This window comes from Canis aureus, chromosome 32, assembly GCF_053574225.1.
Source record: "Canis aureus isolate CA01 chromosome 32, VMU_Caureus_v.1.0, whole genome shotgun sequence".
In the NCBI taxonomy this organism is placed as follows: domain Eukaryota; kingdom Metazoa; phylum Chordata; class Mammalia; order Carnivora; family Canidae; genus Canis; species Canis aureus.
Window position 1 is genome coordinate 6,958,465 of NC_135642.1, and position 144,179 is coordinate 7,102,643.

At 43.5% G+C, this 144,179-nt stretch overlaps 2 protein-coding genes across 5 annotated transcripts; both read right to left on the reverse strand.

The window, feature by feature from the left end:
• Positions 1-22,989: 22,989 nt before the first annotated feature.
• Positions 22,990-76,847, reverse strand: SCG5 (secretogranin V). Of its 3 annotated transcripts, none has more exons than XM_077880490.1 (6): positions 76,693-76,847; positions 75,037-75,270; positions 37,839-37,988; positions 33,890-34,002; positions 27,277-27,330; positions 22,990-23,566 (listed from the first exon to the last, which is right to left on the reverse strand). In XM_077880490.1, the coding sequence occupies exons 2-6, from the start codon at positions 75,260-75,262 to the stop codon at positions 23,471-23,473; spliced, it is 639 nt and encodes a 212-aa protein (XP_077736616.1). In that variant the 5' UTR covers positions 75,263-75,270; positions 76,693-76,847; the 3' UTR covers positions 22,990-23,470. The 3 variants fall into 3 exon arrangements, with proteins under 3 accessions (XP_077736616.1, XP_077736615.1, XP_077736614.1); XM_077880489.1 differs by lacking the exon at positions 76,693-76,847 and adding an exon at positions 76,169-76,297 and having other exon boundaries at positions 33,890-33,999; XM_077880488.1 differs by lacking the exon at positions 76,693-76,847 and adding an exon at positions 76,169-76,297.
• A 2,260-nt stretch (positions 76,848-79,107) lies between these two features.
• ARHGAP11A (Rho GTPase activating protein 11A) lies at positions 79,108-100,839 on the reverse strand. Of its 2 annotated transcripts, none has more exons than XM_077880487.1 (12): positions 99,960-100,839; positions 96,673-96,743; positions 94,325-94,421; positions 93,362-93,615; positions 92,576-92,739; positions 92,302-92,412; positions 88,677-88,751; positions 87,721-87,888; positions 85,547-85,676; positions 84,519-84,627; positions 82,010-82,148; positions 79,108-81,626 (listed from the first exon to the last, which is right to left on the reverse strand). In XM_077880487.1, the coding sequence occupies exons 1-12, from the start codon at positions 100,086-100,088 to the stop codon at positions 80,044-80,046; spliced, it is 3,030 nt and encodes a 1,009-aa protein (XP_077736613.1). In that variant the 5' UTR covers positions 100,089-100,839; the 3' UTR covers positions 79,108-80,043. The 2 variants fall into 2 exon arrangements, with proteins under 2 accessions (XP_077736613.1, XP_077736612.1); XM_077880486.1 differs by having other exon boundaries at positions 92,266-92,412; positions 99,960-100,838.
• Positions 100,840-144,179: the final 43,340 nt, after the last annotated feature.

The window sequence follows — 144,179 nt, forward strand, 5'->3', positions numbered from 1 at the left end:
TGTCTTCTTGGGTTTTTTGGACAGACGCTGACTTATTTCCACTATCATTGTTATTAGGGACACTCTATTTTTTATAATTAGGAGCTCATAAAGAAGTTTGGTACTGTGGGGTCTGCTCAAAGCAGAGAAGCATGAATCTGAAGGTGGAAAGTAAACTCCAGACTTGCCTTCCTTTCTAAAGATCAACATGAGCCCACATGCCAATTTGCATGCACCTCACAAAAGTTCCAAATTTAAATCTTTTTAAAAATCCCGGTTCCTTCGTCACACCCCTCCATCCTAGCATAAAAGGCTGGATCATCTGGAATATAATCTCTCATTTCTCCCTAAAAGAAAGACAAAAAATGTATACCGTGGGCCCTCCCTGCTTACGTCAGAGCAATACATCAGCACTTCCTCTAAACCAACCATTCGCCTGTTAATGTTTGTAAAGAGCTTCATAGACATCCAGCATTTGAAACACGCTCTCTTGAGAGATGTGCTTTTGGAAAGAGGGTCAGAGGCTGAAGAAGCCAGTGGTAACAGACACTCCCCGATACTCCCCTCCAGGATGTGAATACGTCTCCAGCATGAGTGTTGAGCTACATTGCCCCCTACACCGAAGGCCTCAGCCGCAAGGGGGAAACGTTTCCAGAGACTCAGTAGCCTTGTGTGTGATTCGTATTTCTATGCACCTGTGTGACAAGAAAAAGAAAAACACGAAGGACATGGTTTGGACCGGCCAGGATAGCAGTGTGCCTCCAGAGGCTGGCTTCCAGATGGTTTCCCAGGGGTCACTCAGGTGCAGCAGGGCTTTCCTGAGGGTTGCTCACCCCGTCAGTCTGAGCTCTGAGGGCATCTCAGGGTGTCACCTGGGTGTGTGCCTGTCTGCCACAGGCCTACCTGGGTGTAGGGATGTGCAGGGCTGAGCACAGCTCTTAAAAACTGTAAAGCATGGTTCTCAGTTGTAGTGACAAAGAGCCAAATGGAAAAAAAATCTTTCTGAAAATAAGTCATAACAATTCTTGCAGCAGCTACTCTGCTCAGCAGAGCAATCTGTGAACGTCAGCAGGTAGATTAGGATGTACTTCCCCTACACAAATCTGTGGCCACGTCTCAGCACCAGCAACCTCAAAAAGCCCATCTGGCCAAAATTTCTGGACAGTAGCCTGAGCTCCTGAAGGAAGGAAGGAAGGAAGGAAGGAAGGAAGGAAGGAAGGAAGGAAGGAAGGAAGGGAGGGGAGGAAGGCAGGGGATGAGAAGGGAAGGGAAGGCAGCAATTCTCTCGATTAAGAAAGACAGTCTTTCAGAAGTCTTAGCTTCCCTTAGTAGGTATCTAAGCTTCAGCTCTGTAGTTCTTTTTTTTTTTTTTTTTTTTTTTTTAATTTATGATAGTCACAGAGAGAGAGAGAGAGAGGCAGAGACACAGGCAGAGGGAGAAGCAGGCTCCATGCACCGGGAGCCCGACGCCGGACTCGATCGATCGCGGGACCCCAGGATCACGCCCTGGGCCAAAGGCAGGCGCCAACCCGCTGCGCCACCCAGGGATCCCAGCTCTGTAGTTCTGAGCATCTATTCTTTTAAAAAAATACTTCATTTATTTATTCACCAGAGAGACGCAGGCAGAGGGAGAAGCAGGCTGCATGCAGGGAGCCCGACGCGGGGCTCGATCCGGGCGCTCCGGGACCACGACCCCGGCGGAGGGCAGCGCTGCACCGCGGGGCCGGCCGGGATCCCCCGAGCATCTGTTTGAGTCGCGTAGTAGTCCAGGAGCGCCGTGTCACAGCCTGGGGGACGGCACCTTGCCGCCGGGTCCCGGAATTGCCAAGAGAGGGTCTGCTTTCACGGGACGTCCGCTGCCCCCGCCGAGCTGCGCACCCCCCGGGGGTCGGGGGGCCTGGGGGGCCTGGGGGGCCTGGGGGGCCTGGGCTCCCGCCACGCCCGCCGCTTGGGACTTCCTGTGCCGTCTCGGGCCGTCGGCGTCCTCGGCTTCCTCCTTCCTCCTGCTGCTTCTGTCTCCGTGTGCTTCGTCTCAGACGGGTCCTCCTCAGGGCCAGGGCACTGCGAGCGCCGACGCCAGCGCTTCCCCGCCCGCCCGCCCGGCCCGCCCGGAAGCATCTCGCGGAAAACGAAGGTCCTGCTCGTCCCGCCGCCCGTGGAGCTGCCTCCTGCCCTCCCCGCCGCCCTCGGCCGGACCCGCGTGTCTCTCCAGGGCGGCTGCGGTTACCCCTCACTGTTCCGGTGCATGGCTCGTGGACCGAATTTCTTTTCTTTTGTTTTCTTTTTTTAAGATTTTATTTATTTACTTGACAAAGAGAGAGAGCACAAGTAGGCAGAGTGACAGGCAGAAGGTGAGGAGAAGCAGGATCCCCCCTGAGCAGGGGCCCCGAGGCCGAGCTCCATCCCAGGGCCCCAAGATCATGACCTGAGCTGAAGGCAGATGCTCAACTGACTGAGCACCTGGCGCCGGACCGAGCTCCTTAGCTCACACTGCAGGTCATGCCCTTCCCTCCCTGAAAATCCTTTCTCTCTAGCTCTTACAAAACTTTGAAATTATTCGGTGTGTCCGTTGGCTTCCCCACACACCTGCAAGTTCCAGGGGGCAAGAAGCACCTGGGCCCGGTGCACTGGCCCCCAGGGCCCCTGGCCGGGGGCTTGGAACACTGTAGATGCTCACAAACATGCTGAGTGAGGCGATAAAAATGCAGAGTCGCTCTCCTCCTCCTTCGTGTCATAAGCCTTGCTCTACCGCCCACTTTCCTTGTCTCTGCTTCCCATTCCTTTGACTGGAACTCACTGGAAAAATGAGTACGGCGTGGCCCTGGATCCGAGTCCTCCAACAGAACCGTTGTCTTTAGTTTTGCTGTGAAATCAGAGAGCGCACCCCCGTGCCCTGTGCGTGCCCCCTCTTGAGGAACAGCCAGCAACAATGGCACAGACTCCTCCACTCCGGGAACTGCTGCTGCATGGCCTAGTCTCTTCTCTTGTAAGGCCAATGGTGAGGCGACATCCCAGAGACCCCAGAGATGGGAATGAGTTTCATGGCCTTGCCAGATGTGACTGTGTCCAGTCTGCTACACACACCATGGTATGTGACGTGATGAGCGCTGGGTGTTACACGATATGCTGGCAAATTGAATTTCAATTTGAGCAAGCAAACAAACCAACAAATATCATGATAAAGTTTGGTTCGAAACTAAGAATACGCTATTCCCCGTGTGTTTCTGGGAGATCTCAAAGACTTATTGTAGGCAGATATTTTCCTTTTCTCTGCCTGATGTGATAGAGCACCAAAGATAAGGACGATTTTGAATAAAAGAAAGAACATTTGTGCAATTTGGGCAGGATTGATGCACATTTTGCTACTGAATTTACTGTTTACTGTTTCATTTTTTGAAACAGGCTCACATAACTAGCCAAGTACATAGTCAAGGCATCCATAGTTTCGAATGCCTGTTTTGTTTCGTTGTTGTTTTGCCATTTATCGATGGGGACCTGAATATCTCATCATAATTCATCTTGGGGGTTACACGGTGAGGCAACAGCATTTTATCATGGTCGCTGTGGCTTCTGAAGGCACAGTTTCAAACCACAGGAGTATCTGAGAACCATCTGGGAGGAGGTGGGCTGACTAGGAATGTCTGGGGTCTTAGACATAAATGCAGTGATGCCAAAGCAAGTTCTTCAGATGGAGGAGGATTTTCAGAGGCTCCCCGTGGCTGGGGTAGTTATGCAGGCTGGCCACACGGCAGGGCATATCCCTGCTCCTCTATTCCACCCCCTTTCCTCCCGACCCTTCATCCTCAACTGTTCTCATGCTACCTGTTTGCAACTGTGGCCATTGTTTTCCCCTAGACAGTGATGTATCAGAGTCACTGGAAGAACTTAAAAAATATTTGATCCTCAGAGCTTGCTCTAGACTACTGAATCCAAATTTCTGGGCTGGAGCCCAAGAATCTGTATTTTTTACAAAATGCTTGAGATGATTCTGTCGGATGGGGGATTACTGGGGGAGGGAGAGTTCTATTTGCACCTAAACCCAACCACCAGCTACCTAAGCAACTTGAGACAAGTAAACTCTTGGGCCATTAGGGAAACAAGAAGAAATGATATGTATTGAGTAGACTTGATGTAGAATTAAATGAAATTACACATGCGATCTATCCCTATGTGTATTTCATAGACTGAGCTAGTTAATACTCCACTGGTGACTTAGAAGCTTCCCAGAGTCGTTTGCTGAAATCATGTTTAGCTTCCTCTTCAGTGTTTAATTCCTTATGGAACTTGGTTTCCCCTTTGTCTGTCACCAAGCATAAGGCCATATGTAGATGAATCATAAGACCATCATGCCATGTGTTCTATGAGCCTTCCAAGTTCATTGCTACAAGACATGCTCAACATTTAATGCATATTGTTTCTTGGTATCTCTTTCCAAATTGCCAGTGCAGTTTCCATTTCTGGGAAATTACATAGACATGTCTGGATCCAACTCTTTCATCTTTGCATTTCCAACTGCTCTGTTTTCCTTCTTTCTTCCCATCAAATTCTCATATTTTGACAGTTTTAAGAGCAGCTCTTCCTTGATCTTTTCCTTCCTATAGTATATTGACTTGAAATGAGCCCATTCTCCTTGGTGTGCCTTCTCTCCAAACACAAAATACTCTGAAGTTCAGATTCTCTTTCTGTGAGCGGGTTAACATCACAAAAAGTTTGTGGTTTCATCCATCATAAACGAAAGTGTTTTTAAATGCACTCTCCTTCTTTTCTCCAAGCATCACAGAAAGGTTGGGACACAGTGAAATGAACTTTCGGTAAGAAAAGTTACTTATTAAACAGAGTGGTGATAAAAAGTATGTAAATTGATAGAAAGAATTTGTAAAATGTAAAATGCTTTAACTTAAAAGGAAATACTCATGTAGGCATCCACCCTGAATCAGAAGGAAAACACTCTGGTCTCTTGAAAAAGCTGTTTACTCTGTTCGTTGTTGACAAAATGTATCCAAAAAAGCTCTTTCTGTTAAGAAGTGGAGGAAGAAGGCAAACTGCATGTGAAAGCATTTGATCATATTTCACGTGGGTATGTTACAGTTCTGCTTGTGTACCCAGTTGATCTGAGCACATCAACAACCGTATTAGCTGCTGACAGTGCTTTACATTGAACACATCCATTTGCAAAAATAGAAGAAATACTATATTCACATTTTCAGTCCTTTTTATTTAAAAAAAAAAACGCAATGTGGTTTGAGTTGTGAATCCATTGAAGACATCTTTGATGAATCAACAGTCAAGGCATATGTAAAAAAGTGATTTGGAAAATTTCTCATGGGTTATTGGTGGGGAGTGGGGAGGAATAAACTGTTGGGCATCTGCCCATTGTCGTTCTGGCTCATCCACTGGCCCCTTTCACTCTCAAAGTTCATCTGTTACAGTGAAAATAACCACCCCCCTCCTTTGTCAACCTCTCTGAGATGTCTGGGATATGATTGACTACTTGCAAAGTAATTTGACATCATTGAATAACCGGTGCCCTCTCAATATGATGCATTGGTCCTCATCAGACACTCTGAAATAGCTTCATCTCAAGCATCATCCAATCTGAAAGCTTCCAAAAGCCGTTCGAGACCAACAGCTAACAATACAATTCAAAAAGTAACAACAACAAAAAGCCAAAGAAAGCATAGTGAAAAAATGAAAAAGAAAAACTTCCATCTCTACCTTTTTTTTTTTTTATGCCATTGTCCACCAGGGGGAAAAGTGATTACCATGTCAATACTAATGATAGAGCTTGAGTTTTATTTACAACCTTGCTACAGTTACTCATTTTCTTTATAACATACTTTATTGCATCAAATAAGAAGGTTGGTTTCCCTTTTTTTTTTTTTTTTAAAGAGAGTAATCACTGGAATTCTACTGTCTACTATTTGGCCACACTTGCTCCCTAGGGGCTATTATGAAATGCTGACTTAATGAACAGAGATGAGAACATCTGGGCTAGACCTTTGACCGAGCATTCAGTTTACCTGGGCTTCAGTCATTCCTTTATGGAACATACTGATTTCCTGATTAAATAATTTAGACAAAGGGGAGAAGGAAAATATGATATGTACTATCTTCACTTCTCAGAATAATAGTTTTTTAATGCTGGCGTAGATCTTTTTTGGGGCATAGATTTTTGTGTCTATTATAATCATAGTTAACATTTAAGACCTTATCATATGTGAATACTATGAAAAGTACTTTAAGTGTTGCATATAGTCAGCTGCCACACAATACGTATTTCTATCAACCACTATGTTCCTTTTTGTGTTACAGGGGCTAGAGAGCTAAAAAAATGACATTAGTTGATTCCCTGGCATCTAGGATTCTCCAAGAAAATAAAACACCAAATAGATACACACTCCCACATGATCTTGAAGATGGAAGACGAGAGAAACTATTTGTCTGCTGAGGTATCTGCTACGAGAGGCAGTGGCTGCAGGCGAATTCAGCATTCCTGTGTCAAGACCATGGCTTTGGGGTTGTCATATATCAATTGATCATAGCAGTGACATTAGCCAACACTCCCCCATCTCTGAGTTCCAGCTGTGTTGCTGACCACTGAGGCCCAGCTGTGGATCCCTGCCTCTTGCTCCTCCACATCTTCAAATCCTTTTGCAAGCACCCAGTTTCTTGCATTACATCACTTTGAACTGGACCATGTGGAGTAACGCATGTGTTTCTTTTTTTTTTTTTTTAAGATTTTATTTATTTATTCATGAGAGACACAGAGAGACAGAGAGACAGAGAGAGAGAGAGAGAGAGAGAGAGGCGGAGAAGCAGGCTCCATGCAGGGAGCCCGACGTGGGATGGATCCCGGGTCTCCAGGATCACGCCCTGGGCTGTAGGCTGCGCTAAACCGCTGAGCCACCAGGGCTGCCCAACGCATGTGTTTCTTGCACTGAAATCTGACTAATTCTGAATTTGGCATCCAGATCAAGGTTAAATACAGGTGCTATGTGGCCCGGAATTCATCCTCACATCAGTCTGATGTGGGAGGGATTGCCTTTCTCCAGTTGCTAAATGGGAGAACTAAAATTCAGTGAGATGGAACTCATAGGGGGCTCAGCGTTTTAGCATCTGTCTTTGGCTCAGGGCATGATCTGGGATGGAGTCCCACATCGGGCTCCCCACAGGGAGCCTGCTTCTGCCTCTGCCTGTGTCTCTACTTCTCTCTCTGTATGTCATGAATAAATAAATAACATATTTTTTTAAAATAAATTAAATTCAGTGAGATGAAATAACTTACTCAAAGTCACACACCTTGTAGATTGCAGAACCCAAGATCAAATACGAAACAATTGCAAAGTTTTTGAGCCTAACTACTCTACTAAACTGTGATGGTACAGGATCAAGGACATTGTGATTTGCACACAAACAGTTAAAAATTAATTCTGTATTTTGCTACAAACTGCATGAGGGAAGAATCTGTATCTTGTACATCTTTGAACAAGACTTCCGAATCCCAGAGCATGGCTCAGTATTTGGCACCTAGGATAGATCCTTGGTTAAGTTACTGCTGAAAGAATAAATGAATGAATAAGTGAATGACATTACAATGAGTCCTACTAAGGAAAGTGATGCTAAAAGATGAAAAATTCATATGATGCCCTGCTTGTGGCTAAATCTCTGTAATTGCCAACTTGGTCTCATTAAGATGTTTCTCACTCTTCGTGGGTCCAGTTGCCTCTGCTAAGAGCTACCACAAACATTTTTATTGTGCCTGTGTCTATGCTTTTGGCTTCTGTTGGTTTCTGCTTATCAACAAGTTCTCCTGCCGTATTATTAAATTCATTCAGCAATGGAACGTTCAGTCTGGTAAGATGAGCCCCCAGGTCTGTCCCGTTCCAGTCTGTAGCACCTCTTTTCCTAAAAGGGTCTTTCTTTATAACTTATAAGTCAGTATTTCGACTCCAAATTCAAGGACATAGTTCTACTAGAATCTTTGTAAACAGTCTGTCTTTCTTACAAGCTTTGGAAACCAAGGTGTGCCGTCTCCAAATCCTTTGCCATGGTTTTTTCTGTGCTCATTAGCCATCAAGTTTTCTCTCAGCAGTTATGATCATTTGGGCCACCTCCCTCTTGCAGGGCTGGTGGCCACCAAAATCTGCTATATTTGTACACATTTTCATTTTATTGCCAAACCGAAGTGTATTTTAGAAGGAAATTTGATCCATATGTTTCTGATTCACTCACAATGAAGTCACCAGACTGTTTGTAGAGAACAGCCTGACAGCCACAAAGTCTTGGTAGAGTCTCTCTTTCCCTTTAGAAACAGGAAGTTAAGTATGTAAAAAGCCAGCACCTCAAATCTTGCCATGTTTAGGCTGTTGGTAAAACTCAGGCTTCGGGGAATGTTACTTTTACAAGACACATGCCTCCTCCAATAGGTCTGGCTTTCAGGGGATCTTGTGAATGTCCCAGACCTTCTTTCGAGGAGGGATGGAGCGGACTTCCTTCACTGACTCCTCCTCAGGGCTCTAGGCAAGCTCCCCATCGACTGGCCAACATTTCCCAAAGTCTCTTGTTCTAATTCCCAAAGCTGCTGCCAGAGCCCTTGATATCATTCAAGGCAGCATGTGCCCTGTGTACTCCCTACATGGTTCCCAGATATTCCCATGGTCAGAGGCTCACTGGCAGGTGAGAGCCTGTGGTGTAACCCAGCGCGGAGCCCGCCCACAGATTCACCCTCAAGGTAAGCAAGACCACTACAGAGTCTGGTCCAGTTTGCTCATAAATATGTCATGCACAGTATTCCTTGGAGTGCAGCAAATTGAGATATTTGGCTAGAATTCTGTGCCCTGACATTTCTTAACTGCTGCCTTGAGATTGTGACTCAGGAAAGAAGCGAGAAGTTCTATTGGCTGGTTTTAAAAGGACTTGAGGCTTGTACACAACTTGGTCAATCTGTCAACCCTACCAAAGTAAGAGGTAATAATACCACCCTGCCTTCTTTATATGTAGTCCAGGTAATCAACCTTTTACGACTTCTTTAAAACATCTCACAGAGTTCATCCATCAATAGATGAATGGATAAAGAAGCTATATATCTATAATGGACTACTACTCAGCCATCAAAAAAATGAAATCTTGCCATTTGCAATGACATGAATAGAAGTAGAGGGTATTATGCTGAGTAAAATAGGTCCATCAGAGAAAGAATTATCCTATGATCTCACTCATATGTGGAGTTTAAGAAACAAACAGAGGACAACAGGGGAAGAGGATAAAATAAAATAAGACAAAATCAGAGAGGGAGACAAGGCATGAGAGACTGTTAATTATAGGAAACAAAGTGATGGCTGCTGGAGGAGATGGGGTAACTGGTGATGGGCATTAAGGAGGACGCGTGATGGGATGAGCACTGGGCATTATATAAGATGGATGAGTCACTGAACTCTATCTCTGAAACTAATAATACATTATATGTTAATTAATTGAATTTAAATTTAGAATTTTTTTAAAAATCATCAAATCGGGTGGCATTGAATACATTCACAGTGTTGCATATGCACCACCTCTATCTAGTGCTAAAACATTTTCATCATCCCCTAATGAAACCATACTCATTAAGCACTTTTCATTCTCTACGTATTCTGTGCCAGGCCTCAACAACCACCAATCTGCTTTCTCTTATATGGATTTGTCTATTCTCAACACTTCATATAAATGAAATCGTGTTGTATGTGAAAAAAAAAAAAAAGCATCCCACATAATTCATTCATTCAGCAGTTACTGCCTTTGTCAGGTGATAAGCAAAGTACCAGGAAAGGAAGAAAACTGAGGCACAATCCACGGCCTTAAGGAGCTTATCACCCAGTAGACCCAGTAGAGTGAGGCAGATACATAAGTGAATACAGACTAGCATCTTGCTTATGCCACATAACCACTTGGCCTCAAATGCTTTATGGAGAAGATGTGAGGATGGAGGATTACGTGAACCATGTATATAAAACTCCTTCTGCGTAGATATTAAGTCCTCGTGTTACGGCCTGATACGGAGACTGTCTGGAAGTAGGTGTGAGGTCTCACAGGAGCACAGAGTGAGCCATAGGAGAGTCCGCACTACCTGACCTGGGGCGGGCGGTGCCTCCTCACCTGACTCTCTATCTAGGTGAAACCTACGGGGAACAATATCTACTCATGACGCTGGGGTTCATACTCTCCCCGAACTAGGATTAAATATGCTAACGAAGAGACGGCGCACCCACCCCATGTCGGGTCTGCCTAGCTCTACAAATAGCTTCCAGGGCTCCTAAGACCTAGAATTTCTCTGTGCCCTGAAATTTCAGTATTTCTAGTTTCCTTGCTCTCCCCCTTGTATTCTTTGTCTAGATTACAGACGGGTACAGCCTTTGGCCTTATCCGCACACTGCTCCTCATGATCTTTCTAAAATATGAATGTGGTAAGGCCCCCACCCCCTATCAAGTCCTCTTGGGACTCCCATCCTTCCGGATAAAGTCCTCACCTTCAAGTGTTGCCCACATGGCTCTCATGACGTGGCATCTGCCTCTGTCAGCAGGTGTGTCTCCTGGCTCTGCCCTACCTGCTCCCCTTATGCTACCACCGGATTGAACCCCCTTCATGTGCTACTGTCTATAGTTCTGCACACGCTTGCATTCCTTTGGCTGAAGAATTCCGTCTTCCATTCTCCCTCCTGGCTTTGAAAAACTCCGTTAAGACTCAGCTTGGGTGTGACCTTCTGGCTTCCTTTCCTCACCCATTCTGGGTAAGCGGCCCCTTTTGTGGCTCCTCCTATTATACAGATTCTGCCATGCCTCCTGCTACCCTACAGGATCTCTCTGTCGTGGGTTCCTTGGGCTGGTAAGTCGTTTTTGTCTCTCCACCCAGCATGGTCATGACGTGTGAGGTATTTGTGAATGAATCACACAACCTCAGAAAGAATCTCAGGTATCCTATACTTGTATGTGCAGAAATGCTCTTTCCGAGAGAGGGCATGCCTAGATCTCACCTGATTTTGAGTGGTCCTTGGAGGGAGGGTGAGGGAGAGGCTGGCCACGAGGCACATACCAGTTCCACATGCTCCTGGAAATGCATTGTACTCCAGAAAGCATCTGTGACTGGGAATCCAGCATGTTCTAACTTCACAGCCCACTTCTGGAGACCCATGGCAGCCGTCCTGGGGCCTGAGTCCCCCATCTCACTAGGTAAATGTCTAGACATTAGGCAAGGCCAGGTTTCACCAGTAACCTCTGAGCTGGAGCTGCTGCAATGTCCTGTCCACCCCCTGCTTCCCTCGCCTTTATGTACCACCCCCTTTGGCCAGAGGTGCGGCTCTGCACCAACACTGGCTTCCCATCTCCCCACAGCAGTGCTCCTTCCCGCCCCCGCCCCCACCCCCCACTTATGTTCTACCTACATTAGCATTTTCTACAAGTCATTGCGTGAAGAACCCCAAGAACAGTGCTTCTCAACCATTTTCAACCCACACTCCCTGCTACTTTCCCTTTCTTTTCCGCACATGCCCCGCAGCCAAGCAGCACCGACAGGGGCTCACCATGCCCTGCCCTGCCACCCCACCTGCCCATAGTACCCCCAGGAGGCCCGGCTTCCTCTAGCAACCAATCTGACATTTGCTATTTTAAATAAATGTTTGTCTTCTTGGCTCCCTTGTGCCTCTGGGCCAGGGCAGGGCGGTGGCCCCTTGGGCTGTGGCAGACACAGAATGGAGTCTAGACTTCTGGCCTCCGGAGGTGGGGGGTGGAGGGTGGGGTGGGGAGGGGGGCGTGCCTCTGGCTACGGCTGTTATCTGAGACATTTCTCAGTGACCCTCCTGTCTCTGAAAGGTTTCAAAAGAAGGGGGAGGTGGAAAGGGTGGTTCTGCTGCCTTTTGTGTCCGAGTAAATAGGAAAGGTCCTCTCTCTCTTTCCCAGCAGCAAAAATAGAGGCAATTCTCTTCTAGAATGTTCTATGAACTCCTCCAGTGCTGAAGCTACATGTCCTCCTCATGCCATGTTCTCTGCTCCCCAGGACCTCCACCTGGCTGTGCCCACCGCCAGGAGTCCAATCAGGATTACTGGCTGATGCTGCTGGAGCCTGTGCCTTACATTCTGGCCACCGTGTTAAGTGTTCTTTTTTCTTCTTCCTTTAGTCTTCTTTAATTCTCTCTGTATGTGTGTTGGGAGTAGCTGGTGGGAAGAAATATAAACCACCTTCCTGTTTTGAAAGATCCTTGGGGGGATCTCTGCAAAAAAACTGGTAGACCCAGGAGGTGAGTTAGTGATCCTCCCAGCTCCCAGGAAAATTGATGTTTCTTCTGTACATGCACCCACACTCCCCCAGAAAGAAATGGCCCCTTAGAGTCTGTTAGCCTGGTGATGGTCTCACTTCTTGACTGTTTCAAGTCACCTTCCTCCTTCTATGAGAATCCCTTCTCCTCCTAGGGACTCGGACCCCTAAACCATTACCAACACCAGATCTTTTCTTCTGTGGAACCCTCTGCTATGTCCCTACACAGAATCTCCGGGGAAATTCTCTTCATTAATCTTCCTTTTTGGTTCTTCACCTTTTGCATCGCCTTATCCAGTAAAGCTTTATACCTTGTGCTATGTTGTTATTTCTAGGTCAAGGCTTTCCATACATAATCCACTATTACTTTTAAACCCTTAATTGTGATTGTATTGTAGAAACTTTCAAAATGATCACAAATATAGAGATAGAAGTACAACGAAACCCCATGTACCATGAACCAGCTCCAATAGTGATCAACTTATGGCCAATCTTGATAGATTTATACCTCCAAAAGCCCTCTGCCATCACTACCAATGGGTTATTTTATTTTATTTTTTTAAAGATTTATTTATTTATTCACGATAGACACACACACACACAGAGAAAGAGAGAGAGAGAGAGAGAGAGAGAGGCAGAGAGACACAGGAGGAAGGAGAAGCAGGCTCCACTCCGGGAGCCTGACGTGGGACTCGATCCCGGGACTCCAGGACCGTGCCCCGGGCCAAAGGCAGGTGCTAAACCGCTGAGCCACCCAGGGATCCCCACAGTTTTAAAGGAACTCCAAGACAGCTTAGCATTTCATCAATAAATAATTCAGAATGTATCCCCAAGAAGTAAGAGCTCTTTAAAAAAAATAGCCATAACACCATGTAACCCTTAAATAACCCCAAATATCCAGCCCATCACTAGTCAATTGTCTCCTTGATATCTTTTTAATTTGATTTGAGGATACAAATAAGACTTATACACTGTATTTGGTTTGTTGTGTCTCTTAAGTCTTTTAAAATCTGTAATAGTACCCCCTGCCTTTTTGTTTCAATTTCTGTCATTTATTCATTGAAAAAGCCTATAGCCTCCCCATTCTAGATTTTGGTGATTGCTTCTCAGTTGTGTATTTAACATGTTTCTCTACACCCTGTGCTTGCTATTGGCAGGGAGTTAAATCCAGAGGTTCATGTTAAATTGTTACGTCAAGGATATTTTGTTTTTTTTTTTTTAATAAATTTATTTTTTATTGGTGTTCAATTTACCAACATACAGAATAACACCCAGTGATCATCCCGTCAAGTGCCCCCCTCAGTGCCCGTCACCCATTCACCCTCACCCTCCGCCCTCCTCACCTTCCACCACCCCTAGTTCGTTTCCCAGAGTTAGGAGTCTTTATGTTCTGTCTCCCTTTCTGATATTTCCCACACATTTCTTCTCCCTTCCCTTATATTCCCTTTCACTATTATTTATATTCCCCAAATGAATGAGAACATATAATGTTTGTCCTTCTCCGATTGACTTATTTCACTCAGCATAATACCCTCCAGTTCCATCCACGTTGAAGCATATGGTGGGTATTTGTCGTTTCTAATGGCTGAGTAATATTCCATTGTATACATAAACCACATCTTCTTTATCCATTCATCTTTCGATGGACACCGAGGCTCCTTCCACAGTTTGGCTATTGTGGACATTGCTGCTAGAAACATCGGTGTGCAGGTGTCCCGGCGTTTCATTGCATCTGAATCTTTGGGGTAAATCCCCTGCAGTGCAATTGCTGGGTCGTAGGGCAGGTCTATTTTTAACTCTTTGAGGAACCTCCACACAGTTTTCCAGAGTGGCTGCACCAGTTCACATTCCCACCAACAGTGTAAGAGGGTTCCCTTTTCTCCGCATCCTCTCCAACATTTGTGGTTTCCTGCCTTGTTAGTTTTCCCCATTCTCACTGGTGTGAGGTGGGATCTCATTGTGGTTTGGATTTGTGTTTCCCTGATGGCAAGTGATGCAGAGCATTTTCTCATGTGCATGTTGGCCATGTCTATGTCTTCCTCTGTGAGATTTCTCTTCATGTCTTTTGCCCATTTCATGATTGGATTGTTTGTTTCTTTGCTGTTGAGTTTAATAAGTTCTTTATAGATCTTGGAAACTAGCCCTTTATCTGATACGTCATTTGCAAATATCTTCTCCCATTCTGTAGGTTGTCTTTTAGTTTTGTTGACTGTATCCTTTGCTGTGCAAAAGCTTCTTATCTTGATGAAATCCCAATAGTTCAGTTTTGCTTTTGTTTCTTTTGCCTTCGTGGATGTATCTTGCAAGAAGTTACTGTGGCTGAGTTCAAAAAGGGTGTTGTCTGTGTTCTCCTCTAGGATTTTGGTGGAATCTGGTCTCACATTTAGATCTTTCATCCATTTTGAGTTTATCTTTGTGTCTGGTGCAAGAGAGTGGTCTAGTTTCATTCTTCTGCATGTGGATGTCCAATTTTCCCAGCACCACGTATTGAAGAGACTGTCTTTCTTCCAGTGGATAGTCTTTCCTCCTTCATCGAATATTAGTTGACCATAATGTTCAGGGTCCACTTATGGGTTCGCTATTCTGTTCCATGGATCTATGTGTCTCTTTTTGTGCCAGTACCACACTGTCTTGATGATCACAGCTTTGTAGTACAACCTGAAATCTGGCATTGTGATGCCCCCAGATATGGTTTTCTTTTGTAAAATTCCCCTGGCTATTCAGAGTCTTTTCTGATTCCACACAAATCTTTAAATAATTTGTTCTAACTCTCTGAAGAAAGTCCATGGTATTTTGATAGGGAGTGCATTAAACGTGTCAATTGCCCTGGGTAACATTGACATTTTCACAATATTAATTCTGCCAATCCATGAGCATGGAATATTTTTCCATCTCTTTGTGTCTTCCTCAATTTCTTTCAGAAGTGTTCTGTAGTTTTTAGGGTATAGAACCTTTACATCTTTGGTTAGGTTTATTCCTAGGTATCTTTTTTTTTTTTAATTTTTTATTTATTTATGATAGTTACAGAGAGAGAGAGAGGCAGAGACACAGGCAGAGGGAGAAGCAGGCTCCATGCACCAGGAGCCCGATGTGGGATTCGATCCCGGGTCTCCAGGATCGCGCCCTGGGCCAAAGGCAGGCGCCAAACCGCTGCGCCACCCAGTGATCCCTATTCCTAGGTATCTTATGCTTTTGGGTGCAATTGTAAATGGGATTGACTCCTTAATTTCTCGTTCTTCAGTCTCATTGTTAGTGTATAGAAATGCCACTGATTTCTGGGCATTGATTTTGTATCCTGCCACACTACCGAATTGCTGTATGAGTTCTAGCAATCTTGGGGTGGGGACTTTTGGGTTTTCTATGTAGAGTATCATGTCATCGGCGAAGAGGGAGAGTTTGACTTCTTCTTTGCCAATTTGAATGCCTTTAATGTCTTTTTGTTGTCTGATTACTGAGGCTAGGACTTCCAGTACTATGTTGAATAGCAGTGGTGAGAGTGGGCATCCCTGTCTTGTTCCTGATCTTAGGGGAAAGGCTCCCAGTACTTCCTCATTGAGAATGATATTTGCTGTGGGCTTTTCGTAGATGGCTTTTAAGATGCTGAGGAATGTTCCCTCTATCCCTACACTCTGAAGAGTTTTGATCAGGAATGGATGCTGTATTTTGTCAAATGCTTTCTCTGCATCTAATGAGAGGATCATATGGTTCTTGGGTTTTCTCTTGCTGATATGATGAATCACATTGATTGTTTTACGATTGTTGAACCAGCCTTGTGTCCCGGGGACAAATCCTACTTGGTCATGGTGAATAATTTTCTTAATGTACTGTTGGATCCTATTGGCTAGTATCTTGTTGAGAATTTTTGCATCCATGTTCATCAGGGATATTGGTCTGTAATTCTCCTTTATGGTGGGGTCTTTGTCTGGTTTTGGAATTAAGGTGATGCTGGCCTCATAGAACGAATTTGGAAGTACTCCATCTCTTTCTATCTTTCCAAACAGCTTTAGTAGAATAGGTATGGTTTCTTCTTTAAACGTTTGATAGAATTCCTCTGGGAAACCATGTGGCCCTGGACTTTTGTGTCTTGGGAGGTTTTTGATGACTGCTTCAATTTCCTCCCTGGTTATTGGCCTGTTCAGGTTTTCTATTTCTTCCTGTTCCAGTTTTGGTAGTTTGTGGCTTTCCAGGAATGCGTCCATTTCTTCTAGATTGCCTAATTTATTGGCGTATAGCTGTTCATAATATGTTTTTAAAATCGTTTGTATTTCCTTGGTGTTGGTAGTGATCTCTCCTTTCTCATTCATGATTTTATTAATTTGAGTCTTCTCTCTCTTCTTTTTAATAAGGTTGGCTAATGGTTTATCTATCTTATTAATTCTTTCAAAGAACCAACTCCTGGTTCTGTTGATCTGTTCCACAGTTCTTCTGGTCTCGATTTTATTGAGTTCTGCTCGAATTAACTCTCTTCTTCTTCTGGGTGTAGGATCTATTTGCTGTTTTTTCTCTAGCTCTTTATGTGTAAGGTTAGCTTTTGTATTTGAGTTCTTTCCAGTTTTTGAATGGATGCTTGTATTGCGATGTATTTCCCCCTCAGGACTGCTTTTGCTGCATCCCAAAGATTTTGAACAGTTGTATCTTCATTCTCATTAGTTTCCATGAATCTTTTTATTAATTTCCTGGTTGACCCTTTCATCTATTAGCAGGATGGTCCTTAACCTCCACGTGTTTGAGGTCCTTCCAAACGTCTTGTTGTGATTTAGTTCTAATTTCAAGGCATTATGGTCTGAGTATATGCAGGGGATGATCCCAATCTTTTGGTATCGGTTCAGACCCGATTTGTGACCCAGTATGTGGTCTATTCTGGAGAAAGTTCCATGTGCACTTGAGAAGAATGTGTATTCAGTTGAGTTTGGATGTAAAGTTCTGTAGATATCTGTGAAATCCATCTGGTCCAGTGTATCATTTAAAGCTTTCGTTTCAAAAAAAAAAAAAAAAAAAAAGCTTTCATTTCTTTGGAGATGTTGTGCTTTCTGTCTAGTATAGAAAGAGGCAGATTGAAGTCACCAAGTATAAGTGTATTATTATCTAAGTACTTCTTCACTTTGGTTATTAATTGATTTAAATATTTGGGAGCTCCCACATTTGGGGCATAAATATTGAGGATTGTTAAGTCCTCTTGTTGGATAGATGCTTTAAGTATGATATAGTGTCCCTCTTCATCTCTCACTACAGTCTTCGGGGTAAATTTTAGTTTATCTGATATAAGGATGGCTACCCCTGCTTTCTTTTGAGGACCATTTGAATGGTAAATGGTTCTCCAACCTTTTATTTTCAGGCTGTAGGTGTCCTTCTGTCTAAAATGAGTCTGTTGTAGACAGCAAGTAGATGGGTCCTGCTTTTTTATCCTGCGCCTTTTGATGGGGTCATTAAGCCCGTTCACATTCAGAGTTACTATTGAGAGATATGAGTTTAGTGTCACCATGATATCTCTTCAGTCCTTGTTCTTGTGGATTGTTGCACTGAACTTCTTCTTAAAGGGGAATTTTAAGAGTCCCCCTTAAAATTTCTTGCAGAGCTGGTTTGGAGGTCACATATTCTTTCAGTTCCTGCCTGTCTTGGAAGCTCTTTATCTCTCCTTCCATTTTGAAGGAGAGCCTTGCTGGATAAAGTATTCTTGGCTGCATGTTCTTGTCATTTAGGACCCTGAATATATCCTGCCAGCCCTTTCTGGCCTGCCAGGTCTCTGTGGAGAGGTCTGCTGTTACCCTAATACTCCTCCCCATAAAAGTCAGGGATTTCTTGTCTCTTGTTGCTTTAAGGATCTTCTCTTTATCTTTGGAATTTGCAAGCTTCACTATGAAATGTCGAGGTGTTGAACGGTTTTTATTGATTTTAGGGGGGGGATCTCTTTATTTCCTGGATCTGAATGCCTGTTTCCCTTCCCAGATTAGGAATGTTTTCAGCTATGATTTGTTCAAATGCATATTCTGGCCCTCTGTCCCTTTCAGCGCCCTCGGGAACCCCAATTAAACGTAGGTTTTTTTTCCTCAGGCCGTCGCTTATTTCCCTTAATCTATCCTCATGGTCTTTTAATTGTTTGTATCTTTTTTCCTCAGTTTCCCTCTTTGCCATCAACTTGTCTTCTATGTCACTCACTCATTCTTCCACCTTGTTAACCCTCCTCGTTATGACTTCTAGTTTGGATTGCATCTCATTCAATTGATTTTTAATTTCTTCCCGATTGGATCTAAATTCTGCAGTCATGAAGTCTCTCGAGTCCTTTATGCTTTTTTCTAGAGCCCCCAGTAGCTGTATAATAGTGCTTCTGAATTGGCTTTCTGACACTGAATTGTAATCCAGATTTTGTAACTCTGTGGGAGAGAGGACTGTTTCTGATTCTCTTTTGAGGTGAGGTTTTCCTTCTAGTCATTTTGCTCAGTGCAGAATGGCCAAAAAGAAGTTGTATTGGGAAAAGGAGAAAAAGAGAGGAGAGAAAGAAGGAAAGAAAAGAGAAAAAGAAAAAAGAACAAAGGAAGAAAAAAAGAAAAAAAGAGAAGAAAAAGAGAAAGAACAAGAAAGAAAGGGAAAAAAGGGGGTGGGGGAAGCAAACAAATCAAAAAGCCAAAAAAAAAAGAACCACCGGGGAGTATCTTCTGATTCTGTGTTCTTTAAGACCCTTGGCTTCTCCTGGAAGTTGTCAGTCTAGCTGGTCTTCTGGGGGAGGGGCCTGTTGTGTTGATTTTCAGGTGTTAGCACTTGGGGGAGCTGCTCAGCCCCTGCCTGGTGCAGGGCTCAGTGGGGGTTGTTCACCCAGTGAGGCCCCAGGAGGAACAACCGCAGTGGCGGGGCCAGCTCTGCAGCCCTGGAGTCAGCTCCCGCAGTCACCCCGGAGCTCTCCGTCTGCAGGGCCTGGAGGCTCCGGGCGGGGCCGCTGATCTGCTCAGCTCGGGGCAGGAGCGTCCTCGCTGTCCTGGGCCCTCCCGGCCTCTGCCTGTCCCGGGGGAGGCTGGATCCTGGGTGTGTCCCGGCGCCCTGTGCTCCGGGGCCTGCGCTGGTGGATTCGCGCTCCCGCCCCGCAGCCCCCTCCGCGGAGCCGCCCCCGAGCCCCCCGAGCTGCTCCCGCCCCGCAGCCCCCTCCGCGGAGCCGCCCCCGAGCCCCCCCGAGCTGCTCCCGCCCCGCCGTGCGCGCTGCAGCCCTTAGGGAGCTCGGCGCATCTCCCGGGGCGCAGGTGTCTGTTAGTGTCCCCGGGAGCCCGAGGGCATCCCCGCCCTCCTGGGTCCTGCTCCACCTCCCTGCGGGCCCCTTTCCCCCGGGAAGGTCGGTGCAGCTCCTGCGTCTCCGGGACGGGGCTCTCCTGTCCTGGGGACACTCGCCCCAGCCTCAGCCCGGCTCCTCGCGGGCCCCTCCCCCTGGAGGCCTTTTGTTTCTTTATTTCTTTTCCCCCGTCTTCCTACCTTGATAGAAGCGCGAACTCTTCTCACTGTAGCATTCCAGCTGGTCTCTCTTTAAATCTCAGGCCGAATTCGTAGATTTTCAGGATGATTTGAAGGTTATCTAGGTAATTTGGTGGGGACAGGTGACCTGGGGACCCTACTCTTCCGCCGTCTTGCCCCTCCTCCCGTCAAGGATATTTTGTTGATATTACTTCTTTTCTTTTTTTTTTTGATTTTATTTATTTATTCATAGACACAGAGAGAGAGAGAGAGAGGCAGAGACACAGGCAGAGGGAGAAGCAGGCTCCACGCTGGGAGCCCGATGTGGGACTCGATCCCAGGTCTCCAGGATCACACCCCAGGCTGCAGGCGGCGCCAAACCGCTGCGCCACCGGGGCTGCCCTACTTCTTATTAATCATACAAGGAGGCACATAATATCCACCCCTTTTTGATCAGATTTACCAGTGGATTCTGGTGCTCTGGGCCTGATCTAGCCATTAGGCATTAACTCCTTGGTTTTTCACCCGCTGTCATAGAGCCCCTTGATAATGATTGAGCACGAGGATCTCCTTTTGAAATCTACATGAGAGAAGTTATTCTGTCTTCTTTCTCACAGGCCCTGCGTGACAAACTTTTATATTCTTCAGTGACTGCCAACGTGGCTCACGCTGCTACTCTTGACAGTGGTATCTTTTTTTTTTTTAATTTCTAAAAATATTTTATTTAATTTCAATTTGCCAACAGATAGTCTTGACAGTGATTTCTAACCTTTTGAGGGTCACAGATCCCTTTGAGCATCTAGAACTTTGTAAGAAGAAGAAGAAAAAAAACATCTATGCTTAGGCGTTCAGATTTCCAGTTAGTATCAGAATATTCTGGCCCTTGGGTTAACCCTGCACTCTACAAACTTATGGTGCAGCTTTGATTTTGTACAGAACCTTGGTACTTGACCTTCCCCTCTAACTTGAAGACTTGACCTCTCACATTGATGATTCTGTCTTTTGTTCCCTGACCTCATGGCTTTTCTGCTTCTTGAAGTCCATTGGTCTTTAGCTCCATTCAGTTCTATTTTTTTGTAGTTGTCCCAATGGAGACATCATTTATTGCACGTGAAAATTTTCCTTTGTCAAGGATCCAAACTCAGCTTCCCCCCTAACTGCCAACTCCTTGACTTTATTTTCATCCACATCATTTCCTACATTTTTCTGACTTCTCAAATCATTGGTCTCAGCCCAACCCATCACAAAGTCTCACATCTATAACGGGGCATCTCAGGGTTGCCTTCTCTGGGCATTTAGGATTTTTGACTTGTTGGTGTTCTACTGTGGGGCTCACTCTCTTATCTGCCCTCTCTGCTTTTCTTCGGAAGTCATTGAGAGTGGCCATGCTGACAGGGCCTTCACAAATTCAGACTAAGTTGAGTTGATCTCCTGGTGCAGTTCACCCACTTCCATTCCTACTCCCCTATTTCTGTGCTACTCCGATTTTGTTTTTGGACCAGCATCAGCATCACCTAGAAACTTATAAGAAATAAAAAATCTAAGGCCTCTCAGAGTGTGCATTTTTAACAATATGTGAATCATAGTCACATGAAAGATTGAGAAGCACCATCCTATCTGTTCCCCATATTGGTCACTCTAAATTTTTTTCACAGTACTTAATTCTTGATTCTTCTGATGATGACTCTAACAGTACTTAATTCTTGATTCTTCCGATGATGGCTCTATCAGGCAAAGTCCAATCAGGAAAACAGAAAATACTCTAAAGATTTCAAACAGAAGGAATTTAATATAGAAAACTGGTTGCCCAGGTGGTGGAAGAGCCAGGAAGCTATATAGGAGTGGGTTAAATAACCCAGGGGTTAACAATAAGGCAGAAGCCATGGCCTCCTTATGTTGCAGGGACCAGGGGAGGAGGCAACATGGCTGGAGGCCAGAGGCCATGCTCACCTAGAGGAGACAGGCCCTCAGAGAAGATGCAGCTACTAGGAGAGGATGCACAACACCGTGCTGCTTCCCCTTCTCTCACCTTCTACTTTCCTCTGTGACCTCACATGAAATGTGAGCAGAGAGCTCAGCTGACAAGAGAGCCTTGGAAACCCAGCCTGCCATTCCTAGAACGACAGAGCAGAGAGTGCATCTGAGGGCAGACAAGCCCAACAGGGGCACAGTGACCTCACCTCCTCCTGCATCACCTGTGCTTCCTTCTCCATGACTCAAAACATCTGCTTTTAGCCCCCTTGCCTTCCTTCTGTCCAGTCTCAGAAAAAGAGATATCTTTTGGTTTTCTTTGAGAGCTAAAACTGATATGAAAAGTAACTAGATGCCAACAAAACACAAGCTTCCTCGGGGAAGCCCCCCAGCTCGTACGGCTCCAGGACACAGGGAAACATCTTGGGGGATCCGGTGGCCACGGCGCTTCCGATGTCATGCTGTGAAATGTGGGCACACTGCCCACAGAAGCTCTCTAGAAAAAATGTCTCCTGCTATGAAAAAGTTACCAGTGCCTTTCTCGATTTTTACAAATGATAACAACGGACTCACGTGTTAGCTAAAGACGGTCAGTCTGTTTCTATTAGATGAGTCACTGACGTTTAGACTTCATGTGCAGTCACTAAATTCAAACCAAGACTATCCATCTTCCTCCCTCAGTGCCTTCTCACTGCGGCCTCCCTTCCATAGACCAGGACATCGAGGCCACTTCCTTACAGTGAAGAGCGGTAAAGGACACGGAAATAATCTCACCGGTGCCCTGAATCCTGCTAGCATTCCACTGAATTGACTTTCTGACTTGAAAGGACGGGGCTGAATGAAAACTGCACCCCTTTTCAGAAACAGGCAGGGGAGCGCACCTGCATCTGCTGCTCCACACTTTCAAAGCAGTGTGGAGCTGACCAACCTCCTCGGTGCCCACAAGGAGATGCTCTGTGACCCAGACTGTGGGCTCTGCTGCCCTACGACCTTGGTGGTGTCAACCTGAGTCACTGATGCACCCACAGCGCCCAGCCCCGTGCCTGGCAGGTGGCAGCAACCCAAAATTTGCTGCATAAACAACAATAACTCAGAGGCAAAGACCTCAGTTACCATGTACCGACTGTATCACTTCCACTTTCCACAGAGGCCAGGAGTCTCAGCCCCACCATTTGTAAAACAGAGACACAGTGCCGCCTGTCCCCATTTACTTCACAGTATTAGTGTTAAGATCAGATAAGATCATATCTGTGAGTTTGTTCCAGTAAAAAAATAAATTGTTTTTATAATGATCTAAATAAAAAAGCTTCACATGCCAATGCTTGCATACATGTTTATTAAGATGTAGCCAAGTGAAATGTGTCTGCTCCTCCTCTTGAGTACAATCTTCTTTATTGATGTGTAACGACGCCCAAGGGCTGGGTGAACTACATAATCAAAATCAAATGCCAGTTTTTTACATACTTGGCCAAAAGAGTGCAGCCCAAAACACCATGTTAAGCTGCAAGAAATCTGAGGACATTTCATTCATAGCCTTGCTTTTTACTGTTGTTGATATATACACTTTAATTTCAATGCCCATCGCAGATCCACATTTAAAAAGAAAAAGGCTCTTATTCTAATTTAGTAGAAAGCAGAGCTGTCAGTGGAAAGGACAATGCAACATCAAACACAGCTGCTTTTCATCCATACTAGTCTAAATTAGAAACATGCTGCCATTCACAGGGGCTCTAATTGCACGTGCACATAAGCAGTACCGAGACCTAACCGGCGGTGTGGGTTTCTACCAGCATCTTCTCTTTATTCTGAGTCTTTATCCTCATCTGAAAAATGAGGGACTGACTTCTTTGCGACCACGTTGTCCAGTCTCTGTCCTTGCAGATATGGGTTGACACTCTGAAAAAAACACGGTCTGGTATTACACCTGAACATCAGATACAGACATCTCACAAAAGGTGCAAGTAACAATGGCCTCCGGCCCTATTGGGTCAAAAACAAGGTAACAGTGGTAACTACCACCTACCAAATGATTACTCTGGTATATCTTCAATGCCTCAGTGGCCCGAGAAACACTCTCCCTGACAGATGTGTCTCATTGTGTCTTTCACGCAACCCAAGAGTTCTTTATCGAACGCAATCTGTCCCCTTCCTGCTTTTTGGCACAAGGATTTGGAGTGAGCCAGCTGATAAATTCTGGGGACTAACTTAGATACCAAGCCCCATATAACATAAAGTTACTACTCTACGGCCTTATTCAGTGGGAGAGAGAATATTTTATAAGAATGTTCTAAAGACGACAGAACATGACCAAGCAGGAATCGGCATCTGCAGACTGGTCCTGGGACATCCCGTTGCTGTATTGGTTCTTGTATGCTGGTATTCCACCTCAAGGGGATTCATCGGCAGCCCTAGTAATTATTTCCACCTTCTGTCAGTCAGGTTCAAAAGCTAAAGAAAAGAAGTAAGCTAGACACAAGGTGCCTTTATTTTTGACTGAGGACTTCACAGTCTGAAATCTTTCATCGGTTGCTATTCTGAATGAGTCAAGGTTTTTCCAGTCCTTCTCTAATACATATCTATTTTTTGAGGTTTGGATTTGAACTAGTAATTGGAGCTTTACAACAGAGTATTTAGCAAGCAGGAAAAAATTCAAAAGTTTTGGAGGATATTGGTTTTTTTGAAGTCACCTTCCCATAACTGAACAAAAATATAAGGAAGAAGCTGTAGCTACAAATGATCAGTAATCCCAAGTCCCTAGGGAATGAACTGCGGCAGCTCACAGGTGGGTCTCTCTTGCCAATGGGACATTGGTCGGCCTTGGCTCTTTTGAAGGGTGAGCAGGTCATTCTCCAAAAGAGAAGGAATGGAACCTTAGTGTAGTATTTGTAAATGTCCTTCCACATTTTCACAGCTAAAAGCATGAATCATGGAAGGCCCCACTCATCCAGTAAAAATGCATTGCAAACAAGCTGAGAATTACAAAGTATGGATGTCTTCACATCTGAAAAGAGACATGTCGCAAAAACACAGTACTTTGCTGGGAAGACATCTTTAAAATATTTAAAATAACGAAAATACTTTTTACATCAGAGAGTGTCCACTGGAATGGGCTGGCTTACTCCAGAGGGTCACATGGGAATATCCAGGGAGGTGATGCAAATGTAGACTGAAAAATTCTACTCAACATCAAAAATACCTTTTTTGTTTTTTAGTAATAATATTCTGAAAATTCCAAGTTATTAAAAAGGGTATGAGATTTTCATATTCTTCAAATATGGAAATAAAAGATTGATAGACTCTTTAAGATAAACAGTAGATCTCAAATATTAACAAGATGCATCTTAACAAAGTTTGCAAAGGTGATCATTCAAAGGGGAATTGATCTTTTACTCATGAAGCAACCTGGAGTTCTGCTGGATTGAGCAAATACAAAAAGTCCCATAAAACCACCTGGGGATCTTTTGTAAGTCCAGGGAGAACCTCTTGGTGAAGGGACTTCCACACGACCAAGTCCTCCTGCTCAGACGCAGAAAATGTCAAATGCTGGAGGGCAGGGGAAGTAAAAGGAGTAATCACTTGAACTTTTTTTGATAAATGTTCATTAGTAATGAATCTTATACTTAAGAGGAATACTAGGAGTGAGAGTTGATTTCAATTACCCACTGAAGAACTCAAGGCACTTATATATTTTTCTTCTCTCTTGGGTGAGAGATACTGGCTAGGTTACAGAAGGGAACACTTGTTCCATTTCAAAACTGGAAGACCCATTGAGACCAGATTCCTGCTTTCAATTTCCTTTGGAAATCCACAGCAGATACTGAGCTTTGTTGGAGAAACCCTTGGTGACTGGTGCACCTGGGGAGGTGATTAAAGTTTTCAATCAAGTGGAAGCATCACCTGAGGCCTCATGGCAGGGAAACAAATTCTGTTTTCCCATCGGTCCTGAGGGGGCCAGGATTTATAGCAGGACCACAGGGTTTTGTAGCTGTCTGAGAAACAGGAAGAACTTGATATCACTGGGTCAAAATGACCCTTATTTTCATAAATCGTAAGCCTTTCCTATGTGGAGGAAATTGAGGCCAACATACAATCCTTTGTAACGTGTGTCCTAGCCAGAATTCTGAATTTTGGTAATCACTGGTTTTACGGAAAAATGACCTAAATCCTGACCCATGGTCATTATCCGAGTCAGGCCAGAAGGAATGGTGAGCCAGGACATAGAAACAATTAAAGCTTCATCCTGTTATTCATTTTGGGTCAGTCATTGGTCTTATTTGGGAATGTTCTTGTTGTGCCACGGGGAGATATTCAAGCCATCTTATTGGTAAATTATGTGTATTCTGAGTTTCTGAAATAGAATTTCTTGATGTTCTCTCAAGACCACATTACATCCTTCAGACCCTTTCTGCCACCATTTGCCACTGGAAACTGTAATCACCCAAGAAAAACCCCTAATAATCCTGTTAGCTCTCCCAAAGAAGATGTTTCCAGACAACTGCTTCTCGATAGAAAACTGGCCTCGTGTCATGTGTATTTTGTCAGGCAGCACACGGGCTTGGAACCTTGCGTCGGGGGCCTATGAATTAATGTTGCATCCAGAAAATCTACACTTCCTCCAGCACTCTGACCGGATTCAGCCAAACCATGCAGAGTGGCCGCAACTACCACTGTCCAGATTCCCACATGATGCCAGGATCCAGGCCACTTGCTGTTCTAAATACACAGTCAGTGGCCTTGGGTATACGGTTTGGCAAGTATAGTTACCTAACGCGGTTACTATCCGGCAACGCTTGCTATGGACTAGCAGGACTTTAACATCTTCTTCCACCTAATCAGAAAAATGAGGCAGGTGGCCAGGCCCTTCACTCCACTAGGGCACTAGTGGATTGTCAGAATCAACACTGACCACTGACTCATTCTCATGCCATCAAATGCATTGGAAACTCAAAGCAAACTTGACCTTCAGCTTTACAGGAGGCCATACCCAGCGGCTCAATGCATGATACCCAGACCAATGCCCCACCATGGGCAGCCCTGAGATGGTGAATAACTAAGCCTGAGACCAGTTCACCAGTCAGAGAACAAATACAACAGATCTAGTAGATTTTACATCGGTCTGGCGAGGTGCAGAAGAGGGTATGTAGGAAGAATGAGGTTTGTTCATCTCATCTTTTGCCCCTACTTTCCTTCAGAAGCATTGTCTGGAGCTTGCAGGTCAGCAACCACTTCCTTGCTCCTGTCCTGTGTTTTTATAGAATTGGTGCAGGTGTGTGAGCAGTTGCCCCCAGTGGCCTAGAGCTCCTCTGAGGAAAGATACCCTCACGTGCTCCCTGAATTCCCACATCTGTGGGAGGGATGCAACCCATATTTCTCGAATGCAGTGGGAGTGTGGGAGGACCACAGAAGAGCGCTCCACTATAAAGCATGTGCTATATCGTGGTCATGCCATTGCAGGAACCAAGGGTGCAACCCTTGCTACTCAGGACCCTGGTCCTGCCTTCCCAGGGTTGCTGCATGTGAAAGGCTTCTGCTTTTTTGCAACAACTGAGGGTTACACTCAGAAAGCTCCAGGCATCCCACCAACAGCCCAGCCGGCCGCACGTTACCCTCCGCTTTCGTGTCTGTCCTCCCTTCATCTTCTCATAAAGGAGTTTCTTGTTCTAGAATGGGGAGAGAAGAAAACACAAATGCAGAAGTATGGATCAAATTTGGTGAATGTCTATTTTAGAAGCAATACTTGGTGTGTCCCCCTGGATATCTGCATACACATATTTTGGAAACAAAGCTAGATGAAAGGCATATCGTGTCAGAAAGATAGACCACAAGAGAAAAGCTGGTGGCGGTTGTAGCTTTTAATAAAGTTCTCTGCAATGCCCCGAGGCACACCAGTGTCACCGACAATCACATAAACAGGAAAATACGACATTCTAAAACACAAGGGGCACTGGAAACTCAGCTCCTCACTTTGAACAGCCTTTGTTTAAAACAAACAGTTTTATCTCATTTTACTTTTGAATCCAACTGCCTTGTTATGAGTCGTACACATAAACTGTTCTCTGGAGGAGTGTCTGACTATTAATAACAACCCTCTATGTAAATAAACGAGACATTCTGACTTCTGCAACCTTTCCTCTTGCGGCTTCAGTCGGTGCCCCCAGTCAAGACAATCGGAAAACCATTTGGTCTATAACATTTTTAATAGAGTGAACCTTTTAAAAACTGCCAAAAAACTTCTTGGCAGAGGGAAAGCTATGTTGGGGGAAAAAAAAGGGCTCTGTTACCACAGTTTGTATAAGTGTTTCCACATATTGTTGCATTTCAAACACATAGTGGACTTAAATGAGCTCTAGAATATCAGACACATGCTTCACAGATTTCTCTTCTGTGGGATTATAAAAGACAGAACACTTAATCTGAAGGCAGAATAGGAGAAGGGACATTGGGGGGACTTATTTGTGTCGCTTTTTTGTTTGTTTTTTTAATCAGAAGGAGATAATGTATAAAAGAGATGACTCATTTTACTCTAAATAAAATACACTGACATTGGTTTTTTTGTTGTTTCAAAGAGATAACCAACTTCTGTTAAGGAACAAGTTTATACAACACTTACATCCTCTAAACTGTTTGGATACAGAGATTTTTTTTTTTTAATGGTAGATTTGGAAATGAAAATGACAAATGCCAAGAATGAGCTTCATAATTTTCATGTCCGTTAAAATCCACCCCTCCCGCAGTTTACAATGCATCTGGCCTGCCCCCCTCAACTATGCAGGAGCCGGACACCAGGGCATGAAGGGGCCTCTGCTGCTCACGCGGGAAGCTGGTCAACCTAACACTGGAAGGGAGAAATGGCAGACGTGCACATCGCACCCTCGAACACTGAGCACATTGCCATGCGCCCCCTTCTTGTCGTCTGCTGTTGCCTCTCTGTGGGCGTAATAAGTCCTCTCGCACTGGGAACGTCTGAGAGCTCGTGCCAACAACAGGGACAGGGGACCAGAACTGAGGCTTTTCTTGCACATCCTCGGGCTCCGCTGCCTGAGTGGGTGGGAGTGCAGGGGGCCTGGGGCTAGAGCCAAGGGCAGGGGCAGTCCCACTGCACCAGCAGGATGGCGACGGCAGCATCATTTTAGCTTATCTCCTTTAGAAGGTCATGGGGCAGAGGGTACGGATAAGAGCCCTGGTTCAAAAAGAAAAGCACAAAGTCTAGAGGGTCCTCCTCTTGGAGATGATCGCTGGGTTTTCCTAAGAGCCAGCATTCGGACCAGCTGGAGGATGCTTTCCCACACCTGCCTGAAAGGGGCCGGCATTCCTGACTAGGCCGGCTATGGAGCGGATTGAAAGGCAAGGATTGACAGGTCGGGGTGCGTAAGAGAAGTAGACAAAAGGAACCAGGAGAAGGCAGCCCCCTCTCCTGACACCAATTCCCTGTAGATGGGGTGGGCATGGGGGAGTGGTGAGCCTGTTTTCCATGTGAGTAGCAGGTTCGAGTTCACAAAAAGGGCTTTCTGTTGTGCCATCAAGATTTTGGACAATCGCCCAGATCTGGGTCTCAAATTCCATTCTTAAATGGAACCAGGGAGACTTCTCAGAGAGCATCTGATTCCAGGGTGAGGGCAGGGAAAGCATGAGGATCAATGGATGAATCAAGTTGGAATATCTAAATGTGCCATGAAGTAAGAACATGCTCAAAAAGTGATGAGACGTGTCAAAAGGACAGTGAAGGCGGCATGGAGACCTCCCCCGGCTCAGTCTACAACAGTTTGAGCACCAAAATAAGTCATGACAGGAATCCACGAATCCACAGTGCTAAAAAATAAACGGATTTTTAAATGCAAAAATTAATAAATGGGGGAGGAGGGGAGACTCTTGTTTAGAGTAGAGCGCCAGCCAGTAAATGTAGAATGAGTCATAGAATTTAAAAATCACCACTTTACAACTACCATTGTTATAACTGATTCTGGCGCCTATCATCAATGGAGACTGAAGCTGTTGGCTGCAAGTTCAACGAGGACAGATCATTTATAGTCTGAACATATCTCCTCATAGATTATGGATTTCAAAGGGAAAAAATTGTAAGTTTACACTTGAGAAACCTGGCAGGCATCACTTAGACCAGGTCACCACCAATTCTGGGACAAAGTGGCATCATGTGTCTCCAGATGGGAAACACATAGGAGGCACATCTCAGAAAGGCGTAACTCAAGCCATTCTACTCTCTGGCTGGCTTGAGATCCTGAGAGACAGAGAAAGGCAGAAAGGCAGAGAGGGTCCTTGTTGCCCATTTCTTTCTTGGCTCAGGCTCTGGCCATGATCAGCTGCTTCCAGGGAAGGAAAAGACCCTAGTCATCCCAGCAAGGGGATGAAAAGATATGAACAGCACTTGGAAAGGAGAGACATTCGCTCTCAATGAGCAATTGCTGTGTGAAGGCGGGGGAGACTAACACCCTACAGTAGCCAGCCTTTGGGTTAGACACTCAATGCTGGGGGCACACAGTGTCTGAGAGACAGCCAGTCCTAGACAGGACTCAACAGGACCAATGTATAGGACACATTATGAGGCATGAGCCATGAAAAGATAAGGAATCTATCCAATTTCTAAAGAACTCCTAGAGTCAGACGGTTCAGTTCAAATCCAAACTCTGCTGATCATCAGCTCTGTGGTGTTGGGCAGGCTACTCACCACCACCTCCAAGCCTACATTGTCTCATCTGTAGAAGGAGTGCCAGGGATGGGCAGGTCGAATGAGATAATTCACACACAGTATTTAGCACACTGTCTGGTACATAGTATGTGCTCGATAAATATTACTACTACCATATAATAAAATACAATGACCATTATTCTTCATCTTCATTCCCATCACCTAACAGAGAGCCTGGAAGGCACGTGATGTGCATCTAACAAATGTGCCTTTTAAAAAAAAAAAAGATTTTATTTATTTATTCATGAGAGAGAGAGAGAGAGAGAGAGGCAGAAACACAGAGACACAGAGGGAGAAGTAGGCTTCATGCACAGAGCCTGATACAGGACTCGATCCCTGGACCCCAGGATCACACCCTGAGCCGAAGGAAGACGCTCAACTGCTGAGCCACCCAGGCATCCCAACAAATGTGTCTTGATGCATTCACAAAGAGAAAGTAATGCAGGAAACAAGACAGACACTGATATTTATAATATATGAATCATGGCTAAAGACCCAGCTGAACTCCAGCTAATGTCAAAAACAGGCAAACGTTACCAGCATGTAAGGAATCCTGGTGTTGTGCACCATTCTCTTGTGTAAGATCATTACTTTGTGAACTTACAATGTGGCTGAGCTTCAGACAAGCTTGAGACCATCATTCTGTATAAATAGCAAGGAAGGCCTCTCAATTCCAGTGTAGAAGAGCAAGACATACAGTGGTTCCCTCCTTATCTGCGGTTCTGCTTTCCCTGGTTTTAGTTACCCGTGGTCAACCACGGTCTGGAAGCAGACGACCCTCCTTCCGACATGTGGTCACTTACTGTTCCATCACAATGCCCATGTTATTCGCCTCACTTCACCTCATCACCAGAAGAAGGGTGGTGCAGGTACAATAGAGATATTTTGAGAGAGAGAGAGACCACATTCAAGTAACTTTTATTACAGTATACTGTTATAATGGTTCTATTTTATTATTCATTACTGTTGTTTATTTCTCTCTGCATCTAATTTATACATTAAACTTTATCATTTATGTATAGGAAAAAACAGTGTATACGGGGCCTGGTACTCTCTGCAGTTTCAGTCATCCATCGGGGGTCTTGGAACAAATTCCCCTCGGTTAAGGGAAGGCTACGGTCCTCAGTTCACACCTCTACATAAAGATCAAGCAAATCGTGTTTCACTGCCCGGTGGTAATGAGATAATAAATGAGAGAAACTGAAGTTTAAATAAACACATGATCCCAGATGATTAAAGGTGTGCAAACCTTGTTCCTGGTCATTGATCTGTCAGTGTCATCTGTCCAGGTTTTCAAGAAGAGGCAAGGAAAGGCACGAGAGAACTGCTTCCTCAAAAGGGCTCTCTGCCCTCACTCAGACTTTTCTCAGTGTCTCTCCTGCTTCCTTTTGCTTATTACCAGCCCACCAGTTCTTCCGTGTAACTTCTCAGCTCAGACTTCGTGTTGCCTTCAACTTCCCCGCAGTTGGCCATGCAAGGCTTGGGCTTGGGTGTTCCTCTGCCCTCATCTGCTCTCTTTGCCAGTAATTGCAGCTGGTGCTCAAGAGAGAGCTAGAACATGAAGCTGGAGAGTGCTATGGTGGGTTCACTGTGTCCTCGTGTAGGCCACACACCAGTCCTAGTCAGCTCCCCGGGAACCTTCGAAATGTCGTAGGTTCTCGTGACATCAGTGAGGTGCACTGAATTCCCTATGTTCGTGGCCTTCATAACTGGATTTGCTCCATATATTTTTTCTTGCGTTTAGTCTGTTCTTTTTCTACTTTCTCTACTCTCCATCCATATGCCACCAGAACAATCTCTTTTATAGAAAACTTTGATGATGTCAGTCTCCTATGCAAGAACCTACAGATGTTTGCCTATGTAATACAATGTGTTTAAATTCTACTAGCAGGCTTCAGAATGGCTCCATAAACCAAATTTCTCTAACAGAACTGCTTATGACAGAGAAGAGGAAGGAAGCAAAATTAAAACTGCTTTGGTGGTTTAAGATGGGAAATGTGTACACATTAAAGGTAGAGGGAATCAGCTCAATGTAATTTTAAAGCAAGGTAATGGAAAAATCAAAGTGGTAATTCCTGAGGAGAGGCATTTCTTTCTGACAGTCTAAAAGGAAGGGAAGATTTTAGTCCTAAGAGTATGATAGCCCCCGCAATGAAGGAAGCAAGGTCAGCTGCCAGCAATGACCCATAGCTCTAGAAAGGCTGAGGCAGATTAAAAAACCATAATAAAACAAAACAACTTTCCATTTGCAACGACGTGGATGGCACTAGAGGGTATTATGCTGAGCGAAGCAAGTCAGTCAGTGAAAGACAACTGTATGATCTCACTCCTATGTGGACTTTAAGAAACAAAACAAGAATATGTGCTCATTCACTCACACCACAGATGCACCACCACCTGACTCTTTAGTGTTTTTCAATTTTTCTCATGGGCCTTCAGCATCTGATTGCAGAGGTTGGGCCACAGGACAGGGCTGGAACCCCGTCGGGCTGCGACCTTGCCTGACTCACTGTTCCGGCCCGCTGGGGTCTTCCTGAATTCTGACTCTTGGGTCATCCCTGGTGAATCTGAGAAATACAGGTTCTCTATTTTTTTTATTACAAACGTCCCTAAAGATGCAGAGTAGGAGAGCACTGAGACACGCAGGCTACCACGTGAAGTCACTCTCCCCACTGACGCGGATGCATCAACAAACTCCCCTCTGGTGATGCTGTCTTGCGAGGCTGTGCCTCCCCGCCTGTTCCAGCAGGTCGTGGAAGAGCTCATCAAGCGCTTGGCTAAAGCCAAGTGCACCGTGTCCGTTTCCCTCATTACGCTGGCAGGTGAATGAGTGATGCTGGCAAGTAGAAGAGCACCATCGGATGGACAAAACTTGTTTTGAACAAACATATGCCAAATGGTGATGATGTCTCCTTCCAAGGGCTTACAATTTCTCTCATGGACAGTTACAGATTCTTGCCTGCTGCTGACAGCAAGCTCACTGCTCCACACTTTGGGAAATTTCTTCTTCAGAATTCTTCGCAGAATTATATACATCTGCTTCTAAGCTTCTGGCCCCATTTTTCCTTGGTCCTGCAGAGATCATCTCCCTCAGTCTAGAGATATAATTTGAAAATTTTCTCAGTATCCTTTTTTTTTTTTTTTTTAACCAAAGAACCCCACCGCACATACCCAAGTACTTCCTATACGAGCTTTGTGAAACACTGGTGAGACTTTAGGAGGTAGGATGTGTTATAACCAAGGTTGTGTAGGAGACCAGAGTAGAAGCTTCCAGAGATCACAGCTGCTAAGATGGGTTCAGGTCACTGACTCTTGGCATAGGCTGGTATATTGTATCCTAGACATGAATGTGGTTTGGTAGTTACTTAAATTCCCTCTCAATCAGAGATTTCTGAAAAAAATCAGCTTCTAAAACAATTTGTCTTCTCTCACCGTACCCACATTGCTCATCTCTGCCATCAGTAGCTTCAGACTATCAAAGTGTAAAATCTACTCATCATCAAGATTAGACTTACCCACTTGCCCAAGCCTGGATAGTCATGTTCTGGATCAAAGAGGTGCTGGTGCAACTGGAATTCTCGACTGAACTCCGCTGTGTCAGGGGTGTTCTCTAGACATCCATCATCTACTGCAAACAGCAAAAGACTTTTGAGGAATGGCCGAGGCATCTATTGTCATTCTAAGAGTTAATTTCTTAAAAACAACTAGACAACCAAAGGTCAGCATCTATCCATATCACCTGCCCTCTCTAATTTGCTCATCCCAAACTCTCACTCCTCCTCCCACCTGTGGCAGAGACTGGTTGGCTACTCACCAAACCCACTTATCTTTCCCACTCGGCACACAGCTAATTTCCCTGCCTTGCCCTGCAAGCAGGTGGAGTCACACGCCTGAGTGTGCCAGTGGAACGTGGGCAGAAGTGATGTATTCCACCTCTAGGTCTGGCCCATAAAAACCTCCTATATGGTCCCCTCTCCTTCCCATCCCCTATGCCCCCCACCCCCATCTGTTGTTCTGCTTGCTGCATGCTGCCGACCAGGGCAACTGTGAATGTCACGTGTCAAGATGAAAGATGGCAATTTGGGTTGCTGAACTATCCATCCCTGCCACACCCTCACCCACCTCTGGCAGGACTTCACAAGAGAGAGAAATAAACTTCTAATTGTGTTACCACTATAATTTTTTATCTGTTATAAGAGCAAATTGTTCCCTAACTGGTATACTTCCATTCCAATGACTCACTGTGTTTTCTCTTGGGTGAGCTCTTCAGAAACAATGTCAGCTTCTTGGAGAAAGTGCCTTATGTAAGAAGAACAACATCACCAGATAGATGGAAGTATGTTATAGTGGTGATGGTGTAAGCTTGGAGTCTGACCGATCAGAGCTTCTGTTCTAGCTCATAAGTGACAGGTGGTCTTAACTCCTTGGGAAGATTATCTTTGTCCCTCCAAACCCATTTATCCATCTATGAGCGGGGCAGAATCAAGGACTTACCTTACTGGGTAGCTGTGAGGAACAGAGATGATCACACACAGAACATGTGACACACAACAGGTCCACTCTGCTTTAGCTCCCTTCCCTCCATCTCTCCTTAACTGACAGTGTATAGTATGACTGCTCTTAAAATAAAGCACGTCTTTCTATCAAATCCAAGAAAGGTCATCCCACTTGGTTGCAGCTTTGACTTAGGCCCTATCATTATGAGAAATGACGCTCTGAAAATAAATCCTTTTTTCCTATCTCTAATGCGCTTTTGGACAATAGCTTAAAAGGGTGGGGGGCATGGGGAAGGTTATGAATTTTGCACAGGCCTAGGGGGAGGAAAGAGAGTCCTTTTGCAAAGGGATAATGAGGCATCAAGGTCAATGCTAAAAGGAGTCCACTATCACCAGATAGGTCCAGTCTCTTGAGACTGCTCCGAAGCCTTCCAGCAGCCTGGAACATCCAATACCTTCACCGCATGAAGCTCGTGCAGAAGTCTTTAGTGTTCAAACAAACCCTCAGGTGGCTCCCCACTTTCCTTGGAACTACTAATCTAACTTCTTTATCTACAGCAATTAGCCAATCCAGAGAGTTCTGGCACTGTGCATATGGCAGCTTAACAACCTTTTCACAGTTGTTTCTCAAGTACTTCCAAGTGGGCCCAGGACGAGATGGAGAAATATGGCTCTGCTCTGAGAACCATAGTATCTTGGGGCCTGAGAACATGCCCTGGGATGCACATCATCCCCCTGAGGATGCCCTCTCTGCATTCCACTGCTCTATCCAGGGTGGCTGGACCATGGTTCAGAAGAGAGCATGGCCTGGGAGGGAGAAGATAAGGTTTTATTCTTGGACTGCTCTCTTGGATTGCTCAATTATGTGGTGTCATGATTCCCACTGAGGCATATCACAAGTAATTTCTTACAAATAGTGTCTAAATGTCACTAGTGATTTCCTTTTTAGAATGAAAATAATGGTAGAACAAAGAATGAGAAACATGTTACTTGCATGGCAGGATAGCAAAGAAAATGGCAGATAATGCGTGACAAGAAAGGGCCTGGGAGTTGCGATTTGATCCAACTGTATCAGCCCATCTGGACCGCCCTGTCTCAGAGCTCCTGTGTGCACAAAACTAGTGCTTGATTACATAGATCCGGACTTCTTTTCCTTTCTCAGGACAGCCCAGCACTGCATTTATGTTTTTTAAGGCACTATGTCTTCATTTTACAGATGAAGAAACTGAGGCACAGGGAAGTAGACTGACCTACTAGAACTCAGATCTCCCAGCTCAAGCTCTGTCCAGTCTCCTACAATAGTGGTTCTCCAACTTTAGTAGGTGCCAGAATCACACAGAAAGCAGGTTAGAACACAGGTTTCTGGGGCCGACCCCAGGAGTTTCTGACTCAGTAGGTCTGGGGAAAAACCTGAAAATTTACATTTCCTACGAGTTCCCAGGCAATGGTGATGCTGCTGGTCCTGGGACCACACTTTAAGAACCATATGCACCATAAGTACCATAAGTACCATATGACATCTAATCAATTTGACCAAATCCCCATGGAGACTGTTGCTCTTCAAATTCTGAACTTGTCTTTCCTCCCACCCGTCGAAAACCCTACGAACATGTACAATGTGGCCGAAGTAATGCTTCTGGGCAGTAATTCAAGTTTTCCTGAAGTCATGGCCCAGTATTCCTACACTGGCTAGGTCGGTCACAGCCAACCAGTCCGATTGTTTCAGAGGCTCTGTGTCCCATAGAAAACAGACACCTACCCTAAATGAAAGGAGGAACTTTCAGGGAAAGCCTCTTTCAGAGAAAGTCTGTATCACGTTTAGAAAATCTGAGAGGCCAATACTGTCAAAATTTTCAGAGCAAGGCAATATGTCATGGTGGTTGAGCACATGGTCTTGAATCAGGTTGACCTGGGTTTGAGTCTTGGCTCAGCTACTTGCTACATAGAGAAGCTTGGGCAAGCTATGCTCTGAGCTTCAGTTTCCATAAGTACAAAGTAGGGATAATAAATATCAACTATCATTACTGTAGGCTTGGAGAAAAAGACTACTCTGGTGCTGGAAGTTAACACAAGTCCAATGAGAGCGATGCATTATTTCCTAGTGGCAAAACTAATTCTAATCAGGATGCCGTTTAATGAGCCTTTACTTTGTGCAAGGTGCTACACTAAGTGGATGATGTCATTTAATTCCCACAACAAGCCCCATTTTGCAAATGAGGAAGCTGAGGTGCAAACTGGTTAATTAGCTTGTTCAAGGTCACACATATCTTGACCTTGGTACTGAATTCATGTAGTCTGAGTTTGGAGCCATTGCTCTTAGCCACCAAGGCTAGCTGCTCAAAGCCCACCATAAATGAACCACCATTCATTTTCTTTCGCATTAAGGAGTAGGAAAGTAGGAGGGATACACGAGAAGCAAAGAAAGTTTCAAGCTTCTCCCTTAACCAACTTCTTATCTTCCTGGATCCACTGTCTCTCATGCCACCTCCTGACCCCACAGAGATATTTTGGGGTAGATGCTGTTTATGACATAGTTAAAATGTCCATTGTCAAAGGAAGTAAGGAAAACAGATGGACATGGATAATCCACAAACTAGTAAGTTCCAAAGACACTAAAAGTGGGCAGCAGCTGTATCATAGAAAAAGCAAAAAGAAAAAAGTCTTTCTCCATTTTAATTAAAAGAGTAGCAAGTGCAGAAAAAAAAAAAAAAAAAAAAAACATCAATTCCTAAAGAGAGAATAAGATTGAAGGTAAAGCTTTGGCAAGGGAGTCTCATGTGGGTATATCTGACCTCCAGAATACACTGAGGGTTCTCAAATAAATTTCCCTTCCCAATCTACCTACAAATTACATAGGGGGTCATTAGAATAGAAATTCTATTTCTCAGAATATTTGTAGCTGACGTTAGACTTTGTAACTACCTCCCAAAGACTACTATCCACAAGAACCCAAGGACATACCCATTACCTGTTTTTCCAATGGGACAGGGATTTGGAGGGTCTGGGTAGCCCTGATCTTCACTAAAGTCCTTGGGAATGTTGTCACCAGTCAACTCTGCCACAATGTTTGGGATGTTGCCAAAAGGACCCAAGTGCTGAAGACCTTCATGAGCTCCACCTGCAAGGGAATCAGAGTAGTCCCCTTCAGTGCAATCCCATTCATTTCAACTAATATTTATTCAGGCAAAGCTCTGTGATCCATGCCAGAGAAAGAGTAAGAAATTAAATAGTTCCTGCCCTTTAGGGCTTAAAACATTAATTGTGCAAACAGACATACACTGTCCATGTAGCATTTCCCAGAAGGCACATTAGGGACGCACCCTGATAGAAGTGTTAATACAGCATCCTGGGAGCATGGGGAAGGGAGGGTTTCATTTGGCTGAGAGGAGGGGGAGGGCTTCCTGGAGGAGCTAGAACTCAAGGGGCACATGGGGGCCGAGGGGGGCGGATAGAGGGAGGCAGCCACAGCTGGATAGGATAGGCCAAAAGACAACACTTCTCCAAAAAAAATTTAAAAAGTCATTGTCCTTCTGCTGTTCTGGAGCAACCACTTAAACCTTAGTATATTTACTTCGATCCTTTTTCCTCTGCGTATCTTTTTATACTTATGTGTTTATTCAGTTTTATTTAATATTAAAGCCCAAGCATCTTCCCATGTGGCTGCGTGGTCTCTCATCACATAATTATAAATGACTATGTTGTTTTTCTATCCAGTGGCTGTACCACAACATATTAATCATTCCCCTATTGTGGGACATTTAGTGTTTCCCAATTTACTCTTAGGGATTTAATTTTTTCCCATGTTTTGGATTAATATTTCTCAGGATAGATTCCCAGAAGTTAAATTACTGGGTCAAAGGCTATATATATTTTTATGGCTCTTTATATTATATTGCCAAGCTGTTTTCCACCCTGGAAAAGGAGATACCAATTTGTAAAATAACGTCCACAAAATAAGAGAATACCATTTTTACAACATCTCTACCAGTACTGGGTTTTATAAAAATAATGTTTATGTTTTCCTTGCTAATTTAAAGGGGTTTAGAAAAATTAATGTCTTATTTTGAATGTCTTTGATTACCAGCTCAGTCAATATATTTCTATGTGTTTTTAAAAATATTTTATTTATTTATTCATGAGAGAGAGAGACACACACACAGAGAGAGAGAGAGAGAGAGAGAGAGGCAAAGATATAGACAGAGGGAGAAGCAGGTTCTATGCAGGGAGCCCGATGTGGGACTTGATCCGAGGACCCCAGGATCACGCCCTGGGCCAAAGGCAGGCACTAAACCACTGAGCCACCCAGGGATCCCTCTATGTGTTTATTCACTAGCTTTAGTTGCAAGTTGTCTTTATGCTCTTGGAATTTTATTTTATTTTACTTTTTAAAAGTTTGTTTGTTTATTATTTATTTATTTATTTGAGATAGAGCACACGCACACATAAGCAGTGAGGAGGGGCAGAGGGAGAGGGAAAAGCAGACTCCTTGCCTAAGCAGGAACCCTGGTGCAGGGCTTGAACCCAAGACCCTGGGATCATGACCTGAGCCAAAGGCAGACGCTTAACCAACTGAGCCGTCCAGGTGCTCTATGTATTCTTGGAATTTTAATTTTTCTCTTATCAGTTTGCATGAACATTTCACATAATAAAGATAACAAGACTGGCTGTTATATCTCCCACAACCACTTTCAGGTTTTCTCTGATTTGGAATTCTGATTATTAAAGCAATATATTGCAAACATAAGTTTTTAATATGTATGTAGTCAGATCTGTTGCTCTTAGTCTCTGTGATTTCTTCTTGTTTTTCTAAATTTATGAAACGGTTGCCCTTTCAAAAGTACCACCAACATTTGGATATTTTAGTTTTTCTTTTTACTTTTCTTTTAGTGCATGTAAAATAATTAACCAATTATCCTACCAGCAATTAGGTAAGTAATTCTGTCTTTCCTGTTCAGAAGTTTAATCTACCAGCAGTAGAGCAGACTATTTCTTGGAATGAATTTCTATTTAATAATGTCCTGGGACAGACATAGCTCCCTCAATGTATAATCACCCTGTACATCCTATATATGAAGGGCCAACTCAAAATCAAGTTGGCTCAGTTGGTTGGTGTACATGAATTTAGAGCCAGCCTCTAAAGAGCCAGGCTGTGATGGCCACACTTCCAGGAGAAGGCTCCATATTTTGGGAGTTAGGGCACTCATCTTGTATAACAGTCATATTCCCATCTCCACGGAAGCACACTCTTGCCAACAGGTTATATTATTTAAGTCCAGCTGGATGAGGCACCATTCTCTTCTGGATGAGTTGTGTCAAGGTTATTGCTCTGACACTTGCTTTTTTCACTTTTTTGACTGAGCCAGCTCCCCTTTGGAGTGACACACTTCTTTTTCTTTCGGTGATATTAATATTGTCAGTAGGGTCACCGTTAGATCTTAGCATCCTGGGAATCACATTGTCTTTGAAGTGACTTTGTAGCAGTCTGTCTTAATTTATTATGTCACTTTAAAAATGATCCTTAGAAGAATAATGGCACCTCCTTTAATTTCAAATTCTTTAGCTCCCAAAATATAGATATCATCAAGTGGCTGTGTTGTTTCATTCACATTTATATTATATTTCATGCTTTGTGATGGGAGTGAGTAGCCTGTAAAATTTCTGCATTAAAAAAAGGTATTTTTGGAAAATGTCCACATGAATATTTAAAATAAGATGCAATTATCATAATCTATTACACTCTTACTGTTTAATCTATCCTAATTTGAGGGCTATTCGTTAAAATCTATTTAATTTGAGGGCACCTCTGTGGCTCACTCGGTTAAGCATCCGCCTTCAGCCCGGGTCATGGTCCCAGTGTCCTGGGTTGGAGCCCTGCATCAGGCTCCTTGCTCAGCTGGGAGCCTACTTCCTCCTCTCCCTCTGCCTGCCATATGCTCTCACTGTCTCTCTCTGTCAAATAATAAAATCTTAAAAAAAAAATCTATTACTACCAATAAGTCTCTCAGTCTCTTATTCCTCGCTGTTCTTGCTTTAGCATTCTGATGCTATGAGAGTTGCCATGTTTGAGAGTATAAATTCATTTTAATTGTGTTATTAATTGGCTATTAAGTAAAAAGTTCATTGACAGATCATGTTTCTTCCATTAGCATGGCTGCTCCTCATTCTGTTGTTTTGCTTGGTAAATCTTTGATCTTTCTTTTTATTTGTAACTTTCTGTATCTTTCTGATGGTTTTCCCAATTCCTACTGTGGGGCCTGCCTTCAGAGACAGTCAAGGGATCCTTGTCTATTACCCCAGTCAGTAAACCCAAGCCTTGCAAAAGGTTAAACAGATTGATCAGTACACTTTGTATTGATCTGCCTGAAGCTTTGTACAATCTTGGCAACGTAGCCACTACTGTGTTCCTATAGGGCATCCTCTCTGGTGTGTCAATACATGTCTGGACTTTTGAAAGCACCCTCGCCTTAAGTGCCAGGAATTATCCAACTTGGCTGAAGGGAGAATGCATGTCTTTTTAATGCTCCATTAGTAATTAATGAAGGAAGCACACACAGTTTCCTTTATGGAAGGCCTGCCAAGTCTCTGTTTACCTCTGTGCGCCAGTGCCATTAAAATGAATGCAGCACTTGTTAGGGAGCAGCAGCTGTTTAGTACCAGGCAGATACACTGTAACACAGGCTCTTTTAAAACTATATTTAATGACATCTAGAAATCAAGAAACACTGAGGTAGGAACTGGAGGAGATAACACAGAAGTAACACATGCTATCTTTTGCCCTCTAGGAGCTTGAATTTTATGGGCAAGAAACCACATATAGGAAATAATTAGAAAATGATCTACTTGGGCATGCAGCCAAATGCTAGTTATCTGGTTCATTATGTTTAAATTTATGTTAGTTTATTGTACTTGAAACCAAGTCAATCAAAATGTTATGATGCCATGGATGCTCTTTGTTCTATTTGTTGCAGTCTCAACCAAACATGTATTTTAAAATCATTAATTAGTTTAAAAATATGTATTGAGCACATACTACACATATCAAGACCTAGACTAAGTGCTAGAACTAGGTATGGGGGGCCTGCTTTCACAGAGTTTACAGTCCATGAAGACACACAGAGAATACATTGGAAATGCAGAGTTGTAATGAATTTATAATATAACTGGGACACAGCAAGATATCACAGGCATGAGCAGAGAAAAATCTAACCCAGAGGTAGGACATGGAGGACTTCTCGCAGGAAGGTACTGCAAAAGACAAATGTAAAAGATATGGTTCCTGCCCTCCAACTGGTTTTTCATTCTAGATCATTCTTCAAAGCGAACACAGTAAGCCTGTGGTATATGATAAAACACATCCCCTGACATAATTCATTATGGTATAGACTGTAAATGATGTAGAAATTCAGGAAACAGGGAGCCTGCCAAGAAAACATCCATGGAAGAGGTAACCACTGAATTGGAATCATCAAAGACAGGATCCATCCTTACAGGGGGCAAAGAAAGAAAAAAAACAAAACAAAAACACAAGTGAGAGCACACAGGTAGGTGTAAGCAAGGAATGTGTGAGCATCAAGTGATGAGCACTGTTGGGGAAGAGAGGAGCTGGATGGGAAAGGAGAAAGCAAATGCCAAGCAGAAAAGTGTGAATTAATATAGTAATAAATAACAACCAAACTTTCTGGGCAGGAGAGCAACGTAATAATTAAACAGAATGTTAACTTAGCAGCAATTTAAAGCCCTTGTTCCCATCTAAGGATGCATATCAGAAGCACTTGTGGCATTTTTTAAAAATTCCAATGCCCCCTACTCCAGAGCCACTGTATCTGAGTGTCCTTCTAAAGACCACTGTACTGGGGCACCTGGGTGGCTCAGTGGTTGAGTGTCTGTGTTTGATTCAGGTTGTGATCCTGGGGTCCTGGTTCAGGTTGTGATCCCGGGGTCCTGCAGCGGGGAGCCTGCTTTTCCCTCTGCCCATGTCTCTGCCTCTCTATGTGTCTCTCATGAATAAATAAATAAAATCTAAAAAAAAAAAAAAAAATGACCACTCTACAAAGGTAGATTGGAAGGAAGTTCAAGAAGTCCTGCTGTAAGGCTATTGTTGAAACTCAGAGGTGGAGCAATGAGGTTAGGGGTTAGGATAGCCACCACAACAGTAGAAAGAAGAGAGATTTCAAACAGTGCACAAGGGAAAGAGGAGTCAAAGTCCATGAGCTTTCCAAAGTGTAGAGGCCCCCAACTGAGGAAAATAATCCTATTGGTAAAGACAGAATCTTTCACTACAGCTTTAAAATTATTTCAGGCAATTAATTCTAACCTGTGAAGATGCTTTGTTTCCATCACAGCCTTAGTACTCCACTAATGTCTCTGTACTAAAGAGAAAATATTTAATTCTTGCCAAATAGGCTCAGTTTTGTTTATATAAACTTTGCTTTCTTTAATGCAGTTGGTACCATGCAGCTGTTTATTCTCAAGCTGTAGGCCATCGGTAGGTTTTCTTTGCATCGTTAGGGCAGTAAATTGTCAATTGGTTATAGCGTTCAGAGGCAAGGGAAGCAGGGCATGGGGAAGAAGAGGGAAAAGACCCAGGTTGGTCTGATCCAGGCCAGCACTCTTAAATCTTCTTGGCTTGCATTGAAACCTTACATAAAAATCTGTTGAGGAACTTTTCTCCATCTTGGGGGATTCCTCCAACAGCTTTCAGCCCTTCTCTGCATTCCTCCCTTGCCTTGTGCCTACATTCTCTCTCCTCTGCATGTCTCCTTTAGATTGGTAATTCTGCTGTTTCAGCTGGCTATCTAGTCAACATCAGTTCTTGCTCTGCCACCCATGGACTTGTGCATCTCAACATGGCAGCTTCTAGCAGGCTTCCTGACGACCCCCAGCTGGCCCCACATCCCCATTATTTGTTCATCCAGGAAAGGGCACTAGCTTTTCTGGTTAATTTAAAACGGCTTTGGTTCCAAAGCCATTTTCTTGCCTTAGCGATTCTGGAGATCAGTTGCTAGTATCTAGTAAATGAAAATATGAAAATTTAATACCTAGTGACCTCCCAAAATCTACTTGGCTTCAAATCGTTGTTTGTGTGTGTGTGTGTGTGTGGTATCAGTTGAGATGTTTAGTTATACAGTAGAGTAAATCTCTGGTATTGTATTTTATCTTGATGTAATTTGACGCTCCTAAATGTAATGCATTAAAAAAAATCTGAATGCAGTAAAGTTTCCAATGATAGTGACATTTCACTTATTTCTTTCCTGGAGAATGTAGTTTTCCATATACTATCTGCATCACTGAAACATCCTCTTTAACATCAGGATTCACTTATTTAACCATTTTAAAGGATAAGTTTCAGTGTGAATTTTAGGAAAAGACTTTAAACAGCAGCTTTGGGATATGACTTTCCCTCCTTTTGATAATCTGGGACTATTACTGGCAGTATCAGTGACTACATGGTGTTGCAGCGGTGTGTTTTCAGTGTAGGGAAGTGCACACAATGATATCACCCTATTACATGGTCCCAGCTACAATGGCTTTTACAGTTCTTGATCTCTTCCCTCTTTGTAAGCTAATAATAATCCTAGTGATCCCAGATCCTTTTCATAATGAAGCACTTACATATATAAATAAAGAGTGGGCCGAGGCCTTGCAAATCCCCTCTTTTAATTTGCTTTGTTGCACATATAAATCACATGAGGATCCTGTCAAAATACATGTTCTGATTAACAGGTGAAAGGGCGCCTGAATCTCTGCATTTCTAACCAGCTCCCAGGTAATAATGATGCTGTCAGCCCACACACCACAGTTCCAGTAGCAAGGGGCTAAAAAATGAGAGCCTGAGTCATTCAAATTCTATAGAGAATGAGATTATATAATCTGTGAGAGAGACCTTAGGGGTAATGATCTTGGTTCATGGAATTTGTGACGTCCAGGGTGGCTGCTGAGAGGCTTTCTAAAATTCACTTGAGGTTTCAGATTGAGCAGCTGTGGCTACCGTTGACATCCCTTTATTTTAGGTTTTATTCTAATAATAGAGGCACTTGTTTATATTTCACAAGGAAAGAATCCCACTGTACCCTTTCTCACTCAAACGAATTCTGTGAGAATTAGAAGTAAATACCACCACCTGAAGGTTATGTTGGCACATACAAGCCACGTTCTTCACAGAGCCTGATGACCGCACACCGTAATGCAGGAGTCCCTCCTGGCTGGGACTGCTGGGGACAGTTTTGGTGAAAGTCAAAGCTGGCGGGAAATGAAGATCAATGTGGTCCTGCACCACTATCTCCTTTTTGTACTGTTACTGTTTCCGATAGTTTCAAAGTCCCTTTATATCCTCATTAAAGATGTTTGGTGAGGTCTGTAAGACAAGGATGACTACTCAGGGGGCTCCTGGGGGGCTGAGCCGGTGGAGCTTTTGCCTTGGGCTCCTCCCTCTGCCTGTGTCTCGGCCTCTCTGTGTCTCTCATGAATAAATAAATAAAATTAAAAAGACAAAGAAAGAATGACTACTCATTAGTGAGAAAGTGGGTCCCTGGAGATTTAACCCGCCTGAAGCCGCACAGCAGGTAGGTGCTGCTGGGAGCCTGGGATGGGGGCCCTTCCTGCTCCCGCCGTCAGCTCGGCCGCAGCAGGGCTGGCGGGTGACCGTGGAGCACGCGGGCCTGTCTCGGGGCTCCCGCTCCGGTCCAGCTGCCCCAGCCCTGGGCGGTCGGCTCCGTGGTGCCCGCAGCCCCCCGGCCAGGCTGAGCGGTGAAGGAGGATCGTGGCCGGCCGGGGCCCAGGAGCCAGGCCGCAGCCCCGCAGAAGGGCAGCTCCGAGCGGAGGTGGCGGGGCTGGCGCTCCCCTGAAAGCACAGGGTGGCACAAACACTCCGCAGAATCCCGGCCCGGCCCGCACGGCCACACAGTCAGGCATAGAGCCAGCCGGGGACAGAGGGCCAGGCAGTGCCCCTCACCCCCAGCCCCAGGGTCGCAGGCGTGACGCGAGGGTGGGCGCCCCAGGTGGCCCCAGGGGTGACCAGGAGCCCGCGTGCCAGGACATCCTGAGGCCCAACCGGGGTGGGCCTGCTGGCCCCACAAGCCTTCTCCCCCCCACTCGAGGTAAACACAATACCCTTTACACCAGGCACTGCCACTTCTCCAGGATGGGAGGACCAATCCGTCACCCCCTGTCCAACCTGTCCAACCCACACCCGGCCTCCTCCTTGGTGCTACTTGCCACTGAGGCCGGGAGCAAGGACACAGGAGCACGGAGAAAGGCCAGAGAAAAACATACAACTGAGCCCTTCTTAACCAGCTGGGAGGGGAGGCAGGGAGGAACACCTGAAAAAAAAATGGCCAACTTAAGGGTGGGATTTTAAAATGTGAGATGTCTAATATTCATGTTTCTGCTTCCTTCAGGCCAAATAATTTAAACGAGCTAAAAAGAAGCAAAAAAAAAAAAATGAGTAATTTCATGTCCCTCCCCAAAATTAACTCCATATGAAGGTATTTTTGCCTTGATTCCCGGTAAGAAATGACAGTCTCAAAATTCAAACATGTCATTGAAAAGCAACTAATGTTCATTTACTGAGGACCCACAGAAAGGAGAGCGTCGTTTATACAAAGAACCGTTTATAGCTTCCCATTGTTAAGACCCTGGGTTCAAGTCTGCATTGGGTCACACTTCTGAGAACATCTCAATCTCTCTGGATATCAGTTTGCTTCTTCTGAACTTGGGGACAGTATGCTTGTAGGGGCTGGGGTGGGGAGGTCAGGAGGTCAGGACACCTGGGTGGCTCAGCGGTTTAGCGCCTCCCTTCAGCCCAGGGCGTGATCCTGCAGTCCTGCAATGGAGTCCCGCATCGGGCTCTCTGCATGAAGCCTGCTTCTCCCTCTGCCTCTTTCTGCGTCTCTCATGAATAAATAAATAAAATCTTTAAAAAATTCAAATAAGAAATCATATGCAAAATGCTTAGCTCACTCCCTAGTAGGTAGGCAATAAGCACTCTCTAAGCGTTTACTGCTTTCCTAACAGCACAATTACCAGAGCCCAAATTACCGAACCTCTGTATTCTTCACTCTGATGACCACAGTCCTGTATTTGGGGCCGCGAGCAACAGGGCCTCACAATAGTTGAACTTCTTCTTGACAGCAGTGCCTTCTTATTCACTGAAAACTAAGTACCTAAGTAACTAAGTACCTAAAAATTTAATACCTGGACTCATCCTACTCGAGGTGTTCAGGGCAGGTATCCTCCACTGTTGCCCAGGTGACATAATCCCTTCTCTGAAGGATGTGTCCTCCGGGTATAGGGGGCCAAGCGCGTCCACATAGTCACACATCTGGTGTAGGTGCCCGTTTGTGAAGGAGACCATGAGCACCTCGGGGACAGAGAAGTACGTGTCCTACGATGAGACGATGAATGAAGACTCATTTACAGTTAGAGATGGGTGTTATGGTCTCAGCCTCCTCCTCCTTGGTAATGGAGCTTTGCAGGCGTTTAGAATGGTGAGGACTCTTGTTGCAATATCCACATTCTCTAAACCCATGACAAGTGACCCCAAAGCAGACAGCATTTGGTAATTGAGAAAAACAAAGGAATGATTCTATCTCTGCTGAAATTCAGGCTTATTCATTGATGTGCCCTGGGGCAGCTGGTCCCAGCAGTTTGCAAGAGCCCTCCTAAGGCCCTGAGCACCAGCCTGGTTTCTCACAGGGACTTCCCCACGCAGCCCACATCCTCAGCAAACACTGCGCACTGCGCCGGCCTCACCGTGAAGGTGCAGGAGAGGTCTGAATCCAGCTGAATGTGCTGGCAGATAAGCAAAATAAAAGTCATTGTTCGAATACTCTGTCTTGAAAGGCATTTGTTTTCATTTCTTTCCTTTCTTCTTCTGCTTTCTTTTACCACCACCCACCCTCCCGCCCAAACTAGGATCTAAAAAAACTCAGGCTCCTTTAGGACAGAAAGCAACATTATCATCATCTAGTCGGAGGCACGCTAACAGTGAAGGCAGAAACTCGGAGGCGAAGTGTCCTGCATCTGTGGTTTTCACATCTACATATGGTCCCAATTTAGGATCACAAGCAGAGTGGTTTATTTTAGAAAAGCTTTTTAGATCACATTTAAGGTATTTTGCTTAGGCATTGCTTGCTTTTCAAAAGAAGAAAATGTGTATTTTTTTCCAAAGTGGTGTTTGTTTTGACTGTTTGCTCATTTGCAAAAGTTCGAATTTTATTCTGTGAATTTGACTAATTCTCCTACCGCAGCCACAAGCCCCAGCCCTCCCCGAAGTATGCACACAAAACCCCAAATTAGAATAAAATACATTAATTTGAAAATGAGGCATTTGCAGGATAGCTGTGAATTTTGTAGGTTTTTGAAAAAGTCACTTTAATAGGTAATTTGCAGTAGCACTTCCTTCCTATAACTCTATTTGCTGCCTGAAGGGAAGTCTCTATCTGGCAATTTGTATGGAGGCCAAGTGGGTTTCTGTACTGAGGCTAAGGTCCTTTAAAACCTTTATTCTATGATTCTTGCTGAAATTATATGACTTAACTGGGAGTCAGAGTTGAGTTTCAATAAGGGATACCCCTTATTGTTGGAAAAATAATGTGATATTTATTTATTTGTTTGTTTGTTTTTAAAGATTTTTGTTTATTTATTCATGAGAGACATAGGTAGAGGGAGAAGCAGGTTCCCGGCAGGGAGCTCAGTGTGGGACTTGATCCCAGGACCCCAAGGTCATGCCCTGAGCCGAAGGCAGGCGCTCAACCACTGAGCCACCTGGGTACCCCATAATGCGACATTTAAAAAAAATTGTGGTAGGGGTTGAGATTGGGCTACGACATGAAGAAAACCATAAACAAGATATAAACTTGGGCCCTCAAGGACCTGGTCCTGTCTCAAGTCCTACTGTCTCCAAATATTTAAAGCTCCCAATTCCATTTTTCTGAAATTCCACTTACAGACGACATCCTCTGCCCAGAGCCAGCTCCCCACATCTCTGTTCTCGAAGGTGTGGCAAGTCTCATTCCTTTGGGTATGGTTTTCTGCTAACGGGGTAACAGGCACTAATTAACACGTGGTCCTCTGCCCCTGTCAATTTCTGGGGTAACCACTGTGACCTAATGTAGTGCCTTCCCTCTCAGGCACCCCAGGCCCCCTGGTGTAGCAGCTAGAGACCAGGGGCCAGCACAGGCTGCGGGGCGAGGACAAAGAAATGAACACCAGGAGGATAGCAGAGGCCAGAGCAGAGCAAGGAAGTGGTCGGGAGGTTTACAATTAGTGATGGGGTGTGCAAGGAGCTAGCTTCTGACACAGAGGCTGACGGGGGGCTGCAGAAGCCTGGGCCACGAGAGGACATAACGCCAAGCCACAGGGCAGCGGAGTGCCCCAGTGCCCCAGAGCTCCTTGGTGGTTCCATTGGAGGCTGCACCCTCCCAGCCAGCCTGGGAACACAGGGAGCGGAGAGGAAGGGGTGAGTAGGGCATGGCAGGGACTCAGATGGGCCCTTCTGGAAGCGGGACCTTCTGGAAGCGCTGGAGGCGGAGGGGCGGAGGGGGGCTGTGGGGCCGGCCCAGAGCCCCCCTGCCAGGAGGCCCGCTGTGGGTGGGGGGGTCCCTTCTCAGGCTCTGGGCTGGCCCAGGGAGCGGCACCCTGGCTGGACTGGGCATGAGGCTCAGAAACACAGTTCCTTCTACTCCTTTGTGAATTAAGACAAGGGGACGGACGTGATGTGAGTCAGGGGAGGTCTTCCGGAACAGGACAAAGAAGGTCTCCCTCAGCCTAACTAATTGGCACTCGCATTGATTATTGATCTCCTATCCCCCTTTTTCCACTGGAACCTGCTATAAATAAGCAAGTGTCTTCCATAAATAGCTGATGTAAAGGTTTGTTTTGGACAAACGGTGATCTCCTCATAGGTCACTCTTTTTTGTTTCTGATTTTCTAGTCGTTATTACCTCTTCCTTCTTTGTTTTTAATTCCAGCCTTGGGAAGGGAAAGCAGGTGGTGTGTCTGCGGGTCGGGGAGATCACTCAGATGAAATCTACAAACCTCTGGGATAGTTTTTTGGCCTGTAGGTTTCCCACCTCACACAAATATTCCCAACTTCTTCCTTTTGCACCCATGTAATAATCTCTGCCTAGTATTACTCATTGAGAATAAGACAACATCAAAAAAATGAAAACCAGGGGAGGTGGGTGGAAGGGTAGGGGAACTGGTGACTACATGTTGGCAAACTGAATTTAAATAAAATGTAATCTTTGAAAAAATAAATAAAAACAGAGGCACCTGGATGGCTCAGTGCAGTGTTTTCCCTTCAGCTTGGGGTCCTCGGCCTGACTCCCGCATCGGGTTCCCCACGGGGAGCCTGCTTCTCCTCCCTCTGCCTGTGTCTCTCGTGAATAAATAAATAAAATCTTTAAAGTAAATAAAAACAAAACAAAACAAACAATGGAAACCGCTTAGCTCCTCACTGAGCACCAACTAAGTGCCAAGCACCATACCTGGGGTGAGGGTCCAGCAGCAGGGTGAAGGAGACACAGGGCTGCTGGGTCAGGAGGTTGCAGAAGTGGCTTGCAATTCACATGGATGGATCTAGAAGGGAGGCCTCTGGGATCATATACCCAGTGAAGCACTCCCTGTGGTAGACACTGGAATTATGACTCCTGTGCTTCTTTCCAACCTTAAAAATGGCAATTCTTCTTACCCACAAATGGTAATGGGGGTAAAGAAAGTATAGCTCAAAATTGCAAATAAATCCAGACTTAATGATCTAACACATATATTTGTAAGGCATTTTTAAAAATAATTTTTAAATTTAAATTTTAAATTTAAATTTTTAGTTGAGAGTATAGGCTCCCCACCTTACCCTCAACTAAAACTTTACCTATAAGTACTGGTAGGGAACAATGTTGGCCTGGGTAAATTTCACCATCCCTTGTTACTTAGAATAACTCGCAGTAGCACCATCTGGGGTAAAATATAAATGTGAGCTACACAGTTAAGCTCAAAATGTCTAGTACCCTCATATCCAAAAGTAAAAAGAAACAAGTGAAATTAAGTTTAATAACTTATTTATCGCAGTATAGCCAAATTATTATCATTTCAACATGCAATCAGTATGAAGAATGAGTGATGAGATATTTTGCATTTTTGTTGCACTCCTTCCCAAACCCGATGTGGAGTCTATACTTAAGGCCCATGATGATTCAGACCAGTGATAGTCCGAGGGTTTAGGAGCCCCAGGCGGCTGGTGACCGTTTGGGACAGCTCGGGCACACAGAGCAAGCCTGGTGGGCAGACGCACGGGCTCTGCTGTGATCCATCTGCTGGAATCTGAATCTTGGCTCCCCTCACACTAGCTGTATGACCTTGTCTGTAAAATGAGGACACAAGTAATGCCAATTCAAGGGGGTGGTATGAGGATAAAATAAAATAGTCCTTGTAAGGCTCTCCGCATGGAATCTGGCAAATATTAAGTGGCTGTCCTTTTACAATGCACGATTAAAAACTTATGTGATCCTGGGCAAATCGTCTCACCTATTTGAATATTTGTTTTCCTTCTCTGTAAAACAGGGGTGATAATAATACTTCATTGAGCAGATTAACTGGTACAAACATAGCACTTAATAAATGTTCACTTCTTTCCCCTTGGATTCAGAGGTCAATAAACAGAGACATAGCCAAAGGGTCAGCGGAGTGGTAACAGAGGTAAATGGGCCTGGATAATTGGCAAAGTGCATAGTCACAAGGTAGCCATGTTACAGCAAGCATCCGGAGGGCTGCAACCTACCTCGGGCAGCCTGAGCGAACCCACCAGATGTGGTCCTTACGTAGTCGCTTTGCTAGAAGCTATAGACCAGCAAGCAGGTTCCTGGATTCATAGGCCAACGGAGGGCTCTTCTATGACATATCCCTGCACATACCTAATTCTGTATTTTAAAATCATAGCCATGACTCGGCTCCCTGATGTTAAGAAAATAGGAAAGAAACCAGATAAACTATTTGTTTATTAGAGAATTCAAACTCTCTAATGGTAACGGCCTTGACTGCTTTTCTACTCATAAGCTTGCTTTTGCGTATTTAGTGGCTTGTACAAGATTTTGAGAAGGAAGACTTAAAAATTTTAATTAAAACCATACCCTAATGATCCTTCTGCTCTTCTGTATATTTGTTTGTTTTTTCTTAGGATTGATTTGTTAAGAATTTTGGAATTACTGGAGAAGAGCTTTTGAGGATGGCTGAAATCATGACTCAAAGCAGGGAGGGATGCAATAGTGATGGGATTGGTTGTGACATCAGAAGTAGCAGGCCATTCCTCAACTAGTCTGGGAATCCTCCGTGCTGCCCTAAAAGATGTTGTAAACCCTTCCCAGGCTTTAATACCCCTTTGTGCTTTAACATTCCAGAAGGTCTGTGTCCAAATGACAGTAAAACTTCCATGAAAAACAACATGAGTTCTGGGAGATACTGAGGACCTCATCTACTTCTCCTACCAACGGAAAGGGAAATACCGGTAAGACACAAACAATCCTTGGTTTTACCGAAAGGGACTTATGACCTTGCAGCTCTGGCACTGCATTCACCCACAGGAATTCAATAAAAACTAAATGTAACAGTAAAAAATGAAATAGAGCAAACATCACAAAAACACCTTCCGCTAAACTCATTCCACTCTTAACCCTAGATTTATTTCTATCTCCATGTTTTATCTTTCAGAAAGCAGCAAAAACCAAGATTTTTTTTAAATACAGGAGCTGATGTTAATGTGATCAGTTAAATAAACAGAATTATGTAAAGATGTCTTACCAAAATGGAAATACAATAAATTTCTTGAGAACATGCACAGAGCTTACTCAGGATCCTTATGCTATTCTAGTTGTTTCAATGGCATTAGGTACATTTTGGGGAAAAGTGGCTGTGATAATTTCAAGCTGGTGATCTGAGATTTAAGGGACTTGGTAGGGGCAGTGCCCAGCTGTAGGAATGTCATTTAAACCTTAACAGGTGTTCCATCCAGAAACCCCAAAGGGTTTGACTCATGTTGAGGTCCATTCCCCACTGGATAGAGGGAAGAGAATGTCTGAGGAAGAATACTCTCTGAGACCAAAACTGGGAAGAGAAACAGAGGCTGGGATCCAGAGGTGCCCTGGCCCAGACCACAGTTCCACAGCTGGTGAGGAGGACTGGTGCCAGTGCCTTCAAGCCTCATCTCCTCAGCAGGACTCCAGCTTCCGTCCCTTTCTCTGCCCCCTTCATCATGCTTTCTGTAAAACGGTCTCTCAACATATATTTGTTGACAGGATGGCCCCCATCCTGTGCGGCTGGAGGTAACTGTTTTTCAGCAGGACGCACATTATTTACGTACATCGAAGAATCAGGAGAACACATATACGTCCAGGGATGCTGCTCCGACTATTGCTAGAGGTGAATTTACAGCGAAGTGAATGAAGTGTAAGATTCAGAGCCCCTCATGTGCCCAGATGGCTTCCAAAGCCTTGGATTTAATCTTGCCTTTGGAGCTTTGTATTATTTTTCTTAAATAGTGTTTCTAAATTGCATAAGCTTCAGGCCTCACAGAACTTGGATCTCCTCTGGGCTGTTCTTAAAAACCATCCACGAATGCCATCTTGGATTCTTCATCTGTCATCATTGTAACTCCTACCCATCCAAAGCAAATATAAATCAATTAGGTCTGTAACATTGGACAAATTAGGCCTGGGTTTCCTCACTTCTGAAAATGAAAGGCGGTTGGATAGGATTCCTCAGATCCCCAAAGAGAGAGAGACATGGGGAGAAGCAAGGCATGGTGGGAAAAGAGAAAGAGGCAGAGGATCCCACCCTAGCCCCAGTCCCAGCTGCTCTAACAGCAAGGGCATGGCCTTCAGAGAGGAACCTCCGCTCTCAAGGCCACATCTTCTCCACTGTGAAACAGCAGGTGGACAGATGCTCTCTAACATCCCGTGCTGACCGATGACTCAATACTCTGCCCATGCTGTGTGCCATATACCTCACACCCTGCTCTCGCCAGATGTCACAACGGCCCCTGAGGGCATTTGGTGCAACGTTCTGGTGAGTCTCAGACTTCTAATTTGGTGTTCCTTCTGCTATACCACAGTGCACATACTTGCCAGCTGAACGGTAAATGAGGCTGATGTCATTGGCTTTGCTGGCCTTCAAATATGCACTGTTGTCATGCTGAGTCAAAGATGACACTGACATGAACCAGCGCTGTAGCCTGCGACATGGCAGGCGATGAAGGTAGGGCCTCTCCCCGGAGGGACGCTGGATTTAGAGCTGCAGCTGCTAGAACCAGTCTGCAGGGAAAGGCCACGTCACTCCCATGTCTCTTTTCAAAACCAGGTCTCCTTTGCTTCACTACGTGACTGCCTGTTGCTTATTGCTGACAGCTAAACTATCAGTGGAATCACCTGGAGCATCCCCCAAAAGAGAAAAAAGAAAAAGAAAGAAAGAAAGAAAGAAAGAAGAAAGAAAGAAAGAAAGAAAGAAAGAAAGAAAGAAAGAAAGAAAGAAAGAAAGAAAGAAAGAAAGAAAGAAAAAAGAAGAAAGAAAGAGAAAGAGAAAAAGATAAAGAAAATGATAAAGAAAAGAAAAAGAAAAAGAAAAAGAAAAAGAAAAAAAAAGTCCTAAGCAGCACAACTTCCCAGAACCACCAAATTTAAATTCCTGGACTATTTACTGGGGGTCAGGAACTGCTACTGGTCTAACAGCTTCCAGGTGATTCTTACTATCTATCAGGTCAAACAAATGCTGTTGTAGGTAGTTGTCTCCGTCCTAACGGGCCTGGAAATGCCATGGCACTTGAAATAGTTCATAGCGCTACCCTGATGCCTCATGCCACGAGGTAAACTGGGGTAGTGTTGACTGGTGCAGAAAACGGCCCTATCACAGGAGACCACCTATTGTGTGTGTTATATTTTACATGAATTTGTACATTCATATGAAATGTCCAAAGTAGGCGCATTCTTGGAGACAGAGATTGGCTTAGTGGCTACCAGGGTCTGGGGGAAGGGGCAGCCGGGATGGGGTGGGGAAGGGTGCGGAGATGGGGGGCATGATGGCAAAGGGGAATGGAATTTATGGGAGTGGGACAAATCTCACACACACACACAGGTGCAGTATGCCAACCTGTAACCTCGGTGGTTACAAACACCTCACTCACGAATGTCCTATGCATGTGACTGGCCCTCGGCCTCCTTACCCCTCACCCACCTTCTGACCACTTACTAACCTGCTACCCCAGCGGGCCCACACCCGCGAAACCAAACCCCCCTGGGCGGGTGGCGCCACCTGGTGGCCACCCCTGGGCTCAGTCTGCGTGTGGGCCTCATGCACAAGCCATGCTCCCCTTTCTTCTGAGTTTAGCTAGATAACCCACAGCTGACACACAAGCACTCCCTTCTCTCTCTTCTCCCAACCCTTGCCGTGCCTCTCCCTCTCTCGCTACTTAAAAAGCGTATAAGGAGCTTCAGCTCTCAACTCTGAGCTGTGGAAAAAGCAGCAAATCTTGAAGTGGTGATGTGCCACTTGGATTACCACTTTAGATCAACTAAACCAACAATGCCTCTCACCAACAAATACTTTGGAGAATAAGAAAAGTAAATAGCTATGTAATAGATGGAAAGATGGTCAGAGTTTTTTCAAAGATTTATTTTTTTAGAGGGAGAGAAAGAGAGAGTACATGTATGAGCAGGAGGCGAAGACGGAGGGAGAATCTCAAGCAGACTCCGCGCTGAGCACAGAGCCCAAATTAGGGCTCGATTCCATGACCCCCCCAGATCAGGACCTGAGCTGAAATCAAGAATCAGCACTCAACCAACCGTGAGACCCCGGCACCCCAAGACAGTCAGTTTTACTGGTAATCAATGAATGCAAATTTAAAAAAAAATGAGGTGTTATTTTTGGCGGACAAATGAAAAGATTAAAAAAGGTAACACCCAGAGGCACCTGGATGACTCAGTTGGTTAAGTATCTGCCTTTAGTTTGGGTCACGGTCCTAGGGTCCTGGGATCCAGCCCTTTATCTGACTCTCTGCCCAGTGGCCAGTCAGCTTCTCCCTCTCCATTTCCCTCCATAATCTCTCTGGCTCTTGCTCTTTCTCAAGTAAATAAATAAATAAAATCTCAATAAATAAATAAAAAGGTAATACACATAGTTAAGAAGTGAGACAAGATTCCCATTAACAGATGAAGAGAAGGCAGCCAGGTTCATCCAGCATTTTCAGAAAGCAAGGTGACAACATGGAGGAAACAGAATCTAAGAGTAGGCATGGAGCTTCACCCAATTTCCCTTTTCAGAAAAATACATACCTAAAGAATTTATCAGGAGTCTACACAGAAACTTTTGTGCAAATACATTCACTGAAGCAATGTTTATGATGGGGATGAACTGGAAAAACTCTAATAAGTGTCCAATGTGGGGAATGCTTAACTGAACTGTGGTAAAAACATATAAGAAGATAGAACGCAGTTACTAAAAATAACTATAGTGATTTTTTTTAATGATATACAAAGTTCTTGATGTAATATAAAGTATAAAAATTCAGATAAAGGGGCGCCTGGGTTGAGCATCTGCCTTTGTCTCAGGGTGTGATCCTCGAGTCCTGGGTTTGGGTCCCGCATCAGGCTCCTTGCATGGAGTCTCCTTCTCCCTCTGCCTGTGTCTCTGCCTCTCTTTCTGTCTTTCATGAATAAATATAAAATATTTAAAAAAAATTTCAGATAAAAAGGCATAATTTGGGACGGCACCTGGGTGGCTCCATGGGTTAAGCTCTGACTTTTGATTTTGGCTCAGGATGTGATCTCAGGGTCCTGAGATGGAGCTCCATGCTCAGCACAGAGTCCACTTGAGATTCTCTCTCTCTCTCTTTCTCCCTCTTCCCTTCCCCCTGCTGTCTCTAATAAATAAATAAATAAATACTTTTTTTAAAGTATGACTTAAAAAAATACATATATATGCATAGAGAAAGATTCAAAAAAATACATATATATGCATAGAGAAAGATTCTAGAAGGAAATATACCGGATATTGAAAGTGGGTCTCTCTAGGTTGTGAGATGATTAATTTTCCAAATCATCCACAGTAGACTTTATTATGGTTATAAGGAAAATCACTACAAATATAAGCAAACCATACCATGTACAGTCTTTAAGGGTACCTACCCCCAAATTTCTTTCTGGATGTGCAGTGGCAGTAACAATTAAGCCCCTGGAGAGTGGTGCTCCACTCTTTATTGGTGGAGGACCATATCTGGAGACCTTTCTGGCTGTCACAGGTGGGAGGATTCTCCTGGCATCCGGTGGACAGGGGCCAGGGATGCAGCCCTCATGACAGAGAATTCTCTGGCCCAATATCAAGAGTGTTTGGAGTGAAAACCCTGCTCTAGAAACTCACAGATTTGAATCCAGATCCTACCTCCCCTCGATGGTCAATGTGGGGCCAATGGCTCACACACTTTACACCTCAACTTGCCCTTGTGAAAGGGAATCACATGGGGTTTTCTGAGGATTTTTAGATAACAATATATGAAATGTCAGGCAAATAGTGGTAAAATATTAGTTCTCTTCCCCCTAAAACCACATTTAAAGATCTAACACTCTTACTCAACCTAGTGTTTCCTTTTGTGAGGTATTATAAAAAAGAGTTCCTCTAACCTTTTAATGTTTCTCAGTTACCTGTTTAAAACATAGATTGTGCTCTCCCTGGATTCTACAGCTTCAATATTCAAATTGATATGATTAAAAAAAAAAAAAAGAATTCTTAGGTCTACAATAGTGATTACCAAAAACTCACGGAGGCGAATGTTCTAAGTTCTGGGGCTCATGTAGGTGAAAAAAGCTGATCTCTGGTTCTCACACTGCCCAGCTGGGTCTGTCCTGTGACTGAAAGGTTGAGCCTGCAGAGCATCAAGGGGCACGCATGTCTCTCTTTACCAACCCAAGCCACACGCAGTTGGCTGGTGTGCATCCATCTATTTGGGTTTCTGGTACTTTTCTCCTGCGCTGAATGATTCAGGTCTATTTATAAATCTGCTTGTTGAAGTGACAAGCGGTCTAAAGAGAGCAGAAGTCTAGACCCAAGACACCCTTGCTCCTACTACTTCTACATCAGAACAGTGCTGGCACCACCCAGTAAGAACTGTTGGGGCATCCTGCCATCACCTCTTGCCCCTTTGCCTAAATCCGAGCAAGGCAGTCATTCAGGCACACTCCTCAAGGCTGTCTTGGAGGGGCTGAGGATGACGCGGCCTTCCCTGGAGCCCCCGGGTGAATGCACTGAAGCATCCCAGCCCTGGACCTGGCAAGCTGGGAGCAAGCTGACCACTCCCTGCCTGCAGGGATGTCTTGATTGTCCACAGCCCAGACCCCTAGGCACCAAAACTCTGCCTGTAAAAAAAACCAGAGATGCTTACCCGGCTCCAGCATGCTGTATACAGATCTAGTTAAGCGAGAGCCAACTGCCAAAAATTCTCTTTACTGACCACACAGGCAAAAAAAAAAAAAAAATGGAAAAAGAAAATCTTTGTGATATTAGGAGAATGCACCCTTACTGTCAGAATAACCGCTCTTCCCCTTCTCTTTGGAAACATTTGCAGACAATAGCACCTGTGTTGTTGCCATATTTTTGCACACTCCAGTGAGCAAGGGCTATTCAGGGTCTGCACAAACTCGACAAACGGTCCCTCCCATCATCTGCTGAAGGACTGAAAAGAAGACGGAAATAAACTAAGAGACAGGAGAAGAGACCCGCTGGTTCAATTCAGGAGACAGACGTCTTCGATAGTTTACAGCAGAGGAATTCTTTCCAGCAGGCCCATCCATTCCTGCTGCTTCAGGGGAAAACGTTAGTCACCCGCATCTTGTCCAAACCAGGCTGGGTTTGCCGACACGGGCCTGCTGAGCCGTCGTACCAGAAAGTGGCATCGGGATGGTCCCCTGGGCCTCTGCTGGGAAGGCCAGTCGTCGGACTGAACGTCCCTGAAGCCACAATCTGTCTTGTGCAAAGAAAGACCTTGACAGGCTCTTGGGGGAAACAGCCAGTAGTGCCACAAGCCTGTGTGAGCTGGGAGGGCCCACCACCATGGTCACGTCAGGCTAGGGGGAGGGACCCTCGACTTGTTCAACCCAAGTGCCAGTGCCACACCTGTCATCCCACTGTGTGCTGCGCCACCACCAACTGGAGACCAGGTATGCTCCAAGATACCGTGAGAGGTCAGCCTCTGATCCTCTGGCACCCTAGAGGCGGATGTACCCAAGTGAAAATCCACACGGAAAGGTGGGTGATGACAGCAGAGGTCCACCTGACAGACTGCTCAGTGTGTGCTGACATGACGGAAAACACGTTCCTTCATTACCTTTTTGACACCCTTCAGTGCCTGGGATGGGGGATGACAGAAATACCCAGCTCGATGCCCAGACCCCGGCACAAAGAGAAATACCCAATCCTCGCGCCCATCTGCTATCAGCCCTGCTGCCACCGAGGGCATCTCTAGACTTAGGGCTGCCTTTCTACCTGCAGAGAGAGGCTTACAAGACACTCCACAGGCCAGGGCCTCCTTGGGGGACCTTTGAGCTCTGAACATTACCTACCAACCACATGCCCCTACTGCCCAGATGCTCCTTCGCCGGGAAACTCGGTGACACTCCTCAAAGTGTCCAGCCTTCCCCGCTGCCACTGCCTCTCCCCATCACCACCCTACACTCAACACCTATTAGCTATACAAGGTATTTCTTCCTAGTTCTTCCTGCCTGGATCTGAGTCCCCGTGACCCACGGCTACTCTCCAAAGGAAGGCCAGCTCGAATCCAGCTCATCTGTGATGGCTTTTCTGGGGGCTACCTCCTGACCTGCTTATAGAGCTCCTCGGTGGGGACGGTCTGGGCTACATCCTGGGCTCTCAGCTTCTGTCCCAGTGTGTCGCAGACATGAATCTCAATTTCCAACATCCCTTTCCTTCCTCTGCACTTCAAGGAACTTGAAACAAGAGAATGCACCTGGCTACTCCTCTCTGTCATTCCCTGGATACCAGGTTTTCTGACACCCATTTTAGTAGGCACCCTCACCGGGGTGGGACACTACGTGAAAACACAGCTCATCCTTCCTGATCTTCCTTGTGTTGTCACTCTGCACATCTGGATGCCTCTAGACCCGAAACACCAACAGGAGATGCAGCCAGGGGATGGAGAAGGCAAGACATGGCCCAACCCAGCTCTGCTCCAGATTAGCTGTAAAACTACTCGATGATGCCACTCAGAGTTGAACTGTGACTGCCAGGTTAGAAGATAATGCCTGACTCTGTCTATTTTATGAAAATCCTACATAATAAATCAGATGGTGTGCTTATTGGTTTTAAAAAATGTATGGAGGGGGACACCTGGGGGGCTCAGCGGTTGAGTGTCTGCCTTTGGCTCAGGGTCCTGGGATAAAGTCCCATGTCGGGCTCCCTGCATGGAGTCTGCTTCTCCCTCTGCCTGTGTCTCTGCCTCTCTCTGTGTGTGTCTCTCATGAATAAATAAATAAAATCTTTAAAAAATTAGATAAAAATGCATGTAGGCAACAATTCCTGGCAGGTGGTAAGTGCTCAATAATTCCTTATTGAGTAAACCAAACTGGAAATGGATGAGATGACATTTTGATACAATGTGTGTGGTTCAGAGGGAGCATTGGTCACTGCCTCCCACACATACCAACATGTGGACAGCCTGCCCCCCAGCCATGGAGGGCACGACTTCCAGTTCACCCGCACATCTTCCGGCACAGACATCGCTGACACCTCTACGGGCACTTCACTCTTGGCTCAGCAGCTGACTAAACTGTCTTCCTGACTTTAAAGATGCTTGTATAACCTATTTGATGGCAAAAGACAACATGTGAACAGCCACAACGATGAGAGATGGAGCAGAGCGTGCTGGGTATGCAGATAGTGTGCTTTAGCGGTGCTTTCGGGAAGCACCTGTCCATCCTTGTTGCCTCGCCTGGCTCTAGCTCCGCAGGTGAACCCTGAGGGGGCAGACCCTTCCCAGGAGCAAAGGGAAGCCCGTGCATCCAGTGATAAACAGCTTCTGGTGGCAGGTTTCCCAAGCGAAGCTTAGTGGAAGGATGTCAGGGACAGAGAAGGTAGGATGCCTTCACCCTGTCCTCATCCTGGAAGCCAGTGCCCTTGGGGAGATACACAGACAATGAAGGCACCACTACTGTGACAGTGACGCCTGGGGCTGTGTGCCCGTTCCACTGTCCCACACCCTTCTTTATACGGTATTTGCCGCGACTGCCCCAAGACGATGTGCCGTGGCCCGTGTCGCTCGTGTATGGGTGCAGACTGGGAAAACAAACCTCGTGGAATCCGGGGGACCTGCCTGGTGCTACTGGCTGTCCGAGCCCCTCCTGGCCTGGTGCCTCTGCGCCCCGCGCCCCGCACCCGAGGTGCCCCAAGGCGGCCCTGCGCACCGCGCCCTCCCCGCTCGCGCTCCGCCGGCCCCGCTGCCCCCGCGGCGTCCCAGGTGCCACCGACCTGCCCCAGGGGCGCGGTCCGCAAGGAAACCCTGCTTCCTGGTCTGCGAACCGCAACCGCCCGGCCCGGCATCCCTGCAGCCTCTCGGTGACGCCCAGGATCGCACACACCCGGGGGCCAGGAGCCCCGCAGGTGCCCCGCCGACCCCCGGAGCCCAGGGCCCACCCCGGCTCCCTCCGGGCTTCCCTGGGGCCTGGCCCGCTCCTCGAGGGCTCACCTTCCCCGGCTGTCCCGCGGTGGGGAACAAGGTCCCGGCTGGACCTCCTCAGCTTCAGCGAGGCCGCGGCTCGGAGGCGCCTGCCAGCAGCCCTGGCACGAGGGCCGTGAAGGGGATCCGACCCCCGACCCCCGGGCCCAGTGGAGCCGGGTCGGAGGGGGCCAGTGAGGAGGCGGGGGAAGGCCACTTCCCAAGAGTTCCCTGGGAGCTGGGGCACCAGGCAAGCCGAGGGACCCCCCTGCCCTCCCGAGGCAGCTGCAGCTGCGGGCCGAGGCTGACCGGCGGGTGGTGCCGGCCCAAGGGGACAAGGATGAGGGCACATGGGCACCGGCCCCCAGCGGCTCCCCGGTCTGTCGTCCCATTGTGCCCCGAATCCTGTGTGCCGCGGGCTGGGGGACGGTGAGAAACACCGAAGGCGTTCTGCCAGGCGCTGGGGTCCCGCGGGAGCAGGTGCGCAGAAAGCCAGGGGACTCAGGACCACCAGGGTGGCTCCAATGCGCTGGCAGCTGTATTACAGGAAGCTCCCGGCCGAAATGACAGGAGTTTCAAGTGCTGGAGTCTACGAGTTAACGCTGTCTCAAGGCAGCAACTAGAGCAACATGATTTTAACAAACGCCCAGCGGGGCCCCGGCTCGTGCCAGCACTGTCCAGGCCCCACACATACATGATGCAGGCCCAGGTCGTGTCTGCTCTGGCAGGGCCTACGGTCCACAGAGGAGGGCAAGCAGTACCTCCTCGGAAATGCCGATTCGTGGTGAGCCAATAAGCAGCCCAAGATCAACAATGAGCCCAGGGGCAAGAAAGAATCATCCTTAAAGATGAACTTCTTTCACCATCTGCTCTAACATTAACGCTGTCCACATCTATACCTTTATTTTTTGTTTGTTTGAAGATTTTATTTATTTATTTATTTGAGAGCAAGAACAAGAGAGAGTATGGGCTAGGGTGGGGAAGCAGAGTCTCTCCTGGGCAGGGCTCAGTCCTAGGACCCTGGGATCATGGCCTGAACCAAAGGCAGATGCTTCACTCCCTGAGCCACCCAGGCGCCCCCATCTATAGCCTTAATCAAGCAGCCTGGGAAGCTGCACACTGTGCGGGACACAACGGAACAGCAGGGTCACGCTCGGGCTGTAAATCCACATGCAAATAATAACTGCATCCCTAGTTAAGACACTTCTCACAGATTCTCTATGTCTCTAGCGTGTAGCAGGAATACGTGTCCTCCTTGCCCGTCTCAAGCAAGTGGCTGTGAGGCGTAAGTAAGCACAAGACTGTACAAGCAAGTAACCCGAGATCCAGGATCTGACAGGGGGACCCTAAAGCACAGTACTGATTTTATGTGGGTAACAACCATCTTCCTCAGGAAATAGCAGCTTGATGCAATCGTGTTGATGCGACCGCATTACTGTGTCACCTGCTGCACTGGAGAGACGTTCACTTAGTGCGTCAGCTTGGCTGGACTATTGTGCCCAGCTGTGTGGTCAAACGCCAGGATGGATGCGAGATGGAGGTTGTGTGGAAGGCCTTTTTTGGATGCAGTTGACAACAAAGTCATTAGGCTGAGTAGAGCAGACCGTCTTCCATAATGTGGAATCATATTTTTGCAAGTTACATAGTAGTCTTAGAATGTCAAACAGTCGGAGGCCTTCAGACACCGAGGTTCCCTGAAGAGGAAAGGGCTCTGCCTTCAGATGCCTCCAGACTCAAGGTCACAACACTGACTCTTCCCTGGGTGAGAGGTCTCCAGGGTGCAGGTCTACACTGCAGATTTCAGACCTTTCAACCCCCAACTGCAGAGGCCAACACCTTCAGACCAATCTCTCTATACACACACACACACACCCCTATGTATAATTGATGATTTATTTATAAATCCTACACATGGGGATCCCTGGGTGGCGCAGAGGTTTGGCGCCTGCCTTTGGCCCAGGGCGCGATCCTGGAGACCCGGGATCGAATCCCACGTCGGGCTCCCGGTGCATGGAGCCTGCTTCTCCCTCTGCCTGTGTCTCTGCCTCTCTCTCTCTCTCTCTCTCTCTGTGACTATCATAAATAAATAAAATTAAAAAAAAAAAAGAATCCTACACACACATGCACACACATCATCTGTTCTGATTCCCTGGAAAATCCTAACTAATAAGCACATCTGAACTCCACAGAGTTCCATGAAAACATGTGGAGGCTCAGATTCTCAGATTCAAGTGGGTTCCAACCTGTCTGGAAGTGAGCACTTCACAGCCTGTGTCCTGGACTTGGACCCCGCACAGCAATCAGCAGTCGTCGCACAGTCAACCTGACCTTGTCTTGTGTGCCACGCTGCCATTGCAAGACAGTCACATTTTACTGAAGGGATGAGCTGAAGATGTTGACGCAACTCACAAGTCATGTAACATGAGAACAATCCTGACCAGGGATGATGACTGTTTCCACCTATCAGCTAAAACGCAGTAAGCACTGTGTATGATCACTAAGCCTACCTACCACAAACTGTAACTGTGCTGGTGATCCACATCCCTTCTCACTCCGTGCATGCGGTGAGAGCATACTGATGCTTTGTCCTGCACTGCTGCTAAGTAACTTAAAATGGGGGATCCCTGGGTGGCGCAGCGGTTTAGCGCCTGCCTTTGGCCCAGGGCACGATCCTGGAGACCCGGGATCGAATCCCACGTCGGGCTCCTGGTGCATGGAGCCTGCTTCTCCCTCTGCCTGTGTCTCTGCCTCTCTCTCTCTGTCTTTCTCTCTCTCTCTCTCTGTGTTACTATCATAAATAAATAAAAATTAAAAAAAAAAAAGTAACTTAAAATGCACATACAACATTCCCCAACAGCAGCACATTATTTTCTCTTTTTGCTTTTGGAGAATGCCTCACTGAAAAATTTATTTTATATATCTAGATGTATGTTTTTAAAGATTTTATTTATTTGAGAGAGAGAGAGAGAGAGACAGAGGGAGAGAGAGAGAGAAAGCATGCACAGGGGAGAGGCCAGGGGATGGAGAAGCAGGCTTCCTGCTGAGCAGGGAGCATGATGCAGGACTCAATCCCAAGACCCTGAGGTCACGACCTGAGCTGACAGCAGATGCCTGACTGAGCCATCCAGGCACCTCAATATTTATTCTATATTTTTTAAGAATTTATTTATTTGAAAGAGAGTACAGAAGGCAAAGACGACACTCTTCATCTTGAATTATATTTTGCAAGTTATATAGGGATTTTCTAATGTAAATGCAGAAATGCTATAATATATTTAGTAAGTAACTATAGAGTATACATTTATGATAGAAAATATATATGTCTTTGCCCCAGTTCCTGGCAGACAGCTCCTGAGAAACCTTGTAATTTCCTGAGTGATGAGAGTATGAGGACCACCTTTTGCTCTTGTATTTGGTCTTTGATTCTGGTTTCTGACCCAGGGCTCTGGAAACCCTTGTAATTTCCTGGGTGACAGGGATGTATTTTGTTCCAATGAAGTGACTCTGCGTGTGTTCCTGGGTGGCTCCTAGAGGAAGGCCGGACACCGGAAAGACGAAGCCTTGATTAGAAGCTTGGGATTTTCAACTCCACCTCCATTCTCTCGAGAGGGGTAAGGGCTGAAGATAGAGTCAATGACTGATCCTATGTAAGGAAGCCTCCATAAAATCCCAAGAGGACAGGGTTCTGGAGCCTGCAGGTTGAAGAGGTCCACTCTGGGAGGGCGATACACCCCAACCCCATGGACACAGAAGCCCCTGCACTGGGGACCTACCCAGACCTGACCCTGGGTCTCCCTCCCTGTCGTATCCTTTCACAAACTGGGAAACCATCAGTGTTCCCTTGAGTTCTGTGAGCGGTTCCTGCAAATCAACCCAACCAACAAGGGGGTGCTGGGAAAGCCAGATTTATCACCAGGCAGTCAGAAGCCCAGGTGACAAGCTGGATTGAGATCGGCTCCTATGGGCGTCCTGTGGGTCTGAGCCCTCACCTGGGGGAGTGTCACCACATCCAGGGAACTAGTGTCAGAGTGGAGTCACACTGCAGAATGTCCAGTTAACCAGCCCGTGCAACACAGTTGCCTGGTGTAGTAAACACCCCCCACGTTTGGGGTCAGAAGTGTTGTGTGACGGTCCTGTGACAATCAAGGGGAAACACGGTAGGAAAAAGGGGAAACACGGTAGGAAAGTTTCTAATACACTTTATAAAGAGTTACAGTTATCTGATATTTTATTTTTTTAAGATTTTATTTATTTATTCATGAGAGACACACAGAGAAAGGCAGAGACACAGGCAGAGGGAGAAGTAGGCTCCCTGCAGGAGCCTGACATGGGACTCGATTCTGGGACCCTGGGGTCATGACCTGGGCTGAAGGCAGATGCTCAACCCCTGAGCCCCCCAGGCGCCTGGACCACCGCTCATTCTTGAAACAATTTTTCCTTGTTTTCTATGCGTGTCATCATTCTAGTGCTTTCTGGCCAATTGTTGTTTCCCCTCCAGGTCCTACTACCTGGCACCCGCGCATGGTCTTCTAGGCCTCTTCTTAGCCACTCCGCTCTTCCTCCCTGACACTCACCTGGGGTGACCTCACCCACTCTTACAGCATCAGCCACCATGACCAGGACAACTGTGAAATCTCTCCCTTTGCCACAGCATCTCTCCCGTGTCATACTCAGCTACGTGCCTCCTGCACACCTGCCCCTAGACACCCCAGGGTGATGTGAACAGAATAGAAAAAGAACCCGTTATTCTCATCTTCCTATCCTGCCTCCATGCCCCCCCCCCTTCTCCTTCTGAATTTCTTATCACTATCTGCGCAATTGAGCAAGATGGGAAACTGGAAATCACCCAGGGACATTTTTAAGGATTTGAGTAGAGGGTGGGCTGAATGGAACCCCAAAGGACATGGGCCTCTGCTTTGGAAGCCTCCCAAGGATGAGGGGCCTCCTCAAAGATCCAACCCATTGTCCTCACTGGCTCCCCCAGGACAAGGGGATCCTAGAAGGGCTGTCTTTGGGATACCAGAGTCAAGAGTTGGCCCCATTCTTCCAACTGCAACCTTCAAACGAGAAACAAGTGCTTGAACTCAGCCACAGTAACTTCTTGCAAGATACATCCACGAAGGCAAAAGAAACAAAAGCAAAAATGAACTATTGGGACTTCATCAAGATAAGAAGCTTTTGCACAGCAAAGGATACAGTCAACAAAACTCAAAGACAACCTACAGAATGGGAGAAGATATTTGCAAATGACGTATCAGATAAAGGGCTAGTTTCCAAGATCTATAAAGAACTTATTAAACTCAACAGCAAAGAAACAAACAATCCAATCATGAAATGGGCAAAAGACATGAAGAGAAATCTCACAGAGGAAGACATAGGCATGGCCAACAAGCACATGAGAAAATGCTCTGCATCACTTGCCTCAGGGAAATACAAATTCAAACCACAGTAAGATCCCACCTCACACCAGTGAGAATGGGGAAAATTAACAAGGCAGGAAACCACAAATGTTGGAGAGGATGCGGAGAAAAGGGAACCCTCTTACACTGTTGGTGGGAATGTGAACTGGTGCAGCCACTCTGGAGAACTGTGTGGAGGTTCCTCAAAGAGTTAAAAATAGACCTGCCCTACGACCCAGCAATTGCACTGCTGGGGATTTACCCCAAAGATACAGATGCAGTGAAACGCCGGGACACCTGCACCCCGATGTTTATAGCAGCAATGTCCACAAAAGCCAAACTGTGGAAGGAGCCTCGGTGTCCATCGAAAGATGAATGGATAAAGAAGATGTGGTTTATGTATACAATGGAATATTCCTCAGCTATTAGAAATGACAAATACCCACCATTTGCTTCAACGTGGATGGAACTGGAGGGTATTATGCTGAGTGAAGTAAGTCAATCGGAGAAGGACAAACATTATATGGTCTCATTCATTTGAGGAATATAAATAATAGTGAAAGGGAATATAAGGGAAGGGAGAAGAAATGTGTGGGAAATATCAGAAAGGGAGACAGAACATGAAGACTCCTAACTCTGGGAAACGATCTAGGGGTGGTGGAAGGGGAGGAGGGCGGGGGTTGGGTGTGAGTGGGTGACGGGCACTGAGGGGAACACTTGACAGGATGAGCACTGGGTGTTATTCTGTATGATGGTAAATTGAACACTAAAAAATAAATTTATTATTAAAAAAAAAAAAAAAGAAAAGAAACAAGTGCTGCCCCGCTGTGGCCAGTTGGAGGCACTGCCGCCCGTGACAGAGGCCAAGGACTGGCAATGGCTGCTCAGGGACCTGTCCTTCACACAGGTTGTACCTAACAAAGGACTGTCTGCACTACATACTTAGTAGGAAAACACCCTGGGTTCTCTTTATTTTGAGGTGAAAAAACTAAGAATAAAAACAGCAGGCCTACTTCTCTTCCCTCTATGTCTCTGCCTCTCTCATGTGTGTCTCTCATGAATAAATAAAATCTTAAAAAATTTTTTTTATCTAGTGGTTTGTGGTCTGGCATTATCACAGAGCTCGGCATCTGGTGGCCTAGAGTTGTGGGAAAAATAAACAGGTGGCACTCAGATCTCCTTACCGGAGGGGGTCAGCATTCTGGAAACTAAGGCACATGTGCGGGCTGCATTCATCCAAGGCCAGCACAAGGGTCAGCAGCAGAACCATCCTGACCCCCAAGAGTCCCTGGCCCTGGCCCTGGCTTTCTGATCACCTTGGCTAGCTGCTGGCATTACGCATTCTGGGGACCACAGAACAGCAGCAGCCATTCCAGGAGGGCCCAGGAAGCGCGAGCACCTCTGGGCTGGTGGGGGTGGGGAGGCTGGGGGCAGCACCGTGGCCACCTGATGAGTCATCCGAGTGACATGGGGGCAGGCCGTAGGAGGCTGGGAATGTGCACAGTGACCCACCGCGATGGGGGCGGCCTCCTGATGGCGCTGTGGGCTGCGTTGGGCAGGTGGGCTCCAGGCCCCCTCTACTGGGGACAAAACAAAGGCTCGAGAAGTTGTCATGGTGGCACACAGCTTGTGAACACTGTGGTCGAGACTCAGCCCCCGTGTTCTCTTCTCTATTAAAAACAAGTTGGCCCCTGCTTGTCTTTGTGTGTCCGTCTGGCTCTGGCTGAGGACGCATGTGTCTGAAAGCTGCTCCCTACCATGTCTCAGGTGCCCACGGACAAATTAAGAATAATGGCCACTGCCCTTGGATGTTTTTGGCAAATGCTTCCTCCCCAGGGATCACTTAACAATCAGCACTGAACCAGGAGGCCGGACACCAAATTTTAGGACTCCTCCAGCACACGGCACATCTCGCTGGGTGAGCCGGGGACCTGCAAGAGGTCCTGCCTGCTTCTGAATGGGCCCCAGTCCTGTGCTGTGTTCATCGGTCACCATCAAAGTAAACAGACTTTTTGCTCAGCAGAAATCACTGAGCTCTGGGCAGATTTTTTTAAAACACAGAATAGAAATGAAATACCTGCCTCGAACTGAAAGGAGAAAAGCCTCAACAGATCCAGATGGCAAACACTTACCTGTTGCTACAGGATGTATTTATTTTCCCCTGATACATGTACATTCATTCTGCAAATGTTTGCCATGTGCCTACTGTGTGTCTGGGTGGGAAGTGGTAAATAAAACAGTCTTGTGGAGCTGACATGTTGGTGGGGACACAGACGATGAGCAAGGAAACAAACCCTAATGACAAACCACAAAGGATGCTATGGTGGTTAAGAAAACACCAGGACATGGTGACAGAGAAGGGGGGCTGCTCAGAGCAGTCTGGGCAGCCGTCCCTGAGTAGGCAACTTAGAGTGGAGACCGCAGAAGGAGGTCTGCTAAGCAGAGCAGAAAGGACCAGTGGTATGAAGCTGGAGTGTGAACCTCGCCCCACCGCTGTGACCGGGGACCGAAGGGAGGCGGGCTGGGAGTGGGTGGGACAGCAAGGCCAGGAGGAGAGTGTGCAAGCAGGGCCCTGGCAGGCAGCGGCAAGAGGTGCTATTTTTTTTTTTTAATTCATGAGAGATGCAGAGAGAGAGAGAGACAGAGAGAGAGGCAGAGACACAGGCAGAGGGAGAAGCAGGCTCCATGCAGGAAGCCCAACGTGGGACTCGATCCTGGGTCTCCAGGATCAGGCCCTGGGCTGATGGCTGCACTAAACCGCTGAGCCACTCGGTCTGCCCCTAGAGGTGCTATTTTTGATCTAGGTGCAGTGGAAAGCCACGGATGGATTGAATTTTCACCATAGAGAGTGATGTTCACGGGATTTAAACCGATACTTTCAAAGTTTAACTCTGCCTTTCGGACAATTTGAAAGAAACAAAAAGTGGAGGGAATGTGGTTTCTCAACAGACAATTGCATAGATCTGTGCCAGGCACAACGGAATCCTGAGCCAGGCCCTTTGGAGTCAAGCCAGAGAGAAGAGAGGACAGGCAAAGACAGACGTATTATAGAAACAGAAAGGAAATAAATTGCTGATAACTGAGTCTGACATGTAATGGAGAAAAGTGAGGACTATCCCAGGTTTTTCACCCACATGTATGGCTCTGTGGTGGCACCATTCATTTAGACAGGAAAGACTGACATAAGCAAGCTGAGGAAGGGGTGGTAGAGGTATCAGGATTGACAGATGGTACTTTGGCAAGTCACTGAAGCCTTTAGATGTACGAGAAACAAGATGGGGCTGAAAATATAAATGTCAGCATCATCAGCAAAGAAATAGCGTTTGGAGTCCGAGAAGAAATGAGGGACGCCCAGGTGGCTCAGTGGTTGAGCGAGCAAGCTGAAGAATAAAAGCAGTGGGCCAGGCACTGAGCTCTGGGGAACTTAACGTGGCGCACGAGGGCAGCAGGAGAAAATCACCAAGGAATCTGGGGAAGAAAACTGTTCATGGGCAAAGGGAGAGGAGGAAAGCCGACAGGGCGCCATCTTGGCATAAAAATCAAGAAAGAAAAGGGTTTTAGGAAAGGTCAAGTGTGCGGAATGCTGCCGAGGCTGAATAGGATGAGGGCAGAATGTAGGTGAATTTGGCAAGAGTGGCTGGCCCTGACAGGAACTGTGTAAGGCATCTCAGAATTGGCCGGTGGAAGGCTCAACTTGAACTCTCCCCCTGGAGAGGCTCAGTTTGCTCCCCTTCCAGTTCCTCAGGCCCAAATCCTGATGGCACCCCCGACTCCTCGTTCTTTCACGTCCTGCCTCCAACTCCCTAGCAAGTCCTGTTCATTTCAAAACATACCCACGACCCGACTACATCTCCCCACCCCTCTACCTATCATGCTCGTCTGTCTCTCTCCTGGCTCCCTTTGCTCATTATCGAAGCATCCTAAGTGATGTGTCCTCCCTTCCTCGGGAGGATTTTCAGTACAGCAGCTCGAGTGATCATTTCCAAGGATACATGCTCAGAGGACAAGCCAAAACCCTGTGAGCTCTGCCCCCATGTATCTGGCCTCCGCCTCCCCTTCTTCCCAGTGTCACGCCTACTACCATGCTCCTGGGTCTTGGGCTGTTGCCACATGGGCCCCCTTGCTCCCATCCAGCTTGTGTATGAGCAGCTTTCTCCCTGGATGTCTTCCTCTACACACCAGCCAGCTCACCCTCCAACTCTCAAAGCTTTGCTTATCTCCCTGGGAAGGAGCTCCTACCCCTATTTGAAGCTGTTTCCACCACCCCCCTCCTCTGCTTTCTAGCTTTATAGCACGTATAACCACCTGACTTACTATATAGTTTATGTGTTAATTTAGGAACTGTATCTCTCCTGTCCTACCTATCTGGGAAGTTCACACTTCTTTCCCCAGTACCTAAAACAGTGCCTGGCGTCCAAGAGATACTTGTTGACCTGACAAGTAAGTGGTAAGAATGGGAGACTGCTGCGGACAGGGGGAGAATGGAAGGTGAGGAAGCACAATCAGTACATAGTGAACAGATGCCGGGAGAGGCAGCAAAACAACGGTACAGTAACTACAAGTGGTATGAGGTCAAAGGAGGGAGAGTTTTTGTAACCGGATGTATGAACACGGGGACCCCACGGTAATTTATGCTGACCCTGTATTCTATACTAAAAGGCTAGTTTATAAGCCTATGTTCAAGAGCTAATATGTATCTTCAGTAATGAGATGAATCTGAGGACCAGAAGATCAATCAATCAGAGTAGGCAAAGTACAGGAACATTGTCTCCGATTTGTCATTTATTAGACAATAATCAGCCCCTCCTACAAGTCCAGTCATAGTCATCTAAAGTCTGGTGATGATGCATTCAGAAAGGATTTCGCAGGACTGCAATTACACACGTGAACACCTTTTCTTCTGAATGAGAATATTACCTTCTCACAAGTAATAAATTCAAATGTAGACAGTAAATTCAAATCCCATCCCCAAGCTAAACAGAAGCTTAGAGGAGTTGGGTAATTCGCTCGTCACATCACTAGTAAATGATGGAGCTGGCATCGAAATTCAAGCATCTTTGCCAATAGTCTATGTCAAACGTGTGTTAAAATTCACACCAGAATACACGTATTGTGTCTATTCTTTCTATAAAAATCGGAAAAAAAACAACCCCTTCTTTTTTTTTTTTTTTAACCCCTTCTAATTTGATCCTTTAGGGGTACCTGGGTGGCTCAGTGGCTGAGTGTCTGCCTTTGGCTTAAGTTGTGACCCTGGGGTCCTGGGATCGAGTCCTACATCGGGCTCCCTGCAGGGAGCCTGCTTCTCTCTCTGCTTGTGTCTCTGCCTCTCTCTCTGTGTCTCTCATGAATAAACAAAATATCAAAAAAAATTTTGATCCTTCATAACAAAATTCTACAATAAATGTTGGAAGGGATACAAAAGTTACCACACATCTGTCAGAAGCCTGGGAATTAACACAAGTAAATGAGCAGAGACAATGCAAACAAATGGATGAGTTGGATGAATAATGCTATCTTAAATAAATACTAGATCACCTAACAAATTAAGGGCCAAGGTCCACAACTGGGGGTAAAAACAAAACAAAATCCAGGCTTCTTATTTTGTTTCTTTTGTTTCTATCCTCCCCCTCCCCCCAAAGTCTCTGGACTATTTTCTATTAGCTTTCATCCAAGCTGTAATAGGCAGAATCCTAAAATGATCCCCCAGGAGGCCCCTGGTGTCCTTGTCCTGCATAATCCTCTGCTTCTGAGTGTGGGTGAGACCTGTGAGTATAATGAGATATCACTCTCTTGTTAAATGACAAATGTGATGGGATGGCCACTCCCATCATTACAATCAGGAGACCACAGGGATATTCCGCCTCTGGTGCTGAAGACTGCAAGCTGCCCCTCTGTGCTAGGGCCACCTGGCTTAGGACCCGGGGTAGCCTCTTAGAGCAGAGAGGGACCCTGGCTGGTAGCCAGCAAGAGAGGACCCCAGTCCTATAGCAGCAAGAAACCAAACGTTGCCAACAACCTCAATGAGTTTGAATGAGGACCCCAAGTTCTAGCCAATACCTCCATTTTAGCCTGATGAGACACTGAGCAGAGGGCCCAGCAAACCCACACCAGACTCATGACCAAAAGAAACCATGGGGTAATAAACTGGCATTACGGTAAGGTGCTAAATTTGTCATCATTTGTCTCAGAGTAATAGAAAACTAAAACACTAGCCAATCTTCACCCTGACACAGACACTTCTGGAGGTGAACATGTGGCCATGACCTCACATAGTCCTAGAGAATAATAATGGAAACAGAATTTTTCATTCTGAATCGTCCTGACTGTCCCGCTCTTTCAAACCTCTGTGCTGTTTCACTCCATATTCCCTGAAAAATTCTGATTCAGACTTCAAGACTCAAGTCAAATGTTGCTCTCTGAAGAAGTCTTTCCTCATAGCTACGCCCATCCAGTCCCAAGCAGAATAAGTTACTCCTGTTCTTTTCTTCCGTGACAGCAGCTTGTCTGTCCATCTCCCGAAACACTTACCACGGTGCATTGTGGTAACCTCTCTCTGACAGAGAGGCCTATTCTTTTAGGACATAGATGCTCCAGGCTCTGCACAGGGGCTGGCATGGATTAAGTGCTAAATAATTGGATCTTGAGTAATGAAAACGAGGCTCTGGAAAAACATAAGCTTTGGATGCCCAGGGAGCTCCTGTTTCTCTTCCACCCAGATGACCAGGCCTCAGGTATTCATGGAAACTCAGAGAGATTTCTCCATGACAACAGCTGAGTGACTAACCAAGCACTTACTGCGCTGCCAGGGCAGATATTTACTGTCTTGAAAAGGCTGGTCTGAAATGGAAAAGTGTGCTAGGAGCGACAGGTGGTAGGTGCTGGGAAGGATTTAAATTTTTCCTAAAGGGGTGGCATGATTTGCTCTGCTTCAAACCCCTGCTTCTAGGTTTGCATGCTTGCTGACTCAAATTATCTGTTAATTTGACAGACATCAAATGCCAACCTAAACACAATAATCCCACAGAGTTAGTTTTACTCAATGGCTTACGACTATGGGTAACAAGACAGAAATGAGAATCCTATAGTCACAATATCCATGGTACTTACAGGCCTCTGGGGAGGACAGTATTTTTAGGAAATCACCAGACTTAGGCAGAATTATGCGTCATCGATTCATACAGAATACCACTTCCTGGCTATGTATTCTGAGAAAACTCAGAAAGAATTCACATTTTTCCTTAGGATCCACTCACAGGGGGAAAGAGCTGAAGTGCTCCGCTGCAGTTAACGTTAACTAACCATGCGACTGCTTTAGGCCTCCCCCTCACTGGAGAAAGACATCCTTCAAAATCAGAGAGGATATAAAGCAAGGCATGGAAATAAGGCACTAGCTTGTCACCGACTCTTAAGCTTTAGATTCAGATTCTCTCTAAAAAGAAATCACCGAACAACAAAGTACTGCTTTTTAATAAAAGTATTACAATAACATTGCCAGAAACTTAAAAAAAAAAAAAAATCCTGGAGGAAATCATCTTGCCACACTAAAAGAATTTAATTGACATTTGCTATTATTAAAATTATCTCAAAAATTTTTTGACATAAACTCAGTGAAATGACCTCTTTCAGCTCCCTTTGCATTTATACAACATCATTCTTAAGAATCGAGTCATATCCTATAGACTCTGCATTTTAAGGATCTTTTACAAGTATTGGTTGGCAATGACTCAAAGAGGAAGCCAGCTGGGGACACATTTTCCTAAAGATGAATGGGAGAAAAAGCAGGTTCTGGGCTCTAATCTTTCTCTACGGATAATGCTAGGTGCTCCTTTATTCACTCAAATATTAATGTACTAGACTTTGTGCCAGGTGATAGAGCTACAGCTGTGAGCTAGACAGATAAGGTCCCTATTCTCTAGATACCTATATTCCTGGGTGGAGGCATGCATTATATATCGTGTGGAATAAGAAGAAATGGGAAACAGGGGGAGAAAGTAAAGGTTCTTTAGCATGTATTAATGATTGTAAGTGCTACTGGAAACTTCAAACAGGGGGAATATAGTAAATACCTTCGATGCTCTGTGGGCCCACAAGATTCATGGCCTGGTGAGCTGGATACTCTACCCGTGGTCTGGCGATGCCCAACTGCTCCATAACCCCATGGAGCAGCCTCTGGATATCTGTTTCTGAGACCCGGTCAGGGGTCCTTGGGCTATAAGCAGATGCTGGAGTCCATCCGAACGTCAGCCAAAACACTAGGCCAGAGAACACGACAGACACCATCTCAGAGGCCATGTTTAAACCTGCAGAAGAAAGACCAAACATGTTTCTACTGGACACCACTGGCAACTGCGATGCTCCCACGCAAGTAAGTCACTGAAGGGACCACCTGTTGGGGTCTGTGATGAAAAATCCTTAGGGATTTGCCCTAAGTGTCCAGTGGAGACAGAACGTCTGCTTTGGAATAATATGAAAGAAACCGAACAACCCAAGATAGCCAGTTCCCTGTGCACACAGCACCAGACAGAAGGAATGGCTCCTCTCACACCTTCTTCTCTCCTTGCAACTCCCTGGAAGTGCTTCATTACCCCCAACCCCTCTGCCCTCCGCTCTCTTAGTAAAGCAAGCAAACCAACAACAAGAACTTGCTTCAGTTTTGAGAGAGGGAGAGGAAGAATGACATCTCAAGTTTTCCCCGTCTCCGGGGAGAAAAGAGGTTCCTAGGAAGAAGTCAGGAAGACACAAATGGTCAAGAAGCACAGAGGTCACGAGCTGTGCAAGGGAACATCTTAGCTCAGCAAACATCCAACACATCTGAGATCCTGCAGGGGATGAGGGTACAGCCACGCAGGCCTGCCCTGCGGTCTGAGAAGTGAGGACAGGCCAACTGGCTGGGCCACGGACCCACTGAGCAGTCCTGGGCAAACGTGCCGGCTTTGTCTGCAAAATGGGCCTGAGGAAAGCACCCATGTTGGAGGGTTCTGTGAGTGTGTGCACAACGTCAGGCACAGAGCCCCCACAGCGTTGCTATGAGGCTGGCAATACTGTCTCACGGTCCTGTACGTTAGAGCTTGAAGAAGTGGCCGTGAGGAGAGCAAAAGGAGAAGACTGCCCTAGGGACCCACCCTGTCTTACATGTTGGCTTCTATGGAGTCAGGGGCCTGCAGAGCAAGGGGACAGGTACTCGTGCGGCTGCCCAACCTGGGTAAGACCGCAGCTTCAGCGGTGGCTGTGCAAACCCTCCCTCCTCTGGCCCAGTCTTCCAGGGAGCGGGCTGGGGGTGCATTCTCTTCCTTCCAGCTGCAGGAATCACAACCTCCATTTTCTTCTCTGTAAAGGAAAGGCTTTTCCCAAGTCATTCCTGGACGTGAAACCTTCTCCCCCAAAGAGCTAAGACAGTAACGCCTGCAGCGGTGCCGCAGAAGGCGGGAGGCAGGAACCACCGTGTGCGGCCCTCTCCTCCTCCTGCTGTGCAGGCAGGACGGCTTTGTGGCACCCTGAGCCCCGGCTTTGTGGCACCCACGGCCCTCTCCTGTGCCGAGCCACCCAACTTCCACCCTCCATTCCTTTCCCTTATTTATGACCGCACCTCCTAGCCCGCACCCACCCGTTGTCCTCCCCCAGCCTCCAGCCAAGGACGACAGCAGCCCCCCCATCTCCCTACGGCGCACCCTGCGGCCCCGGGCGGGCCCCGGGGCGAGGGCAGGCATCCCCGCAGGACTCACCGGGCGGCCGCAGGACTCCTCGGCGGCCGGGCCTGGGCGGGGGTCGAGCCGGGCCGGGAGAGCCGCGGTGCGCGTGCGTCGCCTCCTCCGCGTCGTGGCTCCGCCCCCGCCGCGCCTCGGCAGGTGCAGCCCCGGCGGGCCCAGAGGCGGGAGCCCCCGCCCGGCCCCCGCCCGGCCCCCGCCCGGCCCCCGCCCGGCCCCCGCGCGCCGTTCCGCCCTCGCGACCCAGGTACGCGCGGCCCCAACACTCTGTCTACCGACCCCTGAGCAAGTGACTCGCCTTTTCTCAAGCAATCTGAACCATGTGCATGTCGCTAGCCTGCCCTTCGCCCCCAGTATCACATCCTTAATTTTGCCACCTTCTAGCATTTTTTATTTTTTTGTCTTCTGGCTTGAAGCAGGGGGCAATAGTAGGAGAGAAAAAAGATGAAGAGGTCCTAAGAACTTTTCATGACGACCATGATAGGGTGCATCATAAGGGTGTTCACAGGAGCCCTTTTACTGAGCAGGAAAAAAAAAAAAAAAAAAACAAACTATGGCAATACTTAACACAAAATGTCAAAAACTTCTGTTAAAGTGACACACTAAAAAACATGCGAAAACCTCTAGGAACATTAGTTCTGAGTGCTACTTCTAAACTTCAAGACCAACTATCAAGTAAGATTTATTTGGCCTGAAGGGATATTGAGCCCCCTGCACACTACAGAAATTCGTCAAGGTAGACCCAAATTTGTTACAAACGTATGGAACAACATTGACAAAATTGAGATGCAAAATCATACAATAGAACATGGCACATTTCTTTCGAGACTGGAGAGAAATACCAGGGTAGGGGGACAGAGAATAAGTAACTTGATGAGACTAGAATCCACATCCTTTTACCCTAGCTCCATCCAGCAAATCCATTCTCACCTATAGCATTTTACGCAATGAGGGGCCCATGCAATTCACTCACAAGACACATAGCCTTTTGGTTTAAAGCCAAGCCTTCTTCCTAGAGTCTTTTCTTCCATGGAAGCTCTTCTTTCCAGCTTTTTGTTTCAGTGCATGCTACATCAACAGCACAAATACAGTCTATTGGTTTTAGGCTCAAAGACCATGCTGGGGTTGAATATTGATTATTCACACATACTGGTTTTTCAATTCAGAATTTTACCTTAACATTGTTTACTGTTACCTTCATTTTGTGCTTGGAAAAATGGAGAAGCCATTACAATTTACTGCTTTTGTGTTGGATGGAAATTGAGATACAATGAAAGGTTTCTTTCATATGAAATTTGATATTTTAAAACACATACATCCTGGACTTGATAATCATCAAACAGCATTATTAAATTCTTAGTGATTTTAAAATGTTGTGAGGCAGCCTGCTAATTTAAGTCCAATGTAATTGTATTGTGTGTTGCTCATAATAAACAAATTTGTACAAGATCTTTACTTGCAAGAACAAAGTGGAAATCATCTTTTAAGTTACTGCCCACATCCATACTTTTATAACTGTTGAGTATGTTCACATATCATTTGACCAAAGACCCTGAGTAACATGATCTCCATTTTATATGAAATGAAGATATTAATTCTAAAACTTGACTTTCCTGTCCAAGCTACTCACCTTCATAGTCCTCCTATACTGTTTGCTTTCAGCTAACAAAAATGGGATTGACATGTGGGTTTTTTTTTTTTTAATAAATCTCTTTCATTATTTCTCTCCCCAAAAGCCACTAATTCAGGTAATTCTACAGTTAAGTCTCAGTCTCCTGGTCTTACAATTCAACACTTCACCCATTCCCATGGATAGAAAATGACATTAGTACATTTCTAAAAGTTTACCCAGAAGGCAGTTTAAACTGTTTTGAACCAAGACAACATATATTTCAACAGTTTGTCTTCTATCTCTACTTACTACCAGAAATATCATAAACTTGAAATGCATATAGTTTATGTAACAAACCTGTTTTGATGTCATAAAACATGGTATATAGGTTTTCAGTCTTTCTATAAGTCAAATTCTTACTAGTGAGAAAGGGCTCATTCCTAGGTAATATAAACAGGAAATAGCTTTGAAATAACAGATGTGTTGCTATCAGGTAGAACTTGGTAAAGCAGACATCTGAGGACTTTTAAATTTCTCTGTGAATATGGCTGCTCTGTGTAGATGTGCAATGCTGTTCTATTCAGCTCCATATCTGAATGTGGCATTCTAATACCTGCAAACTATCTTTTGTGGTTCCCTCTGCCTACAACATTCCTTCTTCTAAAGTCTAGAGAATATCCACCAGTGTTGACATTATTCTTTCCTTAAATATTTATGACTTCTAATAATTTAAAATAGAAATTTAGATTTGCTTAACAATTTAGATTTGCTTAATCAAATTCTAAAAGGTACTTTGAATTTCATCAGATTCAGACAAGCCATTTTCCAAGTTACCTTTAATGTCTATGCTAAATAAATAACATTTACACACCAGACAAAACCATCATAGGCTTTTCTAAGAATCAAAAGTTAAGAAACAAAGTAAATGTAGAGAGGTACATCAACTATTTTAAATTATAAAATCAAGCATGTGCATATAAGAAATCACCTTGATTAAAAATTTCCAAACTTCATTATTCCTCCTTAAATAATTTTAAATTCTTTGTCGGACAAAACAGCTACAAATGTATTGTGCAAATTTACTTTAAAAACATAGTATGGCTCAAAAGTCATTTATTTCTGCAGCATTATTCTCTAAGAGCACACTCAGGTCATTATTCTGCTTTAGCCGTTAATTCTTAGTCCAAGTGGACACACTGTACACAACTACAGACAATATAAACCTAATTACTCTGCCCCAAATAGGAGTACAGGATTAAGATGCTATTGAAACTAGTTAATTTCTAGGGATTTTGGCAAAATCCACAAATTTCAATGTAATTCAAGAAATAAGATTTGTAAGGCTTATCTCTTCCCTTTACATGTTAGAAATATCTTATAGAGCCCTTCTCTGACTTAGGAGGAATAACAGGAAATAGGCACAACTCATTTCACTCTTCCGATCACACTTAATACAAAATTCATACAATTTTCAAAAATTAATTTCTCACAAACCAAGCCAACAATTTCTTTCAAAAGGCAAAGTGTAACCTCTGCTTTAAGAGATCATGATACAATTAACAAGTTTAAATACTGCCATAATCAAGAAAAACAAAAGTCATTTATACAAGCGTCTAAGAATTCAAGTTGCTTGTGCAGTGAAATTAAAATCTATCACTTAATCTTCCTGAGCTAACAAACTAACATGCAGATTATCCTGCCAGGCCCATCGCCAACTACTAATTTTATTTACATTAACAAATATTAACATCTACCAACTACAAGTCTACAGGTTTACTGGTTGGTAGTAGCTGAGCTTTTCCAAAAGGATTTTTCGGAGAACCTTTATACCAGACCCTCTCTTTTTCTGATGGCTTCTTAAGGACTCTATTTATCCCAGGAGAAAAGCCCGTATTATTATTTACAACAGATTTTAATATGTCATGATTTGTCAGGTCATCCAAGGGAATCTTAATTTGGCCATCGGATATCACTTCCTGTTTACAAACTCTGGTAGACCCGCGAGAAGCCTTCATGGAGTCAGGGTGTCTCTTCATTTTTGAGAAAGATTGGGAAGTTGACTCCATGCCTGATCTTGAAATTGCATCAACATCTGGCTGTTCACATGCTGTAAATTTCTGTTCTTTAGGACCTGATTTAGTATATGAAATCAAGTAATCTTTTGATGTACTCCCTATACCAGAGGAAAGAGCACTGTCACAGCTCACTGACTTAACCAGAGGAGAAGCAGCATCACCAAGACTTGCCAATTTGTGCCTTACAGGTTGCCTGCTGTACTCCAACAAGGAGTTAATCCTTCTGACAGACTGACGGACAGGTGTACGCTGAAACTTAAGAGGCGATCTAACTTTGGTTCTATTTGATTCATTGAGAGAAAGCTTATTAAACCATTGTATGTGGTCTGACACCCTCCCATGCTCTGTCATTTGTGAGCTTTCAGAGATAGTTGTATGGCAGGTTTCCACCAGTGACTGCTGCTTAACGATTCGCACTGGCCTCGGTTTGGACAAATTTGTTATATTACATGTAATCTGCTCTGAGGAACAGGTGTCAGCTGCATCCTCCCTAGAAGCTGCACATTCCAGTAAGTTCTCCTCAATCATATTCTCGTTCTCCTTTAATTGAGTATTTAGTTTATCCCTTGTGGACTGCTGATTCTTTATGTGTTCATCACTAGGCAATTCTGGCTTGACTGAATTATCTCTAGGTATATTGGAATGGGTGCTTTTCTCATGTTCAATCTTCATATGAGTTGAATAACATGTTATAGTTGTTTCTCTATCCAATTTTTGAGTTTGATGTAGTGAGATGTCTTGTTCTGACAAACTATTTTCATCTGTACTAGTTTGATGTTCATTCGATTCTATCACAGTCAAATCATTAGTTTCAAATAGATTTTTTTCTGGGCTATAGTCTATAGAAGGTGTTTCATTTAGCTTTACTTTCCCCAAATTAGTTACTGATGACTGCCTGTGATTTATCAATTCATGGAAATTACTTCCAGATTCAGAAAATGCTCTCTGAATTTTCACCAAAGTCTCTGTGGTCAAGTTATTTTCATCCCCACTAAAAGAGCTTCTAGTTACGTTGATGTTATGCTTATCGTGTAGAGTAGAAGGGGTGAGTTCATATGAACCAATAGAGGACTTTTCAACTGTAGTATCAGGCTCCAAAGAAGTGCTTTCCACCTTAAGATTTCCCTTGACTGGAGAGGCTTCATTTGTAGCTATTTCTTGAAAACTAGAATTACTAGGTCCTGTCCAAGACATCCGGTAACTTGTTCCATCTAGATGCTCTGGAGTTAGTAAGTTTTCCTCAGACTTACTGATCTTTTTTGAACCTAAAATAAAGCAGTTCAGTCTTTTTAATCATTTATGTTTGAAACATATTTGAAATATTATTCAGATACATGGCAGATAAAGTTATTAAGCATTAAATTTTAACAAATTAAGGATCTGTGTTAAAAGAAATAATATAAAAGTATCAAACATTTTTGTATTTATAAGCATCTTCCAATTGTTCATACAAAAATACAATGCCAATTCAAATATTTTTACTATTCAAACATGAATTTTTAATTTCTAGAACAGTAAATTAATATATTTTAAGATAAAATAACTGAAAGCTTATGTCAATTATATCTCAAGAAAGCTGGAAAAAATTTTTCAGAAAAACAATGAAAATAGGTTTTTTGGAAAAAATAACAATATCATGCAAATGTACCTTTCTTTGTTAATCTTTCACCAATATCTGGGCTAAAAATCAGACCTGTTTTTACAGACTCAATTCTATTTTTTAAACTTTGTTGATTTGCAAGTCGTCGACCAACATTTTCATATCTGTCAACACCAGAACACCCATTCTGTACAGAAAAGAAAAATTGAAAATGTTTTGATTAAGAAATAAACCTAATTACTTCAAATATTAAGACAAATATTAAATTTATTTGTCGTTATCAGCATCCTCTAGAGCTGACTGAAAAAGGTATATAAAATTAAAAAAACAATTTTATACCAAATAGAAACATACTTGCATGCCTGCTGATAAGAACTAGAAGCAATTGACTTGACTACTACTTGATATTTTATGATCTGAAATAAAAACAGCCTCACATATTAACTAAAAAGAAATTTCTTTTGTGATGACTCTATGCCAGGAGCTGCTCACAACTGTGAGCGAACAAAAACAAAACAAATAGACCAAAATCTTACCCTTGCAAGGATTTACATTCTAGATGGGGAGATTTCAAATAGGACAAGAAAACTAATAATTTATATTGTATATTATATAATACACAAGGTGAAAAGTGCTATGAAGAAAAGTAGAGCAGGGTAAGAAGGCTATGGTGGGGTGTCAGTCTATATAGAGTGATCAGAAGATGACTTGTGATTAAAGAAAAATGTGAGAGCCATGCAGATAAAAGGGGAAAGAACATTATCCCACAGAGAAGGAAGGTCAGGTCAGTGTCCAAGGCTGAAACCAGGTGTGGCACATCTAACAGCAAGGAGACAAGAAGCTAAATGATCATGAAGGAGTGGCGAGAGGAGGCCTCAGAGAGGTACACATAAACATAAGAACTTTATCTTTTTTCAGAGTGAAATGAGTCACTGGAAGATTCTGGGCAGAAGAGTGACAGGACTTTACTTGGTATTTAAAAGGATAATTCTGGCTGTAGTACTGTAGCAAGGGAGGAGCATAGACCTACTAGTAGGAACTGATTGCAGTAATCCAGGTTGGGGATGACAGAATTTAGAGAACACCAAAAATGCAGTACTAGTGAGAACTGGTCAGTCTGGATATGCTCTAACGGCAGAGAGACACAAGATTCCTTAATGGTTTACACAGGGTGTGTGAAAAAGTGAGGAGTCAAGAATGCCTGCATGGACTGTGGGTGGGAATTCAAACTGGTACGGCCACTCTGGAAAACTGTGTGGAGGTTCCTCAAAGAGTTAAAAATAGATCTGCCCTATGACCCAGCAATTGCACTGCTGGGTATTTACCCCCAAAGATACAGATGCAGTGAAAGACTGAGATACCTGCACCCCAATGTTCATAGCAGGAATGTCCACAATAGCCAAACTGTGGAAGGAGCCTCAGTGTCCACTGAAAGATGAATGGATAAAGATGTGGTCTATAGATACAGTGGAATATAGATACAGTGGAATACAGTCAGTCAGAGAAGGACAATCATCACATGGTTTCACTCATAAGGGGAATATAAGAAACAGTGAAAGGGATTACAGGGGAAAGGAGGGGCACTGAGTGGGAAAAATCAGTGGGGGAGACAAACCATGAGAGACTCCTGACTCTGGGAAACAAACAAGGGTAGTGGAAGGGGAGGTGGGCTGGGGACTGGGGGGGAGGGGTGACTGGGTGACAGGCACTGAGTGGGGGGTCACTTGACGAGATGAGCACTGGGCGTTGGCAAATCGAACTCCAATAAAAAAATATACAAAAAGAAAAAAAAGAATGCCTACATGGTTTTTGGCCTAAGTGACTGGAAGAATGAGTTGCCATACCTCAGATGATGAAGACCGTAGGTGGGGATGTAGATGGTGGAAAGGGGGAGGAGTGGAGAAACAGCAGCAGAGAAAAGATGCATCTTGGAAGCTCTATTTGGGACAGGTTGACCCTGAGATGTCTATTGGATGGACATCAAGTAGAGAAGTCAAGTAGGCAGATCTTGAGAAACATCAAGTTGTTCAGGGAAGCATTTTACACTAAAGATACAAACTTGAGAGTCTTAAGTAAATACATGGTTTTTAAAGCTAATGGGCACCTTGGCATGTAGACAGAGAAAAGAAAAATCCAAGGACAAAGCTTTGGGCACTGTAAAGGAATTAGAAAAGTAACCTGTGAAGAAAGAGGAAAATCGTGAGGAAAGTGCCCCTGAAGCAAGGAAGGAAGGTATGCTAAAAAGAACAAGTGACTAGCCAGGTCAAATGCTGTTGACAGGTCAAATCTAACACAGACTGGTGTTTGTCTGCTGGCTTGAGCACCACTCAATTAATTCATGGATGACCATGAGAGCAGGTGCATTGAGTGTTGGGGAGGCAAGCCTCACTGGAATCATGTAAGCAGAACAGAAAAGGAGGGAATAGTAGATATCAAAACACGTGTAAGAATTTGGTTTAGGGGAGAACGAGACAGTAGCTGGAGAGGCAGGGCTTTACCATCAAGTCTATAGCTTTATGCTAATATGAACATCAATGAAATGATCTAAGACACTTACTATCTCTTTGCTACTTTTCCCCAGACTAAACTTCAAACGAAGAGATCTTCGGACCTTTTCTTTACGACTGATCTTGGGAGAGAAGCAGCCTGCTTTTCCTGATTCCACCCTAAAAAAAGCATGGGATTAAAATTGTCAGCATTAAAAAAAAATGTTAACATAAAAACTGGAAACATTCTTTTTTTTTTTTTTTTTTTGGAAACATTCTTGCAAAATGAAATTTCAAAGCCCAGAGCAAATTATATTGCTAGTAATCAAATAGCGTAATAATTTTCTAAAATTAGTTAAGTTTTAAGATACCATATGTGAACACATTATATTTGTATATAAAATGGTCTCTCCTGTTTATCACAAGAGTTAGTCACTTATAAACCAGAATCATTAGAATCATTAGAGACTAGCCTTGGGGCACCTGGGTTGGCTCAGTCAGTTGAGAGTCTGACTCTTGGGCAGCCCAGGTGGCTCAGCGATTTAGCCTAAGGATCAAGTCCCACGTCGGGCTCCCTGCATGGAGCCTACTTCTCCCTCTGCCTGTGTCTCTGCCTCTCTCTCTCCCTGTGTGTCTCTCATGAATAAATAAATAAAATCTTTAACAACAACAACAAAAAAGAGTCTGACTCTTAATTTCAGCTCAGGTCATGATCTCAGGATCCTGGGATGGAGCCCCATGTCTGGTTCCAACGCTTAGTTGAGGAGTCTGTTGGAGGATTCTCTCTCTCCCTCTCACCCAGCCCCTCCCCACTCCAATGGTTTCCTTTTTTTTTTTTTTTAAAAGAATAGACTAGGCTTTAAACGGAAATTTAAAAACTACAATCAATATACAGTAGGATTTTAAACAAGCAAAGTGGACTCAAATTACGAGTCATTCTCTGGAGGATATATAAAGGGCAACTGATTGATAATAATGGCAGAGAGAATTTTTTAAAATTTTGACTCAAATATGATTCTCAGCAGAAAGACAAACAAAATATTTTCTTAACTCTATACACATGTTTATCCAGTGAAACAAAATGTCCTGCATTTATTACCTGCAAACTTTTTTGCTTGCAATCCTCTTACTTCGCCTTAGCACACCTGTACTGATCAAATGGTTTCCATTGATGGCGACAGGAGAGAGTGAATTCTGAGATGACCCTTCTGGGCTTGTATCAAAGGGAACTGTAAAAATATAACCACATGTAATATACCACCCATACTTTTTTTTCAAAGTATAAAATATTAACAGCAACTAGGTTTAAAGTTTTCATTTCCAATCCTAAGCAACAAAGTTTCACATAGTTTCTGATGAGAAACTTGAAAAACCAAATAAACCCAATTTGACTTGAAAAAAAAAAAGTGTAAGTTTCTTACTTTTTGGTTGCCAATAAGGGTCAGATTATACATGACTTTTACATTAGAGTTTTGCTTTAAACTTGTTTAATAATGGGCTGTAGACTAATATAGGAAAAAAATTATAAATGATACTGTGGACTGTAGATTAATATAGCTGCCTTTATACATTAAAAAAAGCACATTGTGTCTGTTATTGTCCAAACTTAGAAAGCAGTCCATTTTCAGTTTTGCAGATGGAATTTACTGAACCATGGCTGAGAAAGTAGGACCAAAGAAAAATGGTAAGTTGTAATAATAGGACTCCTGTTATTGAACTTGTGATTTTTTTTTTTTGTCATCAATTAAGCAGGCTCATACTAATGTTCCAGTAACAAAAGAATGTTTAAACTACTTTTGGGGAGCTTGGAAAGAAGGAATTATTAGGTTCGTTTCTTGGAGATGTTATAATGCTAATAAGCAAAGGCAGATAGAATTACAATTCACATTGGCCATTTGGAAACTGTTCCAAAGTGGAAAAAACTTGAGGAAAACACTAAGTTAGGGGCATCTGGATGGCTCAATTGGTTAAGCCTCAGACTCTTGATTTTGGCTCAGGTCATGATCTCAGGGTCATGAGATTTGAGCTCAGCCTCCAGCTCTGCATCAAGTTTGCTTGAGATTCTCTCTCTCTCCTTCTCCCTCTGTCCCTCCCCCTCTGCTTGCACTCTCTCTCTCTAAAAAAAATAAAAAATAAAAAAATAGAGAGAGAGAGAGAACACTAAGTTAGTTTAAATGAACTTAAGTCTCCAACCTCTGAATACTGAAAGAAATAGGAACATATTCTCAGAGTTCTTTCATTACATTTTAACAGACCACACACAGAGAACCTGTGAAGGACCATAAAAAACAAGTTGCTGTTTTGTTCAATTTTCTAATAAAACAAAGAAGGAAAAGCTAAACTTTTTGGATAATGAAACAAAAGAGGTGCTTCTGGGTAGATCTCATAAACCTAGCTAACAAATTCAAAGTAAAACTCAACATTGTCTGAAATCAATAAAAACCTAAAAGAATCAGAGATCACTCACTTTTTGATGAAATGTGTGATAAATAGGAAATAGAGGACTCTGGGCTTAGTTAGGATTTTGGTTCATTTTGGGTTAATTGTAACATTACCTTGTATGACTGACTGTGACCCAACCAGTGTTCTATACATTCTAAAGGAGCCAACTCAATCTAAGACCATACTAGCAAAAGAGCTGGTACTCAAATTAGCAAAATTGCGTTTTTCTCTGGAGGCTCTGGTTGGCCATGTTAGAAACTGTAAGTCATTTGGAAGAAAATGCCTGGGCTGGTAACAGATCTGGAAACCATGACATAATGAACAGCATAAACAAAGTTTTTAAAGCTTTTACAAAAACTACTTGAGTATAAAACTAAAAAGTAACTCCCTCCTCCTTCAACTGCAACCACAATGGTTCCTCCAATGACAGTACTCCACCACAATGTGTTTAGGGAAAATCAAACTTTAGTAACCTCAACAGGAGATAGCAATACAGCCACAGTTACAGATCAGGAAGTAACTAAACTAATTCAAGGTGTCCAATCACTTAACACTTGAGCACCAGTGCTATACACAGAAGCCTAAACTCTCATTCTGAGTTATCATAATTTTCAATAGGCATGGTCATAAAACATACACACATACACATTAATTATACTGAGTCAGTATAATTAAAATTTAAAAATTAGAGGACTTTATAAAAATTCAGATATTTGATAGAATAAAGCTGTAACTCCTAAAGGAGGTAGCATTAAAATGAAATAGCACTTTGCCCAGAATAGGCACTCATGTTAATGTTTACAACTCAATTACATAAATTTTCTTTGCTACCTGATACTGGCGTAGAACTGCTACTGAAAAGATTAGCTGGCAAGAATTCAAAGTTAAAATTGTGCTTGATGGACTTCCTCTTCTTACTTGAGAAACCATGAGAAGAATCCACTGGCAGTTTACGCTTAGCATTTGGTGTAAGAATTGTGGGTGATATGGATAGCTGGGCTAAAAAAAAAACAAAAAAAAACAAAAAAAACAAAAACAAATTGTGTTTTTTCAACTCCATGGAAGAAACTTTATATAATTTCTCCTTATAAAGCTATTCCTTAGAGGTAACCAAAGAACGAGGGAATATGTTTACATTTACATTATCAAATATATGTTATAACTAAATTAACACCATGTAATTATTTAAAATGATAATAGGAAAGTCATAAATAGGCAAGATTAACAAACAATAGTAACTTAAACCACATAGACTGAAAGACACATATAATCCAAATTAAAGAATATTAACATACGGAATAAAATCATTATCAAGGAGTTCAAACAAACTACATAAGAGTTTTGCTTTTCATCATAGCTGAGTATTAACCACTTAAATTTCTTCAGAAACAAATGATCATATTGTCTATTATTATGTTATTGGGCTAATTTCAGCCACAAGCAAACCAAGATAAAAATGGGAACATACACTAATAAACTTCTGGTTCTAAAACAAAAATAAGATTTGAGTTATTTTCACATATTCAACAGCATCCAACTTACATTCAACAGAAAAGCATGATTTAAAAGACTAAAGATGTTTGTAACAACAGACTAAAAGAAATTCTTACCTACAATTTTGGGTTCCTTATATCCAATGTAATTAGCAATGTCACAGCATAGTATTACAGTACAGTGTTTCCACTGAAGATATTTGGATTTGATTAAACCAAAAAAAGTTAGGTAATGGTTACTTTTTAAATAATATAAAGAAATTTTCACTTCAATAAAAAATATATAATACCTACCATTTTTTTCCTGTTGAGGTGTAACAGAGGGTGTTCTGTTAGATTTAAGTTTACTTAATGCTCCACTAACAAAATCTGAAATGCAAAGCACATATAATCATATCATCATTATAATTTAACATTTACCTCTCTTTCACCAATAATTCATATTGATATTTATGGTTTACAGCATGTAAGTTTGTTAGCTTATACCTTTTTTTTTTCAGCTTATAAATCTTAAAGGCATTTAAGCTTATTTAGAAGGAATTATCTCAAAATAGGAAAAAAACTAAAGGATATATTTCAATTATATTCCTCACTTATATGCCCATCTCTTTCTCTCTCTCTCAAAAAAAGATATACAGGAACACCTGGGTGGCTCAGCAGTTGAGCATCTGCCTTTGGCTCAGGGTGTGATCCCAGGGTGGGGGATCAAGTCCACATCAGGCTCCTTTCAGGGAGCCTGCTTCTCCCTCTGCCTATGTCTCTGCCTCTTTCTCTGTCTCATGAATAAATAAAATCTTAAAAAAAAGAAAAAAAAAAAGGAAGAAGAAGAAAAAAGGCTAGCTATAACAACACAAAAAAGATAAACACTAATAGTCTACAATTCCTGAACAATTTCAAATTCCTGATAAAATCAATGCATTTTAATGATGCTTGACAAATGCTATCTTAACCCATTTGATACCCAGGAGTGAAGCATGGAACAAAACAAACTGAATTTTGACAACTGGATATAATTTGAATAGCAAGGGTAGGTGGAAGTAAAAACATTCTATCAAAAATACGATAAGAAAAAAAAAAAAAACCCCACAAAGTGTGTAAAAAACAATAAAAAGGGACACCTGGGTGGCTCACTGGTAGAGCATCTGCCTTTGGCTCAGGGTGTGACCCTGGGGTTGGGGATCAAGTCCTGCATCGGGCTCCCTATGAGGAGTCTGCTTCTCCCTCTGCCTATGTCTCTGCCTCTCTGTCTCTCTGTGTCTCTTATGAATAAATAATAAATCTTAAAAAAAAAAGAAAAATGAAATTAAATAAAAACAAAAAAGAAATAAAATGCAGTTGGACTAAAGTATAGTATACATTGCATAAAGGAGAAAGAATAAACAGTAAAAAGGTATGCTAAACAAATCCTATGAAAGACCTTTAATAACAGGCTATAAATAGTAGTCTTATCAGTGAAAGTTTTTGACTAGTATGTGTGACACATGATTAAAGTTATACATTAAGAACATCAGTCTTGACAGCAATAAGCAGGGCAGATTCAACGAAGAGGCATGAAGATCAACAAGGAGATTTTCACAGTAAAGATGCAGCAAATACCATGGACAGTATCTTACAGAACCTGAAAACTGTGAATATAAATGGTACAGTAAGAGTTAGGTACCCATGCTTTAAAGCCTGAGTGACTAGAGAATGATGGTGATGTTAACAGAAAAGGAAGTTAGGAACCAGTTTAAAGAGGGTGAAGACAATTATTTCAAAATGCTGAGCTTAAAGCACACACACACATACACACACACACACACACACACACACACACACAAAGCATAAGCAAAGATATCTGCCTAGCAAGTTTTCACTAAAGTAGAACTGATATTCACAAGACGACAGTATCACTGAGATCCAGATCCAGTGTCCACCTGTGTAGATGCCATACATGAAACTCCAAGAGTGAATGAAATCACAAAGGAAAGAGGGTAAATAAAGAGGATCTGTGTCTGAGAATACCTGCATTTGGGGTATTTTATGATGCTCTGAAAATACATGTTTAAGTCCTAACTCCCAGGGATCCCTGGGTGGCTCAGCAGTTTAGCGCCTGCCTTTGGCCCAGGGTGCGATCCTGGAGACCCGAGATCGAATCCCATATCAGACTCCCTGTATGGAGCCTGCTTCTGACCTCTGCCTGGGTCTCTGCCTCTCATGAATGAATAAAAATCTTTAAAAAACAAAAAACAAAACAAAACAAAACAAAAAACAATCGCTTCTCGGCCTTTTGGCTAAGATCAAGTGTAAAACAAAACCAAACAAAGTCCTAATTCCCAAGTACTTGTGAATGTGACCTTATTTGAAATTAGGGCCTTTGCAGATGGTACTCAAGTTAAGAAGAGGTCATTAGAGTAGGTCCTAATTCAATGTAACTGGTATCACCATAAGATGAAAACTTGTTCAGTGACACCCAGGGAGAAGGCCATGTGATAACAAAGGTAGACTCTGGATGTAGCTGCAGCTGCAGCCAAAGAATGCCAAATAATCAACAGCCACCACCAGAAGCTAGAAGAATCAAGAAGATTCTCCCCCTACAGGTTTCACAGGGAACATAGCTCAGGCAACAGCTTGATTTTAACTTCTACCTTCCAGAATGGTGAAACAATAAATTTTTGTTGTTTTGCCACCCAATTTGTGGCATTTTGTTACAGTGGCCCCAGGAAACTAACATAGAAGGTAGAGGGGGATCAACAAATAAAGGAAAGAAGAATCATAAGGCTGCATCATATAAGCCAAGAATCAAACAAGAATGGGAGAGTCAATAACAATTAGTCCTGATACTCAAAAGATGAGAAATTTCCTAAGGCAATCAGAAGAATGGCCTCAGGCTTCTTGATCAAGAAAAGATAAAAAAAGGGATCCCTGGGTGGCTCAGGGGTTTAGCGCCTGCCTTTGGCCCAGGGCGCGATCCTGGAGATCCAGTATTGAATCCCACGTCAGGCTCCCGGTGCATGGAGCCTGCTTCTCCCTCTGCCTGTGTCTCTGCCTCTCTCTCTCTCACTGTGTGCCTATCATAAATAAATAAAAATTAAAAAAAAAAAAAAAAAAAAAAAGAAAAGATAAAAAAATCTTATGACTGATTTTTTGATGATGGAGCTTTAGGTCTTTTGTTCTTTTTTTTTTTTTTCTTTAGTGCTTCCTTGGTAATGTTTCCTTCATCAGTTAGCTCATACCTCTAACTCTCTAATTCATATCACTATTTGAAATCATGGTCTCATGCCTGGATTATTACTACCCATTTCTGACTGTTCTCCCTACTTCCTCAATTCTTCAAACCAGGTAATTTTCTAAAACATTATAATCCTGTAACGCCTCTATTCATAAATCTTCAATGGTTGTTCTCCAATACCCAGCTTCATAGTCTAATATTTCAGCCTGACATTGAGCTCACCATAATATCCTCCTAATCTTCAGGATAAACCCCTCACTCAAGTCATGTTAGGCTATTTTACTGATAGTCATTGATTACTTCTTCCGTACACAAATCTTTCTTCATAACATACTTTTTACCTACAATAGGATACAAGTATTCTGACTCAATTCCCCTAGATTCTATCCATTTTTCAAGAAGGCTCAGTCCTTGAACCTTCTTTGGACTCCCTGATCACTACAACCCAGGGAACTTTTCTCCTTTGAACACATTTCACATTTGTGCTAAAGATTTAGCATTTAATATTAGATTGTATTGCCATTTTTGCTTTTCCCATGCATGTGTCCTGTTTTTCCAACTATGCTGTAAGCACCAAAAGGGCACATACCATAGCTTAGGCTTATGTTTAAACAGTTTAGATAAAAGTAAACTGCTCTACCGCCACAAAATTTAACTGGCACTGCCACTTACCTCCTACACTTTGTCTTTGCTTTCTCTTACACTCACCAGGAGATTCACATTCACCTTCTTCACAGCCTTCTAATGATGGAGTAGCACAGAGACCATCAAGACCCAACATAACTGGTATCTTTTCCTGGATAAAATCTGGAACATGCCCTAAATAAGAATGTTCAGAGTTAAAATTTTTCCTCTACTCTCCCTAAAAATGTTCAAATAGTATATATTTCTAACAGTCATCTTCACAGTTCACTTGGAAGGAAACTGGGATCTCCTTCATTTAAACAAATCCTGTTGTTTTTATAATGCAACTACATCTTACCAATATCTGATGCATAATCAATAAGAGTCTGCACCACTGCAACCTGTAATCGTAGCTTTTTTTCTGTGTTAGCAGACATCTTTTCACGTCCTTCACTTGTCTGAAGGAGGTTTGGTGCAAATATTACTGCAAGATTGCTACTATCCATCTTATTCTCACTGGACCTTAAAATGAAACAAGGTTTTCTTAGATTAAGCCAAAGAGAAATATATAGAAATAAAATGAACATACTGAGCACATTTTGAAGAATTCTTACTTTATAAGTCAAACACAAGTCAAAATAGTTACCCTTTGTCCACCCATCTGTATGATTGGTTTCAAATAAGACGAACCAAAAATAGCTTCTGTGTGCTTAAATATGTATCATAAAAACCATGCTAACCAGAGTCTACACTTTGTTCTTCCATACAAATTGAACATATATATTTGATTTTCAAACCCACACATAACAACTGTATTATCTAGAACAAGCAAGCTCACTGACAACAGAGAGGGGGAACAAATTTGAGAAGCAAAACACAAATACATTAAAAACACAGTAACCTGAAGCCATTCAATGGACAAAGAATCCTATCAACACCAAAAAGCCATTCATGATGATGTTAAGACAGTAAGAAAATACTAAATCATTTGGTAAATTGTTTCTTAAATTATACAAGTTATACTTCTTGTAGTAAGGAAGTAACTCTTTAAGAAAAATTTCCATCCCAAATTTAATCCTAACTTATCTATAATGGTAAAGCTACCTGATTAGCAAACTATTTCCCAAGACTTTTAATTACTTACCTAAGGGAAACATTCCTGAGAAAGTTAAAGAAGTATCTTAATACATCAATTGTGTGGTCAGCCATAAGACAGGAGAGCAATATTGTAGCTTTATTCTTCTCCTCTGTTCCTAACTGTTGAGCTTTGAAAAGTGCTTCATGCAAATCAGCTGGAAGAATGGGCTCTGGCAACTCCCTAAAAAACTGCTTAAGAAGTCCTGCAACATCACAAGGAGGTGCAGATGACAGGCAACTTTCACCATGATCCAGTTTATTCTGAAATAAATATAATAATCTTAAGCATTTGAGGACATAAGAGTCTACTGCAAATAAAATATCCTTTTTTATACTCTAGAGAGCTTTTTCTTAAAAAGTTCCTCTTAACCTTGTTTTAATATGTATCATGCATTTTTGAAGGCTAATAATAAAATCAAAAAATATATCTTTCATTTCATATGGTGCTTTATTGGAAAAAAAGATGACAAACTTGAAAGTACTCAACTTTTAAAGCATTATATAGATTGTAGAAATCATTTCACAATATATACATACACTAAAATGTGAAGTCATACACCTTAAATGTATTTGTCAATTATATCCCAATAAAACTGAAAGAAAAAAAAAAGCATTAAATAATGTATAATTCTTTTTTTTTTTTAAATAGAGAGAGTGCATGAGTGAATGCTCGTGTTGGGGGTGGGAAAGGAGAAAGAGAATCTTAAGCAGGCTTCATAGCCAGCGTGGGGCTGGATGTGGGGCTTGATCTGTCAACCCTGAGATCATGACCTGAGCCAAAATCAAGAATCAGGCTGGGCCACCCAGGCACTCCTGTATAATTGCTTTTAGAAAAAAAAGTTCTTTTGCCATGAAAAAGGCTATCTGCAAGTTCAATTTCTATCAATAATTCATGCAATAGTTTAAGTATTTCTATTCTAAGAGCCAAATAAAGTACAGATGAAAAATTATAGTTCAAGAATATGCTTACCTTTAGGGCTCTTAGACGAATAACAGATCCTGACTTCCTAAAAAGCCCTTCTGTATGAATATGCTTTTCTAAAGATGTGCAAGCATCAACAAGAAAACTGAAAGAGAGAAATATTTTCAGGTGGCCAGAAACACATCTCACTAAATCCTATTTTTCTACCAAAGCACATGAATAGACCAAGCACTAACCCCCTTTCAGAAGCTCTAATGTCACAAATCCCTTCAACTTTTGTAGGTTTTTTTTCCTTCCTAAATTCTCCTCTCGGGCCCATCTTTTTATCCATGACTTCTATGAGCTTGCTTTAATCCAACATCAATCCTTCTTCTCAATCCTACTTCATGGCTCTGCTTCCACTCAGAGTACAAGATGTGTTTTTACTGACTCTCCTCAACCCTCTCCAATGAGATTCTCACCTCCATTACTCCAACAAAACAGCTCCCATTTTAAATATCATGTATATATTTAAGTAGATAGTAAGTAGCATTAGGTATTAAATATCATGCAGATATTTAAATAAATATTAAGGTCACCAACCCCATGATCAATTGTCTCCATTTTGCTTGTCCTGCCAGCATCTGACACACTTGCTGTTCTTGAAAATATTCCTTTATGTGACACTTCTGGTTTTCCTGCTATACCCCTAACTACTCCTTCTCAAACTCCTTTTCTGGGTTTTTTTCTGCCAGACCTCTACATGCTAGTATGACCCAGGGCCCTAAGGCTTTCTTCTTTTTATTCTCTCTTCATATGTGACTTTGCACAGCATACATAGCTTTAAATATCTACCATCTACATTTGCCCAAAAATAAGGCAATGTGCTTTTCCCACTCTAACATTACCTCAGAAAAAGTAGATATATCCTAGGCCTTACAATTTTTCTCATACTTAGAGGTGTGTGCTCAGTTTCTTTATATTAAACCAGTTTTAACCATCAATGTTGGCTTTAGTAAAAAACAACTGATACCACAAATCAGAATGGATGTCAGCAGCGAGCAACTGATAGCACTGTACTAGTGCCCAGTGGCTGAATACCACAGAAAGTAAGTGACAGAACTTAACATTTGTTTGTTTAAAGCAGGCAATGAAATTACGACAAAGATTTAGTCATCATTACTAGGGATATGACTTTACAATTCTAAAGGTAAAAAATCATTATAAACAAATCTTTTATGGGTCATTTAAAAAGCAAAATAGTAAGTGCTTACCTTATGAAGACTGTAAATCTGCACCTATATGCTGAATGAGGGAAAACTGTCCTAACACAACAAGGTATTCAATAAATGCTTTTGGACAATACATCAGTTAAAAACCTAGGTAACTGAACTAGAGTAGCCAGAAGAAACCCTACTTTGGATGAAGGGGAAATGAATTAGTAACCGCTAAGATAGTGTCTTTACAGCCTTTATTTATTTATTTAAGATGTAAACTTCTCTAGTAATTTCTGATGCAGTTAGTCCAAAAGGTTACTTTTAAATAGTGACATAGTAAAAAGCTCAAGTGTTCATAATTTATACTCACAAATACTCTATTTAATCTTAGCTTAAATATTCTTTCATCCACAAAGGAAAAAGGGGTGGGAGTGTGTGTGGGGGGAACAGACTCTTAACAGGAGAACAAACTGATGGTTACCAGATGGGAGCTAGGTGGGGGACCAGGTGAAATAGGTTAAGGGGAATAAAAGAACATTTATGATAATCACTGAGTAATGTGTCGAATTGTTGAATCACTATACTGTACACATGAAACTAACATAACACTATATATTAACCACACTGGAATTACAGTTTTAAAAACTTAACTGTAACTGAATTCATAATCAGCATATTGTTGAATACAATCAGAACTGCAGCAAAAGAAGTGGTATAGAACTAAAAACTCTTGACTAAAAAGAACAAAAAAAATTTGCTTTCTAACATTTATTCATTACTGAACCTTAAAATTCAACCTTAGGAATGAATACAAATTAAAAAGTTTAGTGTAAAAATTTAAAAACATTTCTACATTAGTTAATGTTGAGAAATTAAAATCATTTGCTAGTTCAAAACAAATGTGTAAGTCAATCAACTATTTTATTTATTTTTTAAATATTTTATTTGAGAGAGAGAGAGAAAGGGGGGAGGGAGAATGTGCACATGAGCAAGCATGAGCAAGCAAGGGGTGGGGTCGAGGCAGACAAGCAGATTCCTCACTGAGTGGGATGCAGGGATCAATGGTGGGCTCGGTCCCAGGACCCTGAGATCATGACCTGAGCTGAACTGACACTTAAAACCGACTGAGCCACCCAGGTGCCCCTCAAACACGCAAACACCAGTTTGAAATATTTTTTCCTCATCCCAAACTTAGCTTACCTTGGAATGTGTCCATAGTCTGGTACAACAGAATGGGGCAATGCATTAAAAGGTACTCCAAATATTTTACCCTAAAATGGCAAATTCAGTTAACTTAACACAAATATTAGGCATAATGTCAGTTTTCTTAAATAGTAAGCAAATTAAAAACCCCAGGAAATTTAAAAAATAGAAATATTTAGGATAATGAAAATAATTATTACAAGTAACTTTGGTAAAAACTAACTGCTATATTCCACACATTACATAGGTGCTGGGAGTACAAAAATGGTCAAGAAAAAGTCATTGTGCCTGGGGGGATGGGTGAGATAGGTGAAGGGGATTAAGAGTACACTTAACATGATAAGCAGAGTAATGTAAGGAATTGTTGAGTCACTATACTGAATACTTGAAACTAACACTGCATATTAACTGTAATAGAATTAAAATAAAATAAAGTCATTGCCCTAAAGCAATATAATACATTCCATCAGTTTCCAATCCCATAATGGAAAATTAATCCCAGTTAGTGCTCAGTTAGGAAATTCTTATACAAAATTTGGCCAAAACAGCAACATTTTCTAAAAACACTATATATTCTTTCAGTAACATTATAACACTAACCTTATTCTTTCCTTCTGTCACCTTATAAATACTAACGTGAACAAAAGGCTAAGTTGATTGGCAATGGTAATTCTTGTCACTCATTGAGTACTTCCTAAAATTACATCAAAAGTGGTTATTTTTAGACTTGATCTTCTTTTCCACACTCTATTAGAAAACTCCCATTCAAACTATGATCTGAGGTAATCAAGGCAGGGATTCTGCAAATATTTAATTTAAATTACTTTAACTACTCTGAAAAATATTTTTAAAAAGTCACATTCAAATGTATTACTTATATTCAAATTTAATACACCGAAGATCCCAATAGTAAATTTGTATGTTACACTTCTTAATAAAGAATCTGCTACTATTTTTGTGCATGCATTCCAACTCTTAAAAATTTGTCACTGATTAAGAAGGTTGTGGTTTTCCACTGGACTTAAACACAAGCGTATATAGATCTGCTTATACAAAACTAAATAAGTGGGTATGCCTAATCTTATAAACATTAATTTAGCTTAGAAGCATCTATTCTCCAAGAATGCTCTTGAAGCACTGTTAAGAAATCATTCAGCACCGTTAATTATTCAACAGAGTAACAAAATCTTACTAGTCCTCGTTTTCAAGCATCTGGTTCCATTTAATTGATGAATATAGAATATAGAGTACAGAACAGCATAGTGCTTAAAGGAACAGGATCCTAGTGGCAGGGCTCCCAGGTTTTAAATCCTTCTACATATTAGTTCAATGATCAAATTAATTCTTTATGCCTCAGCATGTTCATAAGGGTCCTAAGTCACAGAGTGGTAGGAAGAAGTAAATAAATTAAAAGCATATATGTTAGGGTCTGACATAGAGTAAGCATTCAAAGATATTTGTTGCCGTTGCAATTACCATTTCAAAGTAACATAAAAAAAATGTTAATGTGGAAAACCCCTTTTTTGGGTAAAACAAAATTTTCTTGATACTATGCAACCAAACAAAATGCAAAAATCAGATGCTGAAGCTGATTATAAGTCTACAAAGGTCTTACATACCTAGAACTCAGGGTCTATTATTCTCAATAATGGTCTCATAATAACAGCTATAATCTCAAAAAATAAAATAACATGCTTTTTAAATTTTATGTATTGGGATATCATTTACAATGTTACCTTCAAAAGACTTCTAGCACTTTTCTTTACAAGCTCACAACTATCATTAGCTAACAAACACCAAAGAGCCAAAGAAATCTAGTTTTCAAATATTACTTACCTTGGTCCCATTCTTACAACATGAAGATCTTCTGTATTTATTAGAATATTTCTATTATGATTTCTAGCTCGACTACCAATTAGGATGTCGATCACTGATTACCATCACAACTATCATTAGCTGAATAAATGGCATGTGACAGGTACTGTGCTACTCCTACCTACAGATCTTACCATTTTTAAATCCCCCAAAGAGAGATACCATTATTCCCACTTTATAGAGTAGGAAACAGAAACTTAGGAAAATTAAACAGCCCAAGATCACCCAGGGCTGCTGATCAAGGGATAAAGCAGGATTCAAACTCAGGTCTATCTGACTGTCAAAGTAGGTATCAATTTTCTTAAGGGTTGAAAAAAATCCAAATACAAAATCTGTCATATACTTACACAACCAACTATATTTAAGATCCTGGAAAACCAGTTTTACAATCTGATGAAATCACTCATGTATGTGACTTAAAAATCGCATTTTTAAAATATAAATGAATATGCTGCCATACAAAACCTTTTCTCCAGAATGTGTAACCTATTAAGAGGTATAGAATTTATTTTTGTTAGCTTTGTTATCCAACTCCTTACTTTCTTTCAGAAATTATAAACTGAGCTATGCAAATTTTATTAGTTTTCATCTCTAAATACTTAAAAATATTATATAATTAGGCAAATATATTTAAAATAAAATGCTTTATGTTCAACTTAATTTTTCACAATGAAATTCTTGATGCTGCGGTAGATAATAATCTGAGCACCCTCAGATCACCAGCTTTTCAGTTATTCCACTCTGTCATCTCAATTTACTCACTTTAAAAAATAGCATTATATCTCAAAAATAACCAAGCAGCAAGTTTGTTTTTTTCAAATTAGTGAATACAGAGGTGTTACCTGAAGCCTGTTTCTAATGCTCTTTCACGCTTTTCTAAATATTCGTTTAGAAAATTTACTGATCCTCCTTGTCCCTTTCCAAATTTTACTCTAAAAACGGGGAGGGGGGGGGGGAGGGGGGAGGTAGTGTTTGTCTCCCTTCCCACGTGCTACTTGTTCAAAATACAGTAAATTGGCAGTATCTGGAGATATTTTTAATTACCAAAACTAGGAAATTCTCCTGGCATCTAGTGGGTACAAGCCAGGGATGCTGCTGCACATCCTACAATGCACAAGGCAGCCTCCATGTCCCATCTCAAAGAATTAATTATCTAGTTCCAAATGTCAACGTCGTGAGGTTGAAAAATCCTGCAACTTCCTCAGTGATCAAAATCCCTGTAAAGAATGAACAATGTCATTCTTTAAGTTTCAGCAGTTGACCATCAGGATTGAATTAGTCACGCTTAGCCACATTCTCTTTGGGATCCACACAGAGTGAACATTTTAACATGACCTGTAATAAGTGATGGTACAGGGTGGCCTCTTTCCGTTTTTTTTTAACCCACACCTCATTTCCGCAGAACTTACCACTATTTCCGTGGCTGCTGTTTCCTGTATCCTGCGATCGCACTGCCCACGGCCACTCTTGACCTTAATACCATAGACCGCCCGAAGCTGCTGCAACAAGGCCAGCCTCACCAGCCTCCGATCCCACATCCCGGACACGTCGCCCGCTCTCCGAGGCAGGATCTGAGTCCTGGCCCTCGTTCGCCACCAGGTCTTCCAATTTCCAAACACTCTCGGGTTCGCGCTCTGCTCCGCTGCCTCCCGGCCGGGCCTGGCACCGTTCCGGCCCCGGACCCCAGCCACTTCCCCGGCGTCTCCCGCGGTTCTCTATCCTCTTCCGCCGACCTCCTCCGCCTTCCCTCTGCTCTGGCCACAGCGCACCTTCCCTTCACGTACACGGACCTTCTGTCTTGTCGCCTGATCCTTTCAGCCCCTCGCACAGACCCCCCTTCTCCTTTCGGTTCCTTGCACCGACGCCTGTTACCAGCTTCTCTCCGCTTCCGGCCACTTTCTAAGATCCCGTTTCCTCCAAGCCTCACTTGCCCTTTCGCCCTCCCCAACGGTAAAGGCGGCCCCTCTCCCTGGCCCTCCTGCCTCGGCAGGCTGAACCGGGCGTTCGTCTCGCAAGTCCCGGCGCCCCCAGCCCTGACCCAGCCGCCGGACCAGCCGGCTGCTCACACGCCTTTTCCAGTCCCGGTCCCCGCCCGGGCTGGCCGCCGCCGTCACCCCGTTTCACGGGCTGCCCCTTCCCTCCCCCATCGGCCTGCCAGCGGCCCCCGGCCTGCACATTCCGGTGTGCCGGTGCGCTCACTGAAGCCGCGCAGCTGTCCTCATGCCTGCGCCTCCACCGCCTCGGCCGCCCGGAGCCGCGGCCGTCCCACCCTCGCTTCCAGCCCAGGCTCAAATGGCAGCGCCAAACAGCGCTCCGCGCTCCGATTGGCCCGCTCCGCTTTTCAAAATCAGGACCCTAGAGGGTGGCCAGGAGCTGCCTGTCAGGGAGACGCAGGCAAAGGGCGGGCCAAACCAAGAAATATGAGAAAATAAAATAAAAGGTGAGTTCCGCGTGTGCCTTCATAGCCACGCTCTTGGGAGAAAATACTGTTTAAAGTGCATTTTAACACACCTGGCCTGCGACTCCGACAATACGTTAGGGGGAATGTAATAGACACCCCAGCCGCATTTTTTTTTTTGCCGGCACTTGGCCGAGGCTGAAGGCCCCCCAACGGAGAAACCGGTTCTACGGAAGCCGAGCTGGGACAACCCGAGTCAGGGTTCACAAACTCTGGCTTCGGGGACCCTCAAGGTGGATTTGGGGTGGCGAGTCCAGCTGCAAAACTGATAGTGCCGCTCAAGTCTCAGCGCGCAGGGAGTTCAATACACAACGAAGACTTGTCCCGGGGGAGTCTCGTGCGGGAGGAATGCGACCTCCGCGGGAGGCAGGCGGCAGCCGCCGAAGCCTCGCTCCTCGGCACGCGGAGTGGGAGCTGGGCTCCAGGCCCTCGCTGCTGGATTGGTGGTGGTCCTGGTGGCGAGCAGGGCTGCACGTCCCCGGCTCTTTTTTTTTTTTTAAGATTTATTAATTTGGGAGAGAGAGAGCAAGCAGAAAGGGGTGGCGGGGTGGGGAGGGCAGACGGAAAGGGAGAAGCAGGCTCCCCACTTGGGGCTTGACCCCAGGACCCCGGGATCACGACCTCACCCGCGGGCAGATGCTTCTCGGGCGGAGCCACCCCGGCGCCCCATGCACATCCCGTCTCTGGGGCCGGGGCTGCTGTATTGGGTCTCAAACGTCCGCTGTCCCGTCGGGATGCGCGCGCTCTCTCTCTGGGATGCAGCTCACTGAGGGCAGGAGACTTGGATCCACTTTGCAAGACAGGCAAGAACAGCGTACGTTTACTACCGCCCCGCCTCACCGCCCAGCAAGCGCGGCGCGGATGGCGACCGAACCTCCCCTGCCTCAGCGCCGTTGAGCCGGTCGTCTCGCCCAGAGCATTTGCCAAATAACCGAATTCAAGTAAGGCACGTTTGCTTAGGATCATTGTGCTCCGTTTGGAGTTCGGTCCTTAGGCTTCTACTTTCCCAGTCTAAAGAAGATTTCCTGAAGGAGCGGGACCCAAGTGGGAGCGAAGCCTTTCGCTGTATTGTGACAACGACTTTCTGAGCGCCTCTGTGCAGATGGTATAGGGTGAAGAGCAAGACCGGACAGTGCGGAGGGAAGGTGCGAGGAGACTATTAATCAAACAGTTGCGTTAATGCCATAATGATCGACTGAGAGAAGTGCAGTAAGGCAGGGAACGCTATTCTATGATAGGGCACAATAGAAGATCCTTGAGGGCGCCGGGTGGCTCAGCGGTTGAGCACCTGCCTTGGGCTCAGGTGTGGTCCCAGGGTCCCGGGATCCAGTCCCGCAACAGCCTCCACGCAGGGAGCCTGCTTCTCCCTCTGCCTGTGTCTCTGCCTCTCTCTCTCTCTGTGTGTGTCTCTCAATAAATAAAGTCTTAAAAAAATAGAAGATCTTTGATGCTCGGAGGGTAACATACAATTGACTGATCTAAAAAATCAGTAGAAATGGGTAAAAAGTGAAGGTGGTAGGCACCTGCGTGGCTCAGTTGGTTAAGCATCTTCCTTTGCCTGAGGTCATGATCTCAGGGTCTTGGGATGAGTCCTTCACGGGGCCCCTGCTCAGTGGGGAGCCTGCTTCTCCCTCTGCTCCTCCCCCTTGCTTGTGCTCTCTCTCTCTCTCTCTCTCTAATAAATAAATAAAAATCTTTAAAAAAAAAAGGTGAAGGTGGGATGGTGGAGTGGGACTAGCATTCAGGAGACAAAAGCACTGCAGGAAAGCCATCGAATTTAACAGGAACCAGTGCATCAGAGACAACTGAACCTACTTCTACTCTTCTTTTTTGTTTCTGAAATAACTTTCAAAAATTATGTTTAAAAAATTACTCATCTTGTCTTTAGCCTCCTCCCTCTCCCAAACTTCACATTGTTTTGGATTTTAGATGTCTCAGATTTCCTTTTCTTAAACACCTGACACCGCTCTTGAACATTAAGTGCCTTTTCTGTGTCATAATTCTTTTTTCAAAGTTGAGCTCTTTGATTTTGTTTCTTTTGTCACCTTTTAATATGAAATTATTGGTTTTTCATGATATTAACATAATTACTTATTTGCCTTACCCATGTACACTTATATACACATACATTTATATAAAACTGAATAACAATAGCAACATTGCTAAATAAGACTGCTGAATGAAGTTTAAGTTTGTGTTTCTTTTGTTTTCATGTTGTGTCCCATCAGGGATGTACTAACAGAATACCATGTTTTCAATGAACTGAACATAATTCTTCCTTTGGTTACACGTAGATCTACCATAGTTTATTCAACCTGGTCTCTATGGATAGACACAGAGGCTATTTCTTTTGCTATCATAAAAAGTTCCCTGTGCATATACAATATGCTTTTGCTAATAGCTCATTAGCATAGACTCCTACAAATGGGATTGCTAAGTAAAAGAACATGTTATTTTGTTTAATATTGCCAAATTCACCTTCATAGGAGTTGTGCGATTTTGTAGTCACACTTGAAATGTATGAGAGTTCCTATTTCCTCACAGCCTCTCCAATGGAGAAAATTTTTGCTAATTTGATAGTTGACTGATGGTATCGCATTACGGTTTTGCACTTAACTTTTTGTAAGTGAGGTGGAGAATCTTTTCAAATAATGCATGCATACAATGAAGTATGATGAGTCTTAAGAAATTTGGGAAATATATATACAGCTATGAAATGAAGTGGAATAAGCAAGGCCCAAAAGAAGGCTATAGTATGCTACTTTGTGTGTGTGTGTGTGTGGGGGGGTGCTTAGAAATACATACACAAGGAGCCATTTGTTTATATTTTCAAAGTAAATATAATAAGTAAACCAAAATATAATAAAAATGGTACCCAATGGAGGAAGAGCAAGGCCTATTTTCTATCGGATGACCTCTTTAAAAAATTTTAGGAACATTTTACATAACAGCCCAATGTGAAATACCTTGAACTCTTTCAATTAATGGCTTTTATTGGACTTTTGGCTTTGCATTTTTGTTTGTTTAAATTATTATCAATATGTTCCTTTAATGCTCTAGATCCTGAGTCATAGGTAGAAATGTTTTCCCTATTCTCAAGTTATAAAGGATTTCACTCATTTTATTTTTTTAGTACTGGTATAGTTTTCTTTCTTTTTTTAGAAAATATATTTATATCTCTGATCCATTTGGGATTTATCCAGTGTAGAATAAAGAATGGAATTTTGTCTTTTTCCATATGGCTATCCAACTATAGACCTTTTTATTTCACTTCAGCAAACTCCCACACCTACCTCCAAAAGTAGCAAAACACTACTACTGAAAGCCCCGTATAGACGGTCCCCAACTTACGACTGTTGAACTAAATTTTTAAAAATTTTATGATGGTATGAAAGGCATACACATTCAATAGAAATCATTCTTCACATTTTGAATTTTGATCTTTCTTGGGGCTAGCAATATGCAGTGAGATATTCTCTTATGATGCAGGGCAGTGACAGCAAGCTGCAGCCATGACGAGAGTAAACAACCCATACACCTACTACCATTCTGTGCTCCAACAACCATTCTGTTTTTCACTTTCAGTACAATATTCAATAAGTTACATGAGATATTCAACACTTATAAAATGGGATCTGTGTTAGATGATTTTACCCAACTATAGACTAATGTAATTGCTCTATGTTTAAGGTTGGCTAGGCTAAGATATGATGTTCAGTTTTGTTAGGTGTATTAAATGTATTTTTTTTTGACTGAATATTTTCAACTAAGTTGAGGAAAATCTGTACGTTGACTGGATAAAAGGTATATCATGTTTACTGAAACATTAGATTTTGCTTTTAGGTACTACCACCAGGTGGCACACACCATTTTCTTTTATCTAGCACCTAACTTAGCTCTCTTCTGTGAAATCAAGTATCTGTTAAACTGCCTCTCTGAAACTTCTTCCTGTATCCTTGCTTGGAAAAAGGTGGCTTGTGTATCTTCTCAAATCAGATCAAGAGCTTTTCTCTGTAAAACCAAAATGATTGTCCTTGAAATCACTGCTTCTGAGGCCTGGCGCATTGCAAGGCACATGACTCATTTATTAATAAAACAGAACCATTTGAGGAAACATCTGTCTTAAATTTGGATTTGACCAGGTGAAAAATAATACAATTATTTCCTCAGGTTACTGCAACTATCACCAGAGTAAGTGCCTCACCTAGATCCCCCTCTAAAGCTGCGGTCCTTCATCTCCCACTTGCAAGAGTTAGCCACTGACGGCTCACAGCCCAACTCTGCAATGACTGACCAAAAAATGTCAAACATAGAATAATAACCTTCTGAGACTTGTCAGTGAAAGAGACCAATATAAATGTTCTGAAGCAAGAAATATGAATGCTTTTTAAATTTTTTTTAAGGTATAGGAGAAATGAGGTGGAAAAGAATAATGATAGGTAAACCAAAATGACTCAATAAAAACTATAAGTATATAAAGCCTTTGGAAGTTTTGGGTCTTTTACAAAACTAAACAATGGGCAGCTAATAGTGCTTTCAATCACAGTACAGACTTGATTAGATAAATTATTGTGTACCAATTACCTGGGTCATATATATTTACTGATTTGGAAGATATTCAGGGTATAATTTGAGAAAAAGCCCATCACAAAATTGCATATATAGGGACACCTGGGTGGCTCAGTGGTTGAGCATCTGCCTTTGGCTCAGGGCATGATCCCGGGGTCCTGGGATCGAGTCCCACATTGGCTTCCTTGCATGGAGCCTGCTTCTCCTCCTTCCGCCTATGTCTCTGCCTCTGTCTCTCATGAATAAATAAATCTTTAAAAAAATTGTATATATGATTGTTGTTCTTTATATGGTGTATGCAAAAAAATGGAAAGATATTAACAATGGTATTTCTCAGTGGTATCACTGCAGGACTTTTGCATTCTTCTTTGTGCTTCTCTGCTATTATCATGTGAATTTTTTTTATAAAGAGTATATTAGATGAGGTTGAATTCTGTCCCCCCAAAAGATATGTTGAAGTCCTAACCCTCAGCTTCTGAAAATGTGACCTTATTGACATCTGTACCTAGTTAAAATGAGTCCATACTAGAATAGTGTGGGTCCTTACTTCAACATAAGCAGTATCCTCATAAGAAGAAGAGACACAGCCATGTGAGGTGAGAATGCCATATGATGATGGAGAAAGAGATTGAAGTATTGTGTCTAAGAACCACCAAGGATTGAGGCACCTGAGTGACTCAATTGGTTAAGCGTCTGCCTTTGGCTCAGGTCATGATCCCGGGGTCCTGGGATGGAGCCCCACATCGGGCTCCCTGCTAAGTCTGCAGCTCCCCCTGTTTGTTCTCTCTTTCTCAAATAAAATCTGAAAGAAAGAAAGAAAGAAAGAAAGAAAGAGAAAGAAAAGAAAGAAGGAAAAAGAAAAAGAAAGAAAAAAGAAAGAAAGAAAGAAAGAAAGAAAAAAAGAAAGAAAGAAAGAAAGAAAAGAAGAATCATCAAAGATTGGTGCTTGATGCCTCCCACTAGAAGCTAGGAAGAGGTAAGGAGAAGTCAACACCTTGATTCCAGATTTCTAGTGTCCAGAATTGTGAAAGAATAAATTTCTGTTGTTTAAAGCCACTCGTTTTGTGATACTTTGTCATGGTAGCCCCCTAGGAAACTAATATGCATGTGTTACTTTATGATCATTAAAAGTAAAGCTATTTCCATTTTGAAAACTAATTGGAGTTATAATCAATATGAGGGAAGATGAAACTTAAAGGCCAGCACAAAGATGATTTTTCTCACAAAATGTTACCCGTTGGTTCCAAGGAGCAACAGTTGAGCCCTTGTCAGGAGTAGTAGCTCCTGTTGAGTAATCTGTTTGCCTGCCTTGCCTTTCCTTCTCTAGTTCTAAGTCTCTCAAGAAGCCAGGAGCCAGGTTCATGTTTGCTTCCCACAAAGTATAGCCCACAACTTGGAATAAAGTTCTCAGTGAATGCTTTTTGAATGGATGGAAGAATGGATGGATGGATGGATGGATGGATGGATGGATGAGGAATTCCTCTTAGCTAGAAAATCTTTCCGCTGCCACTCTTGTAGAGTAGGGTAAACTAACACATGAAAGCAAGAAAACTCCTTGAGGATGAAAATTAAGACTAGATTTGGGATGAGAGGAAGGCAGGGAAACCTACAGCTGTACATAGCTGTATGCATAGACCAGATCCCTTGTTCTGTGGAGTGTTAAAGCAGATCACCTATCAAATAAATGTGGGGACTGAAACCAGTTCCCTTGCTGTGGGATCTCTAGGAGGTCTTTAATACACCATTGTTTATTGGGTCCTTCCAGTAAGAGGAGGGAATTAGGAGGACACCTGGATTGCTCAGTGGTTGAGTGTCTGCCTTTGGCTTAGGGTGTGATCCTGGGATCCCAGGAGTGAGTCCCACATCAGGCTCCTCATGGGGAGCCTGCTTCTCCCTCTGCCTATGTCTCTGCCTCTCTTTCTCTCTGTCTCATGAATAAATAAATAAAATCTTTAAAAAAAAAAAAAGGAGGGAATTAGGCTACATATCCCAGGATTTGCTGATTTTTTTTTTTTTTTTCTGTGCTTTCAAAGCACTTGGTGGCTGGTGTTTGGGGAATTAGCTTTGGTGCACTTTGCACCATGTTCACATAAACGCCTCAAGAGCATCCTTCAGGGCTCTTCTCACTTTCCTATATCTGAGGAAACACTCACACTGTGTCTCCAAGCTTCAGTCAAATGTTTTTGTCTCTCAGATCTAAGAAATGTGAACATAGTTGTAGATCATGTATGTTTTATTTTATTGAAAGAAAGAAGATAGAATGAGTACGAGGAAAGTGATCTCTTGAAATCATCAAAGGTCTTTCAAAGACAGACATTCCATCAATCTAAAATGTGACTGGCAATGCTTGCTTGACTCTTGGAGTAAGCAGACAAGGATAGGTTTATGTCAGAGTAAGGCAGGGGTAGTGTGCTGTTTGGATCCCCCCACAAGCAGACACCAAGACATGATTAGATATGCAAGAGATTTGTTGGGGGCAATGCTTTTAAAGGATAAGAGAGGAAGCAGGAGAAAGGGGAGAGCTTCACATCCTGGTACAGGTCTTGCACCCACAAGGAGAGGGAAAGAAGGATCTCCAGCTACAGAGCAGGTATAAGAAATTTTGACCAGGCCGATGGGGTGTTCCTCATATAGAGTTATGTGTTGGAGGAGTCCAATACCCCATAGGAATGGGTTAGCACTGGTAACCCTAAGTCATTGACTGGGAGTAGCCCATAGTACAAATGTGGTGGATCCAGATGGCCAGCAGCTGGGACTATCCACCAACTATGCTCCTTGCCACAGGAGAGCTGAGGGGTGAATGTTTATGGCCCCCAGGAGAGTGAAGTCAGATAACCAGCACTTGAATTCCAGCTCTAACACCTACGGGAAAGTCATCTAGCTTGTCCAGACTCCAAATTCCTCATCTGCAAAATGGAAATCATTCAAGTATCTACCCAGGAAGTTGTTCTGAGAATAACAAGACTCTAAAATTCTTAGCATTTTGCCTGGTTCACTGAAGACTTCAGTAAATATAAATTATTATCTTTACGGGTACTTATTGCTGGCACCAAAGTCAGAAGTCTCAGGGAATCCTGACAGTTGGATGAAATGCTGAAAAGGTAGGAGAATGTCTTTACACTGCATGCCATACCATAGCTGGAACTCTTCTCCAGGATCTTCTAAATGTGATCCTTTCCCCCCTGCTTCTCAGAACAAAGCCTCTCTCTGCTGAACTTCACTGCCAAATACTTAGTATAAGAGAAAAGGATAGCATTTCCATTTCCTTGCTAGATGGGCAGGGCTGGTGGGGATCCTTTCACACCCCGTCCTGGCAAGTTTCCTTTGAAGAGTTTAGTGTATTTAACCTGTTTAGTTTGTGTACCTCCTGAGGAGGTCAATAATGCTGTAAACAGAGGAGAGCTCCTGGCTCAGTCAAGCAAATTACAGAATATTGAAAAGGTCACGGCGGTAAAGGACATCATTATAACCCACAGATTATACGAGGCATTAAAATCCTAATGCCTTGGCTTTTGATTAGAATTTATGGATGAGAAGAATGAACCTATCTCAGTACATTTTTATGGCCAAAATTAAAACAGGGGTGGATTCACTTAACCCCCGCCAGCAGCCTGAAATTCACTGAGCTGCCTTCTGTGTTCATAGGGTTCCGTCTCCATGGAACTCCGCGCTCTGGGGAGTAGTTACTGCTTTGGCACTTTCCCTGATGAGAAAGAAGAGAACAAAAGATGGGTGATAATAGAACCAGCTGATGAGACTTCCTCACACATCTGAGGCCAGGCTGATGGTTTCTCAAGGATGCTGGGCACCCAACTCCCTGAGTCAATGATGTTGACTGGCTCAAATGCATGACCTGTACTTCCATTGACCGTGCAGTAGGACAGCTCCACGCAGATTCTGTTCCTCTGTTCCCCACTAAGCAGAATTGGTTGTGAACTAAAGACAGTGGCTTCACAGCCCAGGATGAGAGTGGAAAGAGAGTGACATGAAGCTACATGGTTATTTCACATCCAGAGACGAGTCCTTACTACCTAAGGGAACTCTGGATAAAGAAGCAGCTAATGGGGACTGATTTGGAAATATTTTTAGGAAATGTTTCCTATAACAAATTACCTAGGGAAGAGCTTATTCACCTGCACAACTTTATTACTGATTTATCAGGTGTTAGTGTGTAACTTTTTGAAAAACTTGGAGTACTCTTTCATCTGAGAGGCACCATCATGGGAAGAGGCAGAGGGAAATAGCATTTATTATACACAACATGCCAGACATTAATTTTCAGTAGGTATTATCCCAACTTTATATAGATGAGAAAGCTGAGGCCAAGAAAGTTTAAGAAAATTGTACAAGATCCTAAGCTGTTAATTGGTAGAGCTTAGATTCCAATCTGGATCCGCGTGGCTCCAAATGCCATGCCCCGTGGAGCACACACAATAAAATTGATTGCAACAGCTTTCCTGTAGGGGACCTGGGGAAACTTGGGCGCAGCCTCAATTCAAAAGCAACCATGTTTTGATTTGAGTGGCAGCTCAGAACCTGTTGTTCTACACATGTCTCTCTCATTAATCTGTATGGTTTCCTGTGAGTGGCTGGTTACTCTAGCTCTGGTTTTCTTTGAAAATGCACATTATCCACTGAATAAATCTTTTTTATTCCTGTGAATAAATTTTTCAGATAGTTTCTTCTTTTTTCTTTCTTTCTTTCTTTCTTTCTTTCTTTCTTTCTTTCTTTCTTTCTTTCTTTCTTTCTTTCTTTCCTTCTTTGTCTCTCTCTTTTTAGAGAAGGAGAGAGGTGTGGAGAGGGAGAGAGAGCATCTTAAGCAGGTTCCTCCACACTCAGCATGGAGCCCAATGAGGAGCTCCATCTCATGACCCTGAGATTGCAACCTGAGCTGGAATCTAGTCAGACACTTAACTAACTGAGCCACTCAGGCGCCCCCAGATACTTTCTTTTCTAAAGAGCACTCTGCATAGCATTAGACCATGGGTCACCTGGAGAGGAGACAAAGGGGTTTATAGAGGAAGTTGTGAAAAGGGAACAGTTGGAGGTGTCAAAGACATGAATCTATTTCAAAATTTTACCTGAAGCTGACCTCAGTGATCATTTTTGCTTTTTAGGAAGAGTTAAGTTCTCTATTTTAGAATGTACATACCTGTTTCATGGTATTGTTGTAGGACGAGGCACATGTGCATGTGAGAATGCTTTGCAATGTAAATGAATCAATATAAGGAAGGTGTGGTGTGGTGCTAGTTCAATTTGTAAATGAATTCAGTTTTTGTGGCCAGACTCACTCCTCCTGTTCCACGGGGCTCTGTTCTTTTGACCATTCATCCAATATAAGTCGGAAAAAAATATCTGGACATTAGAAACACATTATATAGACCAAATTATATAGACCAGATATGTGGTAGAAAATAAGGTCCAATATTTCAAATGGAAGGAATTGCCTTCTAGGAAAAGATCGAATACATTTTTTGTGTGATTTTCAACATTTTTTAAATATTAAAAGTAGTATTTCTATCAATTAAAAAAAAGTGCTATATTAGAATTTACCAGCAGAGAGCAGTAAAGGAACACAAAACACCTTTCAGTTTAGGATGATTTTTGTGCATAAACCTGGTAGCAAAGTGTACGATTCTATGCCTTTTTATTAGCCAGTGAATCCACACGAACACAGAATTTTATGAACATCTCAGTCCATGATGAAGGCAAACAAACAGATCTGTGGGTCATAAAGGCATTGACCTTTTGATTGAAAGGTGTAACAGGTGAGAAGAATGGACTATTTTAGTGCATTTTTATGGCCAAATCTGCCAAGTTATAAAGTTTTACTTTCCAAGTCCCCTGAAGCCATAAAGAAATCAAATTTGCTCAAATCAAAGTTTGTCTTGATTTTGCATGCCTGTTTTTGAATATTCATTTAGAAGGAAATTCCAGTGAGATGCATTTGTTGAGACAACTCTGTCTCATGGTGGATGGAAATATATCTTGCACAAACTGTGTCTCAGACATATGCAGCCTTTGCTTAAATGAAGAGTGGATGTGGGAACACAATGCAATGCCAGTTCAAAATATACCAGTAGTACATGCGCATGCACACATTCACAGACACAACCGTTGAGAAGCCAGTTATTCGCCCCTAGATGAATGCTAGTTAATGTTCCAAAACCTCTTTCCCCATTTTTTGAAAGAAGGTGACTTTGGAGATTAAAATTATGAATCCTTACCTAGTGGGACTAGATTGCACATTCATTGTCAACAACCTAAAATATCTGGTGAATGATTCCTGTCCTGGCATTGGAGACAAAAAGATATTAAAGAGGTCATTGCCTTGAGGGGGAACAATCGAGTTGAGGAGACAATTGAGAGTATATTTTGCAATGAGATATCTCTTGTAGGAAACAGAAGGCCAATCATCAATAAATGAGAAACCCAGTATCTAACCAAGGTATTATTCACTGAGTTTCTCATTCCTTTTCATTCATTCCATAAAGATTATTAATATAACTGCCGTTAGTGAAATTCTCATAGAGCGGTGTTAAAAGATAAACTGAGACGTGTTAAAAGGTTTGAGGGTTTATTTGAACAAAAATCTGTTGGAATCCTGCAGTGCCAAACTGGAAGTGGTTAGGTGTGCTCCACTGACAGGAGCTCAGGGAGAGACTTTTAACAAAGAAAAGGTGAAAACAGATCAAGGAAATGGTTGATTGGCTATAGCTTAAAGCCTAGTTGGCTATTTGTGATTGGTTGTCCTCAGATTTTGATTCTGTAACCATGAGGCATTTACAGGCTTGCATTTTGGTTTGCTTATGTAGGCTGCCAAGGCATTAGAGCCACTTCAGTCCAGTGGTCTCCTTGTGTGTGTGTGTGTGTGTGTGTGTTTTAAGATTTTATTCATTTATTCATGAGAGACAGAGAGAGAGAGAGAGAGAGAGGCAGAGACACAGGCAGAGAGAGAAGCAGGCTCCATGCAGGGAGCCCGATGTGGGACTCGATCCTGGGTCTCCAGGATCAGGCCCTGGGCCGAATGTGGTACTAAACCACTGAGCCACCTGGGCTGCCTGGTCTCCTTGTTTAATTTAACAGTGGTAACCAGAGTTTTGTGCTCTTACCAAGAGTTCCAATCTGGTAGTCCAGAGAAGGAAAATGTCAGCTTTAAATTTCACTTTATGAAATGTCCACTCATCATTTTCATCTTCATTGGCTTTTTATAAAGGATCTAGAAGTAATACCACCCTCTTTGTTTTTATGAACATCCTAGGTACATTGTTATTTACCTGGTTTAGTAGGTTTGAAGGTCTTCTATTCATATTGATGTTTTCCAGTCCCAGCGCATCAAGTGTTGATAGAAAGACTTAATAAGTCATCCATGGACCCACCATGGTTCCAGAATGTGTTGTCATTTGCTAAGGTTGGCTGATTCGTTCCTGGTCTTAGTGAGGATTTTAGAGCTCAGCACACCAGACAATCAAGGAATTCTAGGACTGCTGGGGAAGGACGAAAAAATGGAACGTTAGCTGGACTTCAAAGACAAGGAAAGAATATGAGCATTAAAAGGGGAGTAAAAAGGCAATCCAGGTAGGAAAAAGTGCTTAGTAAGAACACAATGCTCTACTAGAAAGAACCTGAAAAAAAAAAAAAAAAAGAACCTGATGGGTTATCAGGAATGATGCGTAATGGCAGGGTTCAAGTAGTAGAGATTAGTCTTAGTCAGAGTTGAAAGGATGCCCTACCGGAAGACATGGAGAAAAGAAAGGACATTGTTTTGGATCTAACACCTACACATGGGAGTAATTCCAGTAGGTTTCTCTCTCTCCCAGAATTAATAAATGTAAATGTATTGAATGGTTAAGAATAACCACTGTTTCACAGTTTGGGAAGTAAATGAGAATATGTATGCAAGCCTCCCAGGCTCCAGTGGGTACCTAACAAATATTAACTTCCTTTCCATTCCCCAGTCATCAGAATCCATCCTAGAAATACAATTCTCCAAGAAAATGGCAGTTGGTAAGCATTAAATGTTGTAAATCTCTGAGTGTTACCCAAAGCACATTATCATCAACAATTTCAATAATAAATATAAACATAAATAATAAACATTGTATTTCTCTATTACCCTCTGTGCTCTGTGCTCAAGAAAATAGTCCCTTGAAGCTCATAAAAAAATGTTCATACTTAAGTTCTAGCAATAATTCTTTAAGGCAAATCTTTTCTATTTTTCTCTAGCAACAGATGCAATGCAAATGTACAATGGGTGGGAGTGTTTCTAAATGAAATCATTCTAACTAAACTCAAGCATTTTCCCGGCTTCTGTTCTGGAATGCACATAGGTACTATTTTTGCATTGTAGGCTAAATGCCTTAAAATGAATTTCATTGTTAAGAAAACAATTATCCCTTGCGTTTGATGACAAATTTCCCCTTTCATAAAGACCACCACATTTGTAGGGGAGAAGGGGAGAACGGAATGAAGTATGGAGTTACATTTGCACTTAGAGTAAGGTTATTTTGTGGGTCAGGGCATTTAATAGATGATGTTAGATAGTGACATGGTCGCTTAGCAACCCTGCCATCCACAAACTCAGGATTCCTGTTTTGCTGGGGATCATAAGGAGCAATATCTAGGAGAGTCCATATATTGTTTTTGGTGATTTTTTACAAAAGATTTCATTGACTAAGATAGGATTAGAAATTTAGATAGTAGGATTTGTATTTCTATTGTTTTAATAATGGAGAAAGACATTGATCGATTTTCAATCTCAGCTGAGTACTAAGAGACTCGTTGTAAAATGCAAGAAGGAATGAGTCCCCTACACAGGAGAGCCGCGTGCAGTGCCAGAACAGCTGTTCTTACCTCCTCTAGCCCAAGGCTAAGGTCTCCCCTGGGATTTTAAGCCTGGTGAATTTTTCACTTCAGGATTCTGTTTTATCAATTTCCCCCCCTCTTTTCTTCCATTTCCAGCTCTTCTTTCCAGCCTAAAAACATACTCATCTCAGAAAAAAACAACCAACCAACCAGAAAAGTAAAAACTAAAAGCTTTTCTTTCAATTCTCCAGTTACCTTCCCACCCTTTCCTCCCTTTTACAAAAACCTTGGCAGAGCATTCCACACTGATGGTTTTCAGCTCCTCACCTCCCTCAGGTCAATGCAATCTGAGTTCTATGGCCTTTAATCCACAGAAAATGCTCTCACCCTGGTGACAATTATCTAGTTGCCAAATTCACTGGACAGATTTTCAGTCAATATCTCACTTCTCTGGCCAACCTGAGCTCTCTCTCTCTCTCTCTCTCTCTCTCTCGCGTTTTTTTTTTTTTTTTTTTTTAGGATTTTATGTATTTATTCATGAGAGACACACATAGAGAGGCAGAGACAAAGACCAGGGAGAAGCAGGCTTCATGCAGGGAGCCCGATGTGGGACTCGATCCTGGGACTCGGTCCTGGGACTCGGTCCTGGAACTCTAGGATCATGCCCTGGGCCGAAGGCAGGTGCTTAACTGCTGAGCCACCCAGGCGTCCCCTGAGAACTCTTTCCTCTGGCTTTTCGACCTTTTCACATGTCTCTCTCATCCTGTAAATGCTGGGCTTCCCTGGGTTTTGTCTGCAGTCTTCTCCGGTGCTGTGTGGTCTGCTGAGTGATGTTATCCCTCCCGTGGGCTTCACTACTCTATCTGTGGTAACTTCCAAATCTACGTTGTTCTGGCTCAGACCTCATTCTAGAGCTCCACGCACGTTTCCAGCTACCCGTATAAATATCTCTCTTCCTCTATCTCCTTGTCCTCCTAGCGCCCCCACCTCAATAGCACCAACAGCCTGCTTGCTCCGCATCCTCTCTTCTCATCTCAGTTCATGTCATCACATCCACACAGTTTCCCAAATCAGAAATCTAAGAGTTCCTGGGTTCCTTACCTTGCATTCTGCACCATATTAAGCAGCTCAGTAGAGCCCATATTCACCTCCCAAGTCCACATTCATTGGAGTTCACATTCAACTCTAAAGTATCTTTTGAATCTGGCCTATGTTAACATCCCTATTTAATTCAACCTGTATTCAGAACAACAGAGATTTCCCAACTGTCCTCCTTATCATCAGTCTTGTCTTCTTCACCTCTCCCCCAGTGCATCCATCTCACTTCCATAATCGTGGAATTAACACCTTCTTCTAGAACATGGCACACCAACACTTCATATTTTGTCCTTGCCCACACGTCAGCATCAACTCTACCATTTGCTTTGTCACACTCCTTTGTGCCTCCGTCACACTCCACTGCACATCCTGTGCTCTGACCATCTCCATGGGAAACATCCTGTGGTTTCCTAAGCTTGAATGTTCTTCCATTTCTTTGTTCCTATGCACATGCAAAACCCTGGGCCTCCTCTTCCTCCTTCTCTGCCTTAAGAACTTTATGCTTTAAGAATCAGCTCAAGCAGTTCTTAAGTACTCCCTCCTTAGTGCTCTGTCACATTTTACCTGAATGTATTTTGACACTTACCACTCACTTATGTGATATAAATGTAATATATGATTGTGTATTTAAGTTCTGTCCTTGATGAAACTGTTAGCTCTCTGATGGCATGCAAAATATCTTTTTAAAAAGTCTTTATATTCTCTTATCCCTAGCACAGTGTAGGTGCTAAACAAAGACTGAGTGAATGAATGAGCACTCATAAATTATTTCAGTAGTGAACATTACAGGACATAGAAATAGACCCTGATAGAAGGTGTGTAATCTGTTGGTTAAAAATCAGTAAGATTTGGGGCACCTGGGTGGCTTAGTTGGTTGAGCATCTGACTCTTGATTTTGGCTCAGCATCATGGGATTGATCCCCAAGGCAGGCTCTGTGCTCATCCTGGAGTCTGATTGGGATTTCCTCTCCCTCTCCCTCTGCCCCTTCCACCATAAACAAACAAACAAACAAATAAATAATTTTTTTTTTTTAAAAAGAAAAATCAGTAAGATTCACACCCATTAGGACAGCTATCTGAAAAACAAAAACTAACAAGTGTTGGTGAGGACGTAGAGAAATTGGAACACTTGTGGACTGCTGGTGGACTGTGAAAAGGCTCAACCACTACGGAAAATAGGATTTTTTTTTTAAATTAAAAATATAACTACCAGCAATCCTACTTCTGGGTATATATCCAAAAAGATTGAAAGTGGGGTCTTGAAGAGCTATCTGCATGCCCATATTCATAGCAGCGTTGTTCACGATAGCCAAAAGTGAAAGCAATGCAAATGTCCAACAACAGATGAATGGATAAAGAAAATGGGACTTATACATACAATGGGATATTATACCTTAAAAACCGTAGGAAATCTTGTCATGCTACAACGTGGATGAAATTTGAGGACATTATGCTAAGTGAAAGAAGCCACTAACAAAAAAAATAAATATTGTATAATTCCACTCATATGATACATCTAAAGTAGTCAAATTCTTAGAAACAGAAAGAAGAATAGTGATTACCAGGAGCTAAGAAAAGGAGAAAGGGGGGACTTGTTTAATGGGTATAGAGTTTCAGATCTGCAAGATGAAAAAGTTCTAGAGATCAATGCATATATACTTAACACTACTAACCTGTACACTTAAAAATAATTAACATGGTAAATTTTATGTGGTTTTGGCACAATAAGAAGATCAATAAAAGCACAATACATGATATGCTTGACACGGAATAGATAACTGTTGGGAGGCCAAGGGCTTGATAGGAAGACTAAACATTGATGACTTATGCTTTTATAGGTCATATCAGACTGAATATACTTATGTTATTTACTTTGAATGCTTTTATTCACAAAAGATTCAATAATACAATAGCATAATATTTGAATATAATAACAAAACAAATGATGTGAATTGGCTTATATGGATTATGATATGTGCAACCAAAAAATTCCATTTCCTTTCTCAGGAAAGGTGCTCTACCTTTTACCATCTTCATTGTACTTCTGTTTTGAGTATTGCATAGTGATAGAATTCAACTTTAACAGATCTAGCAGTAGTTCCCTTGGATCTAATAATCTGAACACTGACCCAATGTGGACAATTACCTAGAAAGCTTAGAGATTTGACAAACGGGTGCACATGAAAACACACACATATGCCTGAGTGTATACACACACCCCACTCGCTGAAGCTCAAGAAGCATTCAGGAGTCAGGTTTTTGAATAATTAAGTAATGTTGAGAAAATAAATATTTCCATAAAAGGCATATGTTGAGAAAATGTTTCTAAAGAAGATAAAGCAGGGGACGCCTGGGTGGCTCAGTGGTTGAGCGTGGGCCTTTGGTTCAGGGGCATGATCCTAGAGTCCTGAGATCGAGTCCCACAATTTCAGGCTCCTCACAGGGAGCCTGCTTCTCCCTCGCCTGTGTCTCTGCCTTTCTCTCTGTGTCTCTCGTGAATACATAAATAAAATCTTTAAAAAATAAAATAAATAAGGAAGATAAAGCGGGAACTTCAAAATGTCTCTACTGATCTTCATTGACTTAAAAGGGCTGACATGAAATCCACCAAGAGCAATCACCAGTCATCCAAAAAGTGGACCTCCCTTTGGAGCTAAGTTTTTGGTCTTTAACAATCCTTTCACACAGCAAGAAATATCCCACACTTTCCCTTTAGGGTTTCCGAAATTTTCTTTTTCCGAACCTATACATTTTTTTTTTATGCCTCCCATGGAAAACATAAACACCAGGGGTAAAATGGAATTCAGGATCCTTAAATGATTCCTGGCTCTCAAGTGGCTCATTTTCTATCATTGAACCTCTGGGGTGACTTCAATTTTTAAAAAGCCTGTTAGCCACTGAAATGGAAGCAGTTGATTCAAACTGGCGAAACAGACAAGAAGGGGACCTGTGAAAATTGCCATGTGCCTAGGGTGCCAGAGAAAATCCCTGATACAGTACTCCTTTCCTTTCTATCTGCAGCTTGGGGAAGCAGCACAAATGCCAGGCCTGGCTCCTCATTCCTTCTAAATCTACAGGAAGTGCTTCTCTGCTAGTCTGAGCCCTGCCATTTCTGAGTTGCCTGGGAGCTATAGAAAAACATCATTAACTCAATCTGTGTTAACCTGAAATGCTGAAAATAAAAATAGCATCTAGGAGACCATTTCCCTAGATTCCTGTTATTTCATATAAAGATTTTATTTTTCCTTGAGCTGCTATTGGTTGCTGACCACCTTCCTCATTAGAGCTGCTCTTTCATTTGTCCCGGTTTATTGAGATATATTTGACATATAACATTGTGTAAGGTGTAAACACCATGATGATTTGACGCATGTCTATACTGTGGAATGATTACCAACACTAAGGTTAGTTAATACATTTATCACCTCACATAATTACTGTGTGTGTGTGTGTGTGTGTCTATGTGTGGTAAGAACACTTAGGAACTACTCTCTTTACAGCTGCTCTTTTAAAATTTCATTTTGCATCGAGCTCTGTCTGTCAGCAAGTTTCCTTGGGAGAGAAGGGGCTCTGTGCAGAGGCAGGAAATGGAGGGGGGCTGGTCTATTATACTTTGAGATCTCCTCCTTAGGCCCACATGTATTTATGCAGATGGCACTACATAAAAGTGAATTCCTTTCAAAAGCAGGCTTAATGGGAGAAATCACAAAAACTAAAATGCTTTAGAAACTCTGAGAGAATATGGAGGAAGACATGTGAGGCAGTGGAGGGTCTAGGCTGATGGCCTATAATGTGCTAAATCTTGCTTTTTATTTGCTCACTTGCTTCTTTGTTTTTTTGGTATGAGCCTACCAAAGGGCCACTGATATTTGACTCCTTCTCTCCCTCAGCAAATCATCCTGGGAAACTATTACTTGGTCTTCTGATCCCACCCGAAAGAGATTTCTTATAGAGAGGCACAGTACCTCAATTTTACCTTATAAATAGTGACCAAGTAACTTCTCACATAAACCAAGACACATCTCAGAGTCAAAGTAGCCACTAAGAATTAATGGACAGTAATTGACCTACAGCTGGTGAAAACCAGGACGGATGGGCAATAATTCACCACTGGACCCCGGAGTATTGGCAGTAATCCAGGTCAGGAATCGGCCCACTTCAGTTTCTCAGGGAGCTTATGGGGGATGCTTTTTCTTCCAAAGACCCTGCAAACATGGGTGGAACTGCAAAATCACTGGGCAATTCTATTTCTGGTTCACACCGTAGCCTTCAAAAGAAGTCTCTTATTTTGCTTGCTTGAATGCTTATTAACAATGGGCTCTTATGGACCACCTGCATTAGTGTGCAGGGGCTGCCAAACAAAGTACCACAGCCTGGGTGGCTTCAACAACAGGAATGTACTTTGTTGGGGCCCCTGGGGGGGCTGTGGTGGAGCGTCTGCCTTTAGCTTAGGTTGTGATCTGGGGTCCCGGGATCGAGTCCCGCATTGGGCTCCCCACAGGGAACCTGCTTCTCCCTCTGCCTGTATCTCTGCCTCTCTGTGTGTCTCTCATGAATAAATGAATAAAATCTTTAAAAAAACAACAACTGTATTTTCTCACAGTTACAGTCTCGAGGCTGGATGTCCAGGTCAAGGTGTCAGCAGGGTTAGTTTCCTCTGAGTCCTCTCTCTTTGTTCTGAGATGACCGCCTTGTAGCTGAGTCCTCACAGGGTCACACCTCTGTTCACGTGTAACCCTACTGTCTCTCTGCCTCCTCTAAGGATACTGGTCAGATTGGATTAGGGTGGACCCTATAGTCCTCATCTTAATTTATTTACCCCCTTAAAGGCTTTATCTCCAGAAACAGTCACATTCTGAGGCTCTAGGGTTTAGAGCTTGGACATATGAACCCGAAAGAGAAACAATTCAGGCCATAATACTTCCACTTCTCCATTCAGCTTGCGGTCATATGAGGATACATCAAGAAGGCAGTTGTTGATGAACCAAGAATCAGACTCACCAGACCTCTACTCTGCCAGCACTTGATCATAGATTTCCTGGCCTCTAGATTGTGAGAAATAAATGTTAGTGAGTATCTTTATATTTTTGTTATATACATGATCCTTTTGCACATTGCAAATAGGTGGATTTACAGAGAAAATCTAGATGAGGTGCCCACAGGGCTGTGCCAAAACTGAACCACGTGCTGAGCTATAATAAAATATGAACTCAGAGACTGAAATCACTTCAAAATACTAGAGTCAAGTTTCTTGGATGTCAAATGCTTACTGAAGTCAGAAAGTCTGTCTGTTTTCATTACAGACTTGAATGAGGGAGCCCCATGCAAGCCTTCCAGGCTGATGCCTTGATGCCAGCCAGTGGATCAGCACTCATTGTCCTGGGGGTGGCAGCTGGGGAACTCCTGGTGACATTTCATTCTTTCTGTGAGAGTGTCAACATGGTTTCCTCTGATATAGATAAGTGATCTACAGGGATCAGAAATTTGAAAAAAAGTAATGCAAAGAATATTATTTAGCTTTCATTGTTAGTCATAGTTACGAGCTGCAGAGAATTAAATGCAGGGATGAAGCTGAAGTCTTCAGAACTGAAGGAACTTTGATAGGTTCCAAATTCATCTAGAAAGATCTTCAAGAAAGATTGTACCAAACCATGACTGACGAAGGATGGGGGAGACACCTGTGATGAGATCTTTTGGCCTAAGTGGCCAAATGGGATTGATTGGTGTGTCATATGTTTTTCAACACCAAGCAATTTTCTAATTCTCAGGAGACATTGGATGTCCTAGAATTTAATTTAATCTTGACCCTACTTACCTGGAGATAGTGTCAGATACCCCAGGTTAAGGGCTTGGTCCTGATTTCAGGGCAGGCGGGGTTAGGTAGGGAGAGATAGATAGGGGGCTCTGTGACCAAACTCACAGAAATCCTAAAAATGCCAAGGTGTAAGGAAACCAAAGATAAGGGAACAAGCCAGACCATCCTGCTCTACAAGTGGGCAGGGAGGGGTGTCTTTTTTATGAGAGTCAGCTGTGACCAACAAATAACCAGACCCCAAAGAAGTAAGCCATTAAAGATGTTATCACCAGTCCTTACTCAAACCAAGACAGCACAAGAATCTCAAGCTTCCCAGTCAGTTCTCAATAAAAAAACTGCCACTAAAAGCCCTCCATGGCAACCCCATCAGGACCCCTCTCACTTCTGAGAGCTTTCTCTGTATCTTTGCTTAATAAACATCTATCGCTTTACTCATTCTCCATTGTCTGCGAGATTCATTCTTTGACTCCGTGAGATAAGAACCTAGCTCTTCAGAATCAGTCCCACAAGACTGCCCCCACTTCAAATGCCATTCACAAGGCTGGGTTACTATCTGTGCTTCTTACTTTTACCAGTTTATTATAAAGGATATTATAAAAGATACAGATAAATAGCCAAATGAAGAGGTACATAGGGTGAGGTCTGGAGGGCCCCCAAGTGCAGGAACTTCTATTCCCAGAGAACTGGGGTGTGCCACTCTCCTCATGTGGGTGTATTCACCAGCATGGAACCTCGATCAACTCTTGTTCATGAGAATTTATAGAGCTTCATCTATAGCCACCCTCCTCCCCTTCCCGGAGGTGGGTGGGTGAGGTCAAAAGTTCTAGCTCTTTCTGGTGACCAGCCCTATCCTGACATTACCAGGAACCCCACCCTAGGTCACCTCATTAGCATCAACTCCAGTGGGCTCAAAAGGGCCTCTATTTATTTATTTATTTATTTATTTATTTATTTATTTATTTTAAAATTTTTATTTATTTATGATAGTCACAGAGAGAGAGAGAGAGAGAGAGAGAGAGAGAGGCAGAGACATAGGCAGAGGGAGAAGCAGGCTCCATGCACCGAGAGCCTGATGTGGGATTCAATCCCAGGTCTCCAGGATCCCGCCCTGGGCCAAAGGCAGGCGCCAAACCGCTGCGTCACCCAGGGATCCCAAAGGGCCTCCTTTTAAATGACAAAAGACACTCTTGCCGATGAGGAAATCCCAAGAGTTTTAGTTTGTGCCAGGAACCAGGGACAAAGACCAAATATATTTCTTATTATACCACAGTGGAGAAGGAAAGGCACATTGTTTTTCATTCAATTGTTTTTTAAGACAAAATAAAAATAAACAGGGGATCCCTGGGTGGCGCAGCGGTTTGGTGCCTGCCTTTGGCCCAGGGCGCGATCCTGGAGACCCGGGATCGAATCCCACGTCGGGCTCCCGGTGCATGGAGCCTGCTTCTCCCTCTGCCTGTGTCTCAGCTTCTCTCTCTCTCTCTGTGTGACTATCATAAAATAAAAAAATTTAAAAAATTAAAAAAAATTAAAAAAAAAATAAACAAAAAATTTTTCATTGAAATAGATAAGCAAAGGCATTTGAAGTTTGTGTCATGGGCTGAAAAAAAAATGTCCACAATATACACTTGCTTGGAGAGGTAGTTATGGAAGATACAGGAATGAGGTATGCACAAGGGGAATGATCTGGAAATTTCCATTTCAAGGAAAGAACCAGATGTGCCCTTTGAGCTGAAAAGAAGTAGATTCAGAGTCAGCAAGCTGAAGACAACCTAAAGGAGAAAACAGGCAGACCTAAGAAATGGACCAAAAGTTTGATTCTGATGAGTCTAAACAAACTGATCAAGGCAAGGATCTGAAGAACCCAAGGAATGGACAGGGAGCAGACACATCCAGGAACAATTTCCCAAGCCTTAGTGCAGAAGGACAAGTCCCACATTGCCAGTTTCATAGTTGTCTTATCACTGATCAAAGTAGCTGCCTTTTCTCAACTTTCAATTTTCTGTGGGTTTGGGTAGACAAGGTATCTGTGAGCCAGCGGGCATCGCTCACCTAGCAGCATCTCGCAGCCTGCACGGCGCTTTAGCAAGATCTAGCTGCTGTGTCCTCAGTGCATCTCTATTGCCAACATGTGATTTATTCGTCCCAAAGTTTCTCAGCTATTCATCCACCTGGAACACTCATTCCTCGAGATTCAGTGCAGGAGTTACTGAGTAAAGCCTGTGCACACACACCACCGCCACCAACACACAGATACACATACCACACACACACACACACACACACACACACACATATACTTACACATACCACACACTCCCACACCAAGCACATACCCTTGTGCTCCCCTCCCCCTGACATACACACTCCACAGTGGAGAATCTTTGACTCACAGTGCAGGTGGACATGCTTCTATTGCTATATATAGCATACAGCTTAAACAATGATTTCCTTATAATAAGAAATTATACTCAGAACATTTCAGGTGATATGTATTTCTTTTATTTTTTTCTTTTTCTTTTCTTTTCTTTTTTTTAAGATTTCATTTTTAAGTAATCTTCACACCCAACATGGGGCTTTTTTTTTTTTTTAAGATTCTATTTATTTATTTGAGAAAGAAAGCAGAGAGAGAGAGACAGACAGACAGCAGGAGCAGGGGCAGTGGGAGATGGGGAAGCAGATTGCAGACTCTCTCCTAAGCAGGGAGCCCCTCGCTCTATCCCAGGACCCTGAACTGATGACCTGAGCTGAAGGCAGATACCAACTCACTGAGCCACCCAGGCGCCCTCCCTCTTTTTAAAAGATTGTATTTATTTACGAGAGAGAGAGAGAGAGAGAGAGAGAGCAAGCAACATGGGGCTTTTACTCACCACCCTGAGATCAAGACCCTGTGATCAAGAATGGCACGCTTCACTGACTGAGCCAGCCAGGGCCCCTCAAGTAGAATGAATTTCAAAGTGGTTTATCAACCAGGGCTTAATACAACTTCACTCTCAGACCCCCACTGACCCTCGGACTGTAATGATTTTAGGACCCTAAGCCAATGTCAGTTCAAAATCTGTTATAGGTGGATAGGAGGAAGTCATAATGTACTGACAACTTGTGATTTAATGAAAAGGATTTGCTTTCCATTCCCTTGGTTCAAGTAAAAAGAGAAAAATCTCTGGAATATAAACAAGCATATCAACAGGGAAGGCCATGCATGATCTCTTTTTCCTATTGGAGAAGAGGCACTTGGCCTCTGGCTTCTCTTCACCTTAGCTCTTTACCCCCTGAAGATTTGTTATTTCCAACATGACACCAACTGTCTCCCTAGCAACAATCTCAAATAAGGTCAGCTTTATCTCTTTTCTGGTGAAGATTACTTCTTTCTTTAAAAAAAGAAGAAAGCATTCTTTTTATAATTATAAACCCAAGCCCTACAGAACATGATTTTTAAAGCAAACAAAAGTAAAACGTAGTCTTACAACAGAAGCTCCTCTAATTGGAAGTCTAATTATATCATAGAGGATATAACTGGTCTGTGAACGAAGTCAGCTATGAAGTAGCTATGAAATGACCAGAAAGCCAGCTATGAGGAAGATTAGACAATGAAAGAAAAGCAAGAGGCCTCAGTGTCTGTTCCTTGAATTACCTACAAAGCTGAGCCTTATCATTAATGGGGAAATTAAGTGTTTCTGCTAGAAGGAAAAATGAAGATATTACATACTCTTACTGCATTTAGAGTTACCCCAAATGCAGGCTCTTTAGAAGGGCCGACATTATAGACCCTAAGGGGTAGAACAAGGTTTTACAGCTGTGGGATTGGTGGAAGGCTGGGTGTTCCGTCTTCCAATTCATTACCACACATCATCTATGGCTTTTGGGTAATTGAGCAAATAATGCCCCTGACAGCCATTCTCCCTCTTCAACGCGGAGGCAAGGTAATTAATTAAGGCCAGAAGGGGATCGTTAATGGCTGTTAATGAGCCACAATTGAGGGAATTACCTAGGAGAGCACTCTCAGAGCCTGTAAAAGTACATGAACGAGAGTAGTCTGGGTGTCGAATGTTCCCAGCCCTTCCTATCACTCTTCATCACGGAAAGGCACATTAGAGATGAAATGGCTGGGGAATTTCCAGGACATGGCCCTGCCTGGTTATGCTTGTATAACTTGGAATGGCTCTTTATTCTCAAACCCCATCATTTCCAGAGAAACTTTTCTAGGACACACACCTAATATGTAGCACACACCAAAATTGAATGACCTGGACAATTAGCTGGTTAGCCAGGATCTGTTCAATGCTGTGTGATGTAGTATGGGTGTCACAGAAACATCCTAAAACACTATGGGAGGTACCCTCTGCCCTAAAGAAGTCATAATCTCAATGGGGCCACACGAGGGACACGAGAAACAAATGGAGAGCAATGTGACCTGATAGGACATGATTGTGAAAACAAGAAAAAGGAACCTCACTTAAAATGGAGCTGGGAAGCCCTGAAGGGGGCACATCACGCTCACACCAGTCCTTGCAACCTCCATAACCAGCAGGAAGAAGGAAGAGAATTCTTCTATAGATGAGGGCTGACACTTTTCACATAGGAATTTTATTTCCTGCTTTTAAGAAAAAGAAGGCAAGGCCCCTGGCTGGCTCAGTCTGTAAGGCATGCAACTCTTGTTCTTGGGGTCGTGAGTTTGAGCCTCACGTTTCATAGTCAGATAATAAATAAAAAGATTTTTTTTAAAACCAAAGAAACCTCACACTAAGCCCCACTTGTAGTCAATGAGAAACCACTATGACCTCAAACTTGTCCTCTAATAAACTTTTGTTCAAAACAATCCTCTCAGGACACCTGAAGGGCTCAGTGGTTGTGCATCAGGGCATGATCCCAGGGTCCTGGGATCCAGTCCCATATTGAGTTCCCCACAGGGAACCTGCTTCTCCCTCTGCCTGTGTCTCTGCCTCTCTCTCTGTGTCTCCCATGAATAAATAAATAAATCTTAAAAAAAAATCCTCTCCAATTTCCTCACAAAACTTAATAAAAGCTGACCTTCCCTTTGTCTCCTCTGACTTGCATATAGTTAACCACAGCTTGTCTGTCCTCAATTGCAATTCCTCAACTATTTCAGAATGAACACATTTTGCTGGTAAAAGAACTGGCTGTTTTGCTGTTGAGGTTGACATAAATGCTAAACTGCACAGTTTAGACCTTATGTACTAAAGAAGTTTAGAAAAGTGAGAGACAGCTGTGTGGGCTGGGTGGGTGGAGCAGGTCGAGGAGGAGAGGTGGAATCAGAATTGGCAGACAGGAGCAGGGGACAGTGCAGATAAAAGCAGGGGGAGGATGGCCTGTAAGAGAACAAACCACTTGAGTCCTTCTCCCCAGAGAAGAATTTCATGCCAAAGTCTACAGAACAATCTTTCCTCATTGTCCTTTTCCTCTTCTCCTTTATCTGAAGTGTAAGAGACTATGGGAGATGACCGAGTTCCCCCAATACACACACACACACACACACACACACACACACACATACCAGGAGATAAGCCGAGGGGCTCATGCCACACACAGTTCTTTGGTGACAGAACATGGAACTAGACCCAGACAAGAAATTAGATCACATAATTTTGAGTCTGGTGTCTTTCTTACTAGAACCTGAGGTTAGCTAGGTAGTAGGAGGACAGATTAAAAAGACCTAGATATTGGGCAGAAGAGTAAGAGGCAGGTAATGCAGTAGACAAGGATTGTCTGCAGGGAAGTGCACCCTGAAGCCCCAGGAAGAACTCTTTTCATTATGCGTAAGATTTATTAACAGATTCCTACGTGTTAGGCTCTGTTAAGGATCCCTGATGGCTATTCTTACCTAAGGCTCACAACTACTCTCTGGGGCTCTAACAAAATGTATTCCCATGTACAGATGAACAGTAGGCTTAGAGAAATTAGCTATCTTGCCCACACCAAGAGTAGAGCTAGAAGTACTGAAAGCTGAGTTCCTACAGATTATGCTTTATTACTTCTCAAATAAATCTATCTTGTGTTCTTTACACCTTTTCTGCTCAAATACCCCTAAAACAGGGCAGCCCGGGTGGCTCAGCGGTTTAGCGCCGCCTTCAGCCCAGGGCGTGATCCTGGAGACCCGGGATCAAGAACTGAGGGTGATTTTGCTTGCCAGGGACATTTGGCAATCTCTGAAGATACTTTTGGTTATCATAACTGGGGGGGAAATGCTACTGGCATTATTGGAAGAGAACAGGGATGTTGGTAAATACCCTACCATGCACAGCCTCACAGAGCAAAGACTCATCCAGCCCCAAATGCGAATGATGCCAAAACTGAGAAGCCTTGCCCTATAAGAATTTTAAAAACTGATAACCCCTTCAAGCATATTTTGGTTGACATGTAAATGTTTCATCATCAGTTTAAACAGTAGCAAAGGATTTAATGTATATCATTAGTACTGATATTTAAAAATAAAAGTCATACCATTCTTTAAATATATCCAGTACTATTTAAATACTGAATCAAATTTTGCTAACATCATCCTTTTAAAGAGATACATGAACAAAGTATATTTCCATTCCTCTTCCTCCAAAGAATGCTATTCCGATGCAATATAGACTTATAAATCTTATTATTACTCCCATTTTCTTTCCAATAATGACAACAAAATATATATAATGAATATAAATATAAAATATAAATACAGGGATGCCTGGGTGGCTCAGTGGTTTGGCGCCTGCTTTTCTCTCTGCCTGTGTCTCTGCCTCTCTCTCTGTACCTCTCATGAATAAATAAATAAAATCTTTTTAAAAATATATAAATATAAATATATAAATGTAAATATATATAAATATAAAACATTTTAAAGACATTTACTGTGACCCTAAGGTTCTAAGTCTGTAGCTCCCAAACTATTTACTCAGGAGTGTCAGAGGCTCTTCAGTGCAGTGGGTACTATAAGGTCTTTTAAATTTTCAAAGGTAAATCAGTATGAATCACCAGTTTGGAAGTCATTCACAGCTTCCATATTAGATCAAACTACATTTCTTGGATAATGTTTATTTTTGCAAAGCTGTTTTTTTTTTTTTTTTTTTTCCAAGTTGCTGTGATTAAAAAGCAAATCAGCACAAAAGGCAGCTTGGAGGAGGAAATGAGGGTGGTAGTGATGGGGAAACAGAGGACTAGCTGAGGACAAAGCACACTGACAAGTCCTTGAAATAGGCAGTCCCATTCCTCTACAGACTCAACTGCCCCGATGTTCATACTTTGCTAAAGGCAGAAGCAATCTTAGTTCGACCCCCAGGAGCCTGTAAGTCTACTCTAACATGTAAAAATTCCTTTAGAAATTTGCTTTAACTCTAAACCCCACAAGATACATGTTGGCCACCATTCCCTAAGCACATGGCCCACCGATACACATCTGAAGGGTCTCATGACTCAGGCTTTATTAGACGGTAATAAGTGACCTTTTCCCAACAATAGCTAGCCCCCTCCAGGTCCTGGAAACCTTGCTTCCAAATTCCTTAGAGACCACGCTATCCTCAAACCCCTCCCAACTCCCAGGGATATAATCAGCCACCCCTCACAGGCCCGGGGGCAGCAGCTCTTCTTGCCTCTGGGTCCCATCCCTGGGCTTTAATAAAACCACCATTTTGCACCAACGACGTCTCAAGGAATTCTTTCTTGGTCATCAGCTCTGGACCTCACCTATATTCTAAAACTTCATCAGTAAGACCCAATCTGTTTCCCAGATTGAGAAGTTGTGAGGCATACAATGGGGGCACCATCTCATGAGTAACTGTCGTTATTTAAGAATGAAACAAAAATATGATTTTTTTCTTTCACTTTATGTTTTGTCTTTGCGAATGACTGTAACCAAGGTGCAAGGGTGCAAGAGCACCTGACTGTGATGTAGAGGTGAGTTAGGGGCAGATGGGGCGAGGCAAGGAGAGATAAGAGAAAGGCCCAGAGTCGGGATACCACACATCTGTCGGCGCCCATACATCCCAAGGACCCTACATGGTCCAGAGTCAGACTCCTATTCATCTCAAGGAAACAGAGATAAGACAGTAGAGACAGAGAGAAAAGTAGATTAGGCTCCCTGGCTCCCAAGTGTGAGGGAGTATCTCCCTTTGATGGTTACAGGGCAATCCCAGGGACTCACCAGACCCCAAATTGCCATATGTCAACCACTTGAGTTGGCACGAAGACACGTCAAGGCTTTCTCTCAATGAAAGGCCAGCCATAAAGCCCTCCATGGCAACCCTGCTGGGACCCCTCACTCCCGAGAGCTTTCTCTGTGTCTTCACTTAATAAACGTCTACCACTTTGCTCACTCTCTGTTGTCTGCGAGGTTCATTCTTCAACACGGTGAGACAAGAACTCAGCTCTCCCATATCACTTTGGTGCCGAAACCCAGGATCATTTCCCCCGAGGGGTGAGTACATGCAGACTCTCTTCTCTTCCTTCCTGGGAGATGGCTCTCCCTTGGGTAACCTCTTCTCGGAACAAACAGCAAAACCAGGCACCTGTCCACCAGTTCAAGGCCGATAGTGCGGCCGCGGGTCTGAAGACTCAGGTGACAGGTCAAGGGGTAAGGTTTGGTCAATCCCCTTCCTTAAAGGAAGGGAATGTTGGCCTAACCCCACTCAGTTCCACTTTCTATCTTCTGACTTTCTTAAATGGCTTTTCCCTGCCCCAGGGACTTTGCTTCGTGGGGCCCTGCTTGCCCACGGAATCTCAGGTATGTGAATGGAAAAGCACCTGGAGGGAGGTGAGGAAGCTTGATGAAATTGGCCTGTGATGGGCTGGACTGGTCGACTGGTCGGCACCTTGGGGCTAGGAATGCAAGAATCCACCAGGCCAAACGGTGAAGGCTCCTCCTCCTCCTATGAGGAAGTCCCTTATAGGATTCCCTGCTAGCTCAAGGTTCATCCAGAGGGTGCACAGGACTGGTGCTCCAGGGCTCTGCACCTGCGCTACGGTTACCACTGGTGGACTTGGGGGCAGTGAGACGCTTAAAAAGATGGAGACCGGCCCTGGGAGTCACACTCTGGGGAAGCCTCTTCCCATAAGCAGCACACACCTCCCGCTGAGAGACCCTAGGTGTTTCCTCTGCTTCCTCCCTCAGCCTTCTAAAGGTAATATCACAGTTTAAACTATTAACCTTGCTAAGCTCTGTGATTAGGCCAGACTTTTTTTGGGGGGAGATCTGAGAAGGCCGGAAGGATTAGGTGAATGACAGGTAAGAGTGGTGACTCCCACCTGCCCAATCCCTCCTCATGCCCAGATGTTAGGCCACTCTTTGACCTTGGGCCATCGAATCTAGAACTGCGTTGGTTTAATTGAGAGCTGATATGTGAGGACGCCTTCAGAGTCACCGCTCTATCCCAGGTACTGGGGAAGAGACTCCTACAAGATTGTGAGAGGGGAAGCAAACCATCCTCGGTGGAGATGCCTCTGGATTGCAGAAAAAATTGGGAAAATTTTGACCCGCTGACACTCAAAAAGGAAGTATATAAAGTTTTTCTGTTCCTAGGCTTGGCCTCAATATCGCCTGGAGGATGGAGAGACCTGGCCTCCTGAGGGAAGCATCAAATACAATACTATTTCACAGTTAGATCTACATTGTAAAAGAGAGGGTAAATATTCGGGAGTTGCGGATGTGCAAACTTTCTCAGCCTCGAGAGAGCAGGCAAACTTATGTCAATCTTGTAAACACCTCCCCTCTGCCTCTGTAAAAGATCACAAGCTTTACACTGTCTGCCCTGGTAGATGGGAAAAGCATTAATGCTGGAGGCCACAAACTTGGGCTTGCCTTGGAGTTGGAGGCTTAACCAGCCTCTGGGAATGGTTATCAGAAGATTTGGCCTTGATATATTTCCAGTGTGACCAGCAGGCCTCCCCCCTAACCCCCCAAGAAGGTGATCAAAACAAAGGATGATCTGAACAAGAGCTGTATTTTAAATATTTAGACAGTTACTTGTTAGCTTGTTTCTAGTTAAATTGGTTATCTAGTTACCAATACTGCAGTCGTGCAGTCACCTATATATTATTTAAATGTATTTAACTGTTAAATGTGCTACCCACCAATAATGAAATAGATCTTTATGAAAACTGTAAAAAAAAAAAAGGTCACAAGGAGAGATTGCCTAATAACCTGCCCCCCGAGGCTCTTTCCCAGGAAAAGCCACTCAGGAAACCCTCTTGCCCACCTTCTCTGGGGTGGCCTCCAACTGAGAACCCTCCCAGTAAGAAAAAGGCGCACTTGCTAAATCCATTACCTTGAAATGCCTCGTGAATGTGGCCCCAGTAAGGTGCATGTGCCCTTCTCTCTCCAAGACTTTACACAGATCGAAAGTGACTTGGGCAAGTTCACAGATAACCCTGACCAATAAACTGAAGTCTTTCAAAATATAACCCAAGTGTTTGAATGAGGTTGGAGAGATGCAATGTGGATTCTTAATCAGACTTTGCTGCAGAAAGGCCTTGCAGGCTCCTGAAACCTTTGGGGACCAACACAGGATGGCCTTTGGGGAAGGAGTGCAGATTGGGGAAGAGGCTTTCCCCACTGGTAAACAGGCGGTTCCTCTAGACGACCCCAGATAGGACTATGATAGTTCCGTGGGGATCTGGAAACAGAAACATTTTCAGGCATGTATTCTGGGAGGATTGAGGAGAACCAGGGCCAAGCCTTGAAGCTATTTCAAGCTGGCCCAAGTGTTTCAGGGGCACTTAGAGCCCCCTTCTACCTTCTTAGAAAGACTAAGAGAGACTTTAATATAGCAGATCTCCTAACCCCAGACACTCCAGAAGGGGAAATGATATTGCAAGGTAAGTTTGTAACTCAATCAGCTCCTGATATTCAGAGAAAATGATAAAAGATGGCTATAGGTCCGGACAACTCCCTAAATACTCCCCTGAAGATGGCTAATTCCGTCTTTCTAATAGAGATCAGCTGGAGGCCAGAGAAAAGGAGAGATCAGAAGGAGGCCGTTTGTCTAGTGGTGGCCCTAAAAGGACAAGACTTCCAGTCAACCTGAAAAACCTCTGATACCTGTTATAAATGTGGGCAGACCGGGCACTTCAAGTGAGAATGTCCCAAAAGACCACCATGGCGCTGTCCTCTCTGCTCAGGAGACCACCGGAAGAGTGTCTGTCCTCACAGATGTGGGTCCAGAGCCAGTTGCCTTCTGAAGGAATCCAGCAAGACTGGCAGGGCCCCAGGCTCTATCTCTCTGCCCCTGTCACACAGGAGATCATCACTACACAGGAGCCTTGGGTTATACTGGAATTAGAGGAAAACGAAATCAGTTTCCTTCTGGGTACAGGGGCCACTGACTGTCCTTTCCAATCCCGGTTGCCTCACTACTCTTAAGATTACTATAAGGGGCGTCTCGGGAGAAGCCCCAACCAAACACTTTTCAGAGCCCCTCTGCCTTGTCTGGGGAGAGAAAATGTTCACTCATTCATCTCTAATCATGCCTGCAAGTCCAACTCCTTTGTTAGGAAGAGACATTTTAGTTCAAATGACAACCACGGGACCAGGGACCCTGGGGCAACGTTTCTGTCTCCCTCTAACAGAAATCCTCAGGTATGGACCTCTGAAGGAAAGAGGATAGGCTAAGACCACCTCCCCAATTGTGATCCGCCTGAAGGATCCCTCCTGCTTTCTCTATCAAAAGCAATATCCTCTGAAATCCAGGACAAAAATGGGATTAGAAAGCAGCATAAATAATGTAAAGGCACAGGGACTTTTAAAGCCCTGCGACAGTCCCTGTAACTCCCCCATTTTGGGGGTACAAAAGCCCAATGGCAAACAGAGATTAGTTCAAGACCTCTGCCTGATTAATGGAGCAGTCATCCCACTCCACCCTGTGGTCCCTAACCCTGATACCCTGTTGGCACAGATACCCAGTGACACTAAGTGGTCTTCAGCACTGGATCTGAAGGATGCCTTTCCCCACGTCCCTGTTCAAGCTGACTCACACAATAGCTCTTTGCTTTCCAAGATCTGATAGGACAAAATATACAGCTAACTTGGGCTGCTCTGCCCCAGGGATTTCGGGACAGTCCACATTCATTTGGTCAGGCTCTCGCAAAGGATCTTTTGGAGCTTAATTATCCTCAGGTTAAGGTTTTGAAATACGTGGATGACATTAAACAGCCTTGTGGCTTTGGGGGAATCACAGGATACTGCAGGTTAGAGATAGCCGGGTTTGGAGAAATAGCCACCCCCTATATCGCTTAGTAAAGGAGTCTCAATCTAATGGAACCTCTATCCTACCATGGGAGCCACGGGCCTGACAGGCCTTTTGTAAACTTAAGCTTTATTAAAAGCTGCAACTCTAAGTCTTCCTGTGGGAAAGGATTTTAACTTATGTGTCACAGAAAGGAAGGGAACAGCTCTTGGAGTTGTGAACCAGACGAGGGGATCAATTCAGCAACTGACAGGATACTTAAGCAAGGAATTAGACATAGAGGCAAACGGGTGGCTGGCATGCTCATGGACTGTAGCAGCTGTTGCCCTACTGACACAGGAAGCCACTAAGATAACCTTAGGGTCAGGTATAACTGTTTATGCCTCTCATAATATAACAAGACTATTGGAATCAAAAGGAAGCTTCTGGCTAACCAATAGTTGTCTCTTAAAATATCTGTCAAGCCTGACTCCTGGAAGGACCTGCTATTTGCATTAAAACTTGTACATCTTTAAATCCTGCAACTCTCCCACCAGAGGAGCAGGCTAAACTTGAACACGACTGTGAACAAATTATAATGCAAAATTATGCTGCCAGACAGGATCTGCAAGTAACTCCACTAGACAATCCAGATTGGATCCTATATACTGATGGTAGCTCCTTTATAGAACAAGGAATAATGAAGGCCAGATATGCTGTAGTTACTTCTTCTAAAGTAATTGAAAGCAAGCCCCTTTCTCCCGTCACCAGTGCTCAACTCGCTGGATTAATAGCCTTGACCCGAGCATTAGAACTAGGCAAAAATAAACAGGTTAATGTTTATAGAGATTCTAAATATGCCTTCTTAGTCTTACAGGCCCATGCTGCAATATGGAAAGGATGACATTTGCTGACAGCAAATGGATCCCCTTAAAATATCACAAGGAAATAGAGAACCTTTTAAGATCTGTCTTGCTACCCCTAGAGGTAGCAGTCCTACATCATAAGGAACACGCAAAAGGGACCCAACAAGCAACTACGGGCAATGCTTTTGCTGGTATCACAGCTAAACTTGCTGCAAAGCAATCCTTTCAAAAGGAGCCGGCTACTGAAACCTCCCTTACCTGGGATGTTTCTCTTACTCAGTTTAGACCTACTTATTCTCCTGAAGAAATGGAATGGGGACTCTCCCATGGGTATAGTCTCCAGCCCTCCAGATGGTTACAGACCAAGCTGGGGCAACCACAATTACCTGGCCCACAAAGTCGGAAGGTCATTAAATTGTTACATCAAGGTTTTCATTTGGTTAGAGCCAAAGCTTATCAGCTGGTCAAGAAAATATTTATGGGGAAAAATTTGTCAAAAACGGTCCAACAAGTAACTTCTGCCTGTGAAATTTGTCTCAAAAACAATCCCCTTGGCAGAAGACTTGCACCTCCAGGAAAGGTGGCTATTCCGGAGAGGACTGGCAATTAGACTTTACCCATATGCCAAAGTCAAAAGGTTTCTGGTATTTGTTCATATGAGTTGATACTTTTGCCAAGTGGGCAGAGGCCTTTCCATGTGGGACTGAAAAGGCTCAGGAAGTAATAAGGGTTTTGCTTCATGAAATAATACCTAGATTTGGCTTGCCTAAAAGTTTGCAAAGTGATAATGGTCCTTCTTTTAAGGCCACTATCACCCAGGAATTATCAAAGGCCCTGGGAATAGACTATCACTTATATTGTGCTTGGAGACCTCAGTCCTCAGGAAAGGTGGAAAAAATAAAATTATATCCTAAAAAAACACCTAAGGAAATTAGTCAGGAGCCCCAGCTCTCCTGGACATCAGCCCTTTCATAGCGTTAATTAGAATAATACTCCAAAACTTCAAGGATTTAGTCTGTATGAATTGTTACATGGACGAGCTTTCCTAACCAATGTTTTTCTATCTGATCCAGAGACAGATGTCCAGATTAAAAATATAACATCTTTAGCTCAATGCCAACAACAACTACAACAGCCTTCCAATAAGCCAACACGAGAAAAGGGACCTATTATATATCAACCAGGGGATCTGGTGTTGGTTAAAACTTTACCCACTAATTCCCCATCAGTGAATAAAATATGGGAAGGACCATATCCTGTCATTCTCCTTACCCCAAATGCTGTCAAAGTTTTAGGTCTTGAATCCTGGATTCATCATTCCCATATTAAGAAGTGAATATCAGGGATGCCTGGGTGGCTCAGCGGTTGAGTGTCTGCCTTCGGCCTAGGGTATGATCCTGGAGTCCCGGGATCGAGTCCCGCATCAGGCTCCTGGCATGGAGCCTGCTTCTCTCTCCCTGCCTATGTCTCTGCTTCTCTCTCTGTGTCTCTCATGAATAAATAAAATCTTAAAAAAAAAAAAAAGCGAATATCAGGCCTTGATAATCTCGCAAGTGATCCTCTAACCTATTTCCGTGGGCCTGTAGAAAACCTTCATTTACTATTCAAAAAACAAGGCAAGTAAACCTAAGAGCCACGATTTTGGGATTACTTTTACTATGGAATAATATGCATATGGGGGCCATGAGAGGATGTTCATTTTCACATCCCAGGCCATTAATATAACTGTGGGGGAACACTTAACTCTCCAATGCTGGTCCAACTGTTCTTTAACCGTCGGGCACATGGTATGAAAAAAAAAAAGATACTGTTATTTACAAACAGGAAACAGCCAGTATTTTTCATTTTACCAACTTAACAAATCAATCCTATAAACAAAATAAGACTTATACCATACGATTGGCCACCAGCACGTTAATGGACACTGGAAAATACACCTGTGTTAAAATGAAAAAAGGATTCCCAATATTGACTAAGAAAATTCTCCCACTAGGGTCACTATAAACCCTAACCCCATAAAACTGTTGGCAACACAAAACTGAGGCTGATTCCTGACATTGAGAGACAAATGTATCCAAAAATTGTATGTAGGGGCAGCCTGGGTGGCTCAGCAGTTTAGCGCTGCCTTGGGCCCAGGGCCTGATCCTGGAGACCCGGGATCGAGTCTCACGTCAGGCTCCCTGCATGGCGCCTGCTTCTCCCTCTGCCTGTGTCTCTGCTTCTCTCTTTCCTCTCTGTGTATTCTCGGAAATAAATAAATAAAATCTTAAAAAAAAATTGTAGCCAATAGCTACTCCCCACAAAACTTTTCAATAGTCTAATAGGTGTGGGGGCCACCCAGTCGAAATTTTACTAGAGTCTTACTAGAGTCTTCACTAGAGTCTTTTATGAGAGTCTTACCTCTCATCTTCAAGCTTCTTCTCTGTCATACAGGCCCCCAATACATCTAAAACACATAGTTCAAGCCAATTGCATATGCATAGGTTGCAATAAGCCTCTAATTCGATGAGACTTTACTCTACGCCTCCCATCCCCAACTAGTGACTTCTATCTGCCAAGAGGATGGGCCTTATTTTGTGCTGATGTGGCCTATTAGCCATTCCTAAATGATTCTTGGGATTATGTACTGTAGGCAGACTAGGATTATTACTCTTCCTACCCTCAGCAATGCACTACTAATGAAAACTGCCTCATCTACCTCCCAATTGCAGTTGGGAGGTTTTCATATGGGATGGGGAAGTAGCAGTCTTAGCCCTCTCATTAGTAGGTCTCTCAGCACTAGAAAAAGTCTTACATCGTGAGATAAAGCTAACTGTTTGCTCAGCAGAACCTTACATGACACATCCTAAGTGCTGGATACTCTAAATCAAGAACCAAGTGAAGTTAGGGCAGAATTTCTAGAAAATTGGGCAACTATTGATTACTTACTCCAACTTCACTTAGGTTGTAAAGATTTTCCAAACATGTGCTGTTTTAATATAACTGACAATTCTTATAAGGTCTCACAATCAATAAAAGACATTCGAGCTCAACTGGACAAAATCAGAGTCTCTCCAGGATTGTTTGATTGGCTTGGAAACTGGGGTCAATATTTCAGAGATGCCGTTTTACTCATAGAAATAATTGTTGGATTTTGTCTTTTTCTCTATGTTTGTCGATGTCTGTGTTGTCTCATGCCTTCCAACATCTCTTGGGAGCCATTCCATGGACCTCTTGACCCATCCCTGCAAATACTCTGACTTCCATTCCTTTACGTGGTCCCTTTTTAGCCTGAAGGAGCCAGAGTGGTCATTGTCCCATTCCTTAATGGCAGTTAGGGTTACTATTCCAGTGATAGAAATGATGTAGGAATGAATTAGGGGCAGATGGGGCTAGTCAGGGAAAGATAAGGGAAAGGCCCAGAGTTGGGCTCCCATAAATCTATGGGCACCCATACATCCCAAGGACCCCACATGGTCCAGAGTCAGGCTCCTATTCATCCCAAGGAAACAGAGATAAGACAGTAAAAACAGAGAGAATAGTAAATTAGGCTCCCTAGGTCCAAAGTATGATGGAATATCTCCTTTTGATGGTTACCGGGTAATCCTAGGGACTCACCAGACCCTTAAACAGCCATATGTCAACCACTTGGGACAACACAAAGACATATCAAGGCTGTGGGCTTCCTGGCAGGCTCTCAGTGAAAGACCAGCCACAAAGCCCTCCGTGGCAACCCTGCTGGGACCCCTCTCACTCCTGAGAGCTTTCTCTGTGTCTTTGCTTAATAAACGTCTACCACTTTCCTCACTCTCTGTTGTCTGTGAAATTCATTCTTTGATGCCGTGAAACAAGAACCCAACTCTCTGGTATCATCTGGAGGCCCCAAACAGACCAGGTTTGGCCGCTTGCCACTGACAAAATCCAAAGGCAGAGAGATATGCGCTGGTGAAACAAGAAAGAAATTTATTTAGGGCAGCTCAGGTGGCTCAGGGGTTTAGCGCCGCCTTCAGCCCAGGGCATGATTCTGGAGCCCTGGGGTCGAGTCCCACGTAGGGCTCCCTGCATGGAGCCTGCTTCTCCCTCTGCCTGTGTCTCTGCCTGTCTCTGTGTGTGTGTGTCATAAATAAATACAATCTTTAAAAAAAGAAAAAAAGAAAAAAAAAGAAATTTATTTAACGAGGCCAATACCAGAAGACAGCAGACTAGTGTCTCAAAGACTGTCTCTGACAGGCTGGAAATACTTATAAGTTTACATAGGAAATTGTGGGGTGAAGGTGGGTGGGTCCCTGCAGGTGGGCAGAAAAGGTCGGGTAGCTCATTATCTTGGGGTCACACCCATGGAGTCACCCTAGTTCAGGGCAGTCCCTATTGCTTGAAGGGGTAGTTTCTGTTCCCAACATAGGACGATTTCCTCCCAGGGTCTTTTCAGGGTCTTTGCCCGAGTTAAGATATTAGGGGAGAAGAGGAAATTAATTAATTAGAAAGATTGAGGTCAACATGGAGGGAGTTGAAGTCCTCTTTCAGGACTACTATATTGTTAGGATATACAGGCTTATTAAGTTGTTTGGCTCTAAGCACTTACTAGATGGTAGGGATAGGTATTTCTTTTGGTTTTGGGAACACAGTGAAAATATTACTGATTCATTAAGGGTGCTGTGAAAGAAAGTTTGGGAACCCCTGTGTAAGTGTAATGAAAGGGTCTTCTGGGCTTCCATATTAGCACAATGATTATTAGTATGTAACATATCAAAATAATATTATGAATTTGGTAATTATTAAAAATAAAAAGTAAAAAATTTTCGAAATACATCTCTAGTGAATGTCCCTCCTGTCCATTAATCATATACCTGTGGATGAACAGTGTTATGTATCCACAGATAAATATTACAAAAGAATGTAAAATAGGAACAATTGGAATTTCTATTGTTGGAATATAATTCCAGTTATTTTGCAGTGAAACAAGTTTATTTAGGAATAGCAGAGGAATTGTAATTTAAGACATGCAAGGTATGCCAAACTTCAGGCAAGTCCTGAGGTCAAAGCAGAAGAACTTTATCGAGTTACTTTATAAAGAAAAAAAAAAAAAGTTGGAAGGGGCTGAGGCCAGAGTTCAGTGATGACAATGGTTTCTTATTGGCTGAACTGTGATATTTTCTTTCTTTCTTTTTCCTTTTTTTTTTTTTTTTTAGAATTGTGATATTTTCTTATTGGCGGAACTTGTTGCTGAGCAGGCTAGAGGGTAACTTTTCCTGTTGAGTCTGCAACTGACAAGGAGGGGTGCCATATGAGGACTCCCACCCCTGGACTCCCCACGCCTCTTTTTTTTTTTTTTAAATAGAGAGAGAGAGAGAGGACATGTGCAATGCGGAGGAGCAGAGGGAGATGGGAAGAGAGAATCTTAAGCAGGCTCCACACAGGACAAAAGATTTAATCTCATGACCCTGAGATCATGGCCAGAGACAAAATCAAGTGTTGGACTCAACTGACTGAACTATTCAGGTGCCCCAGCCCACTCCATTTTAAATGAGGATTCCTTTATTTAGTTCCACACTATTTCTATTTTAATAGATGTAAGCACTGAATAATCTTGTTCACACAAATATCTGAAGGGTTTCATTATAGCAGTGTCACTCAATTTTCCAACTCCTGAATTATATGCCAAAAGTCATGTAGAGCTCCAGCCCTTGGCCTCACACAATAAGGAAATCAAATGTAACAGTTTTATTTTTAATGATCCTTGAGCTCTACTAGAATTTGTTTTGTTAAAAGCAAAGACTTGGAAACATTTAATTTCCAAAAGAACAGGTTATGCAATCATTAGAGTTATTTACTTTCTCAGCCCCAGAATTTCCAACTGTCCCTTTGTTTGTGCCCTAGAGGTTTACAACCTGGGGCAATGCACCTTATCAGCAGGTGGGAAGGATAAGAGGTGGTGTACTTGTCTGTTGTAATTTAGAAGAAGGGCTAGGGTGGAAGGGAGGTGGGAGGGACAGTCTGCCAGTCTATCACTGGGAAGTTTACAAGAATATGTATTTTAGGGAAGTATACTTGGAGAGGGAGAACGTGGAAATTGGTCCCCTTAAAACTGACTGTACCTGGGGCTCCTAGGGGGCTCAGCGGTTGAGTATGATCCCGGGGTCCTGGGATTGAGTCCCACATCGGGCTTCCTAAGAGGAGCCTTCTTGTCCCTCTGCCTATGTCTCTGACTCTCTCTCTCTCTGTCTCTGTTTTTCATGAATAAATGAATAAAATCTTTAAAAATAACTGACTGTACCCACATAAGTCTTGGAAAGCCTCTGCATATGCCTAAGAACACTCAGATCCCAGGGTGAAGATCACTGCCAACCTGAGGGAAGAGGAGTTTTACTCCAGGATGTGGACATCATGGCATCCTTGGCCACAACTACGTGGGGTATGGGGCTAAGGGGCAAACATTTGGGATCGCTCCCTTCTTTTCTTTCTCTTCCCCAGTAGCAGATGAATATGGCCTCTGAAGGTTTAAGTAAGGTTTAAGTTTTAGTTTTCCCACATACCAGTTTTCTAAATTTGCGCAAGTGACTTAATTGTGTGCTTCAGTTTACTAATGTGTAAAGTGTTGATTATTATGTATGTAGCTCATAAGATGGATGTGAAAGTTAAATGAATCTGGGCAGCCCGGGTGGCTCAGCGGTTTAGCTCTGCCTTCAGCCCAGGGTGTGATCCTGGAGACTCGGGATCACAGTCTCACGTCAGGCTCCCTGCATGGAGCCTGCTTCTCCCTCTGCCTGTGTCTCTGTCTCTCTCTCTCTCCTCTCTGTGTATTGTCATGAATAAATAAATAAAATCTTTAAAAATAAATAAATAAATGAATCCAAGTGCATAAAGCTGATGAAGTTTGGCTGAGTCTGAGGACCCAGAGAGGATCCCTCAGGATCAGCCAAGGGAGCCCTTGGCCTCACACAATAAGGAAATCAAATGTGAGCTGAGAGGAAGTGAGAGTAGAGTTTATTGAAGATATAAAGAGTAGAGATATGGACACACCATCCAGGAGACTCAGAAAGGAAAGGAGAATGAGTCTCACCTTTGCTTGGGGGCTCGGGTTTTTATTAAGGATGGTGGTCTGGTGCATGTGTCTTCTCAGTAATCCAGAAACAAAGACAAATGTTTACCTGTCCTCCATAAGTCACTTATGTCCTGGAACCAGGGGTCTTGATGAGTTAGTGGTCTTGGGAAAATTTTATGAAGACTTTACCTTAGATGGTATCTAAGGAACCTAAAATAGGTACCTAAGATACCTTAGATGATATCTAAGGTCATGCCTTAGATGGTATCTATTGTGCTGGAAGATTCCAAAGAAATCATTAAATCCTGACCTTTATAAGGAGGACATGCATTATCTGTTCTATAAGGTGTGGTAAAGCGTGGGTGTAGATCCTAGCAAGACTAGAAGTGGGAAAAGCAGCTCTTCATAGGGCTCCTTTAGTTTCCCTGTCTCAAAGCTCTCAAGCATTGTGCCTGGCATATGACAAGTACTCAATTATAGAGCTTCTCAACTGTTTCCCTTTAGGGGCAATGCTGCCTTCCATCCTGGGAGGCCTACCAGGTCCAGGAAAAATGGAGCCTTTGTGGCCAGTTCTTAGAGAGAAAGCTCTAGTTTCTACACCTGAGGCCCACAGAGTAGAGATACTGAGCCAACAGACCCACAAGAGACTCGGAAGAAAGGAATCAAGGAACCAGCCACTTGAGTTTTCTTCTCTTCTAGACTAAAAGAACCCTCTTAAGGTCCCAGGAATTTGGAGGCCAAGTGCTGACCTACAACAGTGGGCATTCCCTTGTGTCAGATGAGCTTCAAGGGACCTACGACATCTCCACCGGGTTCCCCATGAGGCTGTCAAGACTGGCACTAAGGCTGCGGGTTGATGCCTCTTTGCTTTTGCTCTCTGGCGTTGAGCGCAGTGGCATCGCTGTCTCCTCCTGTACTTCCTTACTCCCTCAGGAAAGCAACTTGTTCTGGTTTTGTCTCTCCTTCTGGAAGCACCACTGTGGCTTCTGCCTGGTTAATACCCAGCATTTCAAAAAAAAAAAAAAAAAAAAAAAAGAAAAAAAAAAAAAAAAAAAAAAAAAAAATACCCAGCATTTCTGTAAAGCTTGCATCTGTCTGCTATGTTGGAGCTGGTCACTGGGGATGGCCGAAGGGCTAGCCTCGGTGCCAGAGGTGAATTAAGCAGAGGAACCCGTGACCTGGGGGGTCTCGGGCTGCAGACGCTTCCCAGGCCGAAGGATTTGTGAAGAGAAGCATCTCTGAACTGGGGCAAAGTTTGTGCTGATCGGCTGCCTCTTTCATCCTCATTCTTTTCCCCTGCTGCTTTGCTTGGTAAATAAGGCCGATAAGGTGGTGAAAAGAGTAGAAACAGGAAAGGAACCCGGATTTTTTTTTTTTTTTTTTTGTAATCAGAGACCTTGTGCAAAGGTCTTTCTTAGGTTAAGTAAAACAAAACAAAGCGAAAAAACCTCTTGTAATTTTAATACATGGCTCCTGTTCTGACCTGAGGCGCCACACAATCTGCTCTGCCTTCCACAGGCCCACCATGGGCAGGTGGCTATCACCCCCCACGTCCCCACCCTGACCCCTGTAGATGGTGGCTCCTCCCCAGCCCCGGGAAGTCTGGGGCTGCTTGCCCGGCTGAGGCGAGTCAGGCCATTCAGGATTAGGCTTCAATCCACTCGTTCCAGCAGGACCGCCAGGATGGAGTGTTGGGTATTGGTCTTCCCGCAGCCAGAGCTGCAGGGCTGCTATGCCTCAGGGCTTCCCACTGGAGGCTGTCATTGGGGCTGCTCTGGAAGTGATGAATGTGCTAAGCTCTAAGCAAAGGGGGCCAGGCTGTGGTATGCGTGTGAACTCAGGCCCCTGGGATTTTAGCTTCACCTGCACACACGAGGGGACTGCTTGCTACAGATCTGACGGGTCCTCGCTCCTAAAAGCCGACTTCCACAGGAATCTGCATTAGGCTAGAGGGTTCCCAAAGCTATTTGTCCCATGTGCCAGGGACCACTTGCTAACGTTTTCTGAGGATGCATTTGTTGAATGCTTCCTAGTGGTTGGCACTGTGCTAAAGATTTCTTGAACTCACGAAGTGGCCCTACACTGTAGGTTCTATTATAATACCAACAGGCTCATATACTCAGTTCTATCTGCTAGTTATGCTGTTGTGCAAAGAGGAAAAGTAAGAAGATGTGGGAACTGTGAAGACTCTCACTCACAAGATGAGATGTGATTGTGACAGATGGGATTCTTGAAACGAAGATTCTGGAGGGGTGTAATTATTGCAACAAGATCTACAGTATGAGAAAAGTCCTCGGGCTTATGAAGACCCTTTATTTCCTTTTAGAATCATCTCTTGGAATATGAATCTTGGATGCCAGGTACATATGGCCAAGGAAGTTATCTATGACCTTTTTTCCCTCCTTTTTAAAATTTAGATAGATTCATTGCAGGTGAACATTTTTGCTTTAGCTTGGGGCAAGGAGTAGAAAGAGAAAGAGAGTGACAGAGAACAATAGGGAGTATCCTGGACTGATCTGTAGTCTTTAAAAGTAGAAGAGAAAAATTTAAATCATTATCTCCATCACACACACACAAAAATCTCCCAAAGTCATGAGCACCTTGGTTATAGAGTACACCAAGCATAGTCTCAGGAACCCAGCTCCATTTAACAACGTGGCACTATAATATGCGGACTAATTTTAAAACTCATCTCTTAGTTCCTAATTTGAAGGTAGCATCAAATAACAGAAAACCAGCAGCTTGGAAAACAGTGCGTCATAGTTCAAATCCCAGCTCTGCTGCTTCTTAGCTTTGTGCCATTGTACACATGACTGAATTTCTATGAGCTTTGGTTTCCTCA

Bases quoted from the DNA above. Each gene is read 5' to 3' on its own strand.
- SCG5 (XM_077880488.1), bottom strand. From the start codon at position 76,289: ATGGAGGTTGTGATTCCTGCAGCTGGAAGGAAGAGAATGCACCCCCAG. The intron at 37,989-75,036 runs GTATTTACTATA...ATTCCCTTGCAG, and splicing joins GGGCCCACAGAGCATCGAAG to GTGGAGCTCATGAAGGTCTT. The intron at 34,003-37,838 runs GTAATGGGTATG...TGCTGTTTGCAG, and splicing joins CTGTCCCATTGGAAAAACAG to TAGATGATGGATGTCTAGAG.
- ARHGAP11A (XM_077880486.1), bottom strand. From the start codon at position 100,088: ATGTGGGATCGGAGGCTGGTGAGGCTGGCCTTGTTGCAGCAGCTTCGG. The intron at 94,422-96,672 runs GTAAGCTAAGTT...TCTCTCTTTCAG, and splicing joins GACTATGGACACATTCCAAG to TTTTCTTGTTGATGCTTGCA. The intron at 82,149-84,518 runs GTAAGTGTCTTA...TTTTCTGTACAG, and splicing joins GGAAAAGTAGCAAAGAGATA to AATGGGTGTTCTGGTGTTGA.